This window comes from Pseudorasbora parva, chromosome 10 (assembly GCF_024679245.1).
Source record: "Pseudorasbora parva isolate DD20220531a chromosome 10, ASM2467924v1, whole genome shotgun sequence".
Taxonomy (NCBI): domain Eukaryota; kingdom Metazoa; phylum Chordata; class Actinopteri; order Cypriniformes; family Gobionidae; genus Pseudorasbora; species Pseudorasbora parva.
The window spans coordinates 2,903,681-3,047,859 of NC_090181.1; the positions used below are offsets into that span (position 1 = coordinate 2,903,681).

At 39.7% G+C, this 144,179-nt stretch overlaps 4 protein-coding genes across 9 annotated transcripts; 3 read left to right on the forward strand and 1 right to left on the reverse strand.

The window, feature by feature from the left end:
* The first annotated feature begins 2,496 nt into the window (after positions 1 to 2,496).
* Positions 2,497 to 68,009, forward strand: inf2 (inverted formin 2). Of its 6 annotated transcripts, none has more exons than XM_067454863.1 (23): positions 2,497 to 2,642; positions 18,939 to 19,354; positions 23,629 to 23,744; positions 25,661 to 25,820; positions 27,178 to 27,211; positions 31,567 to 31,708; positions 31,792 to 31,924; positions 32,874 to 33,644; positions 38,619 to 38,761; positions 43,931 to 43,992; positions 44,075 to 44,177; positions 44,918 to 45,003; positions 47,950 to 48,050; positions 48,863 to 48,933; positions 51,570 to 51,677; positions 52,295 to 52,365; positions 52,474 to 52,594; positions 54,386 to 54,550; positions 54,633 to 54,735; positions 57,644 to 57,796; positions 60,622 to 61,176; positions 63,845 to 63,898; positions 67,396 to 68,009. In XM_067454863.1, the coding sequence occupies exons 2-22, from the start codon at positions 18,955 to 18,957 to the stop codon at positions 63,895 to 63,897; spliced, it is 3,651 nt and encodes a 1,216-aa protein (XP_067310964.1). In that variant the 5' UTR covers positions 2,497 to 2,642; positions 18,939 to 18,954; the 3' UTR covers position 63,898; positions 67,396 to 68,009. The 6 variants fall into 6 exon arrangements, with proteins under 6 accessions (XP_067310964.1, XP_067310965.1, XP_067310966.1 ...); XM_067454864.1 differs by having other exon boundaries at positions 60,625 to 61,176; XM_067454865.1 differs by lacking the exon at positions 63,845 to 63,898.
* A 1,914-nt stretch (positions 68,010 to 69,923) lies between these two features.
* adss1 (adenylosuccinate synthase 1) lies at positions 69,924 to 104,645 on the forward strand. Its single transcript, XM_067454457.1, has 13 exons — positions 69,924 to 70,169; positions 74,870 to 74,972; positions 76,727 to 76,789; positions 77,318 to 77,368; positions 77,464 to 77,530; positions 78,787 to 78,894; positions 79,060 to 79,141; positions 80,012 to 80,138; positions 81,657 to 81,811; positions 85,155 to 85,279; positions 98,107 to 98,204; positions 102,165 to 102,314; positions 104,304 to 104,645. The coding sequence occupies exons 1-13, from the start codon at positions 69,981 to 69,983 to the stop codon at positions 104,354 to 104,356; spliced, it is 1,371 nt and encodes a 456-aa protein (XP_067310558.1). The 5' UTR covers positions 69,924 to 69,980; the 3' UTR covers positions 104,357 to 104,645.
* A 3,339-nt stretch (positions 104,646 to 107,984) lies between these two features.
* Positions 107,985 to 113,729, forward strand: siva1 (SIVA1, apoptosis-inducing factor). The gene is made up of 4 exons (XM_067454458.1): positions 107,985 to 108,254; positions 108,767 to 108,952; positions 110,633 to 110,786; positions 113,519 to 113,729. The coding sequence occupies exons 1-4, from the start codon at positions 108,134 to 108,136 to the stop codon at positions 113,565 to 113,567; spliced, it is 510 nt and encodes a 169-aa protein (XP_067310559.1). The 5' UTR covers positions 107,985 to 108,133; the 3' UTR covers positions 113,568 to 113,729.
* A 15,748-nt stretch (positions 113,730 to 129,477) lies between these two features.
* On the reverse strand, positions 129,478 to 135,484 carry zbtb42 (zinc finger and BTB domain containing 42). Its single transcript, XM_067454869.1, is given in 3 exon segments — positions 129,478 to 133,474; positions 133,476 to 134,368; positions 135,239 to 135,484. Coding segments are annotated over 2 exon segments (1,293 nt in total). The 5' UTR covers positions 134,361 to 134,368; positions 135,239 to 135,484; the 3' UTR covers positions 129,478 to 133,066.
* Between the last annotated feature and the right edge of the window lie 8,695 nt (positions 135,485 to 144,179).

Below are 144,179 nucleotides of genomic sequence, written 5' to 3' on the forward strand. Positions count from 1 at the left end.
GTGCCTTGAAAAGCGAACAAATTATTATTATTATTATTAAAAGTAAGACATAAATACTGAGGAAGAACAGCATTTTTAGCCAACGGAGCATGCCTTCTACCTCTGAAATATGGATTTGAATGGTTTATGAATGTGCATTTAAATGGAGATTTAAATAAAGGGTGGATAGATATTAATATGCTACTGTTGTTTAAAAGGTCTTCACATTCATACACTGTAAAAAAAATGATGTAGAAAAAAAGTTACCTGGTTGCCTTAAAAATTTGAGTTCATTGAAATTAAAATTTTGAGTTGATACAATGAACATTGTTGAGATTCGACAACCTTTATTAAAATATTATCAAACGATTTTGTAAGCATATTGGGTAATTGTGTGTTTTATTTGTGATGACGCTGCCAAATTGTGCTATTTTCATGATTTATCAAATTTTTTATGTGGTTCAGATACAATAATATTTTAAGTTTCTATTCATTAAACAAATTTCCTTCATTGTATCAACTCAAATTTTTAATGTCAATAAACTCAAAATTTTAAGGCAACCAGGTTACTTACTTTTTTAAGTTAAACCAACAAAAACCAACAGTTTTTTTTTACAGTGTGATGTTATCTCACAATTACGAGTTTATATCTCACAATTCTGACTTTTTAGCAATTGCGAGTTTAAGCTATATCTCAAAGTTGTACTTTTTTTGCTGCAATTGCAAGTTATATCTCATAATTCTGACGTTTTTCACAATTCTGACTTTTTTCCCTCAGTATTATGAGTTTAAATAAAGTACAATTCTGAGGAAAAAATTGTTTTTTTCTAACAATTGAACATTTTTATCTTGCATTTCTTATTTATTTTTTCCAATTGTGAGTTTATATTTTACAATTCTGACTTTTTTATACAATTGCGAATTAAGATCTCACAATTCTGACTTTTTATCTCGAAATATTTTTTTTTGCTGAAATGGCTAAATCATATCTCACAATTACAACTTTTTTCTCAGTATTGTGTTTAAAGTCAAATTCTGAGGATAAAAAGACGGTGCTTTCTCTCTATTGCAAATTTAAATCTTGCAATTCAGACTTTTTCTGCAATTGTGAGGAAAAAAGTCAGAATTGTAAGCCTAAAATACTTTTTTATATTTTGTTCAATGGCGGAAACAAGTTTTTTTGTTGTGATTTCTGGATATTTTAATAAAAAAATCTTACATATTGTGCCTTTAAAGGTGCACTATGGAGCTTTCCGTCCACTGGAGGGCGCCTATTCAAAACAAATGCGTAGTTTGATGACGCAAAGTGTGAGCGCAGCATCTTGGGAGATGTGGTCTTCACCTCACAGCCGGTGGAGAATAGGACTCGGGCAGAAATCACGTTCATGGATGCGGTTATTAACGTTACTGTAGTGAAGCAGAGCAGGAGCGAGTGTTGTGGAGCTGAGCACGGCCAACGGAGCGATTGTTACACAAATTCCCGCCTCGCGAATACCGGGACTTTTATTATGACGGGACGGGACACAGTCGCCGGGCGCCTGCACAGATCCGCTCTTCCGGTCATGATTTTGAGGTAATGTAGCTCTGTTTATCATATTAGATACATTTAAGTGTGTTCAAAACGATGTTATGACGTTACTCCGTGCGTTCAGTTGTTCACACTGCTAAGAGTAAAACTCTCCTGCCAAATAAAAGCCGAAACCGAGGGTAGCGCAGATATGACGCGATTGAACGGCGACTCTCTCAAATGCAATGCTGACACGTCCCGGTCCTTCGTTAAAATAGCAATTTTCTCACAATTTACAAATAGTTGGAAACTTCTGGGATATTGTAGGTACTCAACTGAACAAAATATATAACACTGGCCTAGTGGTTTTTGGATATTTTACTGCAAAAATACTACATAGTTCACCTTTAATGAAAGGGACAGTTGACCCAAAAATGAGAATGTGATGTTTATCTGCTGTCAATCAATCAATCAATCAATCAATCAACTTTATTTATATAGCGCTTTTACAATGACAATTAGTAGAATTTGACAATTTGACAAATCTATTTACATAGATGCCTCATTCGACCGATCCGCAAAATAAGCAAAATAATCTGCCAATGGGGCAAGATAAATAATCTTAATTTAAACAGAAAACAAGATTATTTTGCTTACCCCATTGGCAGATTATTTTGCTTATTTTAAGCCAAAGATAGCTTAATGTTTAGTAATTTTCCCCCCAAACAAGACAACAACTTTTGCTTGTCTAGTAAATGATTCCTAATGTAAGAATTTTGAGATATTTGAACTTGAAACAAGACAAAAATACTAAGTAAGAAAAGCATTTTTTTTTTTTTTTTTTTGCAGTGTAACAACAATTGTCATCATTGTAGTTTCCACAGCAGACTTGTCTCCTGGTCAGTGTGTAGTGTGCAGTGTGTGAGTATGCGGCGCTCCGGTATTTCGCTTGTTTCTATTGGCGGAGGCGCGAGTTTAGCCGCGCCCCGTCTGGCTCAGGGGGCGGGGCCAGCACATGTGTCAGCAGCAGCAGCGTGAGTCAGTCCAACATTATTATCACCCTCATCCGCCCGGAGGGTTTCAAACTCTCAGAAAAAACATCCTAATGTGTCTCCTTCTCAGCTTCACATCCTAAAGGACATTCACTAAGTCACAGGTAGGACGAGTCAATATTTCATGTCTTTATGATGGCTTTTCACCATGCAAACACATCTGAGTTGAGAATAACAGTTAACTCTGTGGTGTCACCTTAGTAGTGTCCTAAATCTGTGCTTATGCATCATGCATATGGCGCTGTGGAGAAACAATCGCCATGTTTAGGAGATGAAGCTTCACTTGCGGTAGATCTGAAGATCAGAGCATGATAGACTCAGTGTTGCGTTCATATGAAGCTCAAATCTGTGTTAGTTTGTGTCATAACAGCTTGTTTTCCTCGAATACAAGTGACTCTCTGCTCTGTAAAGATCATTCAGTCATTTGACGACTGTTTTTGTCCCAGTGTGTGATTGACTGGACTGTGTGGGTGTAAATGTGGGCGAGATTAGATGGACAGCAGCGGTCAAATGTGTGGGAGAAGCTTCTGAAGAGATTCAGTCCTGTTGGACTTGAGAAAAGTCTTAATGTGAAGCAGATGTTTTGCTGAAATGAAGCTGCAGTCCTGCTCAATTATATCAGATGCATTTGCCTTGTATAATAACCCTGTATCATCATGTATTGAGGGACAAAATCAATCTACAGTCTTTAAAAAATTCAAATGGGAATTTTTGCAGTAGTGCCAAAGAAGAACCATTGTTGTCATCTCTTAAAAAGAAAAACATTTTCTTAGTGCAAGAACATTTTAATAATCTAACCTTTGGTTGAATGTTAAGATTCTATGGATGTTAAAGAGGAGCTATTATGCAAAATTCACTTTTACATGTTTGTACATAAATGTGTGTCGGCAGTGTGTTACACAACCACCCTATAATGATAAAAATACACCCACTCATATTTTTTTAATCCCAATAGATCCTAATCAGTGTCTCAGAATAAGCCATTTGCAGTTTCACGAGTTCACACTTAGAAATAAGTCGGATACATTAAGTTGGTAAAAGTATTTGGCATGATGTGCAGAAATGAGGTTGTTTGAACCCATTGAATGGACCCATTCAAACAACCCAATTTCTGGTTTTGTCTATTTTCAACCCAAATTGGGTCATTTTTAACCCAGCAGTTTTTAGAGTGTGGTAATTGGCCCGAACGCAGAGTATCCTATGCTAATAAAACATAATTTCTGTTCAATTTGACGGCACAAATGTTTAGGCCCCGCCCACGACAGCTTATAGACTCCACCCTATTAGCATAGACTCCGCCCACAACTCTTGACAAAACTCTGCCCTATTAGCATAGACCCCGCCCCACACAGTCAGTCCGCCATGTTTACCTCCTTGCCAGAGAATTCAAGTCAGAAATGTGTTCTTATTAAAATTATTAAAGTTATTCAGTCGAGAGCAGTGAGTGATTTTCTGTTTGATTCATATTAACAGCAGATATAGCAGTAGGTACTGTATATTATCACTTTAACACACACATCTAATACACACATGTGATTTCTTTACGTTCACAGACATAACCTTGTGTGTGTTTGACAATTTAGGCGCAATAAGACGTGAAAGAGAACTGAGTTTAATACTCAAGGGACGCTCCGTCTAACACAGCTTTCTGTGCGCGTCTTTCGGTTGTGTGTGTGTGTGTGTGTGTGTGTGTGTGTGTGTGTGTGTGTGTGTGTGTGTGTGTGTGTGTGCGCTCAAACCATATATCAGAAGTTTCGATTGATATGTCTTTAAAACGCATCAGATCATAACCTCTCATGATGATGAACTGCGGTGTCGCGTGAGCGCGATAGAGATGATCATCAAAACCAAACAGATGTTGTAGGCAGAGTATCCGAGGCATGAGTGGTACAGGCCCCGCCCTCTTCTGGGTAAGAGGGGCGGAGCCGCAGCTCATTTGCATTTAAAGAGACATGCACAAAAACATGTTTTTTCTTCCACTCAAAAATAGGCATTTACAACATGATGTAATAAATTATGTGTAGGTTATGTTGAGCTACGCCACACACACATTCAAGACACCTGAGACTTACTACATCTTGTAAAAAAGGAAATAATAGGACCCCTTTAAAAGCTCTTATGGACTCAGATGCCAATAAATAACCTTTATTTTTAAGGAGTAATTGTGTGTGTGTGTGTGTGTGTGTGTTGTTGGGGGGGGGGGGGGGGTCATTAATTGTAGTTCTAGCCTTAATTATTAATTTCTAGTGTGTATGCTTAGTCTGTAAAAGGTGAATATAAGCTTAATGGCATATAAATTATACTGTAGTTTATGAGGCGATGTATTGTGGTGTTTCGCTATTAAGCCAGTTTCTGTTGTCCTGAATGATTGTAATTCTGTAGATTCCTGCTCTCCATGCAGGCTGTTATCATTCTGGCACGATTCATGTCATTTTATGTAAGTGTGGTTATTTAATGGTCTATTTGCATCTGACAGGAAACTGCTGCTGTTCGTCCCATTAGATTGTGTCATGTAAATGTGACACCCAGGAAAGGAGGAAGCGTGATAAATGCTTTATAAAAGTGAAATGAACAAGCCGTTGTTTGCACGAGTGGATCTCTGAACTTATATGGCTCTCTGGGTTTTCCCTGTGCATAGCAACTTTCACCCAAATATTATCCGCACATGAATAATGCTAGTGTTTGCAGGTTTGTCTCAAACACCCGTGATTGTATTGTTCATATGTAGGTTATCATCGCCCAGGAGACTGTGTGACCTCACAGAGGAGTGTATTGAGTTCAGCACAGAGAAGACGCTTGAGTATCAGAGAAATAACCTTCGGACTCCAGCTGTGAAGTATTCGGGCAAATCTCATGAAAACACGTCCAGGTCACATTTCACCCAAAATCTAATGATAAGAAAAAAGGCATTATTTTCATCCAAAAATTGCAATGCAATTGGGTTTTTAAAGTCAAAATGATTATTAAACGAAAATGTATTTTTGTGGCATTATTTTCCTGACAATTTTTGCAATGCATTAGGGTTTTAAAAGTTAAAATTATTAAAGAAAAATTAGCTATTTGTGCAATTTTTTGACAATTTCATCCCCCCCAAAATTGCAATGCAATCGGGGTTTAACAGTTAAAATGCTCAAATTAATATTCAAGCAATGTTTGATTTGTGTGTGTGTGTGTGTGTGTGTGTGTGACCTGGTAATCCCTACGTTATGGGGATAAAATGTCCCCACAAAGATGGCAATATCCGAAATTCTTGTCCTTGTGGGGACATTTTTAGGTCCCCATGAGGAAAACATCTTATAAATCACACAGAAGGAGTTTTTTTGAGAAAGTAAAAATGCAGAATGTTTCCTGTGATGGGTAGGTTTAGGGGCAGGGACAGTGTAAGGGGATAGGATGTCCAGTTTGTACAGTATGAAATCCATTACGCCTATGGAAAGTCCCCATAAAACATGGAAACACGACGTGTGTGTGTGTGTGTGTGTGTGTGTGTGTGTGTGTGTGTGTGTGTGTGTGTGTGTGTGTGTGTGTGTGTGTGTGTGTGTCATTATTGTCATGATAATTTGGCAAAATGGCAGTGCAGTGGAATTTTTAATGTTCAAATGATTATTAAAGAAAAATGTGTTTTTGTGACATTATTTTCTTGACAATTATAAAATCCAACAGGGTTTTTAAACTTAAAATGTTAGAAACAAATATTAAAGGAATGTGATTTATTAATTAAAAAAATTAAATTAATGCAACATTATTTTCTTGACAATGCTATCCTTAAAATTGAACAATGCAATTGGGTTTTATTGTTAAAATTAATATTAAAGGAATGTTTGATTTTTGTGGCATTATTTTATTGACAATTCCACCCCAAAAAAGTGCCAATGCAACAGGGTTTCTAAAATTAAGATGATTATTTAAATTTTAAAAAAGTGTTTTAGAGTTGTGCATTATTTTCTTGATAATTCCAACCATAAAAAATTGCATTATAATGGGGTTTTAAAAGATTAGGGATGCACTGAAATGAAAATGTGAAAGCCGATAACCGATATATCAGTCGATAACCGATATATCAGACGATAACAGATATATCAGCCGGTAACCGATATATCAGCCGGTAACCGATATATCAGCCAATAACAGATATATCAGCCAATAACAGATATATCAGCCAATAACAGATATATCAGCCGGTAACCGCTATATCAGCCGGTAACCGATATATCAGATGGTAACAGATATATCAGACGGTAACCGATATATCAGACGGTAACCGATATATCAGCCGGTAACCGATATATCAGCCGATAACATATATATCAGACGATAACAGATATATCAGCCGGTAACCGATATATCAGCCGGTAACCGATATATCAGACGGTAACCGATATATCAGCCAATAACAGATATATCAGCCGGTAACCGATATATCAGACGGTAACCGATATATCAGACGGTAACCGATATATCAGACGGTAACCGATATATCAGCCGGTAACCGATATATCAGCCGGTAACCGATATATCAGACGGTAACCGATATATCTGACGATAACAGATATATCAGACGATAACAGATATATCAGACGGTAACCGATATATCAGACGGTAGCCGATATATCAGCCGGTAACCGATATATCAGCCGGTAACCGATATATCAGCCGGTAACCGATATATCAGCCGGTAACCGATATATCAGACAATAACAGATATATCAGCCGGTAACCAATATATCAGACGGTAACAGATATATCAGACGGTAACCGATATATCATCCGGTAACCGATATATCAGCCGGTAACAGATATATCAGACGATAACAGATATATCAGACGGTAACCGATATATCAGACGGTAACCAACATATCAGCCGGTAACCGATATATCAGACGATAACAGATATATCAGACGGTAACCGATATATCAGACGGTAACCGATATATCAGACGATAAGTATAAATCCAAATTTTTATATAATTTTTGGGAGTCTAATTAAACAAAAGTCTAACCTTTAAATCCATGTCTCAGACACACAATTATGATGTTCTCATTATGATTTTATGTAGCCGATATGACAGACTTGCGCTGCACATCTTGCTCTGAACTGTATTTAGTTTTTTTTTAAAGTGATTCCAATCATATTTCAAGTAATTCAAACCCTTTATAATGAACAATGTGCATCTTAAGTGTCTCAGCTGAAGGAAATAATACATTATTCATCAGCTTTTATATATCAGACAAATGTTCTTATCGGACCGTTAACGATAACATTAAACATGGATGTATATCGGCCGATATTAATATTGTGGCGATATATCGTGCATCCCTAGTCGATTATTAAAGCAAAATAAATTTCTGTTTAATTTTGGGTGGAAATATGACCTGATTTTGTGACATTCACTCGCTGGTGTAAGTGAGAAGAGCAGGAGCATTGCGTCTCATTGTTCAGTGATTTTCCCTTCACGTCAAAGTCATTCCTTCCTGCCTGTAAGTGTGTGAGACGGAGTCTTTCTTCAGGACTGTGGCATGTGTGTGTGAAGCACATTCCAGGCATTAGCGCTGAGATTCCTTCATCCATGAGCGTTTGCGCAATTTGTTCATAGAAAGGGAGTGTTGTGTGCCTTATCTCAGCCGCTGTGAGAGATTTACACAACAGCATGCTTGGCATTTCATCAGATGAGTGTTTGATTTCTATCAGCTTCAGATACTTTCATGAGGATGATGAGGATCATGAGGATCAAATAAATTATCTGCGATAATATCACGATTGATGAGTGATCTGACATTATCGAGCATTTCCTTCAAAACACACCTGAAGAGCGCACGAAACGAATACACTTAGTGATGTAGTCTAGTAGGTTTGACTAGTGCACACTTTCACTAAGTGATTTACTCTATTAAAATACATTTAAAATGCCATCAATATTCAAGATAAGTCTTTTATATTTACACAATTTAATATAGTTCATCAATATCACATGCAGAGTGCTGTTTTCCTCCAGATATCAGCATGATTACAAATATAATATCAATTTTATATGACAGTTAAATAAACAAGAAGTTAATATTAAGTGACTTTTTAGACTCAATATTGCCTGTTTTTGCTAATAGCGCCAAACAACCCCACAGGACTGTTGTCCGTCTCTGAGCAACACACGGCAGTGTTTCATTACTGAATAAACGAATCGCTTGAATGAATGATTCAACGACTTACTCATTAAGACAGTCAAATGCGTCATTCCTGAATGAATCAGTCATTTGAATGAATCGGTTGAATGAAAGATTCAACGACTCACTCATTAAGACAGTCAAATGCTTCGTTCCTGAATGAATCAGTCATTTGAATGAATCGGTTGAATGAAAGATTCAACGACTCACTCATTAAGACAGTCAAATGCTTCGTTCCTGAATGAATCAGTCATTTGAATGAATCGCTTGAATGAATGATTCAACGACTCACTCATTAAGACAGTCAAATGCTTCGTTCCTGAATGAATCAGTAATTTGAATGAATCGGTTGAATGAATGATTCAATGACTTGCTCATTAACAGTGACTCGCTGCTGGTTTTAATTTCACATTTGAAGTATCTTTTCATGTTTTAAAGGGATAGTTCACCCCAAAAATTGGATGCCCTGGGGGTAAGCAGATGAACATTAAATTTTAATTTTTTGGTGAACTATCCCTTTAAATCCTTTCAAATATCAGTATTCATCATTGTGTGTGTAAAACATCAGCACATTATTTCTGCATGTGTAACGGCAGGTTAATCGCCCTCTGGAGTCATTAAACTGTGTGTAAATGATCTAAATCCACTTCAGTTGAGCTTCTGTGCTTCCTTTAATTAGGTTTAAAAAAATGGCTTTATAAAGGTAAAAATGCCCATAAAAAGTAAACGGAAAAGATGATTTGCGTCTCTTTCTACGGCAGTCCAAAACCTGCCAGCACAAAAACACTCGCTTAATTATCGTTAGTGAGAAAATGCCAGAAAATCTACATTTTTGCCAATGTTGCACACCCTTCTCTTCAAATATTTCTTAGTGTTCACTTTCACTTTACAGGAATGTCTGGAATGTGCCCAAGCAAAACACTTCTCAGTCTAAAATAGCTTTTTCTGTGAAGCTGAAATCGTGCTTTCCCTCAGCCAAACCAAACTGGGCGAGAAAAAGGAAAGTTGAATCCAGTGCCAAAGATGATCCGGCGGCTCTTTTGTTCGGCTCATGCTTGTGGATCTTTCTCAGCTGATTTGTACAATTAAAGGGTGATGAATTGAGAAATCAACTTTCCCTTGAGCTTTTGATGTATAAAAGGTCATGATAATGTAAGAATATCCTGTACGTTTCAGAGCTGAAAATTTCCTTGTTAGTAAAAGAAAAGCTTTTATAGACACCAGAAAATGACCGATCTCAGAATATGCCTCATCCTGACATCTGTTGCTAAACACTACCTCGACAGAATAATAAGCTGGTCTCATTCAGTAGCCCCGCCCACCGACTCATCTAATTCAGGAGCCCCTCCCACCAAACTCGTCTAATTCAGTGGCCCCGCCCACCGACTCATCTAATTCAGGAGCCCCTCCCACCAAACTCGTCTAATTCAGTGGCCCCGCCCACCAAACTCGTCTAATTCAGTAGCCCTGCCCACCGACTCATCTAATTCAGTAGCCCTCCCCACCAATCTCACCAACACCAACTCGTCTAATTCAGTAGCCCTCCCCACCAACTCGTCTAATTCAGTGGCCCCGCCCACCAAACTCGTCTAATTCAGTAGCCCCGCCCACCAAACTTGTCTAATTCCATAGCCCCACCCACCAAATTTGTCTAATTCAGTAGCCCTGCCCACCAAACTCGTCATATTCAGTGGCCCCGCCCACCAAACTCATCTAATTCAGTAGCCCTGCCCACCAAACTCGTCTAATTCAGTAGCCCTGCCCACCAACTCGTCTAATTCAGTAGCCCCGCCCACCAAATTCGTCTAATTCAGTAGCCCTGCCCATCAACTCGTCTAATTCAGTAGCCCTGCCCACCAACTCGTCTAATTCAGAAGCCCCGCCCACCAAACTCGTCTAATTCAGTAGCCCCGCCCACCAACTCGTCTAATTCAGTAGCCCTGCCCACCAACTCGTCTAAGTCAGTAGCCCTGCCCACCAACTCGTCTAATTCAGTAGCCCTGCCCACCAACTCGTCTAATTCAGTAGCCCTGCCCACCAACTCGTCTAATTCAGTAGCCCTGCCCACCAACTCGTCTAATTCAGTAGCGCTGCCCACCAACTCGTCTAATTCAGTGGCCCCGCCCACCAACTCATCTAATTCAATGGCCCCGCCCACCAACTTGTCTAATTCAGTAGCCCTGCCCACCAAACTTGTCTAATTCAGTAGCCCTGCCCACCAACTCATCTAATTCAGTGGCCCCGCCCACCAAACTCACCAACACCAACTCGTCTAATTCAGTAGCCCTGCCCACCAACTCATCTAATTCAGTAGCCCCGCCCACCAAACTCACCAACACCAACTCGTCTAATTCAGTAGCCCTGCCCACCAACTCGTCTAATTCAGTAGCCCCGCCCACCAAACTTGTCTAATTCAGTAGCCCCGCCCACCAAACTCGTCTAATTCAGTAGCCCTGCCCACCAAATTCGTCTAATTCACTAGCCCTGCCCACCAAACTCATCTAATTCAGTAGCCCCACCCACCAAACTCGTCTAATTCAGTAGCCCCGCCCACCAACTCGTCTAATTCAGTAGCCCCGCCCACCAACTCATCTAATTCAGTGGCCCCGCTCACCAAACTCGTCTAATTCAGTAGCCCTGCCCACCAACTCATCTAATTCAGTAGCCCCACCCACCAAACTTGTCTAATTCAGTAGCCCCGCCCACCAAACTCATCTAATTCAGTAGCCCCACCCACCAAACTCGTCTAATTCAGTAGCCCTGCCCACCAACTCATCTAATTCAGTAGCCCCACCCACCAAACTTGTCTAATTCAGTAGCCCCGCCCACCAAACTCATCTAATTCAGTAGCCCTGCCCACCAAACTCGTCTAATTCAGAAGCCCTGCCCACCAAACTCATCTAATTCAGTAGCCCTGCCCACCAAACTCGTCTAATTCAGTAGCCCTGCCCACCAAACTTGTCTAATTCAGTAGCCCCGCCCACCAAACTCATCTAATTCAGTAGCCCTGCCCACCAAACTCGTCTAATTCAGTAGCCCTGCCCACCAAACTTGTCTAATTCAGTAGCCCTGCCCACCAAACTCATCTAATTCAGTAGCCCTGCCCACCAAACTCGTCTAATTCAGTAGCCCTGCCCACCAATCTTGTCTAATTCAGTAGCCCCGCCCACCAAACTCATCTAATTCAGTAGCCCTGCCCACCAAACTCGTCTAATTCAGTAGCCCTGCCCACCAAACTCATCTAATTCAGTAGCCCTGCCCACCAAACTCATCTAATTCAGTAGCCCTGCCCACCAAACTCATCTAATTCAGTAGCCCTGCCCACCAAACTCGTCTAATTCAGTAGCCCTGCCCACCAATCTTGTCTAATTCAGTAGCCCCGCCCACTGAATCGTGGAGCTGTTCAGATTGCAGTAGCCATCAGCAATAAACATGCTGAAGAAGATAGAAAGATATTGCGCTATTCCTGGTTGTGGAAGAACACAGTCGCTGCATAAGCTTCCTTCGGATCCTAATATTAGAAATGAGTGGTTGAACTTCGTTGAAGTTCCAGCTCATGTGGGGAAGACCAAACAATATATTTTTTTGTATGTGAAGGCTGTTTTACGTGGATATTATGTCACGAGTGAAGCACAGCGCTTTATTTACATAATAGGTTCGCAATTAAATGTTACCTCACAGCCATGGAAAAAAAACATTCATGCCGAGCGAGAGAGGTAGACATTGTGAGGTGAGCCAAATTTAAGCTGTGCATTTTGCGATCTGGTCACCCGATTTTCCATGAATTTAACAATAGGCTTACTCCATTTTACTCTTCTGGACATGGAATCTCTTATTTATTTTCCCAAATCTTGAGAGACGTAAATCTCGTTCGGCATGAATGTTATGTTTCCATGAAAAAGATAAAGTTGCTTAATTTAAATGTTCTTTTTTATTTATTTGCAAACAGAAATGCTTGAACTAAAAGAGAAGTTTATTATTTAAGGCAATGCCAATGTTTATTTTTTGTGGTGTATAAGTACTACCTTAAATATTTAAGTACAATCAACTTTCTTTTTAAGTCATTTCAACTAACATTACATTAAACTGACTTAAAAAATGAGTTGAATCTTGTATTACATAAAAAGTAGATTTATATGAGTTTAAGCAATGTAACACCTAGGGATGCACTTATGTGAACATTTTTGCCAATATACCGATAACTGATAATTCAGTAATACATTTCAGTTCATATATTGGCCGATAAATCTAAATCCAAAATGTTATATAATTTTTGAGAGCCTGATTACAAAAACAAAAGTCTCACTATTAAATCCATGTCCCAAACACACAATTATGATGACTTGCGGTGTATTTTCTTTCTTTTTTTTTTGAAGAGAAAAAAGTTTAAATTGCTTAAGTTATTTTAATGCCTTAAAGCAATGTAAAACCAAATGAACATATAACCGATAACCGATATTTGAAAGACAATAACCGATATATCGGTCGAACTAATCCAAAATTGTATATAATTTATATACATTCAAAAGTCAAAAACAAAAGCAAAAACAAAATGTTCCAAACACACAATTATGATGTTCTCATTATAATTTTATGTATATGTCACACTTGCGCTGCACATGTTGCTCTGAACTCCTTTTTCCTTTTTTGAAGTGATTCCAATCATATTTCAATCATCATGATAAACAGTGCGCATCTGAAGTGTCTCAACTGAAGTAAAATAGTACATTATGTTAGGGGTGTCCCCAACTAAGGACTTACACATTCAAATCAGAATTGTCGAATCTCTCTATGGTCGACCGATAGTCGAATCATCTGTGTGTGTGTGTGTAAATGGAGGGGCACGACACTAGTCAGCAGGAGGGTAAAACTGTTTTTATTTCCTTTGCACACTGCACACAGCACACAACTTTTAATAAAGCGAACAAAACTGCCTCCCAACTGACAGACGAACTGACAAATAAAATAAAATAAAAGGTAATGAGATGGATAAATATTCGTAAAACATTTGCTCATAACATTTTAAAGCCGCGATCGAAATACAGAACGTCACACACATATATAAGAACATTTTTAAAAATAAACCTAAAAAAATACCTGCCTAGAGAGGAAAAGAACACTTTGAGTGCATTTACATGCACGTTCTTACGCCGATTATGCCTAAAGGGGGACACACACCGGACTGAATGCAGCGCCACGCCGCACCTTTAAAATATTGAACACCCCCATATTGGCAAAATGGTATGATCCTCATTTCATAACACCTGTGAAGATTTGACTGTGAGATCGGTGGTTGATTCCAGCTCCGCATATCGATGCATCGAATCTTCGACTATTCGGGGTCACCCCTACATTATTTATCGGTTTTAATATATCGGAGAATTCTCTTAACAGGCCGATAACAATAACATAAAAAATGGACGTATATCTGCCGATACCAATATTGTGGCGATATATCGTGCTTCCCTAGTAAACACTTATGTTGTCATAACTTGCTTTTTTTGATGTGCACGACTTTATACCAGTCTGTATTGAAAGATTCCTGTGCCGTCGAGTGTGTGGGTGTGCTCTTGTAATGTTTTTATTGCACATATTTACTTATAGTTCTGATGAACAGAGCAGGATATGCTTCAACTGGCATAATAATATAAAGAGGCTTTGATCTTCAGTATTACACACTTACTGTAGAAACAGAGAGTCAGTGTTAAATGAGCCAGCTCTAGCCGTTCCTCCCAGTACAGCTCAGATCATGAATCAGACGTGTCAGGAAAGTGAAATGAACCCGCTCATATTGCGTTGAGCTGTGCAAGTCTGGACTGATCATCCATCGCAGTGGACTGAAGAATTTGTTCCTTCCTTCCTGTTTTGCTCTGCTTTAAATTCTCTGAATATGCAGGCATTTTTGCCCGAGGCTCTGACATTCCTGCCTCCGCGAGCCTAGTTTTAATTAGGGATGTCCCGATCAGGTTTTTTTGCCCTTGAGTCCGAGTCATTTGATTTTGAGTATCTGCCGATACCGAGTCCCGATCCGATACTTCTATAATACATAAAAAAAGAATAAAGAAAAGCGGGGAAAAAACCCCCCCTGGATGTTCCTTTTTTTTATTTTTTTTTATTCACCTTATTTTAACATTCACCAACTCTAACAAACAGAGCCCTTCTGTGAGGTAGATTGAAAAATCAAGTAATAAATAACATAATTCCTCACTATTGGATTTTAGTGCAACTGCAAATATAAAAAAAAGTCCGGTACCGGAGTTGCGCAGAGCAGGAAGTACAATGCCGATATCAAAAACCCGCTCATACTCTCACGGATGCAGAACAATTAATTATGTTGGTGTGAAATAAACAGTTATGGAAATGTAGAAATTAAAGCTCCAATCTGCTCCTAAATATCCTGAAAAAAGTCAGTTAGTGCCTCAGTGACAACTTCACTCAGAGAGGACGTCGATCTCAGCTGTCAATCATGACGTCACACAGCCGTTTTTATAGCATTAAATAACTAACTCAAACTAAACTTATTTAAAAAACAAACACTTGAAATGAAATCATCGTGATGATAACTGCCTTCAGTGACATAAACTAACTTTGGGGGAAAAATATTTGAAGTGTAATTTGATTGTTTAGTTTGCCTCATGTCCATTAGAAAACACAGAGGTGCGGCTGTACTGGGACCGGCCACCGGGGGGCGATGGAGGCGCGGAGGCTTCAGTTTCTGAGAGCGGTGCTGGAGGCTTGATTTAAACCATAGACTATAAAAAAATATGGCTGTAGTGTCCGTGACGTCACCCATAGGATTCGGATGAGCCGTTCTGAAGTGTAAAGTAGGGGCGAGCTGGGCGTCGCCTTCTTGTGAGCGAGTCATCGCGTGTCACTCCCGGATAACAGAAAATGGGCAAAGAGGCGGGATGTGGGCGGAGCTTAGGTGGTGCAATAGGCTTGTTCGACTTCACCCAGCAATGCGCAGACCGATCGGCGGCTGACTTGAAGCAGTGCATGCCGGTTAGAAATTTTGTCCGACTTGAGACAGCGCTGACAGCACGTGACTGTGACGTATGTCAACAAAGTACCGCGAGAGCGATTCGAGAGCAGCCGGCTGATGCAGCCGCTGCAGATTCTCAAGGGGGACTGCAGGAGGATACAAGAGCTCTGATGACCACACAGCTGATCCACGATTGGCCGATTCACCGCATGACAGCGAACACGTGTGTTAGGTGTTTATTCTAAAACCTTATGTTACGCTAATGCTCACAAATCATTTATTTATAACAGTAAAACCTCTTTTCATGTAGTCGCTATGTAATACTGTCATGTTTATCAAACTAAAACTGATAAAAACCGTTGACAACACTTCATTGATAATGTATGTTTGAACTTTAATCTTGTCCAAATAGACCCTTTTTAAACAGTACATAAAGTATTGGGTGAAAATATCATCTGAAACATCTGTGTATTTGAGAAATATTGCATTTTTTAACTTCAGCTGTGATAAAGTTTGCAAACGCAGTGCAAGCGTCACCACGGGAAGCAGAAAGTGTCCGACTTCACGTCTCCGTTTGCAGCTCCTCCACGACTGCACTCGGCTACTCTCGCCGATCGCATCCCGCCGCAGCCGATGTCAAACACACCTTATGACTATAGACGGCGGATAAATGGCTATCCACCTGTCACTCAAAGTGGCCACGCCCTTAATTATGCAGAACTTTAAGGCTTTATATAACGTAAACGAATGAGTTATAAAAACATTCGCCCCCTCACAGTCGTCATGAAGGTCAAAATTAGCCGTATAGGCCAAAACCACAATTTGTCCCAGCCTGTTTTTATTCTGCTGTAAAGTTGGGCATTTTAACATAAGGCTCAATGAGATTCTGCTCCTTCTGGAGCCGCTCTAGTGGCCAGTTGATGAATTGCAGTTTGCATTACTTCCGTATTGGCTTCGAGAGATCGCGGGAGGTTGCGGCTTGATTTAAACCAACTAACCGTACAGCAAAAGTGACGTACTGCCGCACGTGTTGCTGTTTCTGTGTGGAGTTAAAAGGGTCTAACTCTGTGCCACCGCATAACTATTGATGTGTTAAAAAAATAATAAGAATATACATATATATCAGAGTCCTGATCGGGAGGGAACGTCCAATTCCGATCGAGTCTGAAGTCACGTGACCGGATCGGGACATCCCTAGTTTTAATGTCTTGCTTAAATAGTTTCGAAATGAAAAACTGCTATACTGTGAACCTTTAAAACATGTACACATAAAGAATCCTGCTGTCACTTTACTATTTCCCTGATTAGTTAGTGATTAGTTATATAAATGATACTCTATTAATTAAATAAAACAGTTACTTGTCATGTTTTATGCATACACTCTCAGAAAAAAAGGTACAGTTCTGTCACTGGGGCAGCACCCTAAGGTACAAAAGTGAAAAGGTACATCTTTGTACCTTACTCACCCCTAAATGGTACATATTAGTACCTTAAAGGTACATATCAGTACTTTAAGAGTGCATATTAGTACCTTTTCGGTTTTGTACCTTAGGGTACTGCCCCAGTGACAGAAATGTACCTTTTTTTCTGACAGTGTATGGTTGTGTTCTTTAAGAATATCGCAATATATCGTATCGTAACACATGTATCGTGATATGTATCGTATCACTAAATTCTTGGCAATACACAGCCCTATATGTGAGTGTTTTAACGTAATCCCTCCAGCTCCAGTTCTTCTCTATATCAGTGTCAGTGTCTCTGAACTCCTGAAGCTCCTCCATCTTGAGTTTTCTTCCGGAAACCAACATGTCACAAATTCCTCGTTATAATAATTCAAATGCAGGATAAATGGGTGGGCCTGGTTGAGTTGGTTAGTAGTGTGTTGAAACTGGCAGTTATGGTAACAATGGAAAATATGGGGAAATAACTAACATTCAAGCAGGAAAACCTGCTCTAGTAGAGCCAGATACAACAAGACTTTATAAAAGTGCATTATAGTTCCACTTTAATGATCATGTGTTCTTGATGTTTGCTAGATGTTGCTTGTTTGACCAGCACCAAATGTGAATAATGCTGTTTACAATATTAAATATTTAGTGTGTTTTTCCCCCCATATCGTTTAAAATCACAATATTCATTTAATACATTAATGGGGAAGACAATGCTTTGGTTGTGTTGTTAGACCTTGAGAATGTATTTAAACATAATCACATTTTTTTATTTTTTATTTACCAAATTCTGTGTTTTTCAGAAAATTTTTTGTTGTTGATGTTTTGTTTCACAACAAATTTATCATAAAAAATGGGTTCTAAAGAAATTAATTCATAAATGCATTAAGAATTTAATTTATTATTTTAAACTTCATTAATAATTGTAAAAATCTAAAAAAAAATATTGTAATCACATGAAAATAAAACAATTAATTATTATTATTTATTAAATAGGGTCTTGAGCAACAGAACTTGCATATTGTATACATTTAAATTGATAAAACAATATCTTGGTTTAATGATATTTCCCATACTAATAATAATAAGAAGGATTAATTAAAACTACATTGATTTATTATTATTAATGTAATGTTAAACATTAAAATGGATGAAAAAATATTGTGGTTTTATAATAATGATAAACATATTAATAATAATCATAATAATAATATATTAAAACTTTAAATTGTTGATTATTATTATTATTATTATTATTATTAATGTAATGTTTCAGTAAATAATAATTATAATTAAAACCAAGATATTTCATCCATTTTAATACATACATAATGCACGTTTTGTTGCACTTTAATAATATTAATAATAATAATTAATAAATACATAAATGTAATGTTTTAATAAATTGTATTATTATTACTTTGAGAATTATTATTACTTTGCTATACAGTACTATTCAATATTTTTGTGTCATAATTTATAATAGTAGAACTGAACTTTTATTCTGGTTTGCTGTAATGTAGAGTTTCTAGATAATAATAATAATAATAATAATAATAATAATAATATTATTTATTTATAACACACTTTTCATTCAGAAGAAGCTCAAAATGCTAGGTGGGTAAACGACTAAAAACAAGGAAAACTACAGAAAATAATAAAAACAATCAACATATAAAAGCCTTTCTGAACAAAAAAGTCTTCAGCTCTGCTTTAAACTGGTCTAGGCTCTGTACTGCTCACTGGGAAGGTGCTGATGAAAGTATTATTCTTATTGTCTAATCGTATTCTCTACTTTTCATCTTCGCAGCACCTTCATCATCATCATGTCTGGGAAGTCTGACGGCGTGCAGAAGAAGTGGGCGGCCGTGAGGGGTCGACTGGGCTCATCCCAGGATTCGGACGGTTCAGCGGAGGCCAATCTGGAGAACGCGGAAGCTGAGCTGTGCATCCGTCTGCTGCAGGTGCCCAGTGTGGTCAACTACTCCGGCCTGAAGAAGCGTCTGGAGAAGAGCGACGAGGCCTGGATGGTGCAGTTCCTGGAGCTCTCAGGGCTGGACCTGCTGCTGGAGGCCCTGGACCGGCTGTCGGGACGCGGCTGCTCTCGGATCGCCGACGCCCTGCTGCAGCTCACCTGTGTCAGCTGCGTCAGAGCCGTCATGAACTCATCCGCCGGCATTCACTTCATCGTGGATAATGAGGGATACGTGCGCAAGCTGTCACAAGGTACAGTCGCTCTTACTGTCTTAAAGGGATAATTCACATTTTTTAAGAAATAGGGCTTATTCAACATCTTTCCTACATTTAGATATGTGGGCAAATGCGTTTTTGTCTCAGTGCATGCATTGTTTTAGTTTGGCCGGGTCGCCACTAGCTTAGCTTAGCATAATGAATGGAATCCTATGTTGCCAGCTAGCATAAGTGATCCAAAAAAACCCCCCACCTAATTACTTATTGTGGCCTTTGTATTCAAAACAAGTACAAATAGCAATGCAGATTAAGACTAGGCGATTTCCTAGGCAGATATTGACTTTACATTTACATTTATGCATTTAGCAGACGCTTTTATCCAAAACGACTTACAACTCAGGAGAACAGGAAGCGATCCGTCAAGAAGAGGCAACGAAACACAAAAAGTGCCCTAAATACCAAGATTTGTACACTGCTCAGAGTAGCAAAAACCAGAAAAACCAGACTTGGGACTATAGTATGGGGAAGCACTCGTGAATATGCAGGCCACAAGAAGTAATTAGCTGGTTGTTTTTGTTTGGATCACTTTTACTCGAGACATGCTAGTTGGCAACATAGCTAAGCTAGCAGCGACCCTTCCAAACTAAAACAATGCATGCACTGAGACAAAAATGCATTTGCCCCCATATCTAAATGTAGGACAGAAGTTGAATAAGCCCTATTTCTAAAAATGATGGTGTTCCTTTAACCCTACAAACCGGCTGGGTCATGTTTAATACGGGAATTTAGAAATAGAGATCAACCGATAATCGGTTTTACAGATATTTTTTACCGAAATTTAAGCAATTTCCCATAATCGAGTATCGTTTTTATAATATTGGATTCACCAATAAATGGTGCCAACAAATAATTGGTATCAGTATCGGTAATAAAAAATCAATATCGGTCGATTTCTAAATGATCAACATGATCTCAACACTCAGTCTTCTGTCGTCTGATTGACAGTTTAGACTGTTTTATCAAGTGAAAGTCTTTTAGTGTAGTTGTAGAAACGTCAGCTCTTGCTTCACGTGTTATAGCGGTTATCGGGCACATAAACATGCAAATAACTGGTAGAAACACGTGAAGCAAGAGCTGACGTTTGTCACGTTTTAATTTGTGTTTTTGACTCATTATAACATCAGCAGTGGACTGAACAAACTCTTTAAAAAAATTAAAAAAGCATAAACTAAAAGTATTGTCAAAACGGCCACAATATGGCGTTATTTATCTGTGAATCTGATAAAAAAAACAATAACCAATTATGGGAAAATACTTAAATATCGGGGGGAAATATCGGTAAAAACGATTATCGGTCGATCTCTAATTTCTATTAAGTAAACGTAAGAATAACTTGTTTGTAATATTTTGAGCAGGTTAACTTGAATATCCATCATCATTTAGAAAGATCAAATATGCAGATCAGGCATTTGAGGAAGGTTTATTTGTTTCTCTCTCAATCATCATTTTATGTACATATCATTATGTAAGTATCAGCTTTACTGTTATAAAGATCTCATAGATTTACATTACAAGCATCATAAATATTTTTGCTCAGTTTGGAATATAATAATAAAACTGAGCTGTTTTTTCCTCCATATTCTTATACTATATGTGCCATAAAGGCCTGATGTGTCGAATAGAATATAAATCTATAAAAAAAGATTTTCTTTCATTTAAAAAAAAAAAAGATTTTTCAGACTATAATTAGGTTAGCTTTAGGGTATTTTCTGTGCATCTGCACTTTTGTTCGGGCAGTATAACTTATGACTTAATAGTATAAATCTTTTTGCTGGTGTTTTTTGGATGATGTTAGCGAGAGAGGAAAATCTGTAAATCCCTTTCCAGTAAGTATATTGATAATGGAAAATGAGGTCATAGTAAGAAGAAAGGAAGAAGTTGAAGATCAAGGAGGACAGAAGCAGTGAGGGTGAACCAGAGGTCAGGAGACATGCCACTGACAAGCAAACGCTCCAAAAATGAGGACCAAACGGGTCAAAATCCAGCTCCGTGTGGAAAGTGAGGGTTAGACTGGAAAACAGGAGTCTTTGATTTCACTTGTGCTACAAACATTGATTTGGAGTTCCAAGAAAGAAACAATGTTGCATCTGTAGTTTCTGACTTGCGACTTCCAAATGAATCATAGCAGCAAAGAAATGAAATGGAATGTTTTTTTAAACATTATGGTTTTTTCCACTACTTTTCAGAGAGTTGCATTTAAATGTGTGAAACAATTTCCCAAAAATAATTTGCCCTAATAGGACAAACTACATTATAATTGTCACCCTAAAAAAGGTCAAAGGTCAGATGTAGAAAACTAGATTTAGTTTTAAATATATGTAAAATATTAAGTAATTCATTTTTTTAGCTGTGATTTCTAGGTATGCACGATATACCGCCACCATATCAGTATCGGATGATTTATGCTCATGTTTAATGTTATTGTTATCGGCCCGATAAGATCATTTTTTTGCGATTTATTAAAGCTGATAAATCATGTATTATTTCCTTCAGATGAGACTCTTCAGATGCTCTGTTCATCATGATGGGTTTGAATTGATTGAAATATAATTAAAATGTGGATTGATTGATTTAAAAATGTTGATTTATTTACATTTATTGGCATATAGCTCTCAAAAATTATATAAAAATGTGGCTTTATTCATGTAATTTTATTTATCAGCCGATATATCGGTTATTGGCTTTCAATTATAAAGAATTATCGGTATCAGCCAAAATATTCATATTGGTGCTCCCTAAAATAACTCTCAAAAATTATATAAAAAATTTAATGTATTTAAATTTATCGGCCAATATATTGGTTATCTGTTTTTTAAATATGAAAACTATCGGTTTTAGGTATCACCCAACATTTTCATATTGGTGCATACATTCGCAAAAAGTATTTCAAAATGGTGATTTATTTAGATTTATCTGCCTAAATATCGGTTATTGGCTTTCAAATATGAAGAGTTATCGGTTATTGGTATCCGCTAAAATTTTCATATTGGTGTATTTAGATTTATCGGCCAATATATCGGCTTTTCAAAATATCGGTGAGAGTTTCAATAACGGTTTCATACCGTGCATTGACTCATAAAAATTATACAAATTACAATTTAGATTTATTTAAATGTGTCTGCCAATATATCGGTTATCGGTTTTCAAAATACCGGTGAGTTTCAATATCGGTTTCATATCGGTGCATTGACTCTCAAAAATTATTCATATAAAATTTTGGATTTATTTAAATATATCTGCCAATATATCGGTTAGTGGTATCGGCCAAAATTATATCGGTGCATCCCTAGTCATTTAGTCCCATAGAAGGTTAGGAACATGTTGAATCATGTTAGCAATATACAACATTTATTGACTTGTTTGAGTAAAATCTTTAAACTTTCAGGCAAGGAGATGTCAAGCCAACATCTAAGTTTGTCATCAGACTTTACTCGTCTAGTTAATATATCAGTCTTTACAGGGTTAAAGGAATAGTTCACCCAAAAATCCTCTTCTCTTGTGAGGATGTGTGGCGTCACACTGCAGAAAAGAGCCTGTGGTGAGCACACTGCAAAAAATGCTCTTCTTACTCAGTCATTTTGTCTTGTTTCTAGTCTAAATATCTAACAAATCGTAAATCAAGATGCATTTACTATATAAGTCAAACGACATAAGATATTTTTTCTTGTTTTAAAAAATAAATAAAATCAAAATGAAGAGAGTTTTTGCTTAAAACAGGCACAATGATCTGCCAATGGGGTGAGAAAAATAATCTTGTTTCTTGTTTCCGTCCCGAACAGAAATACGAGTATTTTTCTCACCCCATTGGAAGATAATTTTTCTTTTTTTAAGCATAAACTCTCTTCATTTTGATATTTTTCCCCAGACAACAAAAAAAATTATCTTATGCAATTTTACTTATCTAGTAAATGCATCTTGAATTAAGAATATTTAGATATTTGGACTGGAAACAATAAAAAATGACTAAATAAGAAGAGCATTTTTTGCAGTGCATCTCCACCTGTCGAGCTGCTGCTGCTTAACAACACCGTGCTTTAACTCGATCAATTGAGAAAACATGCATTCCAGTGTCTGCATTGCTCAATCATCACACCTATCACATGATGGGGCTGTTTTCTTAACCATCAGAAGTACAAAGTTCACATTACATCCCCCAAAAATGAGCAGCTAACACATCCTAAAAGTGGAGAGGGAGAAAGCGATGGAGGAGGAAGCTACAAACGCTGTGTTTGCTTTCCCTTTCCCCCCAGCTTTGGACACGGCCAACACCATGGTGAAGAAGCAGGTGTTCGAGCTGCTGGCGGCCCTCAGCATGTTCTCCCCCGAGGGACACAGACTGGCGTTAGACGCGCTGGACCATTACAAGGCAAGTGTGTCTGTGGCTCATGCTCTTCTGGAAGCCTTTCGGGATCGGTGAGGCTTTTCCGTCTCGGCTCAGCTCTAAAGTGTCTTCTGTGACGGGATTTCATCACTTTATACTTAAATACACTTCTTTATTATTCTATATTCTATATTATACATTATATAAATACACTTCAAAAGTGACACAGCTCAACATTTCTGCCTTGTCCATGGCTCATGCTCTTCTGGAAGCCTGTCGGGATCGGTGAGGCTTTTCTTGGCTCGGCTCAAAAGTGTCTTCTGTGACGGGATTTTATCACTTCATACTAAAGTCAGCATTTCTGCTTTGTTTGCATGTACTTGAGAAGCAAAATGACAGAAGATCTGGTTTCCTGAAGTCTTCACGGAAAAAAATGCTCTTCTCATTCAGTATTTTATCTTATTTTCAGTTCAAATATTCTTAAATCAAGATGCATTTACTAGATAAGTCAAATGACACAAGATATTTTTTCTTGTTTTCTGAGGAAAAATATAAAAATGAAGTGAGTTTTTGCTTAAAATAGGCTAAATGATCTGACAATGAGGTGAGAAAAATATTATTTCTTATTTCTGTTTGGGACGGAAACAAGAAACAAGATTTTAATCAGAAATAAGATTATTTTTCTCACCCCATCGGCAGATCATTTTGCCTGTTTTAAGCAAAAACTCACTTCATTTTGATTTGATTTTCAACAAAACAAGAAAAAATATCTTGTGTTGTTTTACTGATCTAGTAAATGCATCTTGATTTAAGAATTGTTAGATATTTAGACTAGAAATAAGACAAAATGACTGAGTAAGAAGAGCATTTTTTGCAGTGTAGCTCAAACAGAAGGTCACAGGTTTGAATTCCCAGGGAAGGCATGAACTGAGTTGTTTTGTATTAAAAGCAGTCTTCATGCATAACGTGTATAATCTGGTTGTTTTTTCTGACCCCAGTGGCACATATCTGTTCTTTTTTTAAGCATAAACCCATAAGGTAGTAAATGAAAGATCATGAAAGTGTTGTTTTTGTAAAAATGTATCATTATGCTTCTCCAGTAAATGCGTCTTTGACAATGTTTGGATATTTGTGCTGGAAAAAAAAAATTCTCAGTATTCTTACAAAAGTGTTTTTTCACTTGAGAAGCAAAGTGATGTAAGATATTAAGTCTCGTTCTCTGAAAAAATGATCAAAATGCAGTGAGGTCAAGCTTAAAGCCGGAACAAACACCTGCCAACGGGGTCAGAAAAATCATTGAGTGTAAGTTAAGTTCATTTTTCGGACCCACTGGAGGATATTTACTCTTGTTTTTAACACAAACTCAATGTTTTGATTTTGATTACTTCTTTTCTTCAGTCATGTCGTTTCTCCAGTAAATGTCTTGATTTTAAGAAGGTTTAGATATTAGTTCTGACAAACAAGACAAAAACACTGAGGAAGGAAATATGTTTTGCACACTGCAAAAAAAATGCATTTCTTACTTAGTATTTTTGTCTTGTTTTGGGAAAAATAACTCAAAATGAAGAGAGTTTTTGCTTAAAATAAGATAAATAATCTGCCAATGGGGTAAGTAAAATAATCTTGTTTTCTGTTTGAATTAAGATTATTTTTCTTACCCCATTGGCAGATTATTTATCTTATTTTAAGCAAAAACTCTCTTCATTTTGAGTTATTTTTCCCCAAACAAGACAATTACTTTTGCTTGTCTAGTAAATGCTTCTTGTTTTAAGAATTTGTAGATGTTTGGACTAGAAACAAGACAAAAATACTAAGTGAGAAAAGCATTTTTTTGCAGTGCAGCACAAGCAGATGATTTATTATTATTATTATTATTATTATTATTATTAGAGGGCAGATGCGCCAGTGGTTTAAAGATGAAATCATCCCGCATGTGAGACGGTGTTGTGTGTTTCCTCCAGTCGGTGAAGACGCAGCAGTATCGATTCAGTGTGATTATGAACGAACTCCGAGCCACTGATAACGTGCCTTACATGGTGACCCTTCTGAGCGTCATCAACGCCCTGATCTTCAGCGCCGACGACCTGCGGCAGAGAGACAAGATGCGCAAGGAGTTCATCGGTACGTGGACCTCAACCTGTGCAGCGTACACTGACTGAAGACCTTCGAATATACATGCATTCAGACAGTATGCTACATTAACTATATTGCACTTTTTGGGTGTGCAACCTTATGTGCACGATATATTGCAAACTGCAAAAAATAGAATGAGTAGCATAGAAGCCTGCTATTTACACCACAGCCCTATAGCCTTAATATACTACAATACTAACTCCACAGTCACACTCAATGCTGCCTGTTTATTAAAAATAGCATATGAAAGCCTGCATTCAGACAGCAGTATGCTACATTTATTATATTGCACATTTTGGGTGTGCAACCTATTGTGCACAATTTACATTTAAAATAGTTTTAAATAGTTTTATATATTTTAACCCAGGTGAAAAAGTCGTAATATTAAATGCATTAAACATGCATTATAATATATTTCTATTGTACTAAAAAGATACTCAAGTAAATTTTTAATGCATTTAATAGTACAGATTTTTCACCTGGGAAATAGTTTTTAAAATATTAAAATAGTATGGTGAGTATGGACAAATGCTATGTATACCCCAGCCCTATAACCCTAATATTATAGAACACTAGTGTACTAACTGCACAGTGTACACCGGATACTGCCTGATATTTATTTTAAAAATATAAATTGAAACGGCATGCATTCAGATGGTAGTATGCTACATTGTCTAATTTAATTCTGGGAAAGTAAATGTGGTTATTTTTATCTAACTTAAAGTCTGATCATCACATGCGCAGTAAAATATATGTTAAAACCTGCTAGTGCTCACTGCATATTGCACATTTCAATCAATTAATAGGTCACCTGAGTGTAAAACCTATTGTGAGAAATGCACATATTGCCTACATACAGCATTTTTCATGCATTCAGACAGTAGTATGCTTCACATATTTCACATTTTAAGTGTGCAACCTATTGTGCATTATATTGCATACTGCACAAATACTATGAGTAGTTGAGGAAGAATGTTATCTAGAATCGTAATATTATATAATACTAGCGTACTACTTACTGCACAATGTACACTTAATTATGCCTGTTAGTTATGAACAATAGCTTGTGAAAGCATGCGTTTTTCATGCATTTAGACAGTAGTATGCTACATTGACTATATTTTAGGTGTGCATAGACCTGTTGTGCACTACATATGGCAGTAGTATGCGTAGTATGCAGGATGAATGAGAAGTGATCCGGTCTTAATTGCGCTCACCTGTTTATCACTGTAGCTCCGCCTCCTGGTGTGTGTTTTAACACAGCTCACGTCTGAGCTTTCTAACACTGAGCTATAGATGTTTTTGAGTGTAATTTATGGATACTACATTTATTTTTGTTCACCAGGATTACAACTGCTTCAACTACTGCCCAAGCTTAGGTGAGTTTCATTCCAATTCATTTAAACGTGCTACATGAAATCCAAGTGTGTGTGTGTGTGTGTGTGTGTGTGTGTGTGTGTGTGTGTGTGTGTGTGTGTGTGTGTGTGTGTGTGTGTGTGTGTGTGTGTGTGTGTGTGTGTGTGTGTGTGTGTGTGTGTGTGTGTGTGTGTGTGTGTGTGATGGGTAGGTTTAGGGGCAGTGTGTGTGTGTGTGTGTGTGTGAGATGGGTAGATTTAGGGGCAGTGTGTGTGTGATGGGTAGGTTTAGGGGCTGTGTGTGTGTGTGTGTTTGATGAGTAGGTTTAGGGGCAGTGTGTGTGTGTGTTGGTGATGGGTAGGGGCAGTGTGTGTATGTTGGTGATGATGGGCAGGGGCAGTGTGTGTGTGTGTCGTAATGATGGGCAGGGGCTGTGTGTGTGTGTGTGTGTGTGTGTGTGTGTTGGTGATGATGGGCAGGGGCAGTGTGTGTGTGTCGGTGATGATGGGCAGGGGCTGTGTGTGTGTGTGTGTGCGTGCGTGTGTGTGTGTGTGTGTGCGTGTGTGTGTGTGTGTGTGTGTCGGTGATGATGGGCAGGGGCAGTGTGTGTGTGTGTGTGTGTGTGTGTGTGTGTGTGTGTGTGTGTGTGTGTGTGATGGGTAGGTTTAGGGGCAGTGTGTGTGTGTGTGTGTGTGTGTGAGATGGGTAGGTTTAGGGGCAGTGTGTGTGTGATGGGTAGGTTTAGGGGCTGTGTGTGTGTGTGTGTTTGATGAGTAGGTTTAGGGGCAGTGTGTGTGTGTGTGTGTTGGTGATGGGTAGGGGCAGTGTGTGTATGTTGGTGATGATGGGCAGGGGCAGTGTGTGTGTGTGTCGTAATGATGGGCAGGGGCTGTGTGTGTGTGTGTGTGTGTGTGTGTGTGTGTTGGTGATGATGGGCAGGGGCAGTGTGTGTGTGTCGGTGATGATGGGCAGGGGCTGTGTGTGTGTGTGTGTGTGTGTGTGTGTCGGTGATGATGGGCAGGGGCAGTGTGTGTGTGTGTGTGTGTGTGTGTCGGTGATGATGGGCAGGGGCAGTGTGTGTGTGTCGGTGATGATGGGCAGGGGCTGTGTGTGTGTGTGTGTGTGTGTGTGTGTGTGTCGGTGATGATGGGCAGGGGCAGTGTGTGTGTGTCGGTGATGATGGGCAGGGGCTGTGTGTGTGTGTGTGTGTCGGTGATGATGGGCAGGGGCAGTGTGTGTGTGTGTGTGTGTGTGTGTGTGTGTGTGTGTGTGTGTGTGTCGGTGATGATGGGCAGGGGCAGTGTTGCCAACTTGGCGACTTTGTCGCTATATTTAGCGGCTTTTCAGACCCCTCTAGCGACTTATTTTCAAAAAAGCGACTAGTGACAAATCTAGTGACTTTTTGGACAAACTTCAGCTACTTTAGTTTTCAAATGTCGCCAGTACTGTCCTGCGAGCGAGAGGTATTTTTTCCCCTCTGCCGTCACACACACCTCTCTCTGCGTCTGCCCTGTTCAGTGAATGGCTGAGGGGAGCTGCACGCGCACACAGACAGCAGCTGACAGACGTGAATGAGCGAGCTACACATGAGCACACAAGGTTGCCATCGATTTCTCACTTAATGTTATCTGCTTCTTTTGTTTTATATTTAAATAAATGAGTTATGATGAGTTCCATCTCTTGTGCTTGCTTATCACTTATATTACTCACTATCACAGAGCTTTAGTTCATCCAGTTTCTCAATTCAGATTTTACACATATATGTTTTTTTGTAATTCACTGTATCATATATTGAATGACAAAAAGGTATAGGAAATGAAAACATTTATTGCATTTATTGGACAGTCGGCTGTATTATATTATTGTAAAATATAGTAAATGAGCACGGATTAGGAGAGAAAAAACATCAGGCAGACTGAACGCAAGGACGGCGTGATGACGTCACTGATATGCTAATTAACGCATGACGTCATCTAGCGACATTTAGCGATATTTTTTTTTTTTTTTTTTTTTTTTTGGGCAGGCTTTAGCTACTTTCCTTGGAAAATAGTTGGCAACACTGGGCAGGGGCAGTGTGTGTGTGTGTGTGTGTCGGTGATGATGGGCAGGGGCAGTGTGTGTGTGTCGGTGATGATGGGCAGGGGCATTGTGTGTGTGTCGTGATGATGGGTAGGGGCAGTGTGTGTGTGTGTGTGTGTGTGTGTGTGTGTGTGTGTGTGTGTGTGTGTGTGTGTGTGTGTGTGTGTGTGTCGGTGATGATGGGCAGGGGCAGTGTGTGTGTGTGTGTGTCGTGATGATGGGTAGGGGCAGTGTGTGTGTGTGTGTGTGTGTGTCGGTGATGATGGGCAGGGGCAGTGTGTGTGTGTCGGTGATGATGGGCAGGGGCAGTGTGTGTGTCGGTGATGATGGGCAGGGGCAGTGTGTGTGTGTGTGTGTGTGTGTCGGTGATGATGGGCAGGGGCAGTGTGTGTGTGTGTCGGTGATGCTGGGCAGGGGCAGTGTGTGTGTGTGTGTGTGTGTGTGTGTGTGTCGGTGATGCTGGGCAGGGGCAGTGTGTGTGTGTGTGTGTCGGTGATGCTGGGCAGGGGTAGTGTGTGTGTGTGTGTCGGTGATGCTGGGCAGGGGCAGTGTGTGTGTGTGTGTGTGTGTGTGTGTGTGTGTGTGAGATGCTGGGCAGGGGCAGTGTGTGTGGCGGTGATGCTGGGCAGGGGCAGTGTGTGTGGCGGTGATGCTGGGCAGGGGCAGTGTGTGTGTGTGTGTGTGTGTGTGTGTGTGTGTGTGTGTGTGTGTGTGTGTGTCGGTGATGATGGGCAGTGTGTGTGTGTGTGTGTGTGTGTCGGTGAAGATGGGCAGTGTGTGTGTGTGTCGGTGATGATGGACAGGGGCTGTGTGTGTGTGTGTGTCGGTGATGATGGGCAGGGGCAGTGTGTGTGTGTGTGTGTGTGTGTCGGTGATGATGGGCAGGGGCAGTGTAGGGGGATAGACTGTACAGTTGATACAGTATATAAACCATTACGCCTGGGAAGTGTGTGTGTGTGTGTCGGTGATGATGGGCAGGGGCTGTGTGTGTGTGTGTGTGTCGGTGATGATGGGCAGGGGCTGTGTGTGTGTGTGTGTGTGTGTGTGTGTCGGTGATGATGGGCAGGGGCAGTGTGTGTGTGTGTGTGTGTGTCGGTGATGATGGGCAGGGGCAGTGTGTGTGTGTGTGTGTGTGTCGGTGATGATGGGCAGGGGCAGTGTGTGTCGGTGATGATGGGCAGGGGCAGTGTGTGTGTGTGTGTGTGTGTCGTGATGATGGGCAGGGGCAGTGTGTGTGTGTGTGTGTGTCGTGATGATGGGCAGGGGCAGTGTGTGTGTGTGTGTGTGTGTGTCGGTGATGATGGGCAGGGGCAGTGTGTGTGTGTGTGTGTGTCGGTGATGATGGGCAGGGGCAGTGTGTGTGTGTGTGTGTGTGTGTGTCGGTGATGATGGGCAGGGGCAGTGTGTGTGTGTGTGTGTGTGTGTGTGTGTGTGTGTGTGTGTGTGTCGTGATGATGGGCAGGGGCAGTGTGTGTGTGTGTGTGTGTGTCGGTGATGATGGGCAGGGGCAGTGTGTGTGTGTGTGTGTGTGTGTGTGTGTGTGTGTGTGTGTGTGTGTGTGTGTGTGTGTGTGTGTGTGTGTGTGTGTGTTTGTGTGTGTGTTGGTGATGATGGGCAGGGGCAGTGTGTGTGTCGGTGATGATGGGCAGGGGCCGTGTGTGTGTGTGTGTGTCGGTGATGATGGGCAGGGGCCGTGTGTGTGTGTGTGTGTCGGTGATGATGGGCAGGGGCAGTGTGTGTGTGTGTGTCGGTGATGATGGGCAGGGGCAGTGTGTGTGTGTGTGTGTGTCGGTGATGCTGGGCAGGGGCAGTGTGTGTGTGTGTCGGTGATGATGGGCAGGGGCAGTGTGTGTGTGTGTCGGTGATGATGGGCAGGGGCAGTGTGTGTGTGTGTGTCGGTGATGATGGTTAGTGTGTGTGTGTGTGTGTGTCGGTGATGATGGGCAGTGTGTGTGTGTGTGTGTCGGTGATGATGGGCAGGGGCAGTGTGTGTGTGTCGGTGATGATGGGCAGGGGCAGTGTGTGTGTGTGTGTGTGTGTGTGTGTGTGTGTGTGTCGGTGATGATGGGCAGGGGCAGTGTGTGTGTGTGTGTGTGTGTCGGTGATGATGGGCAGGGGCAGTGTGTCTGTGTGTGTGTGTGTGTCGGTGATGATGGGCAGGGGCAGTGTGTGTGTGTGTGTCGGTGATGATGGGCAGGGGCAGTGTAGGGGGATAGACTGTACAGTTGATACAGTATAAAAACCATTACGCCTGGGAAGTCCCCACAATTCACAAAAACCTAACGTGTGTGTGTTTCAGAGAAGAGGATGATGAAGACCTGATCATCCAGTGCGAGGCGTTTGAAGAGGCCATGGCTGAGGATGAGGACGAGCTCCTGAGGCTTTATGGAGGAGTGGACATGAGTGACCATCAGGAGGTCTTCATGTCTCTGTTCAATAAGGTGAGCGCTGTGTTTGATCGCTCTGTGGCCCGGTCCATCCGGCTCCTGCAGGGTCTGTAACCTGTGTGTGTGTGTGTGTGCAGGTGAGCAGTTTCCCGTCTTCACTCCAGCTGTTGTCCATGTTGCAAGCGCTGCTGCTGCTGAGTCCCGAGCGGGCCGATATCTGGCAGGCGTTGGAGTCGCTCACGAACCGCGCCTCACTGATCGCTCAGAGCTGTGAGTTTCCCTCTCATGCCATGATTCTGTGTATTGTAGTCTTGTGAATTTATGAGGTTTAGGCTCAGTAGGTTTGATCAGGAGACACAGAAATGTCATGTTTTGGCTGTCATTATTCTTTTTGCTTTTACTGAACTCTTTTGAAAGCATCCGAGGGCAAGGTGTCATCACTGGGCATGTAATAATCATAACACCATTTACAAAAAGACAACACATGTTCACAGAATAACACACATGGCACAAACGGAGGCAACTTTATCACAACTATAAGCTCTTTTTTTTTTTTTACTGAGGGGAACTTGCTTGCTTTACTTTGCTTGCTCATTTATTTACATATTCACTTGCTCGTATATTTACTTTATAGATTTACTTGCCTATTTACATATTAAAATATACATTTATTTACTTTATTTTTTACTTGTATGTTTACATTTACTTGCTCATTTATTTACTTGCTATTTATTTAATTAGATTTACCTATTTATGTACTAATTTACAATTTTTTTACTTGTAAATTATATTGTATATTTATTTACATGCTTATTTATTTACTTATTTAATTATAAATTTACTTATTCACACATTATTTGTACTTTTTCCACTTTCTTTATTAGTTTATTTACATGTATTTCACTTTTTTTTGCTTATTGACATATTAATTTAGTAATTTATTGATTTGCTTATTTTCTCGTAGATTTACTTGTTAACATATTAACTGATTTACATATACATTCAGTTGCATATTTAGGATGTTGTTTAATGGCCTGCTAATGCACTCATTGGTCGTGAGTGTTGTTGTGAGTTTGGTCTATGGAGATGTTTAATTACCTGCTCATTGTGTGTGTGTGTGTGTGTGTGTGTGTGTGTGTGTGTGTGTGTGTGTGTGTGTGTGTGTGTGTGTGTGTTTGGTCTATGGAGATGTTTAACGGTGATGTTTCCTCTGCTTCAGCGGAGATGGACTCGTGTGAGAAGATCCTGCAGCGGCTCGTCTTCGCCAAGGAAGTGTCCAAAGGTTCGTCTGAGGTCAACGGTTGCAGAAGAAAGAGTCGAGCCGTTCAGACTGAGGCGAAAGACGACAAGCTGGGATGTTCTTGCAGATCAACCAACAAAGAGCCACTGGCCAACTCCACAAAGACTGTATCTACTCCATCTTCTCCTCCTCCGCCCAGCATTCAACCTCCCAGAACAGGACCTCCACCTCCAACTCCTTTACCAGGATTGGGGATGCTTCCTCCTCCACCACCACCACCACCTCCTCTTCTTGGAATGGGTTCTGCAGGTCCACCACCGCCTCCACCGTTACCAGGATTTGGTGCACCTCCTCCTCCACCCCCTCTGCCTGGAATGGGTGCACCTCCACCACCTCCACCTTTACCAGGAATGGGTGCACCTCCACCACCTCCACCTTTACCAGGAATGGGTGCACCTCCACCACCTCCACCTTTACCAGGAATGGGTGCACCTCCACCACCTCCGCCTTTACCAGGAATGGGTGCACCTCCACCTCCTCCACCTTTACTAGGAATGGGTGCACCTCCACCTTTACCAGGAATGGGTGCACCTCCACCACCTCCACCTCCTGGTATGGGCGACGTAATTGTGGCCCAGACGTTTCATCCGATTGGTCAAACCTACGGCGCCCCGATGAAAAGCGGCCCGTACCCCACCCTCAGGATGAAGAAGCTCAACTGGCAGAAGCTGAACTCCAGAGCCATGACCGGTGAGACTTCAGCGTGTCTGTGAGCACACACACACATCTGCCTCGAGCTGACACATACATTGCTTAACTTTAGCTGAGCCACTTTGGATGAAAGCATCTGCCGAATGCATGAAAAATGTAAACGCCAGGGTCATTATTGTTAACTGAAACCATGGGAATATGTCATTACTTGAAAGAACATTAACTGAAATAAAATGTCATTAATAAATGTTTCAGCTAGTTGCCTAGGTGCAATTGTTGCAAATCTTCAAGTTGAAGTACTAAAATATCTACAACTAAAATGCAAGAAGTAGTGAAATGACAAACACAACAACATTGCAAAAAATTTACATTTAAAACTTAATAAAAAACGTAGACTTTTTTTAAACTAAACACACAACTAAATTACTAAAATGTTAAAATAAGAAAAATAAAAACTGCCTTTTAAAAAATAATAAAAATGATACACGCAACAAAATTAAGAAACTTACAACAAAATTTACAATAATAACTAAATAGACATATTTAAAATAAAAAAAAACTGAAAAATGCAACAAAATTACTAAAATTTCACATTTAAAACTTAATAAAAACAAACAAACAAAAAAATATATATATATATATAAAAAATTTTTTTAACTAAATGCACAACAAAATAACTAAAATACATTTTTTTTAAAAAATAAGCTAAACAGATCAACTGAAACACACACAATTACTAAAATTGATAACAATAAAAAAAACAGCCATTTAAAAAAATATATAATAAAAAAATAACATTACAATTTATAATTTTATTTAATATAATTATAATAAATAGAAAACTATAATTTTAAAGGGGTGATGAATTGAGAAATCAACTTTCCCTTGAGCTTTTGATATATAAAAGGTCATGGTACTATAAGAATATCCTGTAAGTTTCAGAGATGAAAACTTCCTTGTTAGTAAAAGAAAAGCTTTTATAGACACCAGGCTCAGAAAACGATTGTGTTCGCATCTTGACGTCATCGACTGACGAAATACACCTCTACGGAATAATAAGCACGTCTAATTCTGTAGCCCCGCCCACAGACTCGTCTAATTCAGTAGCCCCGCCCACAGACTCATCTAATTCAGTAGCCCCGCCCATACTCGTCTAATTCAGTGGCCCCACCCACAGACTCGTCTAATTCAGTGGCCCCGCCCACAGACTCAGCTAATTCAGTGGCCCCGCCCACAGACTCGTCTAATTCAGTAGCCCAGCCTACAGACTCGTCTGATTCAGTAGCCAAGCCCACAGACTTGTCTGATTCAGTAGCCCAGCCCACAGACTTGTCTGATTCAGTAGCCCCGCCCACAGACTCGTCTGATTCAGTAGCCCAGCCCACAGACTTGTCTAATTCAGTAGCCCCGTCCACAGACTCGTCTAATTCAGTAGCCCCGCCCACAGACTCGTCTAATTCAGTGGCCCCGCCCACAGACTCGTCTAATTCAGTGGCCCCGCCCACAGACTCGTCTAATTCAGTGGCCCCGTCCACAGACTCGTCTAATTCAGTGGCCCCGCCCACAGACTCGTCTAATTCAGTGGCCCCGCCCACAGACTCGTCTAATTCAGTGGCCCCGCCCACAGACTCGTCTAATTCAGCGGCCCAGACTCGTCTAATTCAGCGGCCCAGACTCGTCTAATTCAGCGGCCCAGACTCGTCTGATTCAGCGGCCCAGACTCGTCTGATTCAGCGGCCCAGACTCGTCTGATTCAGCGGCCCAGACTCGTCTGATTCAGCGGCCCAGACTCGTCTGATTCAGCGGCCCAGACTCGTCTGATTCAGCGGCCCAGACTCGTCTGATTCAGCGGCCCAGACTCGTCTGATTCAGCGGCCCAGACTCGTCTGATTCAGCGGCCCAGACTCGTCTGATTCAGCGGCCCAGACTCGTCTGATTCAGCGGCCCAGACTCGTCTGATTCAGCGGCCCAGACTCGTCTGATTCAGCGGCCCAGACTCGTCTGATTCAGCGGCCCAGACTCGTCTGATTCAGCGGCCCCGCCCACAGACTCGTCTGATTCAGTAGCCCAGCCCACAGACTCGTCTGATTCAGTAGCCCCGCCCACAGACTCGTCTGATTCAGTAGCCCCGCCCACAGACTCGTCTGATTCAGTAGCCCAGCCCACAGACTCGTCTGATTCAGTAGCCCCGTCCACAGACTCGTCTGATTCAGTAGCCCCGCCCACAGACTCGTCTAATTCAGTGGCCCAGACTCGTCTAATTCAGTGGCCCAGACTCGTCTAATTCAGTGGCCCAGCCCACAGACTCGTCTGATTCAGTAGCCCAGCCCACAGACTCGTCTGATTCAGTAGCCCCGCCCACAGACTCGTCTGATTCAGTAGCCCCGCCCACAGACTCGTCTGATTCAGTAGCCCAGCCCACAGACTCGTCTGATTCAGTAGCCCCGTCCACAGACTCGTCTGATTCAGTAGCCCCGCCCACAGACTCGTCTGATTCAGTAGCCCCGCCCACAGACTCGTCTGATTCAGTAGCCCCGCCCACAGACTCGTCTGATTCAGTAGCTCCGCCCACAGACTCGTCTGATTCAGTAGCTCCGCCCACAGACTCGTCTGATTCAGTAGCTCCGCCCACAGACTCGTCTGATTCAGTGGCTCCGCCCACAGACTCGTCTGATTCAGTGGCTCCGCCCACAGACTCGTCTGATTCAGTGGCTCCGCCCACAGACTCGTCTGATTCAGTGGCTCCGCCCACAGACTCGTCTGATTCAGTGGCTCCGCCCACAGACTCGTCTGATTCAGTGGCTCCGCCCACAGACTCGTCTGATTCAGTGGCTCCGCCCACAGACTCGTCTGATTCAGTGGCTCCGCCCACAGACTCGTCTGATTCAGTGGCTCCGCCCACAGACTCGTCTGATTCAGTGGCTCCGCCCACAGACTCGTCTGATTCAGTGGCTCCGCCCACAGACTCGTCTGATTCAGTGGCTCCGCCCACAGACTCGTCTGATTCAGTGGCCCCGCCCACAGACTCGTCTGATTCAGTGGCCCCGCCCACAGACTCGTCTGATTCAGTGGCCCCGCCCACAGACTCGTCTGATTCAGTGGCCCCGCCCACAGACTCGTCTGATTCAGTGGCCCCGCCCACAGACTCGTCTGATTCAGTGGCCCCGCCCACAGACTCGTCTGATTCAGTGGCCCCGCCCACAGACTCGTCTGATTCAGTGGCCCCGCCCACAGACTCGTCTGATTCAGTGGCCCCGCCCACAGACTCGTCTGATTCAGTGGCCCCGCCCACAGACTCGTCTGATTCAGTGGCCCCGCCCACAGACTCATGGAGCTGTGAAGAAGATGGCAAGATATTGCGCTATTCCTGGTTGTGGAAGAACAGTCTTTCCTTCTGATCCTAATATTAGGAATGAGTGGTTGAACTTTATTTTTAATGAAGCTCCAGCTCACGTGGGGAAGACATGTTCACTGCGGGATCGTTTGTAAACTAATCTCCGGTCGATGGATTTGCAGATATATTGAGAATAAAACACAATGCTCTTTCTTCTACATTGGATCTGACAGGAATGGTGCAACACACTTATGTGAGTAAAACGTGTTTTATATGTAATAGTATTGCATTGTTATAGATCGTTTTGCTCGTGTACGTGTCTAACAGAACATACCTTTACACGCTGGACTAATGGTATCATCCCCGGGCTGTGTCCGTGATTTCCAGACGGGCTTGCGTTTTGGTAGGCCGATGAATCTCGTAATATCCCTTTCTTGTTCTGCGCTATTCTCTCTCTCTCTTGATTTAACATTTGAAGGGCACGCACGCACGTGTATGTGTGGTGGTTTGCGCTCATGTGTAATACAACAATAATAGTCCAATCAATCGCGGGTCGATGAGAAATAAATCATTGTGTTTGTTTGATAAAGACGTTTACGAGCTCTGTGATCGAGAGAATTATTCTGGTGCCGCTTTCAAAACAATCCCTCATGTGAACTGAACTAATAGTGGAACTGAAGCTCATTATATATGCAAATCTTATCCAATCCTAGCCGTGGGCGTTTACTTCCAAATCTCCAGTGGTACGCCCACCAAAACCCAGCGTTCAGGAGAGAGCCTCAAAACCAGTGTAGAAGACAGCCTATTACTTATTAGTTATGATGTTTTTGAATGTAAAAACCACACAAACGTCATTAGTTAGATAACAGTATAAAAAAAAACAGTTTGTGACACCTTTTAAAGAAATAAAATGGCCATTTAAATAATAAAAATGACAAACAGCAAAATTACTAAAGTTTCTAAATTTAAAACTTAAGAAAATAGACATATTTTATATATGTTTATATATAATATATATAAAAAAACTAATAAAAATTACCAACAAATTTTACTGTTAACTTAATAAAAAGCTAAATAGACATATTTAAAAAAAAAAACAATAATACTAATAATACTAACAAGCAATTTTTAAACCATAAAACAATTAGAAAATGCCAAACACACAAAAAAATTACAAACATTTTTACAATTGGAACTTAATAAATATATATTTACCAAGACCCATATTAGACATAAAGTAAAAAAATTACAAAAATTACAAAAACGCAATTGTAAATGAAAGAAAATATGATATTCAATTCAAAATATTAACAAATTATAATGGTATATAAATAATACTTAAATAACACTGCTAATAGCCAGACTTTTGTTTATCAGTATATAATTGAAAGATTCAATAAGAGCATATTTAGACGAGAATAGACATGTGAAGAGAGCGACCGCAGTCTGACATTAATTTAACATTTCTGTCTCTCCAAAAGTCCTGATCATTTCAGAGTTTATGTCTCTGCTCACGGATGGTTTCATTGCCTGAATATTTCATAGTTAATTTTCTCTTGTGTAACTTATTAAATCACATGCTTTTAGTCCGCTCTTGCCATTATTGTGTGACGCGTCCGTGATTTGAAGCTAGTTTGCACATGTCTAAGTGCATATTTGCTATTCTTTCTCCCATGTAGACGGTCCTTCCATATGGGCATCCGTCCCGAGTGACTCGCCGCTGGAGCCGAATTACAGCAGCATTGAGCAGCTCTTCTGTCTGCCCGTGGCTGAACCCAAAGATAAGGGCCCGGCCGCCTCCGTCAAGAGAGAGCCCAAAGAGGTGAGATTAAACACCAGATGCACTCACTGGAGGTCCAGAGTTTGGAATAATTACATTTTGTAAATGTTTTTGAAGTCTCTTCTGATCACCAAGGCTGCATTTATTTGATTAAACAAAATACAGTAAAACTGTTTAAATATAATTCCAGTGTAGATCATCTGTTCTCTGTGTGAATATATAGTAAAGTGTGATTTATTCCTGTGATTAAAGCTGAATTTATCATCATTACTCCAGTCTTCAGTGTCACTGATCCTTCACTAATCATTCTCATATGAGGATCTGATGATCAACACACATTTAAGATTATTATTAAAGTTCCCGTTCTTCGCGATCTCATCTTTCAAACTTTAGTTAGTGTGTAATGTTGCTGTTAAAGCATAAATAATACCTGCAAAATTATAAAGCTCAAAGTTCAATGCCAAGCGAGATATTTTATTTAACAGAAGTTCCCTTTCAAAGCCTACAGCGAACGGCCGGTTTGGACTACACCGCTGCACTACCTGCTGTGATGACGTCACTAGAACCGTTTGTTGACTAAAGCTCCGCCCACAAGAACATGCAAAATAGGGGGCGTGGTCTCGTTGCTCTCCCACGTGGAGAAGAGCGCGCATTCAGCGCTTGCATCTCCCCGTTATGGTAAGAGGCGGGACCTTTCCGGGCAAAGTGCGCTAAGCTCCTGTCCAATCAAAACACTGGAAGCGCTGGCCCAATCAGAACTCGTTATGTGCTTCTGAAGGAGGGACTTCATAGAACAAGGAAATCATCAGGCCGTTTTTAGGACAGAAGAAACAGCGCTGTACACAGAAGTCAATTGTGTGAAAAATACTGTGTTTTTTTACACGCGAAACATGAACTCATGTTATATTGCACACTGTAAACATAATCAAAGCTTCGGAAACACACGAAGAACGGGACCTTTAATGTTTAGTCTAAGGCAGCCCATAGAACTGAGGTGGGGAACGTTGATCCTGAAGGGCCACTTTCTTGCTTGAGGTTAGCTCCAGCCCTAATCAAACACATCTGAAGATAATCAAGGTCTTCAGGATTACTAACCCTGCGTCCCAATTCGCATACTATCCATACTAAATAGTATTCGAAAATTGAATTAGTGTGTCCCAAATCGTAGTATGCTGAAAGAGTATCCCAAAGATTCCCGGATGGTTTACTATTTCCGGTCCGAATTCGAAGTGCAGATCGACGGACACTCTAACGGCTGATATTACCCACAACCCATTGCGAGTTGGACGATGATTCGATTAGAACTACAAACTTGGATAGAAAGTGTTAAAAAACTACAAACATGGTGGATGTGCGAGTCTGACGGTTAAGTAGAGAGGTTTAGATAAAGGGGTTTGAGTGATTAATTATCAGTATTTAACCTGACGAAAATACATTTATTCAGTGTTGTCCACATTATATTTCACCTGCAGCAGCATTGAGAACTTTTGTAATGACACGTTTGGCCATTAACTTTTAAATTCATCATTATATTTAAACTGCAAACACACGAGGAGTCTCTGCATTAAAGACACATGCATGTCAGATCAACGAGCGGCTACATTTCTCTCCGATACGGCAGGAGATTAAACTGAATGTGGAGGATTTGAACTGTGACGATGATTGACAGGGCAGTTTAAACGGTGATGGGATGCACGTAACTAAGCGACAGAGTCCGTTAAAGATGGCGAAGTAGTAACTTATGTCCCAAAGCTTGCATACTCTTCTGCCACACGCTCAAAAGTATGTACTTTTTTTTTTACAAAAAGAGTACATACTTTTAGGACGTAGTATTAGTAGGTGAATTGGGACGCAGCATAAAGTTACAGGCAAGTGGGTGTTTTTTTTTCAGGGTTGGAGTTAAACTCTGCAAAAGAGTGGCCCTTCTGGACCACTAGTGGGAAAGTTATGAAACTTGGCACATTGATAGAGGACAGTCTGATCTGTCATCACAGCAAAAAATTTGGAGACTCTAACTCAACCCCACTAGCGCCACCACCTGTCCAAAGTTGCACTTACGTTTGTGCTAATAACTCTTGAACCCTAAGGGCTAGAATCCTCTGATTCCATGGCTCAAGACTATACGCTCCATCCCTACGACGTCATTTTCTATAGTGCCAATTTTCCCACTAACGCTAAAAAAAATCCTCCTAGATGGTTTATCTAATTTGCATGAAAATTTAACCAAATCATCTTCAGGCAGTGCCAACAAAAAGTTACGGAATTCAAGTTGATTCATCTACACAGCGTTTTAAATTATGCAAATTGGATACGTGTCATAAACGTTAACATTTTTTTAAATTCAATTAAACTCATGGATGGTATTGTGTCTCAGGGCTCTTCGAATCTCGTAAACTAATCACAGATGTCTAAGATTAATTTCAAAGATGGGCCCAATTAAAGGGTTACTTCAGCAATTAGCATATGGCTTTGTATCAGTAAACCCTGATATTATTCACCTCACATATTAAACACACAGTTTTTAATTATAGTGTCTGTTCTCTAACTGAACAGATTTGATGAAAATGATCGTGGTCACGGTGGGAAAGTGATTCAGTAATCCAGTAGCGGTGGCTTTGGGAGTGGCCTTGTAGGGCAGCAAAGCATTCTGGGAATTGTTGTCTTTCATCCCCATGAGAAAAACATATGTTTTTCGTACTGTGAAGAGATTTGTGGCTGATTCAGAGCACACACGGGTTCGCGCAAACCTCAAGGTGGTTCAAACCTCAATCCTCCAGAGGCCTGCAGTTGTGCGTAAACCTACTATTCGACCACCCCTAACCAATGCTCACCGGCAGAAACGGTTGCAGTGGGCCCAGACATACATGAAGACTAATTTTCATGTCTTGTTTAATGATGAGTGTCGTGCAACCCTGGATGGTCCAGATGGATGGAGTGGATGGTTGGTGGATGGCCTCCATGTCCCAACAAGGCTGCGACGTCAACAAGGAGAGGTGGTGGAGTCATGTTTTGGGCTGGAATCATGGGGAGAGAGCTGGTAGGCCCCTTTAGGGTCCCTGAAGGTGTGAAAATGACCTCTGCAAAGTATGTAGAGTTTCTGACTGACCACTTTCTTCCATGGTACAATGAAAAGAACCCTGCCTTCCGTAGCAAAATCATCTTCATGTATGACAATGCACCATCTCATGCTGCAAAGAATACTTCTGTGTCGTTGGCTGCTATGGGCATAAAAGATGAGAAACTCATGGTGTGGCCACCATCTTCCCCTGACCTCAACCCTATTGAGAACCTTTGGAGCATCCTCAAGCAAAAGATCTATGAGGGTGGGTGGCAGTTCACCTTAAAACAGCAGCTCTGGGAGGCTATTCTGACATCCTGCAAACTAATTAGAGCAGAAACTCTCCAAAAACTTCAATGGATGCAAGGATTGTGAAGGTGATGTCAAAGAAAGGGTCCTATGTTAAGATGTAACTTGCCCCGTTTGGATGTTTTTCACTAAATATCACCACCTAATGCTACAAATTCAGCAAATGCCCGTTTTCAGTTCTTGACAACCTATAAAATGTTTTAAATCTGTTGTGCATAATAATTTGGAACGGTACATTTTCAGTTTTTTATTTTTGAAATAAATACTGTTATCATTAGGAGGTTTGTTGAATAAAATTTGAATTATGCCCTAATGGTTGATGACTGTCATTTGCATTGACTAATCATGAAAATCATAGAAGGATTACATTTGCATAATAATTTGGAACGCGGTGTAAAAGTTTTTGAATTCTGCGCAAACAAATTTTATATAGCGCTTGCAAAAATAGACCTAAGGCTGTATCTCCGCAACATTTTATTGTATTCCGACTAAACTTGGTACAGATCATCACAAGCAAAACCTGAGGCTATATGTTGCGTTTTGGCACAGCGCCACCTACTGGTCTGGAGATATGAAAAATAGCTATTATATAAAAATATAGATATTTTTGTTTATAACTTCTGAACGGTTCGCCCAAAAATCATAAAAGTGGTCTCGTTAAATTTTGGGCTTTGGCCATTTTGAAATTTGTAGTAAAATGCTGTATTTCACGAACACATTAACTTATTACAAAACTGGGTATGGGTCATCGGCATGAGACCCTGAAGGAGCCTGAGAAGTTACGAGCCAACGCCACCTAGTGGTAAAATCAAATATTCACATGCTTATGACTTTGGATTTGGTCGTCCTTAGATTCCTGAATCCTTGCCAAGTCTACACACGCTAGGTTTCGCCTCACAGTTTATTCAATGTTGTGATTTAGTATTTAAACAACTTTCACAAATATCTTCAACAAAACATTAGTCCGATTGAGACGAAACCACTGTAGGAAAATCGGAATAATCGTGAGTTGGCTTAAAGCTAATGGTCAAATGTTAAAATTTTGATAGCAAGTGGCAACAAAAATGCATTCAAAGTCAGGTGTGGGTCATTTATTTGTATTGTTTTATATGCTCATGAATACAAATGTCTATAACTCCTAAACGAAATGAGATATTTTCAACAAATTTCACACGCTTCTGTATTGGGGCACTCTGAGGACACACACCAAAAGTGGTGGGTCTGCTCCGCTTGCTGGCGCTGTAATGAAATAAAATAAAACATTGACTTGGCCATATTCAACTCAATGTATTTATGGGTTATCAACCTTTTAGCTTTATTGTCTCCAAATGTCTTTACTCATGTGTGCAGTTGGTCTGCTGCTAGCTTCCTTGTTTGCTTCTGTTGTGCTGGTCCCTGATAATTGCTGTTTGCAGCTATATTTATTATTATATTTTGATCGCATAAATGCAACCTTGAGCAGAATAGACTTGTTTCAAAAACATTTAAAAAAAAGTAATTCCAACATTTCACTATTCGTGCAAACACATAAAATGGATTGTTCAATGAGACGAACGTTTTTTTTATCATTAGGAATTGATTCAAATTGCATGATTGAAAAGGAAAGTTGTTTTAAATGTGAAGCAAGTTATTAGTCATTTTGGATAGATTATAAAGACAAATATTTATTTCTTTAGCGTAGGCTTTCCCAAACTGGGGTTCATAAGTTGATTTAAAGGCTACTATTTAAATCTTACAAACGTAAAATCAAATGTCATTAGAGTGATTCATTAATTTACTGAAATATAGGAACTAAATAGTCTGTTATAATTCATGAAAAAATGGATTTTTCTAATGTTTCTCAGATTTCCTTTATTGACCCCAAGAAGAATCTGAACCTGAATATATTCCTGAAGCAGTTCAAGTGGTAAGATCAGATATTTTTGACTGTGTTTCTGTTATTTTTACTGTGTCAAGACGTTTACAACGTTTAATTCCCTCCCAAACAGCTCTTATGAAGAGTTTGTGGCGATGCTGCAGAAAGGAGACTGTTCCAAATTTGACGTTGAGTCTTTGAAACAGCTCCTGAAACTGCTTCCGGAAAAACATGAGGTACAATGGATATGACAATTCACAAGTATTTCACATTCATAGAAAACAATGCTCACAATCTGTTTAAAGTGCCCCATTATGCCATTTTAAAGGCTCGTAATGTTGATTTGCCGTCTCCTACAACAGGTCCACATGCATTCGAGGTCATAAAACCCTTTATTTGTCTCATAATCTGCACTGCAGCATCAGCTCTTTTCTCTCAGTGTCTGAAACGCTTCGATCAATGATTCAGTCTCTAAGCTCCGCCTCTCTGAGAGCTGCTCTGCTCTGATTGGTCAGAAAGCAAACGCTCATTATCATATCTGAATCTCAGCTCTTACACACAGTGATATGAACGGTAATGATGGTGTGGGTTTAACCGAATCAATCCCAGCAGAAAACCGCGTCGTCTCCACATGAACAACACCAACCAAACTCTTCCAGTCTCAGACACAACTACAGTGAGTGAGGGCGGGGCTAAGAGACCATGTTCAGCCAATGGGGTGACATTATGCAAATTAATCCAATCTACGCAGGTTCTGCAGGAAGGCCTTTGACCTTTTACATTCACAAACAGCTTTATTACACATGAACGGTAATACCTTAAACCATAATGGGGCAATTTATGTATCTAATGATCAATCCAAAGGACAACCTGCTGTCCTTTTGAGGCTCATTTACATCTCATTACATATGCAGTCTATCCTGCTGATGGTCAGTCGAGGGTTTTGCATTTAACTTTATTCCTTCTACTTTTCCAGATTGACAACATAAAATCCTTTCAAGGAGATCCGGACAAACTGGCCAATGTGGACCGTTTTTACCTCTTCCTGCTGGCTGTACCTTGGTAAAGTTACACTAAAACAACACGTACTGAAGGGGTTAAAGTCCAGTATACTATGCATGAAGCCGTTATTATGTTGGCTTGATAATGAAATCCTGTCTAATCTTATTCTTCATGTGAGACTACATTTAATCAGTGTCTCCTAGAGCTGACATCAGACTGTTTTTCTAACTGATGAAAATAATAAAAAATAAAAATAAATCTACAGAAAATCCCACAAGCTTTCATTGATGGGCTACAATAACTGTAATAGTGTATTTAAGTAGGGCTGGGCAAAAAAATGTATTTTTAGATTAATCTGGTCGATTCAGAATCGATTCTCAAAGGCCACGAAATCTATTTATTTCCGCTAAGAGTGAACATAAGATTAACGTAAATCTAATTACTAGTCTCCTCCCCTAGATGTCTCCCATTTGCCTTGCATGATCTTACAAAGGAGCAAGAGGCGCACATCATTCATCCATTCAGTGTTTAAAGGGCCGGTGAAATGCTGTCTCATGCATACTGAGCTTTTTCCACTGTTAAAGACTTGGATTCCCATCCTAAACATAGACAAAGTTTCAAAAACTAATGTCGGACGTTTGATGGAGTATTTCTGTGTCAAAAATACTCCTTCCGGTTTCTCACAAGTTTCAGAGAGTTTTTTTCGAGTATGGGTCGGCTTGACGTTAAATAGAGCGGAAGGTCCTTATATGGGCCGTACGGGCTCTTCTCCCGGTAGGGTGCGCGCGCGCGTGACTAGAGCGAGAGAGAGGAAATGCACGCCCATACACTCCCGCCGCGCTCCACTTTATTCCTATCTGTGACATCAAGCGACTTCAACGCTTCAGCACAGCAAGTCACTGCTGTCAGGACTTCACCAAATCATACCAAAGAAGTGTGTTTTTGATGGAGCGGTGGCGATAAAGGTTCGGTCCTGCTTTGGAAGCAGCCGGTGAGTTAAACTGCTTCAAATGTCTGTGCTGTCGGCTATCGTCGCGTGAGTAAACATCAGTAAACGACACGATCGCGTGCTTCGTCATTCAAATGTGCTAACGGACTCCATTGCTGTTCTCTGTATAACGTTACACTAGTCTGACGTGCAAAACCGTTTTGCTTGCTACTGCTAAGGTTTAGTCTCATACAATAGTCCATAAACCGAATCATGTCCTCATAAACTGCGAGTAAACACACAAATGTTGACAGGCCACTAAATACAGTCCATACCACAGAGACGGACGTCCTGCTGCTGCTGCTTCTCCTGTTCAATTTATTTCAGCCTCAGAATGATTCTGGATCATATCTGTATTAGCTGAGATCGATAGCCAAGGGTTTCTCCACGCTTGAGGACGTCACCGCTTTGTGCGCTCGTCATTCTTTAGCTCCGCCCACACGATACGCCTCCAGGCGCTCGGTTTTTTCCAGAAAGACTCGGTACAGCCCATATTTCTTTTATAAATATAATAAAACTAAAGACTTTTCGGAGATGTGAAGGATGCAATACTACTCTATAGGTACTCAAGATTGACATGAGATTGACTGAAACTGAGTGTTTCACCCCCCCTTAAATGGCAGCTTCCGGTGTGTTGTCGCCTTTTATAATGCTGAGGTGAAATGCTGTAGTAATACTAAAAATCTGCGGAACCATTTGATGTGACAACACACACACACACAACCGCTAAAAATAGATCACGTACACGTGAATGCTTGCTTTGCATTTTTTTGCAAGATCAAACTTGAGCAGTCACTTAAACACGCACGTTCGCCATTATAGACATATTCGAATTATAGTCCATATACAGCGCAGGGTCAATAATTCAAACCCTAATAGCTTATAAACAGATTTCCTCAAATAATAGTTAGTCCACAGTCAACTTAAGTGGATTGGATTTGGAATATAGAGATGCGTTCTGTTTTAATGTGCTCAGGTGTACCTAAAATAAAACGTTTAATATACAGTTTTGTGGCTCTTAGTTTCTTTTTAATTACCCATTTATGTTCACTGTTCTTTTTTTTATAAATACCTTTAGTATTTATATTAAATCTGTATTCGAGTTGAATCGAGAATCGGAAATCGAATCGAATTGGAACATCTTAATCGATACCCAGCCCTATAGTTAAGCTTCGTCCACCAAGTATCTATCACTATAAAAGCCTAGGAACCCGTTTAGGAAATGCTAAAACATGTTAGCAATGTGTTAAAACCTGTTAGAAACGTGCTAATGCATGCTAATTCATGTTAGAAACAATGTCAATGTGTTAACATTTTGGCAACATACCAAAACATTTTAGCAAAGTGCTGTTTAATGCAAGCAATGTGTTAATCCATGTTACCACATCTTCATGGATTAACACATTGCTTGCATTAAATGGAGTAGCTCGCTACTACTTCATCCAAGCAAGGTGTTAAGAAATGCTAGCAGCATGTTAAATCGTGTAAGCAATGTTCATGCTTAATTCATGTTAGCATCATTGCTAAAACATGTTAAGGGTGCATCTCAATCAGCTCCCTAGTTCAGTAGTCAGGCCACTGATCAGGGAGTCAGCCCATTGACTTGTGTCCTGATCAGTGCCCTGACTAGGGAACTCATTGAGACGCACCCTAAGAATGTGTTAACACATGGTAGCACCATGCTAATTCATGCACGCAATGTTAAAACATGTTAGCAATGTGTTAATTCATATTACCAACATGCTAAATCATGTTTGTAACATGTTGCAAGCATTTCAATGGGTTACTAACATGAATTAGAACGTCTTAGCAAATTTGGTGAGACGTTCATGTTAGTAACCCGTTAAAATGCTTGCAACATGCTAGCAAAATAATGTTGATAAAACTTGCTAACAGCTTGATAAAATGTGCTAGGAAGCTCATAAAACTTACAGATAAGGCTTGGTCAAGCCAGCGTAAAATATTTTCCTGACGAACGTCACATTCTAGTTTGCGAATTGAGTTTGTTTGTTCAACAGTTACCAGCTGAGGATTGAGTGCATGTTACTGTGTGAGGAGACGCTGTCGGTGCTCGAGATCATGAAGCCAAAGGTCGAGCTGGTGGAAGCGGCCTGTGAAAGTCAGTATAAACCAGTTATTTCCTGTTTATTAAAGGGATAGTTCACCTAAAAATGAGCCTGTGATGTTTATCTGCTGACCCCCAGTGCGTCCAACATGAGAGTTAAAAACACACAGACGGATCCATATTAAACCCTGTGGCTTCAACTGAAGAAGGTCAAAATACCAAATAAATATTTACGTAGATGCCTCATTCGACCCGCGCAGGCACTAATGAGGTTTCTATGTAAATATATCTATGATCGCGCCTTTTACCTTCTTCAGTGGAAGTAACGGCGCTAGGATTAATATACTAATATACATACTGTTGTGTTTCTGGCAGTGTCTTAAGACATCAGTGTGTCTCCATGAGCCTCAGGGTTTAATATGGATTCGTATGTCTGTGTGTTTTTTACTCTCATAGAAATACACCCCATTGACACGCATTATACGAGCAACGGCTGAGTTAAAAATCTTCATTTGTGTTCTCCTGAAGAAACAAACACACCTACATCTCGGACGCCCTGGGGGTCAGCAGATAAACATCACACGCTCATTTTAGGGTCATCTATCCCTTTAAGCTCTTTAGAAATAAATGTGATGACTTTTAAATTCTTCCTTAAATGCTCAAGGTGCAGTTTATTTCTTGAGATCTGAATCATTCAGTGAGATTGTCATGCATATTTACACGCGGCGTGAGATGTGTTCACAGTTAATGTGCAATCATCAATGCATGCGTTAATGTTTGTCACACATTATTGTTTAACATTTACAGTATTTCTAAGCACACACACAATTAAATGTGAGTGTGTGTGTGTGTGTGTCACCCCGCAGGTCTCAGGAAAAGTTCACTGCTGCCTAGTTTCTGCAAGCTCATCCTTGATGTTGGAAACTTCCTCAACTATGTAAGGAAAACACCATTTAAAGTGGCCCTATTATGGTTTTTAGGATAATGTTTAGGGCTGTGCGATATTGAAGAAATGCGATATGCGATCTCTTGTTAAATAATGCGATTTTCGATATGCGATACAATATTGCAATTAGTGTGCAAAATCTATTTAAATGACAGTAAAAAAAATATTTAACTGAGAATGAAACCATTTGCGTTTCACATTCTTTCTGGGAAAAGAAAGCATCGCTGCAACTTCTGAAAGTGGCCAGCTGTGTTGTAGAATAATTTTGTCAAAAATTGTTCACGTTTCGGTGTGTGTGTGTCAAACAGCGCAAGACTGCAAATTATTGTTTTTCACAAATTATTGCGTTTAATAACTCTTTAACGTCAAGCAAGTCACATAAGTAACAGTAACGTTAAGCCCAGTCTATTCTCTGCCCAATGTGTGTCCAAAAACTTACACTTTTCACAATGTTGATGTAGCCTATTAAAATCTTTCAGATATTGCGAGCCATTGCTTTATGCATATTGCAATATGTACATTTGCGATATTCCGATACTTTTTTTTTAGCCCTAGTAATATTCATGCAGTGTTTAATAAAGCTTCTTTGGTAAAATCTCAAAGATAAATGGAGTTTCCTAAAAGACAGCGTCTCTTAGCCCCGCCCTATGATAATGAGCGTTTGCTTTCTGACCAATCAGAGCAGAGCAACTCTGAGGGGCGGAGCTTAGAGACTGAATCATTGACGGAAGCGTTTCAGACACTGAGAGAAAAGAGCTGATGCTGCAGTGGAGATTGAGACAAATAAAGGGTTTTATGACCTTAGATGCATGTGAACCTGTTGAAGAAGATGGCAAAACAACATTTTGGCTGCATTTACACTGCAGGTCTCGATGCACAATTCCGATTTGGTGACTATATCTGATTTTTTTTGACGACCCGCTTACATCATCTTTTAAAAGCGATTTACACTGTACACTGACGAAACAGCCCAAGACGCTCTTAGCCGAAAAAGGAAGAAAATCGGCGTGATATGCAATGGACGCAGACAAAATGATTATTCAATGTTTTGCTGTCTGCACTTTTCCACACATCTTTAAAGGTCAGCGAAACATTTCTCTCGTAAAGCGGAGAAAAAGAGGAGAGCCCTTGACGGGGTTGCCAAGTTTTCACAACAAAACCCGTCCAAATGCAACTCAAAACTGTGTTAAAGTAGCCCAATTCTGCAGGAAAACTGCGGACTTGGCAACACTGGCCCTTGATCGCAGTTCGTGTCCACCTGAGTCGACATCATTCGCCTCTGTAATTTTCTCACTGACGTCCAACTCGCATTTACTGGGGAATATCCGATCGGACCGCTTACATTATGCACGTATCCGATTCATAACGGATTTATTCCCACATATGGGTGAGGCCTGAATCTGATCTGAGGATATCGGAATCATGCGGGGGGTTTTCCTGGTTACACCTTCACATGTCATATCCGATCTGTGCCACATGAAAATCGGAATTGGGCCACTTGAACCATGCAGTGTAAATTAGAGGTCGACCGATAGTGGATTTTACCGATACCGATAGCTAGGTTGGACCTCGCTTGCCGATAACCGATTAATCGACCGATAGTTTTTAAAAAGATACTAGATTAAAATATAATAATAATACGTAATATAACAGGTAAGAAAGCAGTGCTGAACTTTATTACAAGAAACTTAAAAAAGTGCTGAACCATGAAAATGTGTTAAATTTCATTGGCAAATATGAAAATATTAAAATGAGTTCTAAGAGAAAAATAACTAAAACATTTAAATATTACAAATAAATTGTTCTTTAGCTGTAACCTAGAAACATGTATGTAAATGTCAGGTAACAGACTGCACGTCCCTTTTGTTAACAATGATGTATTTATTTAGCTTACATGAACTAAATGCATTATGTAATGTACATTTTGCAGCATGTATTAATATTCGAGCAATACAATTCTACCTTAATCATTCATGTTAGTTCATAGTGCATAAAAAAGGTTAACAGATAAAACTAACAATGAATAATACTTCTACAGCAGTTATTAACCTTACTTAATGTTACAAATTGAATATTATTGTATTATATTAAGTGTTATCAAAATAACAACATATGTATTGACGTCTAATGCGTTTATATTTCTGTTGGAGGCATGATGCAGGCCGCTCTCGCGCTATATAATGCCAGCAGACCCTTCTCAGAGCTCTCGTAGGCTACTGTGTAATGACAGCAGCCTTCTCAGCCGCTCCCGCAACGGACGCAAACCGGAAAAACTATCGGTTTTGATTTTTGCTGATAACCGATTGTTCCACCAATCAGCTATCGGTGCCGATTAATCGTCAAATCCGATGAATCGGTCGACCTCTAGTGTAAATGCGGTCTAAGAGCCTTTAAAATAGTATAATGGGGCACTTTAAAGAGTTTAATCTTCTTAGAGTATATATTATTATATTTGTATGGTTATTCATTCAGATGGTTATACATCAGTGCTTGACTGCATTTGTTCATGTAAACTTAGAATATGTTGTTGGTAATTCAGGATCCCGTCTGTGGCTGTAAAACACCTTGGAGACTGTGTTTGTTTAGTGTATTCACAGTGTCTAGTGAATGTATTCATTTTTGTCCAGGGAAGTCACACAGGAAACGCTGAGGGATTCAAGATTGGTTCCTTGTTGAAACTCACCGAAACCAAAGCAAACAAGAGTCGCATCACCCTCTTACATCACATCCTGGAGGTACTAGTAATGGTGTTTTAGTCATTTTAGCGTAAGTTCACCCAAATATAACATTTGAGTTTTACTCATGCTGTTCCAACCCTGTCCTGTAATGGCAAAAATAATTAACTCTGTCGCTTTACTGAATAAAAGACAAACATTAGCCAATTATCTTTATAAAGGTTTATTTCTTGCAAGAGAGCCACAGTCATCAGTGCCTGCATCGAGTGTGAACTGAAGACATAACAGAAGTCACAATCTCTTATACCCCCATATTCAAAACAATCCCTCTCAGTAGTTTTCCACACGTGGTAAGAGTGTTAAACACAGCACAGAAGTGTCCTGAATGGCAGAGACTCATATTAGCTCAATTTTTCCACAACAGTCTGTACAAGTATAGTGTGTTTAAATACTGTCAATCTCCAAAAAAACACATAAATGACAATAGTTATTTCAGTTACACAGTTCCTATGACTCAAGAACTTGTGGTTTGATCTTTTTTTGGTGTGTGCTTGGCAGCATAAAGTCTTTTACGAGGTCAGAATTAGATGAATATAAAATAAATTATACTTATTTTAAGGTTAAACTTTGCTTTTAATGGCGTCCTTTACTGAATCTCTGCATCTCGTGATTTCCAGGAAGCCGAGTTAAACCACCCGGAGCTGCTGAACCTTCCAGAAGACATCGAGGCCTGTGAGAGAGCAGCTGGGTAACGAGTGTGTGTGTGTGTGTGTGTGTGTGTGTGTGTGTGTGTGTCACAAGATCAGCGCTGTCAGTTCAGTCTTAACTGCTGCGTTGTGTGTGTTTGTTCTTTCAGTGTAAATCTGGACTCGATTCAGGCAGAAACAAATAATCTTCTGAAGAGACTAAAAGATGCAGAGAAGAAGGTGTCTTCATCAGTCGAGGATGTCAAGGAGCAGTTTTTAGGGCTTATTGAGGTAGAAACACTTCTTAAATGCTACTATTGTGAATATTAAATAAATCAAATATATTAAAGGTGCAGTATGTAAGATTTTTGGATCACAATATCCAAAAACCACTAGAACAGTGTTATATGTTTCGTTGACTTGTGTATTTACATTATCCCGAATGTTTAAATCCAGAGAAATAAGCTAGATTAATCAGGACACGGACCGTGTGTTTCTCGCCTATCAGTGACATCACACCTGCGTTACCCTCCTGTTTAATTTTGATTTTGTAGTAACCATGGCAACACTGTCGCCGCTTTAATATCTGGTGTGTTTTATTAGACACCGTTTGGATCATTGATGGACAGAAACTAATGATTGTTCTCCAGCTCAACAGTTAGTCTTGTTGTTTAAATCTGGTGTTGTTGATTTACCGTACAGAGTACCGTGTTTTACCGCCTAATATGATCTGACTCACTGCAGTGTGAACAAGTGTCTCATAGTAGCATCATAACATCACTTTAACACACTCACATGTGTGTGATATGATAAACAGTGCTGCTTTACACACACATGAGCGGAAGAAGAGGAAGCGTTCAACTGATGGAATAAAAGCTCCCCCCACTCAAGAGTCAAGACACGCCTTTGTTTTGAATAAGAGACATAAAGCGGTGAAAAATTACATATTGTGCCTTTAAAGCAGCAGATCCTTTAAGTCCTGTAAGTTGCGAGGTGGATCGGACTTGTTTGTTCAGCTGATCCCACAGATGCTCGATTGGATTGAGATCTGGGGAATCTGGAGGCCGAGTCAACGCCTCAAACTCGTCGTTGAGCTCCTCAAACCATTCCTGAAGCATTTGTGCTTTGTGTCAGGAGCATTATCCTGCTGGAAGAGCCACAGCCACCAGAATACCGTTTCCATGAAAGGCTGAACATGGTCTCAGCAATGCTTAGGTAGGTGGAGCATGTCAAAGTAACATCCACATGGATGGAGGACCCAAGGTTTCCCAGCAGAACATTGGCCAAAGCATCACACTGCCTCCGCCGGCTCGCCTTCTTCCCATAGTGCATCCTGGGGCCATGTGTTCCCCAGGTAAGCCACACACACACACACACCCGGCCATCCACGTGATGTCAAAGAACACGTGATTCCTCAGACCAGGCCACCTTCTTCCATTGCTCCGTGGTCCAGTTCTGATGCTCACGTGCCACTGTTGGTGCTTTCGGCGGGGTCAGGGGTCAGAGGTCACCCTGACTGGTCAGCGGCTATGCCGCCCCATACGCAACAAACTGAGCTGCTCTGTGTATTCTGACAGCTTTCTATCAGAACCAGCATTAACTTCTGGAGCAGTTTGAGCTCCAGTAGCTCGTCTGTTTGATCGGACCACACGGGCCAGCCTTCGCTCCCCACGTGCATCAATGAGCCTTGGCCGCCCATGACCCTGTGGCCGGTTCTCCACTGGTCCTTCCTTGGAGCACTTTTGATAGATACTGACCACTGCAGACCGGGAACAGCCCACAAGAGCTGCAGTTTTGGAGATGCTCTGACCCAGTCGTCTAGCCGTCACAATTTGGCCAAACTCGCTCAAATCCTTACGCTTGCCCATTTCTCCTGCTTCACACACATCAACTCTGAGGACAAAATGTTCACTTGCTGCCTAATATATCCCACCCACTAACAGGAGCCGTGATGAAGAGATCATCAGTGTTATTCACTTCACCTGTCAGTGCTCATAATGTTATGCCTGACTGTGTACATTAACTTCAGCGAATCATAACTTGCTATTGTTTCTAACTGTGCCTTTGCCTGTGTTTCTGTAGAGGAACTTGACGGCGTGTAAAGCTCTGGAGGAGCGTTTCACAAACATAGACAACAGGAAAGGTAGTCTGGCTCAGTATCTCTGTGAAGATGTCGGTCAGCTCTCGCTGGATGAACTCTTCAGCACCATCAAGATCTTCCGGCAGCTCTTCCTCAAAGCCTTAAAGGTCTGTGATTCTGAGTGGTTTGTTCCTGCCGCAGAGAGCATGAAATATACCTGAGCACCAATTAGGTTGTTCCTTCCTGTAGGAAAACAAGAACCGTAAAGAACAAGCTGCCAAAGCCGAGAAAAGAAAGCAGCAGCTGGCGGAGGAGGACTCCAAGAGACAGAAAGGAGAAGATGGGAAGATAAGTGAGTCGTTAATCTAATTAACCAGCGTATGTCTAATAATTGTGTTTGTCATGGCGCCCAGTTTTTCTTCTGCTGTGGATTCAGTATTTAGTGTGATGTTGAGTCCACGTCGGTGGAAGAATACAGATGTTTAAGAACTGTTAATGGGACCAAATGTTATACATTCACTTCTAATATTTGCAACCAAAAGCTTATTTCCGCCATGAAGAAAAACAAAGGTAATTGTGAGCTTTTTTTCCCATGCAACTCTGAGAAAATAGTCAGAAATTTGAGATCCAAAATTAGTGGTGGGGAAAAATTATTCGTGATTAACATCTCACAATTCTGCCTCTTTTTTTTTAATCACACACAAATTATTTTAAAAGTTGTGTGTGTGTGTGTGTGTGTGTGTGTGTGTGTGTGTGTGTGTGTGTGTGTGTGTGTGTGTGTGTGTGTGTGTGTGTGTGTGTGTGTGTGTGTGTGTGTGTGTGTATAATTATTTTTTTGTGTGTGCTGGGGAAAATTAATCGCATCCAAAATTGTGTTTACATAATATATGTATGTATACTGTGTATAATTATGTATATATAAATACTCATGCATGTGTTTGTATATATATGTATTTAAGAAAAATATATTTTTATAAAAAAAATATATTTATATAAGGTTAATTATTTAATATAAATAATTTAATATAAATAAAATGTGTATGTATTTTTATGTACAGGTCCTTCTCAAAAAATTAGCATATTGTGATTCATTATTCATAGTTCATTATTTTTCAAAATGTAATGATAAAAATTAAACTTTCATATAATTTAGATTCATTGCACACCAACTGAAATATTTCAGGTCTTTTATTGTTTTAATACTGATGATTTTGGCACACAGCTCATGAAAACCCAAAATTCCTATCTCAAAAAATTAGCATATCATGAAAAGGTTCTCTAAACGAGCTATTAACCTAATCATCTGAATCAACTAATGAACTCTAAACACCTGCAAAAGATTCCTGAGGCTTTTAAAAACTCCCAGCCTGGCTCATTACTCAACACCGCAATCATGGGTAAGACTGCCGACCTGACTGCTGTCCAGAAGGCCATCATTGACACCCTCAAGCGAGAGGGGAAGACACAGAAAGACATTTCTGAACGAATAGGCTGTTCCCAGAGTGCTGTATCAAGGCACCTCAGTGGGAAGTCTGTGGGAAGGAAAAAGTGTGGCAAAAAATGCTGCACAACGAGAAGAGGTGAGCGGAGCCTGAGGAAGATTGTGGAGAAGGACCGATTCCAGATCTTGGGGGACCTGCGGAAGCAGTGGACTGAGTCTGGAGTAGAAACATCTAGAGCTGCCGTGAACAGGCGTGTGCAGGAAATGGGCTCCAGGTGCCGCATCCCCCAGGTCAAGACACTTTTGGGCTACAGAGAAGCAGCACTGGACTGGTGCTCAGTGGTCCAAAGTACTTTTTTGTCTTTCATGTTATTGGGAAATCAAGGTGCCAGAGTCTGGAGGAAGACTGGGGAGAAGGAAATGCCCAAATATCTGAAGTCCAGTGTCAAGTCCCCACAGTCAGTGATGGTCTGGGGTGCCATGTCAGCTGCTGGTGTTGGTCTGCTGTGTTTTATCAAGGGCAGGGTCAATGCAGCTCGCTATCAGGAGATTTTGGAGCACTTCATGCTTCCATCTGCTGAAAAGCTTTATGGAGATGAAGATTTGGTTTTTCAGCACGACCTGGCACCTGCTCGCAGTGCCAAAACCACTGGTAAATGGTTTACTGACCATGGTATTACTGTGCTCAACTCTCCTGACCTGAACCCCATAGAGAATCTGTGGGATATTGTAAAGAGAAAGTTGAGAGACGCGAGACCCAACACTCTGGATGAGCTTAAGGCCGCTCTCGAAGCATCCTGGGCCTCCAGAACACCTCAGCAGAGCCACAGGCTGATCGCCGCCATGCCACGCCGCACTGAAGCAGTCATTTCTGCTAAAGGATTACCCAACAAGTATTGAGTGCAGAACTGAACATCATTATTTGAAGGTTGACTTTTTTGTATTAAAAACACTTTTCTTCTATTGATCGGATGCAATTTTGGGTTTATATGAGCTGTGTGACAAAATCATCAGAATTAAAACAATAAAAGACCTGAAATATTTCAGTTGGTGTTCATTGAATCTAAAATATATGAAAGTTTAATTTTTATCATTACATTAGGAGAAATAATGAACTTTATCACAATATGCTTATTTTTTGAGGAGGACCTGTATATACATAATAATTAAACACAGTATGTAAACACAAACTTTTATTTTGGATGCAAATTAATCATGATTAATTTTCCCCAGCACAAAAAAAAAAAAAAAAAATATATATATATATATATATATATATATATATATATATATATATATATATATATATATATATATATGTATGTGTGTGTGTGTATATATATATGTGTGTGTGTATATATATATTTATATATGTGTGTGTGTATATATATATATTTATATATGTGTGTGTATATATGTGTGTGTGTGTATGTGTGTATATATATATGTATATAATATAACCTCATTTAAAAAATAAATTGTGATTAAAAAAATGGCAGAAATTGTGAATGTAAACTTTTTTTCATTCGATGGAAAAAATATATATTATGGGATGTGTAAACTCAGAATTACGAAGATAAAATGTCAGCTGCGAGATGTCAATTTAGAATTCCAGAGGGAAAAGTCAGATGCGAGACATTAACTCTCAATTTTGAGGGGGAAAAAAGTCAATTTGGAGGTATAAACTTGTATTTCTAAAAAAAAAAAAAATGTCTGCATTCCAAGATAGTTACATTTCTTTTTTGTTTTAAATCCATGTTGGAAACAAGCTTCCATATGTTGCCCAACCCTAACAGAAATCTCTCTTCCACTCTTCCAGTCAGGAGAGGCCCTGTCCCGCAGGAGGAAGGCTGCATTATCGATCAGCTTTTGGCGGACATCCGAAAGGGCTTCCATCTGAGAAAGACTCGTCCCAGGTGCGAAACGGAAAGTGCCCCTTCTAGTGAAATGCATAGGGATACGGGACCGTCCGGTAAGAACATGAACCTGTCAGGCTCTCCACCGGCTCAATGCAAAAGTCTCAAACGCATCTGTTCGTTTCTCTGCTGGCTTGTGCTGTTGTCGATAGTGAGTGGATTAAAGGACAACTGCGGTGAGAAATGACCCTAGGGGTAATTAACAGACCGAGTAGATCGTTCTCTGGGATGCGTTTTCATGAAAATCGAATGTAAAGAGTTTTATCTCTGAACACAGATTAGCTTATAACGCTTGTCTACGGGGCACAGGGTAAGTGAAATTAAACCGCTAGTTAATACCACTAACAGCTCAACATAGCCTCACACTAACACGGCAGCATAATGAGGGTCCCTACAGGCAAACCGAAGCATTGAGAACTTTGTAAGAGTACAAACAGTTTAATAAGAAGATACTTTATAAAGACAGTACATTACGCGTTTACAGACGGCAGCCATCTTGGAGAACAGTCTCGACGAGTCGAGCCACGAGCGCTGTGCTAAGAGATGAACTGTGACAGAGTCTCATATGGTCCGTTGTTTCCGGAAGACTGTTTTCCAAGATGGCTGCCGTCTGTAAACGCGTAATGTTCTGTCTTTATAAAGTATCTTCTTATTAAACTGTTTGTACTCTTACACAGTTCTCAATGCTTCGGTTTGCCTGTAGGGACCCTCATTATGCTGCCGTGTTAGTGTGAGGCTATGTTGAGCTGTTAGTGGTATTAACTAGCGGTTTAATTTCACTGACCCTGTGCCCCGTAGACAAGCGCTATAAGCTAATCTGTGTTTAGAGATAAAACTCTTTACATTCGATTTTCATGAAAACGCATCCCAGAGAACGATCTACTCGGTCTGTTAATTACCCCTAGGGTCGTTTCTCACCAGAGTTGTCCTTTAAAGGGGAAGCCCATTCGATCTTCTCAGTTCAATGTATGATATAATAACCAACTGTAGCTTTCACTGCAGTCCAAAAAAAGCTTCTTTTGAAACGATTAAAAGACATAAAACACATGATTACATCAGCATGTGACCCCTTTAAAGCCGAAGCGTGTTTGCTTGTCCAGTCACTTATAGAGTCGGTGCGTGAGGGTTTAGACTTTTGGGATTTGAGCCTGATTCCTCACGTCCTGCTGCTCAACCAATCGGCTTTGCTGCTTCACCTTTTCACTGCTTCTGATTGGTGGTTTACATCAGTCTGAGCTGTCAGTCATGTGCCAGTGATATTAAATGCTTCACTGTTAACAAACCTGCATGTAAATGAGTGTAAACTGGGTAGTTGACTCTATCTATCTGTCTATCTATCTGTCTATCTATCTGTCTATCTATCTATCTATCTGTCTATCTGTCTATCTGTCTATCTGTCTATCTATCTGTCTGTCTGTCTGTCTGTCTATCTATCTATCTATCTATCTATCTATCTATCTATCTATCTATCTATCTATCTATCTATCTATCTATCTATCTATCTATCTATCTATCTATCTATCTATCTATCTATCTATCTATCGTGTGTGTGTGTGTAATAAAAAAAAGCTGATTATAAAGGGTGGAAAAAACATTTGCACCATTTAGACCATCAATTAATCTAAAAACTAAATGCTATGATGATGTGCTTTTTTTCCCATTAAAAATTAGTTTGGTGTGAAATTAAGATAAATATTAGCGTTGTAATTTTACAGTTGTACTGTTAGTGTTTTTTTTTACGGAATAATTTGGCGTTTTTGTTTTTTCAGTGAAATATTACAAATATTACATATTTTAAAACAAAATCATAAAGTAGTGTTTATTAAGATATGTAGATTATTAAGATAAGTTATTTCTTTTAGGTTATTTGAGTTTTCTTTTAAGCTCATTTTTAAGCTCAAGGCTGCATGAATAATCAAAATAAATCAAAATATGGCTGCTTTAAAACCCTGCCCTTTTCCATCAAAATACAAGTTTGAAAATGAAAACTGACATATATTTATATTCTAATTTTACATTTTATACTGTTAATATTATTTTTTTTCTTAAATGCTTGATTTTTTTTACAGTGCAATATTACCGTTGTATTTTTTTGGTATTATTATTATTATTATTATTATTATTAGTCATATTGATATAATCACAAACAAGCACTGCAAAGCTGGTGTTTTTTCTTAAATTAAAAGAAAATCTAAATCTAAAAAGTAGTGTTTATTAAGATATTAATTTCTTAAATTAGTAATTTCTTTTAGGTTATTCTGCTTTCGTCATCTTTTTATAGGGCTGCATGAATAATCAAAATAAAACAATATGGTTTTATATAATATAATATTTATTTTAATATATATTTATATAGTATGGCTGCTTTAAAACCCTACGAAATGATCGAAAAGGGAGAAACTGACATTTGTTTTTTAATTTTACATTTGTACTGTTAAATAAATATTATTATACATTTTTACAGTGAAATTAGTTGCAATTTTGTCTATTATTATTTTGTTGTTGTTATTTTTCAGGCATATTGATATGATCAGAAACATGCACCACAAACCTAAAAATGGGATTTTTAAATAAAAATCCTGATTGGATACGTTTTCCAAATCATGCAGCCCTGCCTTTTTTCTTTTTCAAATAGTCCTGCTGTGAGGCAACTCTGTGACAGTATCATGTAGTCACTTAGTTTATATTCATAAAAATGCATGTGCAATAATTAAATAATTGGGCAAAAAAAACGAGTCCCACGGCAGGACCGTGACTTCAACTACCCGAACATGCTGTAAACTCACATGAGACGAAAGAGGTGTGTGTATGTGTGTAAGCCGACTGAAAGAGATGCTGACGTCTCCATTCTCTAGTCAACCCATCTCTTCTCCTTCTGAAGCAGCAAATGTCAGGTCTGTCGAAGAAGAAGCCGGATCGTCTCCAGAAGATCCGGACACAGGCAGCAACACCAATCCCAGAACTGAAGCGTCCTCATTGGGGAAAGCTGACCCTTCTGCCATCAACTCTACAGGCCTAAACCTGGAGGAAAGCCCTTCCACACACACACTCCCCATAAACTCTACAGCCCTAAACCTGGAGGAAAGCCCTTCCACACACACACTTGCAGCAGATCCGCCTGAGGCTTCATCAGGATGCCTTACAGACCCACAGCAACTAAACAGCAACTCAAATAACAGCCGGTCTACATTCACCGACCTGAGCGTAAACACATCTGACCCTTTAAAAGCTGCTGTTGAGAATAAAGACAAATGCATGGACGACCCTCTTCAGTCGAGAAACGACTGCATTGATGGCAACAGTAACGAGTCGTCAAGAAATGATGTAGACGGAGAGATGCCGCAAGCCACGCCCACTCATCATGTAGGCCCCGCCCCCCAGAAACCTGAAAATAAGAAACCTTTCTTCCAAAGAACCAAAAAAAGCAGTAATGAAGGTAATCCACTCATATGTGTAATAAAGGTAATGTTGTTCAGCACTGCTGCTTGAAATCCAGTGTCCGTTGTGTTTCTAAAACCAACACTGTAAATATTTACCGTTACTATTTATAATGTTTTAATTTTATAACATTTTGCTAAAGTCAAGCTGCTGGGATATTTCTGAAACACATTTTCCTGCCGTTCACAATCCCAGATATTTTACTAATGAAAAGATGACCGGGTCACATTTCAGCCCAAAATCAAAAGAAAATGGCAATTCATTCTTGGATAACATTTCCTTTCCATTTATTTACATTTAGCATTAAGCACTACAAATAGTATACTACACTCAGCTAAAGGATTATTAGGAACACACACTAATACTGTGTTTGACCCCCTTTCGCCTTCAGAACTGCCTTAATTCTCCGTGGCATTGATTCAACAAGCTGCTGAAAGCATTCTTTAGAAATGTTGGCCCATATTGATAGGAGAGCATCTTGCAGTTGATGGAGATTTGTGGGATGCACATCCAGGGCACGAAGCTCCCGTTCCTCCACATCCCAAAGATGCTCTATTGGGTTGAGATCTGGGGACTGTGGCGGCCATTTTAGGACAGTGAACTCATTGTCATGTTCAAGAAACCAATTTGAAATGATTTGAGCTTTGTGACATGGTGCATTATCCTGCTGGAAGTAGCCATCAGAGGATGGGCACATGGTGGTCATAAAGGGATGGACATGATCAGAAACAATGTTCAGGTAGGCCGTGGCATTTAAACGATGCCCAATTGGCACTAATGGCCCTAAAGTGTGCCAAGAAAACATCCCCACACCATTACACCACCACCACCAGCCTGCACAGTGGTAACAAGGCATGATGGATCCATGTTCTCATTCTGTTTACGCCAAATTCTGACTCTACCATCTGAATGTCTCAACAGAAATCGAGACTCATCAGACCAGGCAACATTTTTCCAGTCTTCAACTGTGATATTTTGGTGAGCCTGTGCAAATTGTCGCCTCTTTTTCCTATTTGTAGTGGAGATGAGTGGTACCCGGTGGGGTCTTCTGCTGTTGTAGCCCATCCGCCTCAAGGTTGTGCATGTTGTGGCTTCACAAATGCTTTGCTGCATACCTCGGTTGTAACGAGTGGTTATTTCAGTCAAAGTTGCTCTTCCATCAGATTGAATCAGTCGGCCCATTCTCCTCTGACCTCGAGCATCAACAAGGCATTTTCTCCCACAGGACTGCTGCATACTGGATGCTCTTCCCTTTTCACACCATTCTTTGTAAACCCTAGAAATGGTTGTGTGTGTAAATCCCAGTAACTGAGCAGATTGTGAAATACTCAGACCGGCCCGTCTGACACCAACAACCAGGCCACGCTCAAAACGGCTTAAATCACCTTTCTTTCCCATTCTGACATTCAGTTTGGAGTTCAGGAGATTGTCTTGACCAGGACCACACCCCTAAATGCACTGAAGAACTGCCATGTGATTGGTTGATTAGATAATTGCACTAATGAGAAATTGAACAGGTGTTCCTAATAATCCTTTACTGTGTGTGTGTGTGTGTGTGTGTGTGTATATATATATATAAATATATATATATATATATATATATATATATATATATATATATATATATATATATATATATATATATATATATATATATATATATATATATATATATATATATATATATAAAAAATATATAATATTTGGGCTGTCAAAGTTAATGCGTTAATGCAAATTCATTTTAACGGCACTACATTTATTAACGCGCGTGAATGCAGCGCGCATTTTCTGTTTGATCCGTAGTTGGATAAATCGGGATAAGCCATAGACGTAAAGGATGCAGCAGGGAAAGAAAATGGTTATCATTAATATTCTAAACAAAAAGTGCAGTTATTGCCTATAAGCTACCATATTTTTATTTGAAATCCCTGCTTGTTCATGTCTCTTAAACCTAGCTTAAAAATTCAGAATAAGTTCTTTGATAAACATCTGTGACCTGTGACTACATATCTAGTCTTCAGGCTGTTTTATTGATTATTATTGAATAAGTATTATATGGTTTCACTAAGAATAAACATACATTTGCATAAAGCATGCATATTAGTCCATATACCCATGATGATTAGAGTATTAAAAACTTAATTCAAACTTAATTTAAGATACATTTACAATGAATAAAAATCTGCGATTAAATTGCAATTAATCGCGAGTTAACTCATGACAATCGTGATTAATCGTGATTAAAAATAATCGTTTGACAGCCCTTTATATATATATATATATATATATATATATATATATATATATATATATATATATCTCATTTAAGTATATCATTTTTTTAATATTATTATTATTTTAGTTTAATTCATTTATTTTAAATGGATCCTCAAATTATCATTACATAATGTCACAATGGAATTTCTTTTTTCTTTTTTTCAAAGGCTTTTGATTTTTGGTTGAAATGACTGATCATTTCTGGACATCATGTTCATAAATTGTCATTTGTTGTATTTTTACGATGACAATTCCTGAAACATGTTAGAGCGTGTTCTGGTGTGTTCTGCTTGATCTCGTCAGATGTAAGTGTCTGGCGTCAGTGCATTGCCTTGAAGTGAATGTCAGTCATTTCTTCAGCATGTCTCTTTCTCTTTGACTCTCTGAAGTCGAGGGTAACAGAGGCAATGGACGCTCTAAAAAGGCGTGTGTGTTGCAGTAAGGTAGGTCAAACGCCGACTAAAGAACTAACCGGGCCGAGCCTGACCGATCTCTAACCAGACTCTGTCCTGACCGACCGACATGTGTCCACTGTTATTAACATCTGTCTCTGATCATGTGGGGATCTGCCTGTGGTCTCTTCTGAGGGCCCGTCTCTGGCCCCGCAAATAAACTTTCTCTGGTTTGTCCTGGACAGAATCATTTGTTTGTCTTGTATAAATCAGTTTTTGTCTCATAATTGATTCCATTCCTTTGCTTGTCTGTAATTTTAACAACAATCTGAATCGTTGTCTTAAAGGGGCTTTATGTAGAATTGAGAAGCCCATGTTAATAGCGCCACCGGTGGCCGTTACATGAACTGCAGCAGATCTTAATGCATGATACTGTTATTCAACACCCCGATATACTCGCGACCAAGATGTTTTAACATCCCAGCACCGTCCACTCTTCTTAGAGCGACGTTTAGATGAACGTGAATGTGCTGAGCGCTTTCCTTTTAATAACCAAATGAACACAGCGTTTAGAAAGCATCTGATCGTAGAGATGTGGAAATGTTTGAACCAGCTCTGTTTAAGATTACGCTTAGATTATAAACTATATAGATCTGATTATGTGAGACTGTAGTTTGAATGAATCGTTTCTTTGTATTATACATTGACATTACAGCACAGAACGGCTCTTTTGCTGTTATGCTAAACATTGTATAAGCATTCGTGGGTATCGTGTCATAGAGTAGAACAAAAAATCGTGACATACTTTTGATTTTCCTGCCCAGAACGTCCTTCACGTAAAAATCAGTCTACAGGCTTTCAACATAGGAAGTCGATTAAAGTTTTGTTTTTTAGGTTTCATTACAAGCTGTTCATTACAAACAAAAGTAAAAAAGCAATTAAAGGTGCCCTATGTAGTATTTTTGCAGTAAAATATCCAAAAACCACTAGGCCGGTGTTATATATTTTGTTCAGTTGAGTACTTACAATATCCCAAATGTTTCCAACTATTTGTAAATTGTGAGAGAATTGCTATTTTAACTAACCAATGACCGGGACGTGTCAGCATAGCGTTTGAGTGAGTCGCCTGTCAATCGCGTCATATCTGCGCTACCCTCGGTTTTGGGTTTTATTTGGCAGGAGCGCTTTACTCTTAGCAGTGTGAACAAGTGAACGCACAGAGTAACGTCATAACATAATTTTAAACATACTTAAATGTATCTAATTTGATAAACAGAGCTGCTTTACCTTATAATCATGACCGGAAGAGCGGAAATAGTGTGGGCGCCCGGCGACTGTGTCTCGTCCCGTCATAAAAGTCCGGGTGCTCGCGAGCCGTGTGTGTGTGTAACAATCGCTCCAGCGGCCATGCTCAGCTCCTCAACACTCGTCCTGCTCTGCTTCACTACAGTAACGTTAATAACCGCATCCATCAACATGATTTCTGCACGAGTCCTATTCTCCACCGGCTGTGAGGTGAAGACCACATGTCCCAAGATACTGCGCTCAAACGTTGCATCATCAAACTACGCCTTTGTTTTGAATAGGCGACCTCTAGTGGACGGAAAGTTGCATAGTGCACCTTTTAATACATAAAAATTCTTTCATACAGCCCCTTTAATTATTATAAACTAGTTTGGGGTCACTGCATTTATTTGATTAAAAATACAGGAAATATTATTACCATTCAAAATAGTTGTTTTATATGGAAGCTTGTTTATGCCACAGAATTTTTTTTAAAGATAATTTACACCAAGTCGTAGTTGCGCGAGACCTGACGTGGTAGTTGCCAGTATATGAAGTCGGATTTGCAAGGTAATAAAGTTGGAAATACCTTTTTATATTTTTATATTCTGTGGCGGACACAAACTTCCATAGTTTTCTATTGAATGTGTATATATAATAAAATGTAATTTATTCCTGTGATCAAAGCTGAATTTATCATCATTACTCCAGTCTTCAGGGTCACATGATCCTTCACTAATCATTCTCATATGAGGACCTGATATTTATGATAATTATCAGTGTTTAAAACATAAAACCTCGATACATTTAATTTTTCAGGATTCTTTTAATAGAAAGTTCACTTCTGATAAATGGAATGCATCTTAATCATCTCAAATGGAAGTGCATATTTATGTAAATGTCTACCAGTGTTAAGTGTAAATCACAGCAAAATGCTTTTTTAATGATTAACAGTAAATGATTGACAGCGGAAGAATGTGAAGATACTGGTCAGTTTATCTGACTTGTGACCTTTAACCCGATGTGTTTTAGGGTTTACATCAAGACTGAACTGAGGTTTTGATTGGTCTGTCTGTGAAAGCGAAGCTAAGCGAATAGTTAAGAAATGAGTCCAAATGTGCAGAATAAACAATCTGAACACCAAGATCATCAAATGGTGTGTGTGAAATAGGAATGTTTAAGAAGAGCGTACTCAGCTGAATATTACACAAATAACATGCTCTAAAACTCTAAAGTTTTCATATACATCATCTTTGTTTGGATTTAATTTTGGGTTTCCATTGTGTTTTGTGTTTCTGAATTAACCTCTTCAGCAAATGGACCAAAATCCCTCACTCCTTTCTTAAGACACCTCGGTCTCTTATCCTCCACCATATGGAAGCTTGTTTCCGCCACAGAATAAAACATTTTAACAGATCATTGTGACTTTTTATCTCACATTTGTGAGTTTACATCTCTCAATTCTGAATTTTTTTTCTCTGAACGGCCGGAGTTCGAGCCGTAGGGGGTAAAGGGCAAGCCGTAGGGCCCGGTGGGCGAGCCGTAGAGGCTGGAGGGCGAGCCGTAGGGCCAGGTGGGCGAGCCGTAGAGGCTGGAGGGCGAGCCGTAGGGCCAGGTGGGCGAGCCGTAGAGGCTGGAGGGCAAGCCGCAGGGCCCGGTGGGCGAGCCGTAGAGGCTGGAGGGTGAGCGGTAGGGGCTGGCGGGCGAGCCGTAGTGGGCGGAGGGCGAGCCGCAGGGCCCGGTGGGCGAGCCGTAGAGGCTGGAGGGTGAGCGGTAGGGGCTGGCGGGCGAGCCGTAGTGGGCGGAGGGCGAGCCGTAGGGCCCGGTGGGCGAGCCGTAGGGCCCGGTGGGCGAGCCGTAGGGCCCGGTGGGCGAGCCGTAGGGCCCGGTGGGCGAGCCGTAGAGGCTGGAGGGCGAGCCGTAGGGCCCGGTGGGTGAGCCATAGAGGCTGGAGGGCGAGCCGTAGGGCCAGGTGGGCGAGCCGTAGAGGCTGGAGGGCGAGCCGTAGGGCCCGGTGGGCAAGCCGTAGGGCCCGGTGGGCGAGCCGTAGAGGCTGGAGGGCGAGCCGTAGGGCCCGGTGGGTGAGCCATAGAGGCTGGAGGGCGAGCCGTAGGGCCAGGTGGGCGAGCCATGGTAGGGGCCTTTTTTTTCTGGTGGAAAACAAGCTTCCATAGCATCGTAATTTTATGCTGATTTTCTTTGCATTAGAGGCCAAATGTTGCCGCTGAATGTTTAAACTTGTTTTTTCTCCCCACACATTTCAGGAAGCTCCAGGAAAAGGAGAACAAAAGGGAGAAGGAAAAGTTGAGCGTGTTCCTGCCTTGATCCTGTTATCCCGTCGGATCTGGTGCCTCGAGGAACAACCTTCGGCGTACTTTAAAGAAATACACACTGTACACTGTGTATTAGAGTTTGGCCTGAAGTGTTTTTAAATGCTAAATCTTCAGATTTGAATATTTAAATATTTGCACACTGTAAGATACATTTATGATGCTCCAAAACTTTGTTTACATTCAAGAGAGGTTATAGAGAGAAAAAAAATGGCTAATCATGATCCTTTTAAGAGTCTGTGCTGTTTCTGAAACCTTCAAGAACCCTTGCTGTTCATTATTAATATTCCTCTGAATGTAACCTTTATACGTTAAGATGTTTGTCATAAACCTAAGAAGTATCAGTCCATTCTTATAATATCAGTTCTAAAGTATTACTGTAATAATTTCTTCGCAGAAATGATGATATTTTACGCTTGCAGTGGTTGAGCTGGACTGTTGAGTATCTTCATTGGAGTACAACTTTCATATTGATGTCTGTATGTATTTTTATGTATGTTAAGAAAATCTCTAAATTATATAGAAATAAAAATGAAATGTGCACTCAGTGTTCAGGTTTGTTCATTGATAATACTCAGACTCACATTTAAATCTGATTTCATTATAGTGAAATATATTGAAACTACAAATTACACCTTAATGATGTAGATATCAATTTCAGTGATATTTGTCAGCACATGAAGTAGTTCAACAAGCGTTATCAGCTGATGTCCTATCACATGAGCAAGATAAAATTAAAAATATCAATGGTGCATTGTAGCAAAGACCATAGATATAGTACCACGGTTCACTCCTATTACTTATGAATGGGCGTAACTAACATAGAATAGTCCCGCCTTCTAAAGTAAAAGACCCAATCAGTGATTGGTAAAGTCATTGCGTCACTGCAGCTGCTGTTAGAAGCTCCGGTTCCTATATAAACCTGAGACTTGTGCTTAGGACTGTACATGTGCTTTGGCTCGATTAGCCTGAAAAAGAAACATTTTTAATGCTATTTGAGCATAAAGAACAACATTTATGGGATAGTTCATGCCAGATTTTGGTTTTGAATGCATGAAATAGCTGCCTGGAGGTGTTGCAAATATGGCCGCAGAGTGACCAGCCTTTCCTTGATAGGGTCTTTGATTGTAGTGGCTTCGTAACGTAATAATAGCGCATCAGATGCACATGTGCGTGTCTGGGTTTCTGCCTTCAGAGGGCGCTCTGGGCTATCCTCTTTGGATTGCATTCAAATATCTTATTGGAGATCTGTGCACGCTTACAAATATAATCGTTTAAATATATAAACTCCAAGGATTGGTTACTGGCATCCACATTCTTTTTAAATCTGCTTTAGCAGTCACTATTAGACTTTACTAGATGTTGAGGTGAGAATCAGCAGTAAAAAGTGATAATATGAGGAATATTTTAGAGAGTTCGGAACCTCTATGTCCGCCTGTATCTGAAACACCTGAAGCACATCATACTTACACACACACAGAGAGAGAGAGAGAGAGAGAGAGAGAGAGAGGATCTATCTATCTGATATTTCTAATCTATCTATCAACCTAACAAACACAGGAGTACCATAGCAACACCCTAGGAACCACTTGGGTACCCTAGCAACAGCATAGAAACCACGCTGAGAACCTTACCAACTGCATAGCAATACCATAGCAACCACTCAAAATACCCTTGCAACCACCACAAGTACCTTAGCAACTGCTTAGCAACCATCCAGAGGACCTTAGCAGCTGCATAGCAACACCCTAGCTACCACTCAGAATACCCTAGCAACCACTCAGAATACCCTAGCAACCACTCCAAGCATGTTAGAAACTGCATAGCAACACCCTAGCAACCACAATGAATATCATATCAACCCTTATCTAAGATATTAATTAAACATTACTTTAATTAAAACTACTTTAAACTATTTTCAATCTATCTATCTATCTATCTATCTATCTATCTATCTATCTATCTATCCATCTATCCATCCATCCATCCATCCATCCATCCATCCATCCATCCATCCATCCATCTATCTATCTATCTATCTATCTATCTATCTATCTATCTATCTATCTATCTAGCTATCTAGCTATCTATCTATTAATTAAAACCTCTTCAAACTTTTTGGTCCAGCTCTCTCAAGCCAACCTTAAAGTTTGTCCTGACAAACTTTTTTATCTAGATCTAATTTCGAACACTATTAGGACGGATTTATTTATTTAGTTATTTATGCTCGATTGGTCTATTCTAGCCAGCGGTGAGAAAAGTAGCCTGTGTCACGTGACAGGACCCTCTCCTCAGCTGAGTGAATAATTTATGTTTCGACGCTGAATAACTCTACTAGATGTTGAAGTGAAAATCAGCAGTAAAAAGCGAAAAATATGAGCAATATTTCCGAGAAAGTTCGGAGCCGCTATGTCCCGCCCGCATCTGGATCCTCTCTCTACCCGCCCATTCCGTCTCTATGAGCGAGAGCGCGCGCGGGTGCCCGCTGTCATTAGACTCGCTCCCGCGGACTCTTCATCATGTCTCTGGGCTGGTCAGGGAACGACCACAAGAGCTACTCGAACCCGCCGACGGGCGCCTTAAAACGGCCAAGAAACGACTCAGGGAACAAAGTCACGGTGGTTCTGGGCGCGCAATGGGGAGATGAAGGCAAGGGGAAAGTTGTCGATCTATTGGCAACGGAGTCCGACATCGTGTGCAGGTGTCAGGTAATAATATAACTCCCAAAAGCTTGACTAAACCATAAATTGGCCTAATAGACAAACTTTTCTTTTTTTTTTTTTTTATTTTTTTTTTTTATTTCTTTTTATTTTACTAAATGCATATATACTTCAATACGATTAAAATCCATATTATATATATATATATATATATATATATATATATATATATATATATATATATATATATATATATATATAAAATATGGATTTTAATCGTATTGAAGTAATTAATCGCAATTAATACTTTACCAATGACTAATCTAATGGTGGGTACCACTTCAAATAATAATAGTAAAACTTACTTTAATATGTAAGAAACTAATTAATATAGTTATCATGAATTCAATAGAATATAATTATAGCAAACTGTTTGCTTTTTATTTAAATTCGATATTCTAACCTAAGATGTGCTGAATATGTCATCTCCAAATACAACTGAACTTAGCATGTGCACAAATAAGAAATATCATATGAGAAATATCAGGTTTATTTGGACAGAATATAAATCCAAACTTTTGACTGGTACTATATATATTTATAGTACCGGTCAAAAGTTTGGAAACATTACTATTTTTAATGAAAGAAGTCTTTCATACTCACCAATCATGGTTTTATTTAATCAAAAATACAGAAAAAAATGTAATATTGTGAAATATTATTACAATTTAAAATAATGTTTTTCTAATTTAACATACGTTAAAATATTATTTATTCCTGTGATTTTCAGTCTTCAGTGTCACACGATCCTTCAGAAATTATTCTGATTAGTAATGTTGGAATATATATATGTATTTATGTTGCTATATATGCTATATGTTTGTGTCTTCACTTTAATAATGTTAATTTTGAAGATGTTCATGAATGTAACTGCATATTTCAGAACTGTTGGAGTTAAGAACTGGTCATTGACAAACTCTTATCAGTCAAAAAAACTAATCTAAAACATGGTCAGTGTCTATTGAGTGATTACGGCCCTATTCAGACTCATTATCATTTTTACTCACATGCAACTTAAAAACAAATGCTATTGCATTATATAGTATGAATTATTCTGAACAATTCATGGCTGCTCAGCCCAATCTTTCATTTGTGACAGTGAGTCTGAATCTGGCTGAATGTCAGTGCCAGAATTCCTCCCTGCCCTTCGCTGAACTCGGGTCACATTCCCGGCGTTTCTGGACATGTGAGAAGGGCACGGCGCTGGCGTTAGAGGCTCGTCTGAGAGCAGTCTGGACGCTTGTGTTCTCCATTGGACACAGTGTGTCTGAGTAAAGGGCAAGCTCTGACGCTGGAGTCGTATTTCCAGGTCTCCCGATTGTAAATTTGGACTGAGAACCTTTAAGTTGTTGATGTTCGGTTTGCTCCTTGGATTAGGTTTCCGTCGACTGCAAACTATCCTTTGGGGTCACTTATAAAGCATCTGAAAGGATCGTAGTTTTACTGTAAAATGCTACAGTAAAAAGTCCCTTTAATACAATACGGCTAAAAGTGATGCGTTTGTTTTTATTGACAAAAGTTATTCAGTCAGGAGGAGAGAGTGATTTTTTTCTTTATCTTTTGTTGTTGGATTAAAGGGTTAGTTCACCCCAAAATGTAAATTCTGTCATGAATTCCTCCTGTGGTTGGACAGCCGTCAGACCTCCGTTCATCTTCACACACAGATGAAGATATTAGTGTTGAAATCCGATGGCTCAGAAAGGCCTTCATTGACACCAATGTCATTTCCTCTCTCAAGACCCATAAAGGCACTAAAGACGTCGTTACAAAGCCCATCTCACTACAGCGGCTCTACAATCATTTATGAAGAGAAGAGAAGAGTTTTTGTTCTCAAAAAAAACTAAATAACGACGAATCAATGAATCAATGAATCGATTCAGGATTCGGATCTCAGGATTCCGGGTTTAAAAACGACATCGTGCAACGCACCAGCATACTTTAGTGCTTACATGACGCACCGGTCATGAAACCCCCTCTTTCAGCTCAAATCCACCTCACAATCTTTTTGTAAAAGGCTACTTAAATGGGTGTGGATGGCCTTGAGAGGAGGGGGTGGGGTGGGTGTGGCACAGCGACGCAGGGGGAGAAAGAGGGGGGCGAGCAACTGTCATCTGTCAGTGCAGTGCAGTAGCCCATGCCAAATCTCAATAAAAATACGGGGTAAAACCATAAACAGTAAAAGAAAAGGACAGAGCGATCCCATAGACTTTAACTGCGGAAAGTGAGGTCAATTAGAGGCACTCACTTCCTGATGGCGGAGCGAACCGCGCCGGCTCAGACTGAGCTTGAGGACGTAGATGTGACGTGAGCCTCCTGTCTGACAGCTGTAGGTCTTCTAGTAGTTGTGGAAAGTGAAATCTAAATCACGTTGTTTAAATATTTTCTCCCGTTGCTTTTGGCTCACTATGGGCTTCTCCTCATTCTTCCCCGTTGACTTTATCAGACTTTATGTCTTCACGTCCCCCCGACTGTCTCATAGACAGTAAAGATTGTTTCTGAGCGTCTCCTCAGGTCTATACGGTAATTTCTCAACTGTGCGACAGAGTCGCGTTGGTTATAGGGCAGTCAAAATTGCTCAAAAATGACGCATTACGTCAATAACAGGACAAATTAATACAGAGACATTAACTACTTGTAAAGGTAGTCTATTTAAGTTTATACATATTTGACAACGTATTACTTACACAAAAACAAGTAGATTGTTATTATAAATTATATAATTATTATTATATATAAATTAACTAATAGCCAAGACCGCAGAGCGCAGACCTCTCTCTCTCGCCCTCACTTCGGATAACGCTATAAATGAACAAACTTTGAGAGCTGATCAAGAGTTTTGTGCAAGTAATTTAAGGTCACGAGACTCACGACTCTTGTCCCAAATATAGCAGGCTTCATTCAGTAATATTAATTGAAGTTTTACAGCATATTGAGCGCTCCGAGCGAGCTGTGATGTGCTAAACATGGAGCTTTTCCTTGACATGGTAAATAATCACACCAGTGAAGCAGTGCATTTATCCTTTATTCCTGCAATCTCTTCAGTCAGTACAGTAGCCGACACTTTAGTAATGTTTCTATTTAACGTTAAATAAAATGAGGCATGGTATGCTAACTGTATCTTACATAGCTTGCATATAACTTTATCTCGCGGCTCAACAATTTTACCTCCTACCGACCAAAATCAAACGTACTTCCAGACATGGCTTTTTAGATTATGGAGTTAAAATCTCTTTCTCTGCTGCGGTCGAGTTGGGCTCTGCACTTTCTGCCATCTTCCCTGCAAGACGCGTCCACTTTCAGCAGTGACTGCGACTCCTGTGACCTGTCCCTGAACCCCCATGCGCGCGCTCACTCGCAAAGCAGACATAGACAGTAAAAGAAATGGACGGAGCGATCCCATTGCCTTCTACGGCGTTAAGTGATGTCAGTATAGGAGCACTCACTTCCTGATGGCGGAGCGAACTGCGCCGGCTCAGACTGAGCTTGAGGACGTAGATGTGACGTGAGCCTCCTGTCGGACAGCTGTAGGTCTTCTAGTAGTTGTGGAAAGAGAAATCTGAATCACGTTATTTTAATGTTTTCTCCCGTTGCTTTTGGCTCACTATGGGCTTCTTCCCCCTTGACTTTATCAGACTTTATGTCTCCACGTCCCCCCGACTGCCTCATAGACAGTAAAGATTGCCTGCGAGCGTCTCCTCAGGTCTATACGGTAATTTCTCAACTGTGCGACAGAGTCGCGTTGGTTATGACGCAATCGTTAGCCTATTTTAACAAAAACAGCTTCTGCGGGGCGATAGTGTAAGATACAAGGTAATGGAGCCTTTTATACATTGTCGTGTTTCTTTAGAAATAAACAATGGACAAATGGAGTCTTTAAACACCTCAGAAGTAAAGTTATTCACTGTCAAAGTGACTCAAAAATGAATGGGAGTCAATGGGATGCTAACAGCAGGTGATGGCTTGGTTAGCAATGGCCGCCCCTATGGGTGGAACGCTTTCCGAGTGCTAGATGAAAAGAGGTTTTACTGTTGTAAATAAATGATTTGTGAGCATTAGCATAACGTAAGGTTTTAGAATAAACACGAAACGCACGTGTTCGCTGTCATGCGGTGAATCGGCCAATCGTGGATCAGCTGTGTGGTCATCAGAGCTCTTGTATCCTCCTGCAGTCCCCCTTTGAGAATTGGGATGTGGGCGGAGCTTATGTGACGCAATGACTATAGACGGCGGATAAATGGCTATCCACCTGTCACTCAAAGTAACCACGCCCTTAATTATGCAGAACTTTAAGGCTTTATATAACGTAAACGAATGAGTTATAAAAAGATTCACCCCCTCACAGTCGTCATGAAGGTCAAAATTAGCCGAATAGGCCAAAACCACAATTTGTCCCAGACTGTAAACATGTTTTTTTCTGCTGTAAAGTTGGGCATTTTAACATGAGGCTCAATGAGGTTCTGCTCCTTCTAGAGCCGCTCTACAATACACTGACAACCGTCTGTTTGACCTTTACCGAATGCATTGCTACATATATTGTGGAATAGGATATAGTGTAATAATGGAATAGTGTGGAAATATGTGTCATAATTTTATTAAGTTAGACCAACAAGCTATATTTGAGTGCAGCTGCATTATTATAGACAGCAGGATTTGTTTCCATCGTGATGAGTTGTTCTGTCTCTCTACAGGGAGGAAATAACGCTGGTCACACAGTGGTGGTGGATGAGAAGGAATATGACTTCCATCTTCTCCCGAGTGGAATAATCAGCACTAAATGCACATCATTCATCGGTGAGAAGCAGACTCTTACAGTCCAGTGCACAGATCTGGATTCATATAGTGATGCATTTCACATGTTTAAAGGGTTAGTTCACCCACAAAAGGAAATTAAGATGTGTATCTGCTGACCCCCAGTGCATCCAACATGTAGGTGTGTTTGTTTCTTCAGGAGAACACAAATGAAGATTATTAACTCAACCGTTGCTGTGTGTCGATCATATAATGGGGTGAATGGGTAACAAGTCTATGAGAGAAAAACAAACAAACAAACAAACAAACAAACAAACAAACAAACAAACAAACAAACATGCTTAGACAACGTGCACACAAACCCTGCTGCTCCTGACGACACATTGGTGTCTGAAGACACGAACCGATCGGTTTCTGTGAGAAACACAACAGTATTTGTTATTTTTTACCTCATATCAGACGAATCTCATCAAGTTTTCCCATCGGCTCTAACTTCTGTTAGGTGAGGTCAAAAACCGCCGCGATCATAGATATATATATATTAGGGCTGGGACTCGATTAAAATTTTTATCTAATTAATTAGAGGCTTTGTAATTAATTAATCGAATTTTAATTGCATATAAATATTTGGCCTGAGAACAATGAGAAGTAATTTTTCACATGGATGTTTAGTATCCCATTGAATAATGACTGAACACATAAGCTTAATCAACAAAATATAGTTTATTTATTTCAGTCCAGCAGACCAGTGCAATGTTTGCCGTTAAGTGTAGCAAAAGCATATTAGTGATATTTGAGGCTCGATGTGCGGCGGTGATACCCAAATTCCTTGTTGTATCGCTTACACACAACCATGCTCTTGACGACGCTTCCATCCTTTCGTTTTTAAAACAAAATGTCTCATCCACGGGGCCAAGCAGAGCTTCATCCGCTTCTTCTCTCATGTTCACTGTGGTTTGTTGTTGTCGTGACTCGTGAACACTAGTTGGTGTTCCAGTATAATCGGTCCGTCGAAACTCATTCATTGAAAAACGTTCCGCGGTGCAAAAATAAGCGTGGTTAAAATTGTGTTTTTGTTTTTTTTTGCGTAAATAATCTTAATCAAAGCGTTGAAGTCCAGTAATTAATTAATCTTAATCGACGCGTTAAAGTCCCGGCCCTATATATATATATATATATATATATATATATATATATATATAGATTCCTCATTAGTGCCTGGGCGTATCGGTTGAATGAGGATCTACATAATATATATCTATGATCGCGCAGCAGCTTAAACTCACTAGACGGAAGTTAGAGCCGATGGGAAAACTTGATGAGATTCGTCTGATATGAGGTAAAAAAATAACAAATGCTGTTGTGTTTCTCACAGAAACCGATCGGTTCGTGTCTTCAGACATCAGTGTGTCGTCAGGAGCAGCAGGGTTTGTGTGCACGTTGTCTAAGCATGTTTGTTTGTTTGTTTGTTTGTTTGTTTGTTTGTTTGTTTGTTTGTTTGTTTTTCTCTCATAGAATTGTTCCCCATTCACCCCATTATATGACCGACACACAGCAACGGTTGAGTTAATAATCTTCATTTGCGTTCTCCTGAAGAAACAAACACACCTACATGTTGGATGCACTGGGGGTCAGCAGATAAACATCACAGGCTCATTTTTGGGTGAACTATCCCTTTAAGAATTATTAACTCGCTGTTTGCATCCGATCAAATCTGATTTTTTCAGAGATGATAAAGTTTAAGTCAGGTTGACTAGTAGTTCCAGTAAAGGTGATGTGTGTGTATGCGTCCGCAGGTAATGGCGTGGTCATTCATCTTCCAGGATTATTCGAAGAGATCGACAAGAATGAGAAAAAAGGTAAAAAGAAAAGAGTGAAAGCAGCTTCAAATTATAGAAATATATTTTAAAGCTAATTTCCTGACATTTTTAGTGCTGTCTAACCAAATAATCGCGATCAATCACGTCTAACATAAAGGTTTGTAAATATATTGCTATTTCATGCTAGCAACATATTCATATTAACAAAATGTCAAAAATACTAGCAACATGCTAAATCATGCCAGCAATGTGTTTAAACATGCTAGCAAAATGTTAAAAATGCCAGCAAGATGCTAAAAAATGCTAGCAATGTGTCAAATGTGCAGTTTGTTATGTTATATAAACTCTAAAATTGTCATGTGTCTAACCAAGTTATGTTTCAAATTTGAAGTTGAAATCACAACAACAAAAAAATCCATGGTAACCCTATGTCCAATTTCAAAGCGGTTTTTACAGGATTAATTGTCCTACCGAGACGGTTAGCAGGTTAATTGACCAGACTCACACACTAAATCGGCTCCATTCTATTCACACACAGAAATAACGTGTCTTTTCTTGCATGCTAAGGGCTGAAAGGATGGGAGAAGAGACTAATCATCTCAGATCGGGCTCACATTGGTAATATAAATTATAACTATAAATAATACTGTTTTTTACATATACATAATACATTTAATGGAAACCGATGTTCTTATTCCATGTATTTCTGTCAGTATTTGACTTTCATCAGGCCGTGGACGGACTTCAGGAGGTTCAGAGACAAGCTCAGGAAGGCAAGAAGTAAGTTGTGCTGGTTTAGTTGCTTAACTAGCTGATGGAGCAACAACCAATCTGATCAAAATCTGTTCAGGACAGGGAGGTAAACTATTGTAACGTTGGTAAAAATGTTAGCATGCTAACAAAATGTTAAATTATAATATCTTAGCTGCGTGGTAATTCATGCTAGTAATGTACTTATTTATTAGCCTGGATGCCATCCGCACTCAGCCCCACAACATTTGAGCTCGGGCAGTTCGGTCTGGACTTGATCCATAGAGGAGTAATTATGCCTGAACAAAAACTGACCAATGAGATCATCAGGGCGGGCTTTAGCCGATGACGGACAGATGATCGACAGTAACTGACCAATGAGATCATCAGGGCGGGCTTTAGCCGATGACGGACAGATGATCAACAGAAACTGACCAATGAGATCATCAGGGCGGGCTTTAGCCGATGACGGACAGATGATCAACAGAAACTGACCAATGAGATCATCAGGGCGGGCTTTAGCCGATGATGGACAGATGATCAACAAAAACTGACCAATGAGATCATCAGGGCAGGCTTTAGACGATGATGGACAGATGATCAACAGAAACTGACCAATGAGATCATCAGGGCGGGCTTTAGCCGATGACGGACAGATGATCAACAGAAACTGACCAATGAGATCATCAGGGCGGGCTTTAGCCGATGACGGACAGATGATCAACAGAAACTGACCAATGAGATCATCAGGGCGGGCTTTAGCCGATGATGGACAGATGATCAACAGAAACTGTTGGTTCTCTGGAAAAAATGGTGTTTGGGGGGTAAAATGTGTGTTATTTTGGCAAGGTTGCTGCTACAATTTGCATTCCTGGGTCTATATATCACATAATTGAGGTCGCTTTAACCTGTCAGAGGAAACCAACCAGACATGGAAAACAATCCGCGGGAAAACCGCAGACTTGGCAACACAGTGCAGTTGAGCTCTGTTGACATTTGACAACTAAGGTCATGCGTCGCTCCGCTGCTCTGATTGGTTGTTGGTCTGTCCAATTGATGTCTTTCCTGGTTGGGTTAAAACACGCCTCATAATCACAGCCCAATGAGCATCAGACTCATATTCTGACTAGAGCTGAGGATGACCACGCCAGGCTACTTATTTATGGTAGCACAATGATGAAACATGCTAGCAATATTTATCATAGTAGCAATGTGTAAAAACATGCTAGCAACCATGTGTGCTAATTGTAACCGCTGGTTGTAACCGTGTTCATGTTTGTTCACAGCATCGGGACAACTAAGAAAGGCATCGGGCCCACGTACGCCTGTAAAGCGTCGCGCACCGGCCTTCGCATCTGTGACCTGATGGCAGACTTCAGCGAGTTCTCTACCAGGTAAATATTCTCTCTCGAGCTGCTTATATCTTCTGGGCTAGAAGGTGTGGGTGTGGACAAGAACCGATTTGAAACTAGGCTCTGGCTCCGAATTAGCACCACCACTGCCTTGCTGGAAAAAGGGTTTCAAGGATCATCTGAACTGATCATTGTGTCCTCCTGAAGGGTGAAGAACCTGGTGCAGCAATACCAGTCCATGTACCCCACGCTCAAAGTGGACGCAGAGAGCGAGCTGAAGAAGCTAAAGGTCAGTTCAACCGGAGACTAGGGGTGTGCCATATCATGTCATCCAGCATAAAAAAGGGTCATATCGCGATATCAATGATCTAGCGACGCGATGTATATTGGAATATTCAGACAGACCATGGCATAAATTGCTTTAGTTTTTGTTAAACTAAAATGTTGTCATAGTTTTACTTAAAGGTTTAGTTCACCCAAAAATGAAAGTTCTGTCATTAATAACTCACCCAAATTTCGTTCGAATAGTTATGAATCAGCGTAGGATGATTCGGATCGTCAATGTCTCGTGATTTCAGCAGTTTGACTCGCGATCCAAATCATGAATCAATACGCTGATTCATAACCGTCTGAATCTTTATTTGATGATTGAACACAAACCCGGAAGAGAAGCCAATGCTGAATAAAGTCGTAGTTTTTGTTATTTTTGGACCCAAATGTATTTTGGATGCTTCAAGAGACTCTAATTAACCCACTGATGTCTCATATGGACTACTGTGATGATGTTTTTATTCCCTTTCTGGACATGGACAGTATAGTGTGCATACACTTGCATACGCTCTCGGACTAAATATAAAATATCTTAAACTGTGTGTGAAGATGAGCGGAGGTCTTACGGGTGTGGAGCGACATTAGGGGGAGGAGTTAATGACAGACATTTCAGTTTTGGGTGAACTAACCCTTTAAGATTTCCAGTGAAAACACTAATAACTTATACCATGGCTACTTCCTTATGACAATAGATTTACACTTTGAATTAAATTCTCCCATCAATGACAGTAGCTCAATGGAAAAGGATGGACAATGCCCTACATTTTGTTTTTACTTTTACTCAAGTAATAGAGTTAACTTTGTCCACCTCTGCTCTGCTCGCTTACAGGACTATGCCGAGAGGATCCGGCCTCTGGTCAGAGATGGGGTCTATTTCATGTATGATGCAATCCACGGATCCTCAAAGAAGATCCTGGTGGAGGGGGCCAACGCGGCCCTCCTTGACATTGACTTTGGTAAGGACATCCCGCAGACTTGGGAGTTTTGGTGTTGTTTTTTGGCTCTACTACAGCAGGTTTTCCTGCTTCAATGTTGACTCATATTCTCCATTGTTGCGGCTCCTCTCTTCCCAGTCTGTCAGTAACTCTGTTTAGTTCCTGTCTCTTGCGAAGAAATATATTTGCAAAATGTTAAATAATGCTGGTAAAACATGCTGCCTGAATGCTAAATCATACTAGCAATGCAGTAAATCATGCAAGCAAAATTATTATTATTGTTATTACTTTTATTTGAGACTAAAAGTAGTGCACGATAAAAACATTAGCCCTGTTTATAGCAAGGAGAGATGCATTGCACCGGGTTTTAGCAAATTGCTATTTTCCACCCGTAGTCCCTGGGCAGGTAGAAATAGAAACATACAATAAATTAACAGTTACTAAAATTTTAGTTGTGCAAATTATCAATTACAGAGATTTAAATACACACATATAAACATCATTAAAACAATGTACCCCCCCCACCACCACCTTTTATAAATAAATATGTTAAATCATGCAAGTAAAGCATGCTAGCTAAATGGTAAATCAAACTAGCAATGTGTTAAATCATCATGCAAGCAAAATGTTAAATTATGCTAAGAATGTGATAAAATATCCTAGCAGCGTGGTAATTCATGCTAGTAATATACTGATTTATGGTAGCAACATGATAAAACATGTTAGCAAACAAATTAAACTCTCAAGACCCATAAAGGCACTAAAGACGTCGCTACAAAGCCCATCTCACTACAGCGGCTCTACAATCATTTTATGAAGCCACGAGAAGAGTTTTTGTGCGCAAATATTCAATCAAAAACAAAGTTTCGAACCGTTATGAATCAGTGAATCGATTCATGATTCGGATCGCTAAAGTCACGTGATTTCAGCAGTTTGACACGCGATCCAAATCATGAATTGATTCACTGATTCTTAACGGTTCGAAGCTTTGTTTTCGGCCCATCACTATATAAATCGTTATTTCGTTTTTTTCCGCATAAAAACTCTTCTCATCTCTTCATAAATGATTGTAGAGCTGCTGTAGTGAGATGGGCTTTGTAACGATGTCTTTAGTGCCTTTATGGGTCTTGAGAGAGGAAATGACATTGGTGCCAATGAAGGCCTTTCTGAGCCATCGGATTTCAACACTAATATCTTCATCTGTGTGTGAAGATGAGCGGAGGTCTGACGGCTGGCCAACCACATTAGAGAGAGGAATTAATGACAGAATTTAAATTATTGGGGGAACTAACCCTTTAATAATGTTAAGACATACTAGCAGCTCCTCTCTGTCTATAACGCTCTGTTTAGTTCCTGTCTCTGTGAAGCCCCTCCTTCTGAAAAGCACACTGTGCTCTGATTGGTCGGCTTGAGCAGTGTGTTGTGATTTCAGTTTCAGAAACACTAATGCTGATGCAGAGAAGAGGAACATTACACACTAAAGACAGGTGGAAAGGAGAATAAGTCCCTCTTTATATGGTTGTTTGCCTTTCTTTCCAGGAACATACCCATTTGTAACATCGTCCAACTGCACCGTGGGAGGCGTGTGCACCGGTCTCGGCATCCCCCCCGCTAACATCGGCGATGTGTATGGAGTATCAAAGGCCTACACCACTAGAGTCGGGATAGGAGCCTTTCCCACAGAACAACTCAATGTAAGAGTCGGATTGACTGGAACTGGCAACTACAGGGCTATTATAGGGTAGGGTCTTAAAGGAGCACTCCACAGTTTTTAGAAATAGGGCTTATTCAACATCTTTCCTACATTTAGATATGTGGGAAATGCATTTTTGTCTCAGTGCATTCATTGTTTTAGTTCGGCAGGGTCGCCGCTAGCTTAGCTTAGCATAATGAATGGAATCCTATGTTGCCAGCTAGCATGTCCCGAGTAAAAGTTATTCAGTTATTATTTTTTTTAAACACTTAATTACTTCTTGTGGCCTGTGTATTCACAACAAGTACAAATGGTGATGCAGATTAAGACTAGGGGATTTCCTAGGCAGATATTGACTTGGAATTGTAGTATGGGGAAGCACAGGCGAATGCAGAGATATCACGGCTCTCATCCTCACATCCTCCGGCTGTTGAGCGATTGGATTGTTGCGTGATATCTCTGTGCAGGCCACAACAAGTAATTAGGTGGGTTTTATTTTTTAATCCCTTTTACCCGGGACATGCTAGCTGGCAACATAGGATTCCAGTCATTATGCTAAGCTAAGCTAGCAGCGACCCTGCCAAACTAAAACAATGCATGCACTGAGACAAAAACGCATTTGCCCACATATCTAAATGTAGGAAAGAAGTTGAATAAGCCCTATTTCTACGGTGGAGGTTTCCTTTAAAATCAGTGAGGTCTCATTTGAGGTAGTTAGGGGGGTTCGGGGAGAAGATTTAGATTTTTCTGATCTACATATGGGCATTTTTAAGACGTTTGAAGGCCCCCCAAAAAATTGAGTGATTGAAAAATGATGAATTGTGAAACCATAAGAAAAAGGTGAATAAACACTGAGCGTCAATGTTCAGAAAGTATTATTTATTATGTTTTGAACAATGTTGTATAGCTGTATTTTACGATGTTTTTGTTGTCAAATTAAAAAAAATTGCATATTTTTATATATTTTTATAAGTTTTTTTTCTATTATATCAGGTAACATTTTAATCGGTCATTTGCTCATGTTAGACTGTATCCCATCTATGGGGCATGTTGTCACATTTCACTTCCATTCTTTCGGGGTAAATGAAGAGCAAAACATACACTGTATAAATTAAACAAAACCACATAATTGTAATTGTACTGGACATGTGGGAAATGAATGTGGGGGAAAAATAAATACTCTGAACCCCAAGAGGATTTACACAAACTGAGAAAGTCAGAAAGTGTTGGGTTGTGCCCCGCTCTCCCCTACACAATCTGCCTAATCGGAATTAAATCAGCTTCATTTATGTTTCTTTTCCCTTCACACTGACAAAATGTTACATTAGAAAAAATACATTACTTACATGAAGCACTTGAATTATAAGTCAAGTCAACTTTACTTATGTATATCACGCTTTTACAATGACAATTGTTTCAAAGCAGCTTCACAGTGGACAATATATAAGCCTATTTTTTCAAAATGGCAAAATTTGTGACATTTTTATCATATTATTGTTGTCAGTTGTTAAATATTTCTATCCTAAAAACAGCTGTCAAATGTTAACTTTAGCTTCGTGCACACACACTTTATGTCCGTTTACAGAAGCGTTGAGCTGGAATTCACTCTAAGCATCTTCTGTGAATGTAAAGCCCGCCTACTTTGATTGATTTGATTGGTCATCTCAAATATAATATAATGTTAATGTTAGACCACTTAGACAGCTCCGATGAAAAGCTCTTGGTGATTTGCTCTATCCCTGCAGCACTAAAGTACTGTTAAAGGGATAGTTGACCCTAAAATGAGCGTGTGATGTTTATCTGCTGACCCCCAGGGCGTCCGAGATGTAGGTGTGTTTGATTCTTCAGGAGAACACAAATGAAGATTTTTAACTCAACCGTTGCTCGTATAATGCGTGTCAATGGGGTGTATTTCTATGAGAGTAAAAAACACACAGACATACGAATCCATATTAAACCCTGAGGCTCGTGGAGACACACTGATGTCTTAAGACACGAAACGATCGCTTTCTGCCAGAAACACAACAGTATTTGTGTTATTATTGACCTCATATCAGACGAATCTCATCTATTAATCCTAGCGCCGTTACTTCCACTGAAGAAGGTCATATTTACATAGATGCCTCATTAGCCTAGCCTAGAAATCTAGACGCACCCTAGCGGCAGCAAATTTAATTTGCCCGCAAGTGTGGTCTAGCAACTCTCAATTCCTATCTGAGCTGTATTCCTCAGAATCTGGACGGCCCAATCACATCGTGTAGGTAGGCTATAGAGTCGGCGGGCGGGGCCATAATGACGACGGCCGAGTTGCGTTTGCGTGCTTCTAGTAAACACAGAAACTGGCGAACGCCGGCGGTCTTTCGAATCAGCTTTGACCGCGACTCTGGAAGACTTGGAGTTAAGCTTTTCTCTGAGAAAAGAACAAAGAGCGGCACTGAAGTCATTCTTAAAAAGGGAAGATGTGTTCGAAGTTTAGCCGACCGGATACGGCGAATGTTTAATCTGTCAGCGAGCTCCCCTTCACCGTCGTTGCTCCGGTTGGTGTACCGCTATCCTATCGCGTGCAGAGGGAGTTTGAAAGACAACCGTTTATCCCGCCCCTCGGACTGAGCCCTGTGTATGGTGAGTTTCCAGACCAAACATCTTGATGTGGGTCTGGCTTGTCAGGCTATCATTAGCCAGCACGGATGCCATGAATCGGTTGAATGAGGCACCTATGTAAATATTGCTATGATCGCGGCAGGTTTTGACCTTCTTCGGCAGAATTAATGGTGCTGGGAACACTAGATGAGATTCGTCTGATATGAGGTCAATAATAACACAAATACTGTTGTGTTTCTGGCAGAAAGCGATCGTTTCGCGTCTTAAGACATCAGTGTGTCTCCACGAGCCTCAGGGTTTAATATGGATTCGTATGTCTGTGTGTTTTTTACTCTCATAGAAATACACCCCATTGACACGCATTATACGAGCAACGGCTGAGTTAAAAATCTTCATTTGTGTTCTCCTGAAGAAACACACACACCTACATCTCGGACGCCCTGGGGCTCAGCAGATAAACATCACACGCTCATTTTAGGGTCAACTATCCCTTCAATACTATATTAGGCATTTATTTCATAACATTTAAACAACCTCAGGAAAATACAGAGGTCCGGTGACCTCATAGCTGGCTACGGCCATGTGTAGGGCGGGACTTGATTTTGATTGATTGAAAGGTTGTGGTTTGCTATTGGCTGATCTCATGTGAGTGACAGGTTGCCCCGCCTTCGTCATCAGGCTCATGAATTTTATGATGCAATATTCCATAAAAAAATGATAGAGTTCCATGTGTCTGTGGACAGGCCGTAGGTGAGCTGCTGCAGACCAGAGGTCACGAGGTGGGCGTGACCACGGGCAGAAAGAGACGCTGTGGTTGGCTGGATTTGGTTATTCTCAAATATGCTCATATGATCAACGGATTCACTGCGTGAGTATTTCCGTTTTGTTTATGAGTTTGTTCGACAACATACTGAGCTACACCCAATATTATTGTTAATTACAACCTGTCCTCCAAAAAAATACGACTCTATAGGTCGTTTTTCTAGCACCTTCTAGTTCACACTGCCCGATTTTAGCCCCGATTTTGACTCGCCGACAGGTTTTGCGAAATCGTAGACAAATGCCAGAGATCATAGGCAAATCGGTGCTTGTGTGCTCACGTGTGCTCTCGCGTTGTTTACTACACACTTTAGTCACACACACTTTATGAGCAGGTGTTCCCTTGGATCGAGCTCACGATCGCATGATCACATGCTGTTGTATATTGCAATGCTTTACCAATTGAGCTATGCAAAACCTGAAATATTAAGCAGATAAAAGGGAAAAATTCTTTAAAAAAAAAATGTCCTGCTGTCGATAGGAGCACAACTTTAGTAAACGCTCCTATGGGTCGTATTTCATGAGTTAAAATATTGTCGATAGCGGCACAACTTTAGTAAACGCTTCTATGGGTCGTATTTCATGAGTTAAAATATTGTCGATAGCGGCACAACTTTAGTAAACGCTCCTATGGGTCGTATTTCATGAGTTAAAATATTGTCAATAGGAGCACAACTTTAGTAAACGCTCCAATGGGTCGTATTTCATGAGTTAAAATATTGTCAATAGGAGCACAACTTAAGTAAACACTCCTATGGGTCGTATTTCATGAGTTAAAATATTGTCGATAGGGGCACAACTTTAGTAAACGCTCCTATGGGTCGAATTTCAAGAGTTAAAATATTGTCGATAGGGGCACAACTTTAGTAAACGCTCCTATGGGTCGTATTTCAAGAGTTAAAATATTGTCGATAGGGGCACAACTTTAGTAAACGCTCCTATGGGTCGTATTTCATGAGTTAAAATATTGTCGATAGGGGCACAACTTTAGTAAACGCTCCTATGGGTCGTTTTCATGAGTTAAAATATTGTCGATAGCGGCACAACTTTAGTAAACGCTTCTATGGGTCGTATTTCATGAGTTAAAATATTGTCGATAGGGGCACAACTTTAGTAAACGCTCCTATGGGTCGTTTTCATGAGTTAAAATATTGTCGATAGCGGCACAACTTTAGTAAACGCTCCTATGGGTCGTTTTCATGAGTTAAAATATTGTCGATAGGGGCACAACTTTAGTAAACGCTCCTATGGGTCGTATTTCATGAGTTAAAATATTGTCGATAGGGGCACAACTTTAGTAAACGCTCCTATGGGTCGTATTTCATGAGTTAAAATATTGTCGATAGGAGCACAACTTTAGTAAACGCTCCTATGGGTCGTTTTCATGAGTTAAAATATTGTCGATAGCGGCACAACTTTAGTAAACGCTCCTATGGGTCGTATTTCATGAGTTAAAATATTGTTGATAGGGGCACAACTTTAGTAAACGCTCCTATGGGTCGTTTTCATGAGTTAAAATATTGTCGATAGCGGCACAACTTTAGTAAACGCTCCTATGGGTCGTTTTCATGAGTTAAAATATTGTCGATAGGGGCACAACTTTAGTAAACGCTCCTATGGGTCGTATTTCATGAGTTAAAATATTGTCGATAGGGGCACAACTTTAGTAAACGCTCCTATGGGTCGTATTTCATGAGTTAAAATATTGTCGATAGGGGCACAACTTTAGTAAACGCTCCTATGGGTCGTATTTCATGAGTTAAAATATTGTCGATAGGGGCACAACTTTAGTAAACGCTCCTATGGGTCGTATTTCATGAGTTAAAATATTGTCGATAGCGGCACAACTTTAGTAAACGCTCCTATGGGTCGTATTTCATGAGTTAAAATATTGTCGATAGGAGCACAACTTTAGTAAACGCTCCTATGGGTCGTATTTCATCAGTTAAAATATTGTCGATAGGGGCACAACTTTAGTAAACGCTCCTATGGGTCGTATTTCATGAGTTAAAATATTGTCGATAGCGGCACAACTTTAGTAAACGCTCCTATGGGTCGTATTTCATGAGTTAAAATATTGTCGATAGGGGCACAACTTTAGTAAACGCTCCTATGGGTCGTATTTCATGAGTTAAAATATTGTCAATAGGAGCACAACTTTAGTAAACGCTCCAATGGGTCGTATTTCATGAGTTAAAATATTGTCAATAGGAGCACAACTTAAGTAAACGCTCCTATGGGTCGTATTTCATGAGTTAAAATATTGTCGATAGGGGCACAACTTTAGTAAACGCTCCTATGGGTCGTTTTCATGAGTTAAAATATTGTCGATAGGGGCACAACTTTAGTAAACGCTCCTATGGGTCGTTTTCATGAGTTAAAATATTGTCGATAGCGGCACAACTTTAGTAAACGCTTCTATGGGTCGTATTTCATGAGTTAAAATATTGTCGATAGGGGCACAACTTTAGTAAACGCTCCTATGGGTCGTATTTCATGAGTTAAAATATTGTCGATAGGGGCACAACTTTAGTAAACGCTCCTATGGGTCGTATTTCATGAGTTAAAATATTGTCGATAGGGGCACAACTTTAGTAAACGCTCCTATGGGTCGTATTTCATGAGTTAAAATATTGTCGATAGGGGCACAACTTTAGTAAACGCTCCTATGGGTCGTATTTCATGAGTTAAAATATTGTCGATAGGGGCACAACTTTAGTAAACGCTCCTATGGGTCGTATTTCATGAGTTAAAATATTGTCGATAGCGGCACAACTTTAGTAAACGCTCCTATGGGTCGTATTTCATGAGTTAAAATATTGTCGATAGGGGCACAACTTTAGTAAACGCTCCTATGGGTCGTATTTCATGAGTTAAAATATTGTCAATAGGAGCACAACTTAAGTAAACGCTCCTATGGGTCGTATTTCATGAGTTAAAATATTGTCGATAGGGGCACAACTTTAGTAAACGCTCCTATGGGTCGTTTTCATGAGTTAAAATATTGTCGATAGGGGCACAACTTTAGTAAACTCTCCTATGGGTCGTTTTCATGAGTTAAAATATTGTCGATAGCGGCACAACTTTAGTAAACGCTTCTATGGGTCGTATTTCATGAGTTAAAATATTGTCGATAGGAGCACAACTTTAGTAAACGCTCCTATGGGTCGTATTTCATCAGTTAAAATATTGTCGATAGGGGCACAACTTTAGTAAACGCTCCTATGGGTCGTATTTCATGAGTTAAAATATTGTCGATAGGGAAACAACTTTAGTAAACGCTCCTATGGGTCGTTTTCATGAGTTAAAATATTGTCGATAGGGGCACAACTTTAGTAAACGCTCCTATGGGTCGTATTTCATCAGTTAAAATATTGTCGATAGGGGCACAACTTTAGTAAACGCTCCTATGGGTCGTATTTCATGAGTTAAAATATTGTCGATAGCGGCACAACTTTAGTAAACGCTCCTATGGGTCGTATTTCATGAGTTAAAATATTGTCGATAGGGGCACAACTTTAGTAAACGCTTCTATGGGTCGTATTTCATGAGTTAAAATATTGTCGATAGCGGCACAACTTTAGTAAACGCTCCTATGGGTCGTTTTCATGAGTTAAAATATTGTCGATAGCGGCACAACTTTAGTAAACGCTTCTATGGGTCGTATTTCATGAGTTAAAATATTGTCGATAGGGGCACAACTTTAGTAAACGCTCCTATGGGTCGTATTTCATGAGTTAAAATATTGTTGATAGGGGCACAACTTTAGTAAACGCTCCTATGGGTCGTTTTCATGAGTTAAAATATTGTCGATAGCGGCACAACTTTAGTAAACGCTCCTATGGGTCGTTTTCATGAGTTAAAATATTGTCGATAGGGGCACAACTTTAGTAAACGCTCCTATGGGTCGTATTTCATGAGTTAAAATATTGTCGATAGGGGCACAACTTTAGTAAACGCTCCTATGGGTCGTATTTCATGAGTTAAAATATTGTCGATAGGGGCACAACTTTAGTAAACGCTCCTATGGGTCGTATTTCATGAGTTAAAATATTGTCGATAGCGGCACAACTTTAGTAAACGCTCCTATGGGTCGTATTTCATGAGTTAAAATATTGTCGATAGGAGCACAACTTTAGTAAACGCTCCTATGGGTCGTATTTCATCAGTTAAAATATTGTCGATAGGGGCACAACTTTAGTAAACGCTCCTATGGGTCGTATTTCATGAGTTAAAATATTGTCGATAGCGGCACAACTTTAGTAAACGCTCCTATGGGTCGTATTTCATGAGTTAAAATATTGTCAATAGGAGCACAACTTAAGTAAACGCTCCTATGGGTCGTATTTCATGAGTTAAAATATTGTCGATAGGGGCACAACTTTAGTAAACGCTCCTATGGGTCGTTTTCATGAGTTAAAATATTGTCGATAGGGGCACAACTTTAGTAAACGCTCCTATGGGTCGTTTTCATGAGTTAAAATATTGTCGATAGCGGCACAACTTTAGTAAACGCTTCTATGGGTCGTATTTCATGAGTTAAAATATTGTCGATAGGGGCACAACTTTAGTAAACGCTCCTATGGGTCGTATTTCATGAGTTAAAATATTGTCGATAGGGGCACAACTTTAGTAAACGCTCCTATGGGTCGTATTTCATGAGTTAAAATATTGTCGATAGGGGCACAACTTTAGTAAACGCTCCTATGGGTCGTATTTCATGAGTTAAAATATTGTCGATAGGGGCACAACTTTAGTAAACGCTCCTATGGGTCGTATTTCATGAGTTAAAATATTGTCGATAGCGGCACAACTTTAGTAAACGCTCCTATGGGTCGTATTTCATGAGTTAAAATATTGTCGATAGGAGCACAACTTTAGTAAACGCTCCTATGGGTCGTATTTCATCAGTTAAAATATTGTCGATAGGAGCACAACTTTAGTAAACGCTCCTATGGGTCGTATTTCATCAGTTAAAATATTGTCGATAGGGGCACAACTTTAGTAAACGCTCCTATGGGTCGTATTTCATGAGTTAAAATATTGTCGATAGCGGCACAACTTTAGTAAACGCTCCTATGGGTCGTATTTCATGAGTTAAAATATTGTCGATAGGGGCACAACTTTAGTAAACGCTCCTATGGGTCGTATTTCATGAGTTAAAATATTGTCAATAGGAGCACAACTTAAGTAAACGCTCCTATGGGTCGTATTTCATGAGTTAAAATATTGTCGATAGGGGCACAACTTTAGTAAACGCTCCTATGGGTCGTTTTCATGAGTTAAAATATTGTCGATAGGGGCACGACTTTAGTAAACGCTCCTATGGGTCGTTTTCATGAGTTAAAATATTGTCGATAGCGGCACAACTTTAGTAAACGCTTCTATGGGTCGTATTTCATGAGTTAAAATATTGTCGATAGGGGCACAACTTTAGTAAACGCTCCTATGGGTCGTATTTCATGAGTTAAAATATTGTCAATAGGAGCACAACTTTAGTAAACGCTCCAATGGGTCGTATTTCATGAGTTAAAATATTGTCGATAGCGGCACAACTTTAGTAAACGCTTCTATGGGTCGTATTTCATGAGTTAAAATATTGTCGATAGCGGCACAACTTTAGTAAACGCTCCTATGGGTCGTTTTCATGAGTTAAAATATTGTCGATAGCGGCACAACTTTAGTAAACGCTTCTATGGGTCGTATTTCATGAGTTAAAATATTGTCGATAGGGGCACAACTTTAGTAAACGCTCCTATGGGTCGTTTTCATGAGTTAAAATATTGCCGATAGGGGCTCAACTTTAGTAAACGCTCCTATGGGTCGTATTTCATGAGTTAAAATATTGTCGATAGGGGCTCAACTTTAGTAAACGCTCCTATGGGTCGTATTTCATGAGTTAAAATATTGTCGATAGGGGCACAACTTTAGTAAACGCTCCTATGGGTCGTATTTCATGAGTTAAAATATTGTCGATAGGGGCTCAACTTTAGTAAACGCTCCTATGGGTCGTATTTCATGAGTTAAAATATTGTCGATAGGGGCACAACTTTAGTAAACGCTCCTATGGGTCGTATTTCATGAGTTAAAATATTGTCGATAGCGGCACAACTTTAGTAAACGCTCCTATGGGTCGTATTTCATGAGTTAAAATATTGTCGATAGGAGCACAACTTTAGTAAACGCTCCTATGGGTCGTATTTCATCAGTTAAAATATTGTCGATAGGAGCACAACTTTAGTAAACGCTCCTATGGGTCGTATTTCATCAGTTAAAATATTGTCGATAGGGGCACAACTTTAGTAAACGCTCCTATGGGTCGTATTTCATGAGTTAAAATATTGTCGATAGCGGCACAACTTTAGTAAACGCTCCTATGGGTCGTATTTCATGAGTTAAAATATTGTCGATAGGGGCACAACTTTAGTAAACGCTCCTATGGGTCGTATTTCATGAGTTAAAATATTGTCAATAGGAGCACAACTTAAGTAAACGCTCCTATGGGTCGTATTTCATGAGTTAAAATATTGTCGATAGGGGCACAACTTTAGTAAACGCTCCTATGGGTCGTTTTCATGAGTTAAAATATTGTCGATAGGGGCACAACTTTAGTAAACGCTCCTATGGGTCGTTTTCATGAGTTAAAATATTGTCGATAGCGGCACAACTTTAGTAAACGCTTCTATGGGTCGTATTTCATGAGTTAAAATATTGTCGATAGGGGCACAACTTTAGTAAACGCTCCTATGGGTCGTATTTCATGAGTTAAAATATTGTCGATAGGGGCACAACTTTAGTAAACGCTCCTATGGGTCGTTTTCATGAGTTAAAATATTGTCGATAGGGGCACAACTTTAGTAAACGCTCCTATGGGTCGTATTTCATCAGTTAAAATATTGTCGATAGGGGCACAACTTTAGTAAACGCTCCTATGGGTCGTATTTCATGAGTTAAAATATTGTCGATAGCGGCACAACTTTAGTAAACGCTCCTATGGGTCGTATTTCATGAGTTAAAATATTGTCGATAGCGGCACAACTTTAGTAAACGCTCCTATGGGTCGTATTTCATGAGTTAAAATATTGTCGATAGGGGCACAACTTTAGTAAACGCTCCTATGGGTCGTTTTCATGAGTTAAAATATTGTCGATAGCGGCACAACTTTAGTAAACGCTCCTATGGGTCGTATTTCATGAGTTAAAATATTGTCGATAGGAGCACAACTTTAGTAAACGCTCCTATGGGTCGTATTTCATGAGTTAAAATATTGTCAATAGGAGCACAACTTAAGTAAACGCTCCTATGGGTCGTATTTCATGAGTTAAAATATTGTCGATAGGAGCACAACTTAAGTAAACGCTCCTATGGGTCGTATTTCATGAGTTAAAATATTGTCAATAGGAGCACAACTTAAGTAAACGCTCCTATGGGTCGTATTTCATGAGTTAAAATATTGTCGATAGGAGCACAACTTTAGTAAACGCTCCTATGGGTCGTATTTCATGAGTTAAAATATTGTCAATAGGAGCACAACTTAAGTAAACGCTCCTATGGGTCGTATTTCATGAGTTAAAATATTGTCAATAGGAGCACAACTTAAGTAAACGCTCCTATGGGTCGTATTTCATGAGTTAAAATATTGTCGATAGGAGCACAACTTTAGTAAACGCTCCTATGGGTCGTATTTCATGAGTTAAAATATTGTCGATAGGAGCACAACTTTAGTAAACACTCCTATGGGTCGTATTTCATGAGTTAAAATATTGTCGATAGCGGCACAACTTTAGTAAACGCTCCTATGGGTCCCCTTGTCAAAAAATCCTTAAGGATTTTTAATGGAAATCTGTACAGGATTCCATTAAAAATTTCTATCATATTTTGGAACCGTTCCTATAGGATTCCGTTAGAAATAATCTTATAGGATAATTTATGTCTTGTCCTTTAAGATTCTTATCTGATTCCTATAGGATTCTGTTAGAAATAATCTTATAGGATAATTTATGTCTTGTCCTTTAAGATTCTTATCTGATTCCTATAGGATTCTGTTAGAAATAATCTTATAGGATAATTTATGTCTTGTCCTTTAAGATTCTTATCTGATTCCTATAGGATTTTTTGGGAATTGTCTTATAAGATAATACATAAATATCCCGTAGGATAAATCCTAAAGGATTCCAATAAGATTCCAAATGTTATCTGATTCCTATTGGATTCTGTGAGAATTGTCTTATAAGACAATACATACATATTCTGTAGGACAATTTCAACAGGATTTTATTGGATCCAATTGGGTCTCTCTCTCTCTCGCTCTCACACACACACACACACACACACACACACGCAAACACACACGCACGCACGCACACACACGGTTTTGCTATCTTTGCTTTTTACATGGTAGGGAAGGCATATTCGTACACAGCAAAGATAGCAAAGTGTACCAAGGCTACTATGTCTGATTACTTGGTACACTGTAAGAAAGAAAAAAAAGTAGAATTAGACCCTTTTTACATTTCCGGGTTTCTCAGAGCGGAAGTCGTCATAGTTAGGTTAACTTCCCTTACGAAAAAGAACTATGGTTTTACTATAGTAAAACTGTAGTTTAACTATGACTGTAGAAACCGTGGTATTTTGGTGCGAAACCCATGGTTTTTAAAAAACATGGTTTCACTACAGTTATATTGTAGTAATACTACAGTAAAACCATTGTAACCATGACTGTAGCAACCATGGTTTTTGCAATAAACATGGTTTTAAAAAACATGGATCATGCACCATAAATTGGTTGTATTACCACAGTGCAGCCATGGTTTTACTAAATTATCTTGAAGTACATTTAAGTAATTAAGTTACAACAAACATCTAAATAATAACAACAGAAAGAAGTTACCATTCTATGATACAAACTTTATTACAGAAATTACATAATCTGAACAAAAATATAAACTTTCATGTGTTCTCATGTGACATAAAATAATAAACTACAAAGTTGTAAATTATTGGTGATAAAGTGGTGCTGTGCAATGGTTAAAAAATTCAGTTGCTAATTTACAAATAAAAAAATAGCAATTTGTTTCACTGTAATAATGATTTATAAATAAAAATGACTTAAAGCACCTTTAAATACACAGCATCTTCCTCCTCTAAAATGTCTATAACCTGCAAACATGTGCCCAAAACAAGCATACGCTTGCAATTTATACTGTACATAAATTAACAGGATTATAACAACATTACTTAACAATTAATTACTTTATTACTTAAAAACATTACTAAAATTGTATTTTCTTTTTATGGAAGAATCTTACACAATAAAAATTAGAAGAAATTAGTGTTTTTAAAAAAAATAATGTTTAAAATGATATCCACTCACAATAGATGAAGACATGAAGTCTCCTGGTGGGGGACGAATACATTCTAGGTGGAAAAGTGTTCAAAAGCATGTGATGCGGCATCCATGCCAGCAGCTGTCAGTGTGAAGTCTGTCGTATAGGCCGGCAGGTTACAGTCCAGCTTTGGTTTGGTTCTGTCTTGACCTTCAGCCCAAATGGATGTAGGAGCTAAAATGAGAAGAATATACACCACATTAACACACGGCTAGCTGGAATTCTTAACTGTACTATCGAGTAGCCATTTAATAATGTCCAAGTGCAATGATGTCTATTCATTCAGTGTTTTCACAACCCATAAATAATTATGGCTTCAAAAGTAAAGCAGAAAGAATGTACATTAAAGGACTAGTGCACCCCAAAATGATAATTCCTGATCTTTTACTCACCCCAATGCCATCCAAGATGTTCATGTCTTTCATTCTTCAGTAGAAAATAAATAAACATGTTTATACTTTTTAACCTCAAATGCTCGACTTTGATGATGTAAGGCTTTGTGGCGTCATTACGTTGGAAAGGTCACGCGTGTGACATATGTGGAAGTACCGTCCCAGTGTTAAAACAAAAGTGCAAAGACTAAATCAAACACCCTTTACAAAAATAAAAGGTAAAACAACGATGTCGGACAATTTTAAAGTTAGAGGAGAACATGAGATGGAGTTTTTCGGCACTGGGTCAGCACTGACCTTTCCGGCGTAATACGCAGTGGGAAAACAACATCAAAGTCGTGCATTTGAGGTAAAAGGTATATAAATGCTTTTTTTTTGTTAGAAAATGACCGATGGAATTTATCAGGAGATTTTAATTTTGGGGTGAACTAATTCTTTAACAATACAGAACACGATTTTAGATTCAAATTCAATTTCCATTTGTTATAAATCTGCCAGGTTCTCACACCAGCCAATCACAGCGCACTCCCTCTCCCGAATACTGATTACTCACACCTGAACTTCATCACACTCATCTCCACTATAGATAAAACCAGTAAAACTCAATAGTTTTGTGACCTGTTTTAATATAAACAGGGTTTGTGTTTTTAGGTTTACTTGCTAATTTAATATTGCTCACTGTCACTTATGTTTTGAATGTCAAAGCCTTCTTAATATGTATAATTTTGCTAAAGAAAATAACTAAAATCATGCTGATATTATGTCAAATATTATGTGAAATGCATGCATTAAAATGACCTTCCTCAGTTCACCTGTTTCTTACAGCTCTGTCAGCAGCTTCCTCCAGAAATGTTGGAATCTTCCCCTGTTGTAGATGGGTTATTTTGTCCCTCCTGAAATCACAGAACATTTTTGCAATACTTGTTTGCCAGTTTGTAGCTAATTTTCGCGCTCCATGTAACTGATATAATCGACGAACAGCAATGTTACAGTGTATACTTTTAGATTTTTGATATGTACAATTGACAAATTAGCAGCAAAACCTTAACAAAACTATCAAAACATTTAAGTTTCACATAAAGATGTATTTAAGCTCAAGCTTTCATAAACAAGGGCTCAATCGATCAAATCGATAGAGTTAGCAGTAACCCTCTTGTGAAAACGGTTGATGCTGACTTTTCCCGAAGACACTAAACCATTTCTATCAAGTAAATATTCAATAGAAGTGTGTCAGTTAACGTAAGAAAGGTGTCAGGAACAGTTGTGTGTATAATTTGTGTGGTTTTAGGGACTAAACTCACCTGAAACTAGTGAAAACAGCGTCTGAGGAAGTGCTGCTCGTTTGACTCCGAGTCCCCGTTTCCATGGCAACTCTGCTCCAGTGTGGTTTGAAGAACGCGATTCGAATATCCAACGCGCATGCGCATTAAAACGCCACAGTCACACATTATTTACATGATAAATAACCATCTAGATTTAAAACATTACATAAATAAAAATCTCATTGATATTAAATCATGAATTTAAAATTAATTTAGTCATATGAGCCATTCATAGGTGCAAAATGCCAGCCCTGCACTAGATAGTGAGACAAAATGGCACTTTTATATATATTTTATATTAATGTATTTTGTATTATTATAGGAACACTCAACCTAATTATTTAATTTGAAAGTGTGATTGTTTTTCTATGCAAACGCTTTGCTTTGGTTATATAACAATATTAAGCCAATCTCTGTGTTTTTTCATTGAAAAGTGAAATTCCATTAAAATAAATCAGAATGTCCTATATGATTCTAAGAATCCAATAAGATCCTATAGGACAAAGTGAAATTCCATTAAAATAAATCAGATTGTCCTATATGATTCTAAGAACCCAATAAGATCCTATAGGACAAAGTGAAATTCCATTAAAATAAATCAGATTGTCCTATATGATTCTAAGAACCCAATAAGATCCTATAGGACAGAGTGAAATTCCATTAAAATAAATCAGATTGTCCTATAAGATTCTAAGAACCCAATAAGATCCTATAGGACAAAGTGAAATTCCATTAAAATAAATCAGATTGTCCTATAAGATTCTAAGAACCCAATAAGATCCTATAGGACAAAGTGAAATTCCATTAAAATAAATCAGATTGTCCTATAGGATTCTAAGAATCCAATAAGATCCTATAGGACAAAGTGAAATTCCAATAGGATTTTTTGACAAGGGTCGTATTTCATGAGTTAAAATATTGTCGATAGCGGCACAACTTTAGTAAACGCTCCTATGGGTCGTATTTCATGAGTTAAAATATTGTCGATAGGAGCACAACTTTAGTAAACGCTCCAATGGGTCGTATTTCAAGGAAGTGACAAACAACCTATATATACAATGGTTGGAGGACATGTTGGTTAATTATGTTGGCTTGACTGTTCTGATTTAAACATATTATCAATGTGTTAAATAATGTTAAAAACATGCTAATAATGTTAACAAAATGCTAATTCATGCTAGCTACATGTTAAACATGTTATTAATGTGCCAAATCATGTTAGAAACAATTTAATCATTATCACAACATGCTAGCAGTGTGATAAATCATGATATAAAAATGTTAACCATGCTAACAGCATGCTAACAATGTGTTAAATAATGATAACAATGTGGTAATCATTCTAGAAACAATTAACAATGTGTTAATGGTAGCAACAAGATGAAACATGCTAAAAATGATACATTATAACAATGTTAAATCATGCTAGCAACATGCCAACAAAATGCTAAAACATGTTAGCAATGTTAAAACATGATAACAATGTGCTAATTCATGCTAGCAATTTGCTAATTCATGCTAGTTTATGTTAGCAAACTAGACGTGTTAGAACATGTTTTCATAACATGCGAATTAATGCTAGTGATTGGTTAAAAATTCTTAATTCATGCTAGCAATGTCTTTCTTTCTTTCTTTCTTTCTTTCTTTCTTTCTTTCTTTTTCCACGTCACTGTCAAGCCAACAAAATTTGTCCTAACAAACTTTACTTTCTAGTTATTATATGATATAGTTTGTAACAAGAAACAGTAGCAATGGTTGTTTTCTGTCTTTCTTTAGCATTGCTTTGACTAAACTGGACATCCTTGATGTTTTGGATGAAATTAAAGTCGCCGTGGCTTATAAGATCAACGGCAAAAGAGTCCCATATTTCCCAGGTAAAATTAACAAGATATTTCACAGAAGTGTTATGAGCAGTGTCGGAAAGTAACAACTAAAACCAGTGACACTATTACTGTAACTGCATTTAGTCAATTGGTTTGTTCAGATGGTTTGTGTAATTGAACTTAAACAGAAAGTCAGAGGCCGAGCATAGATGTCCATTTACTAAATGTTTTGTGCGACAAAAACATGCATAAAAAACCCTTTTACAAACCAAAAGCACATTTTTTTATTGAAAGTGTATCTATTAAATGATATTAACATATAATCTAATACTGTCATCTGTTAATTCATGCTAGCAACGTACTGTTTATGCTAGCAATATGACAAAACATGCTAGCAACATGATAATTTATGTTAGCAACATTAAAAATGCTAGCAACATGTGAAATCATACTAACAATATGTAAAAACATGTTAGCAACGTGTACTTTTTCATGCTAGCAATGTGTTAAAAAATGCTAGCAAAATGTTAAATTATGTTAGGAATAGGTTAAAATATTCTAGCAGAATGTTAATTAATGCTAGCAAGGTACTGTTTTAATGCTAACAACATGATAAGATATGCTAGTAAAATGCTAATTCATGTTAGCAAACATTAAAAATGCTAAAAACATAAGTTAGACTAACAAGGTGTCAAACCTGTTAACAAAAACATGAGTACAAAAATGTTAACAATGTGTAAAAACATGCTTTATTATTTGTGCTAATTCATGCTAGCAATGTGTTAAACATGATAGCAAGATGCTTAATAATGCTAACATGTTCAAAATTCTAGCAGCATGTTTAATCATTCTAGCAAAATGTTAAATTATGTTAAGAATGTGGTAACATATCCTAGCAGTGTGCTAATTCATGCTAGTAATGATTTATGCTAACATATTAAAAATGCATGTTAGCAAATTTAAAAATGCTAACAACATAAATTAATGCTAGCAATGTGCTAAAACATAATAGCAACATGCTTATTCTTACAATGTGTTAAACTGTGCTAACAACATGCATAATAATGCTAACATGTTAAAACATGTTAGCAAAGTTAAAACATGCTAGCTAGATACTAATTAGCCTTAAAACTACCTTAAATAAAGAATAGCGTATTTACATAAAGCACATTAGCAACATGCTTATTCATGCTAGCAATGTGTTAAACATGCTAACACATGCTTAATCAATGCTAACAACATGTTAAAACATGCTAGCAATGTGTTAAAACATGTTAGCTAGATGTTATTTCGCCTTAAAACTACCTTAAATGAAGAAAAGCTTATTTACATAAAACATGATAACAACATGCTTAATCATGCTAACAACATGTTAAAACATGCTAGCAAACATATTAGCAATTTTAAAACATGTTAGCTAGATGCTAATTTGCCTTAAACCTACCTAAAATGAAGAATAGCTTATTTACATAAACATGCTAACAACATGCTTAATCATGCTAAGAACATGTTAAAACATGCTAGCAAACATGTTAGCAATGTGTTAAAACATGTTAGCTAGATGCTAATTCGCCTTAAAACTACCTTAAATGAAGAATAGTGTATTTACTGACAAACTTCCACGGCACAATTTGCTCATAGATTGCTTAAAATTTCTCTGTTCACATCTTGATATTATAATGTGCACCGTTAACATAATAATAAAAGGGTATTGTAATGATTTATTATTTCGTTTATTTGATTGACTATTGTATTATTTAATTCTTAATAGTGAACTGTATATTTTGGATTGATGGCAAAATGGTCGGAAAAAGATTCACAGTTTTGAAGCGCTGGTCAAAGCAGTGTAAATGAATAAAAACACCTTTTACAAAACAATAGCACATGTTTTAATGAAAGAGTATCTATTAAATGCAATCATGGGCGTCAGAACCATTGTGTGTGTGTGGGACAAGACCCCCCCACTTTTTTAGACCAATGATATTGGACCCACTCACTTTTATCGTCTCTAATTCAGCACATGTCTGTTTACCTTGGCTACCCCTTAACCAAGAAACGTATTAAGAAGCTTATTATTAAACACGTTAAACGTTTTATTTCCCCTTTTCTATTATTTTCTCTTTTTTAATTGAAAATAAATGCGTTTCCGATCTGATATGTGATGGGGAAAGGGAGTAGAGCGAGTGTGGCAAAAGGCAGATTCGAACCTATGCTCGATTTGCGTCAAAACTTAATGCCGTGCGTCTCTAACCCCTAGACTATAGACGCGGTAAATAATTCAGTGATTTCTGTCAGTTTGTCTGGCCCAATCAATCGTTTAGTAAACGGCACTTTTCTGTCTGGACACTTGTTCATTATCATTATCTGAGAAACTGTTGATTTCTATGGCAGTTAAATGAATATAGTCTTTTTATTAGGGTGCTTTCACACATACCTTGTTTGGTCCGGATTTTCGGACGTTTCTGTTTTGTACGAACCAAAATCACAGCTGTGAAACCTCCCTCGGACCACGGTTCGGACCAAACTAAACAAAGGTTCGGTTCGTTTCTTGTGTGAAAGCATTTTCTGTATAGTTCGGACTTTCAGAGCATTTACAGGAAGTTCTGGTGTAGGATTAGTGAAAACACAGATTAAACTCACAGCACACGCAGTGATGGAGCGCAGCGTTTGAGACAGAACCGCTCAGTCAGCTCGCGTGAACAGCGTGATCTGCTTGACTCTTTATTTTCGAGCTTTATATATATATATATATTTCTCATGTCTGTGAGAAGTAGCCTGCTGAGTTTCGGTTTATTTATGAGACCGCTCCAGTTCATGTGCAACGCGATCCATCACGGTTTGTCTGTTATATTATTTATTAAAGCTTATTCATTAAATTCAGGGAAATGATGAAACATTTATTAAAATGAAGATACAATTTATACAAAGCTTTCTACAAAACAAAACTTAATGAAGTGGTCTAAATCATTCTCATCAGTCTTTGACATATATTGCACATCTGTGCGCGTTTCATAGTCAATATAGCCTAGATGAAATTTAAAAATAACATTAGCTATAATATTTAAACATAACTATAAAACAAAATACATTGTCTTCTCCTCCTTTCCTGTCGGCGCCGTAAATGCACAACGAGGATGTTAATTTGGTGAATTTGCCTCGAGTACAGTTGGTGCTGCAGATAGCAATGCCATGATATTGACAGTATTGGCAACGATATGCGTCTGGTCATTCATTCTTGTCAAAGTTAGCCGCTGAATTGACAACACACTGACGTCAGACGCACGTCCGCTAACTAACCAATCAATGTTCAGATGCAGCCCACACAGATGATGACGACAGGATGGCAGTGCAAGTGTAAAGTTCTTTAGTGCGCTCACATAACTGCAATGTGAAAGCAAACCAAAACGAACCAAATGCATACAATGTTTCAAAACACAAACTTTGGTTCGGACCTTGGTGCGGACTTTCCGGTGTGAAAACGCCCTTAGACTATTGGTATTGACTGGTTTGAGGTCTTTTTTGGTATAGGCGAGGGATATGCCCTCAAACGGACCATAATGCAGGAAATCACATCTATAAATTAATTATTTTTTTAGACCCCCCGCAAAACAATTTCCCACCTATAATATTTTGCCTTAGCCGCTACTGACCCACCCACTTTTTATTTGCTTCCGACGCCCATGAATGCAATTAAATAATCTAATACAATTAAATATGAATGTATATAGCTCTGTGTTATTTAATTAATTTGCAGGGCTAGTATATTAAAAACCCTTCATTTTTAATACACAAAAGTAATTGAAAATGTCAACAAATTATACAACTTTTTTAAAAACCATAACGACACTAGTTCATGAGTTCACAAAGCTCATCGCCCCCTAGTGGCGAACCATTGAAACGAAGCTTGGTTTACTGAAATCATGTGACTTTGGCAGTTTGACTCACTGGTTCGAATCAAACGATTCACTGACCTCTTCTTACTGATTTTCTCTCTTATATCTTCGCTTTTAGCCAACTTGGAGGTTCTGCAGAAGGTGGAGGTTGAATACGAGACTTTTCCCGGATGGAAGACGGATACTTCAGCGGCCAGGAAGTGGAACGATCTTCCTGCTAAAGCTCAGAACTACATCCGCTTCATTGAGAATCATATCAACGTTCCTAGTAAGTCATTCCAGCCTGTATGGACTGCATTGCACCACACCGGAAAAAAAAAGGATTCAGACATTCAATTATATATATTCATAGCCTGACAAGCCTGACCCACATCAAGATGTTTGGTCTGGAAACTCACCATAGACAGCTCAATCCGAGGGGCGGATAAACGGCTGTCTGTCAAACTCCCTCTGCACGCGATAGGATAGCGCTACAACCAACCAGAGCAACGAAGGTGAAGCAGAGCCTGCTGACTGATTAAACATTCACCGTATCCGGTCGGCTAAACTACGAACACATCTTCCCTTTTTAAGAATGACTTCAGTGCCGTTCTTTGTTCTTTTCTCAGAGAAAAGCTGAACTCCAAGTCTTCCAGAGTCGCGGTCAAAGCTGATTTGAAAGACCGCCGCCGTTCGCCAGTTTCTGTGTTTACTAGAAGCACGCAAACGCAACTCGGCCGTCGTCATTATAGCCCCGCCCACCGACTCTATACACGATGTGATTGGCCCGGCAAGAGTTAGGGGATTACAGCTCAGAAGGGTATTGAGAGTTGCTAGACGACACTCGCGAGCAGATTAGATTTGCTGCCGCTAGGGTGCGTCTAGATTTCTAGGCTAACATATTCATTCATCCACTTCAATTTCATGTAATATAATGTTACACAACTGAATTATGATACTGCACTAGCTAGTTGACAGACTTTAAGCTAGCAATAGTATCTTAAAAGCTAAGCATTAAAAGCTCTTTCATCAAAGCCATTTTCATGTTAGTTGTATTAGTCCATAGCCTAAGCAAATGCTCCACAATGGTAACTCACAATAATTTAAATTGTTATAATAATTCCAACATAATTGAATATTAAACTCTATTAAACACAATCAAGTCTCCCCCTTTCTCATTTTGCTCAAAAATACATAAAAAAAAAACACTTTTACATATAAAATAAGAACATTTACTCTCTCTTGATTTTAACAAATGCAAATTTTGCTGGGAACTAACAAGCCCCGCCCAGTTTCAGTTAATGCAACACAAACAGATTAAGTTTGACTTCAATTGGAGTTATATTTAAGTGGATTGAACACAATCAAATGAAGTTTGGACAAAATGTATAGCAATTGTATTGGTTTAGCTAATTTTAATTAAAGGGTTAGTTCACTCAAAAATGAAATGTCTGTCATTAACTCCTCCCCCTAATGTCGCTCCACACCCGTAAGACCTCCGTTCATCTTCACACACAGTTTAAGATATTTTATATTTAGTCCGAGAGCGTATGCAAGTGTATGCACACTATACTGTCCATGTCCAGAAAGGGAATAAAAACATCATCACAGTAGTCCATATGAGACATCAGTGGGTTAATTAGAGTCTCTTGAAGCATCAGAAATACATTTGGGTCCGAAAATAACAAAAACTACGACTTTATTCAGCATTGGCTTCTCTTCCGCGTTTGTGTTCAATCCTCAAATAAAGATTCAAACGGTTATGAATCAGCGAATTGATTCATGATTCGGATCGTCAATGTCTCGTGATTTCAGCAGTTTGACACACGATCCGAATCATGAATCAATTCGCTGATTCATAACCGTTTGAATCTTTATTTGAGGATTGAACACAAACCCGGAAGAGAAGCCAATGCTGAATAAAGTCGTAGTTTTTGTTATTTTTGGACCCAAATGTATTTTGGATGCTTCAAGAGACTCTAATTAACCCACTGATGTCTCATATGGACTACTGTGATGATGTTTTTATTCCCTTTCTGGACATGGACAGTATAGTGTGCATACGCTCTCAGACTAAATATAAAATATCTTAAACTGTGTGTGAAGATGAGCGGAGGTCTTACGGGTGTGGAGCGACATTAGGGGGAGGAGTTAATGACAGACATTTCATTGTTGGGGTGGACTAACCCTTTAAGCAATTTGAACAAGCAGTAAAAATCTTTTTTTTTTCAGTGCATCAGTCTGAATTAAAACTCACGTTTAAATCTCTTCAACACAGTTAAGTGGGTCGGTGTTGGGAAATCCAGAGAATGCATGATCCAGATGTTCTAGACGATTCAACCCAAGACGATCGGCACAGAGGAACTTTTGGCAGTCATGTATCCAGAAAACACTTGATAGAAGATCAAACTTCATGTCCTGGCATTATAATGATCTTTCTGTCCGTCTCTCAGATTGATTGTTAATCTCACGTTTACACCCTTCGTTTGATAGTGGCTCTAATGCAGTTTTTGGGATTTAATTGACCCTGTTTGTCAAAGTGGCATTTCCTTATGTTGTAGAATTGCACTGTATTGTGTTCACATAAATTAAAAACTGTGCAAAGAGTGTTGTTGTTTATTTCATGTTTTGTTGTATGTTGATCCGGAATAAGACGGTCCTGCTCTTTTAAAACATGTCTGGCTGCTGATTGATTTAGCAGATTTATTCATAGGCTTCTGTCATATCAAACATTCCCAGCGTTTTGTCAGATATAATTAGGTTAGGCGCACCATTAGCTGCGTCAGAAATAGATTCGGATAGAGGACACTGTGTTCTTCTCCTCTAAGCCAAGATGATCTGATCTCAGATGAACTGAAGTGCCGTTTCAATCCCAGAACAACCGTCAAACACTTCAGGAATGAGGTAAAGTGCAAGTCAAATAATCAGACAGTAGGAACTTTTGGCCTGCATGCATTTTGCGAAACCATCCGTCAGCTCTGAAACACTTATAACAGGCTTACCATAGTCAATCCGGGTAAGACAAACACACGTTTTGGAAGTGTTTGATGTATTGAGTTGACAAAACATGTTACACTATATACATTTAAAATGTACACTGTAAAAAAAAGAAAAGTGGACATAACTTAAAAATGTAAGGCAACTTGCTGCACGCCGGTTTTTGAACTTTTACACAAAGTAGTTAACTCAACTCCGTTAACTGAGGGAGGTCACATCTCTCCCAATTTACGATCTTTTGTCCAGCTGATTAAGTTTTTATCGTTTTTTTTATTTATTTTGTGTTGAATTATTTTGTCTTTTTTATGTCACCATCATGGTGTTCTCTTTAGTTGGGCAGTTTGATGACTTTTTAATGTTAGTGTTTCTCTGGCTGCTGAATAAGAATTTAATTCATGAATTCATTGTGTAGTGGTTTAATTCACTGAGTTTATTATGAGCAATCTAAATTTTATTGTGATTCAAGGAAAGATCCAGTTTAATCAGAAAAGCTGAATAAGGTTCAAAACTGATTGTACATTAAGCACTTTGACCTCCTGTGAGATTTTCTCCCACAGATATCAAGATCAGCCTATAAGTCTCAACAAAGGTGACATGCTTCATGCCGCAATGCATGCTGGGAGCTGTGGATGAGTTTTGCATGATGCACACAGAATGCATTTTAAACTTGTTGCAACTTGTACGCTTGCTAACTTGCAAGTACAAATCGAATTTAGAATTAATACTAGGTTGGTCCAACAATTGTTGAACCAACTTCTTTTCACTGGATTAGCCAACTTTTTTGCATTTAATTGTCCAGTTAACTAAAACATAATCAGCCTAAATTTTCGTATATGTTGGATTTTTTACAGTGTATTAATTGTGTGTGTTTTGTTCTACCGCTTCCCTTCCATCACAAAGTCATTGCATTACATTAGATACAGAAAGTATAATTTATTGTGCAAAATACTGTAGAGACAGGCTCCAAAAGGGAGCAGAATCTCATTGAGCCCCATGTTAAAATCCCCAACTTTACAGCAGAAAAAAACAAACTTTTAGCCTGGTACAAAAAGTGGTCTTGGTCTAAACGGCTAAAACCAGGGAATATACCGCAATTCCAGGCGAGGTACTGGAGGAAAATTATAATTGAGCGGAAGTACATAGGAGCCAGGCTAGCATAAACACACTTTTCACACCAAATATTTGACAGACATTTGGATTCATGCATCGTGCCATTTGCAGCCTTTTTTTGAAAATCAAGTGACTTGTTCAAAGTATAAACACACCATATTACCAAAAGTGTTGTGACGACTGCCTCTACATGCTCATGAGCTTTAATGCCATCCCATTGTTAATCCGTTTAATATGGAATAAATCCGTAGGGTTTAATATGGAGTCGGCCCACCCTTTGCTGCTCTAACACCTTCAACTTTTCTGGGAAGGCTTTCCTCATGGTTTAGGAGTGTGTTTATGGAAATGTGACATTTGGAGAGAAAAAATTGACATGATATTTTTAAGTTATTATCAATGTTCTCCTTTTAGAAATTAGAGAGCCGGATGGTTCTTGAAGTCAGAGAAATAATAAAAATGTTAAATTCTCGCTGAAAAAGTACACAAGAAATGCAGCAAATATTGCCACAAAATTTGAGAAAAGCCGCCGAAAACTCAGACATTTTAGGCCTCAAAAAGAATTGGGCTACTTCAACACTGTTGCACGGGCTGTTTTTATTGTCCGCGGGTTGAAGTGACCCCAATTATGTGATATTTAGTAGTGATGGGACATCTGAAGCGAGGCTCCGGAGCTTGTGTCGAGCAAAAAGGGGCGTTCCAGATGAAGCCCCGATTCGAGGCTTGTATCGTTTCCGTGAAAATCACGTGACGATGACAAACGAGGCCTCGTTTTCTTTTGAATACGTCATTGCTTCATTCGGAGTATCGCTTTCGGATAAAAGTGGTTCGAAACCTCGCGCCTCTTGTGGGGTTTGCAGGAGGTATTTGCATTGGTGTTGAGGTGTTGGTTGTATGTAGTAGCGATATCATTATATATCATAGCTTGTATTATATATTATATTACATTATACTTAGTTTAGTAGATTATTAGAGTAAATTATACATAGTTCAGTAGATTATTAGAGTAAATTAGCCTATATCTAGGTGTAATACCTATACTACGTAATATATATATATATATATATATATATATATATATATATATATATATATATATATATATATATATAGCCTATATTAGTAGTAGTGTTATTATTATATATATTATTTCTATTATTATTAATAATAATATTAATATAAGACTAGACTGTATTAGGGAACTGTATTAGGGAAAGCTTTTCCCATTTGCTGTTCCAGAATTCCAGTCCCATAAGCACTGCACTATTGCACTCCCAATCAGCGCAACACTCACAATAATTTATTTACAATCATTCTGGGCATTCACTATCATCACTAACCTAAAGATCTACTGAATAGTTGAACACAAAGTTGTGTGTTTGTGTGAGTTGTGTGTACATAGGTTAATACAAGCAGAGTAAAATACTTTATTAATACACAGGCAATAGAAAAAGGGTGTGCCCACACTATGACAGTTTGGTTGTTCAGGATGAGTAGATTTGTGTGCGATGCATTGCTTTGGACAGCAGGTGTCACTAGGGAGCACACTGTTTCATGAGGCTTCAGGAAAATGAACCTTTTGGTGAACCAATGGGCTGGAAAGCCTCAGTGGTTCAGGAAGCCTCATTTGGCCATCACTAATATTTAGCCCCGGAAAGGCTAATTTTAGCAGGGCACCCTGTCAAAAAACAGATTTTACCCCGCGGAACGCATTTTATTTTGACCAGGGAACCCCCTAAAACGCGACTGGGCTTGTTTTGGACTTTTTGAGTTGCATTTTCGCGGGTTTTGTTGTGAAACAGTTGCAGTAATTCGCCTACCGGCCAGCAGGTGGCGGTCAGCGCTGTCTCGCGTCTGTCGGCCGCTCGCACGGATGAAGAAGAAGCAGAACCCTTAAAGCGCGAACGCGTGTTGTTTTCCTTTGCGCTGTTTTTTTCTTTGGCTGTGAAATTTGTTTGTTGTCATCGTTTTCTTCCGTCGTGTTTTATAACCTGTCGTTTTAAGATGCCCAAGAGGTCGTATCCTTTCAGCGAGAGCTTCTCTTCTCAGTATAAAGTTCATGTTGGCCTGAAGGAGCTCAATAACTGTGGCGTATTCGGAATTAAATACAGACAAGAGGTTTATGGTGAGATATAAGCATGTTTATTACACTTTTAACAGCACTAGAGTGAAAGTATGTGTGATATAAAGCACTTTTATGTTTTATAATCAAATTCAGTCGGTAAACAAAACCGCTAGATCATGTTCATGCTAATTATAATAATGATAAACACCATCAGGCGATGTTAATGTCACTAGTTTAATCAATGATGGTTTATTAACCAATTTTTTTTTTAATAGCGTGTGATTTAAAGCTGCTCGATTCACTGCTGGTGAGGTGAATCAGATCTGGTAATGATTTGTAGTGAATATTATATGTGAATATTGCTAAACTATATACAGTAATTCATCTTACCATCCGGTTATTGTTAAAAATTGGTGATGAACTTTAAGGTAGTGATGTAAACTCCGAGTCACTTATGCGAACCGGTTCTTTTGGACTGTTTGTTTCACTGAACCGATTCAAAAGATTCGATTTGTTCAAGATTCGAACATCACTGTTTTTTTCTGATTCATCAACATTGTTTTCTTAATTAGAAAAGACCAAAAGCCTGCTGTTCAACGGGACGAAAGCTGTGATGGGTCGACTCTGGAAGGCGGATGGTGAGGAGAAGGGGTCAGATGTGCCGGTGTCTGATCCGGCTCCTGGACATCAGACGCTTCTCCGAGGACAAACCACCATTGGGCTGGACGGACGGTTGAAGAAGGCAGATGCTGGTCCAGGTGAAGCCTTTCATTCAGTGAGACTGAAGTCAAACACCATCAGTAACACATCAAGTAGTGTTGACCAAACCAGCACTCCTTAAATTCATCTGAAAGATCTGCATTTACTGCCTGAGGAAGGTCTATTTAATCGATAAATACAATAAAAAGATAACTCCTATATAGAGCGGTTCCCAACCAAATGAAATCACTAACAAAAACATGTTTGCACCGCTGAGGCGCTAGCCTGGTTAAGACCAGACCATTCTCAGTAGTAACTGACTTCTGGTCAGGCAGCTCCATAGATAAATAATTTCCGTGTGTGTGTGCCCTTGTTTATATTTCATTGTGGGGACCAAATGTCCCCATAAGGATAGTAAAACCTGAGTTTACCTGCATTGTGGGAACCAGCCAGCGGTCCCCACTTGTCAAAAGGCTTAAATCCTAGAGGATGAGTTTTTTTTTTTGGTAAAGTAAAAATGCAGAATGTTTCCTGTGATGGGTAGGTTTAGGGTGTGTGTGTGTGTGTGTGTGTGTGTGTGATAGGTAGGTTTAGGGGCAGTGTAGGGGGACAGAAAATACGGTTTGTACAGTATAAAAACCATTACGCCTATGGAGAGTCCCCACATAGATAGTGATCCAGACGTGTGTGTGTGTGATCAACGGATGACGACGTATGCAGAGTGACGGAGAAACACCTGAGATGGCAATTCTCTGTGATTTCGAGGAAGATATTGCAATGGCTTCTGATGACTTTTGCCACTGTTGTAAAAGAAATATGATAATAGCTGGTGTCCATCGCCATTCCAACATTTTTACAAAGTTTGGAAAACTCTAATAGCATCTCAGACCGACTGAAACATCTCTGATTGACGGTACAGAAAAGTGTTTAGTTATTTAATATACTGTTATTGTTGAACAATGTTATTGTCATTTCAGATGTGTTAGAACCTTTTCAGACTTGAGTATAGATACGCTAGTACAATTTTTACATGATTACCAGATGTAGTGTGAGGAAATAAGCTGTGTGTGTAAGCACATGATCACACTCCCCATCCTCTGAGAATCCAACCTTGGCTGCTTCCTTGACCTTATCCTCCATTAAGGCTACCAATGGAGAAATAACCATTACTGGAGGGCTCTCGCTAAGACCCAATTCATTTAGTTTACATCGCTTCAAACTGCACTGTCGTTATTGTGTAAAGCCCCAATGTTTCTGATCGACGCCGCAATTTTAACGGATTAGAAATGGGTTTGAATCGGCTCTGCCAGACCACTTGCAGAGCAAATCTCAATTTGCCGGAAGTTGTCTACTGAGGAGCCATAGAAGTGTTAAAAAATAACATTGCGTTTACTGAACGTTTGCAGTTGTGCTCTCATTCGCCTTGCTTTTGTGTAATTTGATCAGTTTGTTACGAGTTCATAACTCAATGAAATGATTCAGGTTACTTAAAACGTGTCCTTTTTTTTAAAACTCAAGTTCTAAATGCTCAGTTAACTTATTTGTTTAATTTGAGTTGGCTCTACTCAAACCAAATAATTGAGCTTTAGGGTTTACAGTAGACTAGGGATGTCACGAGTACTGTTACTTCGGTACCAAGTTGATACTGAAATTAAATAAAATGTGCCCTGGGTAAATGACTTGCTTTTAATCCACACTGGTGTGTGTTGTGCTCTTATCGTTGTGATTTGTGTGTTCAGGTTGTGCGGCGGCTCCTTCTGCGTGCGGTGTGTGTCAGCGGGCCTCGGGTTCCAGGAAGCTTTGCTCTCAGTGCGAGCGTCCGGCATGTCCGGTGTGTGTCCAGATGTGCAGCCTCTGCTCCGACCACTGCTGCTCCCTCTGCTCCGTCACTGAGTGAGTCTGCATCCCTACACTGGGTCTGTGTGTTACAGTTAAAGGGGTAGTTCACCCAAAAAGATAAATTCTGTCATTAATTCCTCCTGTGGTTGGACACCCGTCAGACCTCCGCTCATCTTCACACACAGATGAAGATATTAGTGTTGAAATCCGATGGCTCAGAAAGGCCTTCATTGACACAATAAACTGCTGAAATCACGTGGGCTGCATCCGAAAACCTAGGGTGCTTCTCAATATCCCTCCTCGCTTCTCCGTCGTCCATCCTATGACCCGGAAACCGATGGAGCTCAGCCATCTTGTAGAAGATCTCAATTCTCTAATCGCACCGCGAGGATGGAGGAGCGAGGAGCTTCCTGAGGAGTCATGAGCGAGGATACACTCGTCTGTCCTTTGCGGAAGTGTTTTATCGACTAAACGTGATGCAGTCATTAATTTTCCTCCCCCTTTGTATCGTGTCACAGTTTATTCGTCATTATTATGTTTACATGTACAAGACACTAATGTTTGTCAAATAACAACTGATAGTTGCAGAATTACATCAAAGCACAAGAACGAAACAAATAGAAACCAATGCTATACAGTGAATTAGTGTTGTCACGATACCAAAATTATGACTTCGATACGATACCAGACTAAAATATCGATATAGCGATACTAAATCGATACCACAGTAAAAAAAAAAAAAAAAGATAAGATAAGATGCTTAATATGACAACAGAACTTGTTATTATTCATTGTTATTTTTTACAAAAAATTCATGTGGCCAGCATGTTCCTTAGGGTTGGGCATCGTTTTGATTTGAACAATTATTGATCAATTGATCAATTACTATTAAAATGATCTCAAATTTTTGCTATCTCAATGTATTTTTTATGGGGTAATTGTGTTGCAATAGCGTACACACAGCACAAGAAAGCTTGATTTCGAATGGTAAATTGAATTTAAAAAGACGAGTAAACAGTAATAAAATAAGAACAAATAAACAGATTACAAACAATAGCACAAATAAATGCAATAGAATAGAAGATACAAATTAAATAGACTGCTTTATTTTTTCAGGTAGGTCTAACATTCAGATAAGAAACTGAATAAAAAAAATGCATAGTAATTACATTTAAAACAACATTGGATAATGTTCTTTGTAAAAAATTCAATAGCGTACAGATGAAACTGTTAAAGTTACACAAGTTGATCAGTCAAGAGCAGTTGATCGTTTTTGTAGTTTGAATAACAAATGACTGCGGTCCCTTTAAGACTAACGGACGCATGGCTATGTGTGTGTGCGCTTCAGATGTGAGCACGAAATCTGCGGGGATTAGTAGAATTAATTTATGTGCAATCCCGCGTGAAATTCAGGCCGATCACTCACTAACACTAACACACTGTCATGAGGAAAAAGTCCAGCAGAACGCGCGTTCGCCGTGCTCAGAGGTTAACCGGGCTGAGTGAGAATATGCCGGTGTGTGTGTCAACTCGCTGACGGTCGGAGAGAGCGCAGCTGATATCGATACTGTAAAAACTGAGAATCGTATCGTTTCAGATATTCCAGTATCGATACATATCGAAATATCAATATTTTTGACAACACTACAGTGAATACAAAGCAGTTAATAACTGGAATTCGTTGTTAATAATAACTGGTAATATTAGTTTAAAATATGGACAAATGTGGTATTTTGTGGAGGCTGAAGCTCAAAATATAGTTATCTCTAATGTGCACAAATCCTGACTAAATCCAGCGGTGCAGTCATCATTAACTGACGCCGCTTTAAAGTGACGTTAAAGGGAGCGAGGATATATTTCACTTGATTCAATTCCTCCATCCTCACATCCTGAAGGGATGGAGCTAAGGAGCGAGGAAAGGAAACGAGGATGCACAAATAAGAATTGGGAAGCACCCCTAGGCTGCTGACTCGCTGCCTCGTTGACCCTGACTTGTAAGGCAGCGTTTTGTGCATAAAGGCATCTTATGAAACTAATTTTGGACAGACCTCTAAGAAAGTGTAACAGTTTAATGATCGACGGCAAAATAGAGCGAGCTTTTGGTGAGAACTAAACAAATATTTAATTACTACAGTGATTTCTTGCTAGAAATGACCTCCGAAGTGTAATATGTTGGTAAAAAAGTTACATTTACAGACAAACTGACCTGCAAAAGCAACTTCTGGACCCCATCTTTTTTCCCCAGCTCAACTGTCACTGAATGGAAAGCACAGGATTGTGGGATATCAAAGGCAGCAAAGGACACGTGTGCTGCCTTCAAAAATCGATCAGATGAAGGTATCTCAGGAGACAGGAAGTGAAGCTAACATTAGATTCGGACGCGGCTCGATACCTTCAAATTTGTCCTCCAAAGGCAGCATTTTCCAGGTTTTGGACGCAGCCATGACTTTGGCGATCCGAATCGTGAATCGATTCACTGATTCATAACTGTTCGAAACTTTGTTTTGAAATCGGCCCATCACTATACAAGTCGTTATTTGTAGCGAGATGGGCTTTGTAACGACGTCTTTAGTGCCTTTATGGGTCTTGAGAGAGGAAATGACATTGGTGTCAATGAAGGCCTTTCTGAGCCATCGGATTTCAACACTAATATCTTCATCTGTGTGTGAAGATGAACAGAGGTCTGACGGCTGGCCAACCACAGGAGGAATTAATGACAGAAGTTACATTTTTGGGTGAACTAACCCTTTAATAAATGTTCTCATGTGTCCGTTCTCCATCCGCAGTTACAGCGAGCGTTACGAGCGCGTCCTCTGCTGCGGCTGTTCGTCCTGATGGAGAAGCTGTCCCGGAGGATGCTCAGATGATTTTTAATTCATTACCAATTAAATGTATATGAGATTACTATTTTATATATGCTTTTTCTTGCTCTTTCTCCACTTGTGTACATACTCCTGTGATTATTGAAATAAATACTTGATGTTGATGCTTTTCCTACTTGTTGCTTGGTGTGTTTTTATATACACGTGCCTGCATAAACAGCTCTGTAAATAATTAACAGACTACTTAACATTGGTTTTGTTTTATATGTATGACGCGATACAAATTGCGATACTGAAATCACAATATGTATCGTGAGAAGTTTTTATTATCATTATCCTCTAATATCGCCCCATTGCATTATACATTATATTCAACATTTAATGTAGTGATGTCACTGAAACACCGTAACAGGGATGTGATTTTTCCGGATTAATCCGGAATTCCGGATTTTCCGACCTGAAAATGTGACCTACGTAAATCATGCAGATCTGTAAAAAAAAAAAATTGGCGGGGGGGGGGGATTGGTGGGTTGACCGTCATCTCACAGCCGTCACCATGGTAACCCGGGTCGAAACCACGATCGCGGGATGGGCAACAAGGACTGTATCGTGACAAGAACATCACCGGATCGGATGATCTGGGTATACTATTGCTTGTGTCTATATATAACCTATAAGTTACTAATTTGACTTAGTTGTCGATTGATTAGATGATCGATTTTGATTGATTTTCCACTATGGCAGGATGTTTAAGCTGCATTTAACATTAACTTGACAGCTAACATTACTTGTATTTGCTAGCACTAGCTATATATGCAAACAGCGCGCTTTTCGGCGCCCCCCGCTTTTTTCACGTCAGTTTGGGTGACAAAGTCATCTGAAGCCATTCCATAGCTTAACCCTTAAATGCATGACTGTTTCGCCAAACATTCTTACATATTGGGCACCCGGTTCTATATTTAACATGGATAACGTTAGACCTCTACCTGTCGCGATAATACAACTCCTGATGTTAGAGTAACAGCTACAGAAGAATATAATAAAACGTATTTCGTTACCTTTTGGAGCTTGGAAGGGTTCAGTTTGAGCAGATGTTTAATACCATCATCATATTTCCTCGTCAGAGATCGTTTACCAGTATATTCAGCTTCTGCCTCATATTCGCCATATCACGCATATTCTCCAACTCATTTTCAACATCTTCAAAATCAATATTTTGCTCACTGACAGCTTCTTGACCACATCCATCATCAAGAGACAGTGACACTAACATGATTGTGTTCAGTAGGCTACTTGCTCTCTGCAGTAAATCACTGAGTCATTTCAAGTTTTGCAGATTATAATTATTATTGTTTCGTTTTCTGTCAGAGGTAACTATGAGTGAAACGTCACTTCATCATTGTGTATCAGACATCGCCACCTTGTGGAATAAATGTGAATTGCACCCCCATTTCGTCATTATAGATTAATTTATCATGCCAGGCGCAAATTCCAAAAGAAACGTGTAGAGGCTCTAAAAAAGCTTTCTACAAAGGCTAAAGAGTCATAGAAAAATTGAGGCCTTCTTTTGACATGAAAATTGTGCATGTTGCACATTTAGCTATTAAAATTGGGTAAAAATGCATCCACCAAATAATTAGTTATTTTTCATACTGTACAAAAAAGTTATTACAATAAAATGTATTTTTTTGTTCAAATAAGTTGTTATGGGTCCTGCTTTACTGTCCGTATTGATCCGCCACCAGTTTGTTCGGCGCGGCGGGGTAGGGGTTGGTCTATATTATAAAATATGGTATATTTTCCTGCTTTTTTGTCCTTAGCCAATCACATGCCTGCCGTAAACTTCACACAGTTCTTTCGCTTTAAATGCATTCGCGCGCGCACTTTTTCCTGCCTCTCCGGCTATTAATGCCCTAGACATGCAAGAATAAACCATCTAAAATGCTGGGAATAATGCTACTAAAACTAAATGTGATCAAGTGATGTAAAAATATGCACTCTACCTCTTTAAAGCTACACTAACTTTTTTAGTTTATTCTTAGCTAAGAACTTAGTTCTTTCAAAAATGTGCTCATCAATGTATATTTACTTCTTTCAAGTAATAAAGTATTCTCGTAAGTTTATAATATGCCATTGTAAATACATACGGGTGAGGGGTTCGAATGCCGGTCGCCATGTTGCTCCTCCATCTTGAAAGTACAGTAGCCAAAGAGGGACATACCCGTAAATTCAAGCGTCGCCTTTCGCGTTTTAACACTCGATGGCACCGTGTCGAATGTGAAGAGTGGGATTGCCATGTTAATCTTGGACTAAATCGGCCACCGTAGGAGTTAAAACGAAATCAGAATTGAGAGGAACAGAAACTAATATTCACTGGATGGTCATAAACCTTTACACCGCTTTAACATCATTTAGTGTCATTCCAGCAGCAATTCTGTTTACTTGCGTGATGCGAGCTTTACTACAGTTTGGCGCCGTTGTAAATCTGCTCGTATAATACCGCGTCTCTTCAGAAGATTCGTATTAGACACTCGATTCGTTTTAACGATACCTTTGACACTTTTTGTGCCTCTAAGTTTGAGAGGAATGGACTTTAAAACAACACTTGGTAACTTTTGCTCTCGGGGTCCCGCTACAGTAGGGAAAAATGATGTCCTCAGCTACTGTCGTAAGCTCTGTCCTCCTACAACATTGCTGACATGATAGCCCTGATAGCCCTGAACTAGTGATGCGCGGGTCGTCTCATAACCCGCGGACCCCGTATGTCTATTTAATGGTCGCGGGTGCGCGGCGGATTGTAAAAATATATCCAGTGGTGCGGGGCGGGCCAAATAACTTCATAAAAGCGTCCCGCGGGTCGGTGCAGCGCTAACAGTTCCCCTGAACACTGCAGGAGGAGTTCACATGCAGGTGTTCTTCTGGCGGCGCGTGTGAAATGTCTTCATCAGGTACAGTCAGTGGCAGATGCTTCAGCATGTCATATGAATATAATTTCATGGGCTTTATTTTTTTCAAACGCCAAATAATCACGATGCTCACGTTTACAAGCCAGCGTCATTATAGTAGTCTATTGGTTAGCGTTTTCCAGAATCTATATGATCCTTCAGTTCAATGTTTGAGTGGTCGGTAATCACCGTAACAAGCAGGACAGCATCGGTCGGGCACGCCTCCTTCAGCTCACGCCGACGAGCAAACGCTGGTCACATGTTGATCCTCGTCCTGCCTTTAATCACATCACTTTCTCGTTTCCTCTTATTGCTTTCCTCCAACAAAACCTTTTCTTTCTTATTTGTCTCTGCTGCTTCGGACATGACTATATTATCCGGCGAACAAAGTTGGGCTTGCACGTCCGAATGTAAGGAAGTGTGTGTGTTGGTGGAAGTGACGTATATGCCGTAAAGCAGTCGAATTTTGTAGTTCTTTTTGTTCTCGGGTTACTACCCGAAACCCGAAGTTTAAAAGTATGATTAAAAACGATACAGACCCCATCAGGCTATGGCAGACGTGTCATTCAACCTATTGTAAGTCGATGTATCATCACAAGAGTCTTGAAAATATATTATGAAGGTTGAAAAGTTACCTAGTGCTGCTTTAAATGGAGAAATATCTCAGGATTTATAAAGTATATATAAGTATTATAACATCTTTTGAGTTTGAAAGTTAAACTAAATGACATTATCTGGAGTTCATGATGAACCACCTTTGAACCATTTATAATAGAGAAATGAGACTTGGTACATCTGAGTTCTCTCTTCATGCTGATCACATTCAATATCTTACATTAAGGCTCCGCCCATTACAGTAACGACCATTTTGAAAAGTACAGTATTCCGTTCTTTCGCTACTTCTTCAAAATTCTTACAAAACTTGGTGGAGAGTGGAGATCTTTGGACTGATCCGCATAAAAATGACTGAACAGATTGTTGTTGTTTATCTTTGTTCAAAAGATCTGATGTCGCAAACTTAACGAAGTCGACCCAAAATGGGTTCTGAGGCTGTATCTCAGCCAAACTTTGACCTATCGAAATGAAAATTGGTACGCTTCATCAGACCCATGATCTGAGGGTCCAAGGCTCCATGCCAAAGTTGGGAACAGCGCCACCTAGGGGTCATAAGATATGAAAAATTGCTATTTTTGCTCATAACTTCTGAATGGTTTGTCAGAAATGACATTATGGGGAGTTCATGATGACCCTGTTTACATATTTGTGTGAATTATACTTTATAAATACAGTAAGTTGAGCCTTGGATAAAACAACTATTGCCAATTATATCAGCATCAACATATTGCATTTTTATATAGTGATATATCGGTTAATGATGTATCGTTAGCCCACACATCTAATACTTATGCATGCACACAAAGCAGAATGTGTTCTGATTAGTGCTGTCAAAATTAGCATTTTAAGGCATACTATTAATTTTCAGTTTAACATGTAACAAATATTTTTTTTCTGTCATTCTTTGGCTTGCGTTGTATTATATATTCTGTCCTGACTATGACAAACACACACACACACGCACAAGAGAATGCGCTATCTGTGAATGTCCAGTCCTGACAAAATACCCGTTTTGTCGAGTATTCTCATAAGAGTCTTAAATTAGTTAAGTAATTTCTTAAATAAACTTAAAAAGTTGCGGGTGACAGCGGCAGATCTTAAAGGGACAGCGTCACTAATGTTGTCTGTCTTTAATGTTCATCACAGAACAAAAGGAACAGAAAACTGTAGCTTTCATAAGGACTAATCTATATTTAATTTATCATTAATGCAGTTAAGACTGTAAAGTCTTTGATAACTTTATTCAATTTCTGTATATTGATTATATAAAGGCCACAGGGAAATTACATTTATTATAGGAGGGTTTATAAAGCATAATTAATGTTGAATTTAACATTTAAAGCTTTCAGTTATACTGTAATGTAGAATGTCTATCATTCATTTTTCATAGAGACATCAGTATCAGTAATACTGGCCTTCATTCATAAAAATAAAATAAAAAAAAGCCATTACAACATATTTCAAACTTAATTTGGAGAGTTACTGAAATTATTTCAGTATAAAAATATTATAGTATAAAATATTTAATTACCATTAATCACAGAAAATCATTTTTTTTAATCGATTCCAAGCTCTAGTTCTGATCACGTGTCTGAGGGTTGTTGATTCGGGCTGAGATTATTAACAGTGGCGCTGTCGGGTGTCGGTCACTAGAGGGCAGCAGCTCGATATCATCATCAGGAAACATGTTCACCAGATTCACTTCTTTGTGTCTTTAAAACTAATTTGAAGCGGATCTATGTAACAATGAATTTGCCTTTTAAATGCAGATAGTGAAATCCGGTTTGATGCTCAGCAAGACTGCTTTAATATGATCATAAATACAGTAAAACAGTGAAATATCCCTCCAGTGGGAATCATCTGTTCACATTTTTACAGTTTTACTCTAGGCTTTTCCACATATATTTTATTTTAATCTCATTTATTTTAATTATATCTTTTTTTTCTCTTTACATTTTTATCATAAGGTAATTTCACTTTCAATAATTTATTTATTTATTTAATCTCATTTATTTGTTTACTTAGTTAACATTTTTTAGACTTCTAGACTTCTAAGCAAATGTATAAATAAGAAATTAATTAATTGTATTGTAAAGCAAATGTATTAATTTACTTATTTTAATTGTATTATTTATTTTTTACGTTTTATCATATCAATAACTTATTTATTTATTTAAAATAATCTAACTTATTTGTTTGCTTGATTTTTTTCTAGACTTTTAAGCAAATTTATAAATAAGAAAATGTATTAAATTTATAGTAAAGCAAATGTATTTTTTTAACTTATTTTATTTTTATATCATTATTTATTTTAATTTTATTATTTATTGTTTTTACGTTTTATCACATTAATTTAATAACTTAGGTATTTATTTTAAAAATTATTCATTTATTCCTACATTTTTCGTGTTTTTTCTCTAGAATTTTCCACAGACCCCGTGTGCCTCTTTTGCGGGCCCCTGGACTGCAGTTTGAAAAGCCCTGCTCTAGAAGACAGATCACCAAATAATGATCCAAATATAGGTCTGTTTCTCACAGAAAGCATCATTTGACATCAGAAATGTTGAATATAGTTGTGTGGACTACTCTTACGGTACTTTTGCATTCTTGTTGAAGCTTGGAAACCACTCTCACTTTATAAATGTGTGGAAGAGTCTTCAGAGCATCTCCTTCCGTGCCCCACAGACGAAAGACATGAAGGTGTGTACAAACGGATTCCAAAAAAGTTGGGACTCTGTACAAATTGTGAATAAAAACAGAATGCAGTGTTTCAAATTTTTTAATTTAATTCAGAATACAACATAGATGAGATATCAAATGTTTAAACTGAGAAAATGTATACTTTTAAGGGAAAAATACGTTGATTTTAAATTTCATGGCATCAACACATCTCAAAAGAGTTCAGACAAGGCCATGTTTACCCCTGTGTGTCATCCCCTTTTCTTTTTATATCAGTCTGCAAACGTCTGCGGACTGAGGAGACGAGCTGCTCAAGTTTAGGAATAGGAATGTTGTCCCACTCTTGTCTAATACAGGCTTCTAGCTGCTCAACTGTCTTAGGTCTTCTTTAGCGCAGCTTCCTCTTTATGATGCGCCAAATGTTTTCTAATGGTGAAAGATCTGGACTGCAGGCTGGCCATTTCAGTGCCGGATCCTTCTTCTACACAGCCATGATGTTATAATTGATGCAGTGTGTGGTCTGGCATTTTCATGTTAGAAAATGCAAGGTCTTCCCTGAAAGAGACGACGTCTGGATGGAGCATAATGTTGTTCTAGAAATTAGATACACCTTTCAGCATTGATAATGCCGACGGCGGTATGGTTTTCTGGCCTTGACCCTTACGCACAGAGATTGTTCCAGATTCTCTGAATCTTTGGATGATATTATGCACTGTAGATGATGATAACTTCAAACTCTTTGCAATTTTTCTCTGAGAAACTCTAACTTTCTGATATTGCTCCACTATTGTCCGCCGCAGCATTGGGGGAGTTGGTGATCCTCTGGCCATCTTGTCTTCTGAGAGGCACTGCTGATCTGAGAGGCTCTTTTATACCCAATCATGTTGCCAATTGACCTAATAAGTTGCAAACTGATCCTCCAGCTGTTCCTTATATGTACATTTAACTTTTCCGGCCTCTTATTGCTACCTGTCCCGACTTTTTTGCAATGTGTAGCTCTCATGAAATCCAAAATGAGCCAATATTTGACATGTCATTTCAAAATGTCTCACTTTCAGCATTTGATATGTTATCTATATTCTATTGTGAAAAAAATATACGTTTTTGAGGTATTTCATTCCTTTTTGATTCGCAATTTGTAGTGTCCCAACTTTTTTGGAATCGGGTGTGTAAATGATCTACAGATCGTGATATTGAGGGCGGGAGTTGCAGTCAGATGTTCCTCACGCTGCTCTTCTAAGTGTGTATGGCGACTGTTCTTTTGTCTGCGCCTTCTCTGCAGCTGTCCAGACTTTCATCACGAGCGTTTGACTGTAAAAGGTCAGAGCCGTGGCTTCCGAGGCGGCTCCTCTTTCTCTGCGCCACATGCCAGGGACCCTGAAGGCCTGACGGGCCCCGCTGACTCCTGGACAGACTTAAGTCCAGGCGTGTGGCTCTGAATCCGGCCGCAGCTGTGCACAGAGAGACAGTGAGACACAGGCCTGCCTCGCTGATGCCACGGCTATAAATACACGAGCGTTAAGTGAAGGAGTGACAGCTGTGCTTGAGCTCAGGACGGGGTTCCTCCATCAGCTCACACAAGTCACTAATATCCTCCTTCTTAAAGCATTCGAAAAACATCTGAAGAAAATAGTCAAAGTTTGACATGTGTAACTATCCACAGTGATTCAAACATGTTCAGGTTGGTTGATAACATTTTTCTGAGGATTTATAGCTTGTCAAGTCAACTTTATTTATTCAACGCTTTTACAACACACAAAAAAAAGTCAAACACACATTGTCCAGTTTACTTAATCTTATCATTTGCGATCTACGCAATTGTGTCTCTCTTCTAAACGTGATTTCTTTGCTTTCGATTAATGTAATTCTCTTAAATGTGAAATCTACTAGATTACATTATTTGGAGTGAATGTGAACCAATCGGTACTCGAAGAGGATTTTTGCTGAAACTAGTTCCCAGCATGCTTTGATTGGGACTTGACAAGAAGAGTAAAATTGTTGAACTTAAGTGTTATTTTATGTGTTTTTGGGGAAAATTAGATAAGGTGCCGACTTCATATGTTTAATAATGTTTAATGTTTAATTATATTGGAATAATTAGACCATTTAAATGATACTGGGTGACCACAGTGGAGAAGAGCGGAGCGATGGCTCAGGCCGTGGACTGAGACGGCTCATGTCACTAAAGAGCATTTCATAGCACTCGACATGTTCATTACGGGCTGTTGCTCACTAACAGAATCAAAGCTAGTTAGTACAGTCTCACAAATCAGTCAAGTGACCACAAAAATATACAAAAATATAATAAGCTTGTGATTTGATTAAAGAGTCATGGTCTCAAGCCCCCTGTGCACACTACTGTTGTTAGGAAGCCATTTTAAAATCATTTTGAGACTACTCAATTAGGTTATTTAAAAATTACTCCATTCCATGATGTTGAAGTTATGTGAACAAATCATGTTTGTTTAACTTAATTGAATCATGTGTAACTTACTTGATTAAATCATGTTTGTTTAACTTAATTGAATCATGTGTAACTTACTTGATTAAATCATGTTTTTTTTCAGTGAATGACGATTGTTTGAAAGCAGCTTCCCAGTGTTAAACAGGACAATATAGTGAAGGAGTGACAGCTGTGCTTGAGCTCAGGGCGGTGTTCCTCCATCAGCTCACACAAGTTACTAATATCCTCCTTCTTCTTCTTCTTCTTTATTTATTTCTAAAGCACATTAAAACAACCCCACCAGAAAATAACTAAGCCGAGGAATTAAAGGCGGTTGTTAATAAATGAGCTTTCAGCAAACATTTAAAACTGGAAATGGTCCTTTTTAAAGGACTGAAGTCTCGATAAACAAAGAAAATAGTCAAAGTTTGACATTTGTAACTATCCACAAGGATTCAAACGTGTTCTGGTTGGTTGCTAACATTTTTCTGAGGTCTCAAGTCAAGTCAACTTTATTTATACAGTGCTTTTATAATGCCGATTGTGTCAGAGCAGCTTCAGTGTTAAACAGGACAATACTGCAGCAGAATTAGATTTGGCTGTTCAGTCGCTCTGGAGAAAACAGTGATGTTATCAGCTTATTTTAATTTATCATACAGCGACAATATTGGCAGATCAGTATTATAGTTTATAGAATTAATTGAGACCTAATAAATTAATTTTATTCATATATTTAGTTGAATAACTTGGATCATAATGTTAGTGTCCCCAACTGAGCAAGCCAAGCCAAAGGCGACCAAAGGAACCAAAACTCCATCAGGGCATGATGGAGAAAAATACACCTTTGGAGAAACCAGACTCAGTCGAGGGCCAGTTCTCCTCTGGCCATTGTTTAAATAACGATGTGTTTTTGTTCTGTTCTAATTGGTTGTTAGGGTGCTCTGAGTGGTTGGTAAGGTGTTGCTAGGTGTCATTGACGTGTTATGAGCATTATAAGATTGCTGATACAAGACTGCATTTTCTACCTGTTCTGAGTTACTGTTAAGATGTTACTGGAGCGTTGTTAAGGTGTTCTTAGTGGTTGCTAAGGTGTTGCCAGGTGGTTGCGTGGACATTTTTTGCTTATTTAAACAACAATGCATTTTCTAGATTTTCTGAGTGGTTGCTAAGGTATTGCTTGGTGGTTGCTAAGGTGTTCTGAGTGGTTACTTGGGTATTATTGGGTGTTCTGAGTGGTTGGTAAGGTGTTGCTAGGTGGTTGTTGACGTGCTGATACAAGTGCTGATTCTTGCTGATACAAGAATGCATTTTCTAGCTGTTCTGAGTGATTGTTATGGGGTTGCTAGGGTTTTCTGAGTGGTTGCTAAGGTGTTGCTAGGCAGTTGCTCATGTGTTGTGGACATTATTTGCTAATTTGTACAACAATGCATTTTGTAGATAAGTGGTTGCTAAGGTGTTGTTTATGTCAGCATTATAATATAGTTGATATATGAATGCATGTTATAGCTGTTCTGAGTAATTGTTAAGGTGTTGCTAGGTGGTTGTTATGGTGTTCTGTGTGGTTACTTGGGTGTTATTGGGTGTTCGAGGTGGTTGCTTAGGCGTTGCTTGATGGTTGTTCATGTGTTCTGAACAGTATAAGATTGCTGATACAAGATTGCATTTAATAGCTGTTCTGCGAGTTTAAGATGTTGCTGGGGGTTGCTAGGGTGTTCTGATTGGTTGCTAATGTGTTATTCAAGTGTTATGAGCATTATTAGTTTGTTAATGCATGAATGGTGTATTCTAGCTGTTCTGAGTGATTGCTAGGGGGTTATGGTGTTCTGATTGGTTGTTAGGGTGCTCTGAGCATTTGCTAAGGTGTTGCTAGGTGGTTGTTAATGTTTTCTGAGCATTATTAAATTACTGGATACAATTATGCATTTTCCAGCTGTTCTGAGTGGTTGCTAAGGTGTTGCTATGACATTGTTTATATGTTGCGAGCATTATCACGTTGCTGATATAAGAATGCATTTTATAGCTAATTTGAGTGATTGTTAAGGTGTTGCTAGGTGGTTGTAATGGTGTTCTAAGTGGTTGTTAGGCTGTTCTGAGTGGTTGCTAAGCTGTTGTTCATGTGTTGGGAGCATTATTAATCAGATGGGTATATTTTTGTATAGTTGCTGAAATAAATATTTGTTTATGATGTTTCGTGAATATAATAATCATATGTGTTTACTAGTTTGTTTTGACTGGTTGCTAGGGTGTTGTTAGGGTGTTCTGAGTTGCTTTTGTGAGCCATTTTAGCTTTTTGACAACATGAAGGTATAGGAAATTGGTATTAATATTATTTTTAGGCATGGACCTCATGCTTTTCTTGACATATGTTCAATGTTGCATGATTATAGATGTTCTAAATGGTTGTTAGGGTGTTGCTAGGGTATTCTGAATGGATATTTATGTGTGTTTTATTTTTTTTATTTTTTTACAGTAGCTCATTCACCACATAGAAGTGGCACTAATGAAAAAATGGTATGGTACACTCTAAAAAATGCTGGGTTATTTTAACCCAGAGATTGGGTTGTTTTAATCCTGCGGTTGGGTTAAATATTTGCTTAAGACAACCCAATCGCTGAGTTAGTCCATATTTGACCCAACATTGTGTTGTTTTTTTACCCAGAATTTTTTAGAGTGTATTATCATGATTTCTTTCGTACCATGTTAGGACTGTGTATTTTGTAAAGTATCTTGAAATGCATTAGTGCATGAACACGATATTATAGTATTTATCGAAGTATCATCGTATGAATATCTCATACCATCACTGTATGACCTCACAGTGCTAATAAGGTGACATTGAGGATATAAGGACTTGAAGTTAATTATATAAGACACAAAGGTCTCGTCTCTGACAAAGCGTTGCTCATTTTCCTGTTTTATGTGCGTGTGTGTGTGTGTGTGTGTGTGTGTGTGTGTGTGTGTGTGTGTGTGTGTGTGTGTGTGTGTGTGTGTGTGTGTGTGTGTGTGTGTGTGTGTGTTTGTGTGTGTGTGCGTGTGTGTGTGTGCGTGTGTGTGTGTGCGTGTCTGTGTGTTTGTGTGTGTGTGTGTAAGGCTGCATCTCTCCTTTTCAAGTGTGACCACCTGTCTTTTGTTGTGAGGTAAATAAATAAATAAACATGGCCAGGCACCAGATGTCCCCGGCCGTCCGCTCAGAGGTCAAGGTCTCCCACCGCTGGCCTTGCGAGGTGAAGACATCCAAGTTTCAACTTCACTTCTCCTACAAAGACTTCCTGTCGTCTGGGGAATACATGCAAATGTGCTAGCTGTGGTGAAATGGAAATTACATGAAGCTTTTTGATAAGCGAGGGCAAAACACACATCTAATTAAGTCAAAGAGATGACAGCGCACTCATCAAAGAGTACAACTAGTCATGGCGTGCGTGTTTCTCGTTTGCTAGTTGTCTAGTCCAGTCCTTCATCTGGTTTTATGCTCCAGGATGCAGATTTTATATTAGATGTCAAGTGGACACCAGAAAACTTAATAATCAATAGAAATTGAATCTATTTGTAATTTTTAGGACATGAATTTTACATTGTAATATATTTTCCCACTCAAACTCACAAGTGAACCTGTAGTTAATGTCATCTGTGTCTGATTATTTTTTTTTATTCTGTGTAGTTTTGATGATTTGTGTTCAAATCCGTATGAATTAACCAGCAATTCAGCAAAACATAAAATAGTTACGAATTGCCATCTAGTTTTGCCAGAATTCGATTTTAAGCCCAACAGAATTAAACCACTCTTTTGTGCTCAAATATATTGTTTTTTTTATGAAAACTTCATTGTATTGTATGCTAAATGTTTCATTCATGAATTAAATCTTCCTTCTTGAATTCAGCACACCTCAGGCTTAATATAATGACCAGATCCATGAGAGTATTTACAGATGAGATTGAACTTTAATACTGTGCTTTTCTTCTATTTGTATATGTGTGTTAGTTTATTATAACTCGTTCTTATGTCGTAGGTATTGTATTATATTCAGTATATGAATAGATATGATTCTGATAATGTACACTTAAAAATAAAAACGACTTTATTGTTATTGATGGTTCCATAAAGAACCTTTTTACTCCACAAGTGTTTCTCTATAGCAGAAAAAGGTTCTTTGGATTATTGAAATGGTTCTTTTGAGAGTTTGATTGGACACACAAACTTTGACATAAACATTTAAAAAAATAATGCAGATTTTCTCCTTCCGTAGAAAAGCAGAATTATTTATGTGGAAAAAAATATGGCTGGATATGTTTTATGACATTTTGATAAAAGAATGCATTTTTAGATGTTCTGGGTGATTGCTAAGGTGTTGCTATGTGTGTATCTGGGGGGAGGTGCTATGGTGTTTTGAGTTGCTAAGGTGTTGCTATGTGTGTATCTGGGGGAAGGTTCTATGGTGTTTTGAGTTGTTGCTAAGGTGTTGCTATGTGTGTATCTGGGGGGAGGTTCTAGGGTGTTTTGAGTTGTTGCTGAGGTGTTATTATGTGTGTATCTGGGGGGAGGTGCTAGGGTGTTTTGAGTTGCTAAGGTGTTGCAATGTGTTGCTATGTGTTGCTATGTGTGTATCTGGGAGGAGGTGCTATGGTGTTTTGAGTTGTTCCTAAGGTGTTGCTATGTGTGTATCTGGGAGGAGGTGCTATGGTGTTTTGAGTTGTTGCTATGTATGTGTCTGGGGTGCTAGGGTGTTTTTAGTTGTTGCTAAGGTGTTGCTATGTGTGTATCTGGGGGAGGTGCAAGGATGTTTTGAGTTGTTGCTAAGGTGTTCCTATGTGTGTATCTGGGGAGAAGTGCTTGGGTGTTTTGAGTTGTTGCTAAGGTGTTGCTATTTGTCTATCTGGGGTGAGGTGCTAGGGTGTTTTTAGTTGTTGCCAGGTGGTTGTTAATGTGTTTTGACCATCATTAGTTTCTTGATACAAAAAAATCTTTTTTAGCTGTTTTGAGTGATTGCCAATATGTATGGGGGTTGCTTTTGTGATCTGAGTGGTTGCTAAGGTGTTGCTAAGTGCTTGCCCACGTGTTGTGGGCATTATTAGCTTGTTGATACAAGAATGCATTTTTAGCTGGTCTGAGTGATTGCCAATATGTGCCTGGGAGATTGCTAAGGTGTTGCTAGGTAGATGTTAAAGTGTTGTGAGAATTATTAGCTTGTTGATACAATAATGCATTATCTAGCTGTTTTGAATGATAGCTAATGTGTGCCTGGGGGTGTTGCTTTTGTGTTCTGAGTGGTTGCTAAGGTGTTACTAGGGTGTTCTAAGTGGTGCTAGGTTTTTTTTTTTGCAGTAGCATATTTAACACATAAATTTGAAGAAGAAAAAAATGAGAGCATTTTATTATCTTTATTTATGTATGTTAAAATGGTAACGAGAAAGGATATGTGTTTAATAATTTCCATTTAACAGTTTTTTGTTTTTTTTTTAGTCAATTTTATGGAGGATCTCAGCCAGGTGAAATGCTAGTAGAATAAAGCAATCCTCCAGGCCTCCAGATTACATTCTAGAGTTTCGAGACGCGCCATCACACACCCTTATTTACACGCCGTCCCCTTTAACCCGGTCTAACGCGTAGCGTCTACAGCGGGTCGCTGAGCTCCGGGGCAGAACTTGAGCGGTGGAGCGGACAATAGACCCGCCGAACTACTAACCGCAGACAAAAGAGCCGGTGGCGGATGGGGGTCGGTGTGGTCCCGATGGGGGCAGGGCCATGGGAACCACATCGCCGAGCAGCTGGATTTCTTTACATGTGCAGTCGGGGAATAATTAGGATCTCGCTCGCTAAGAAAATGACCAGAGAATTGGCTTTGAGATTCCGAATTAGCCACGCATTTCTGTTCCCGCTCCTGCGTGAATTGTTTGTTTGCTGCCAGAATGCAAATGAGCGTCCAGTGAAGGAGGCGATCTGTCATTGAGGAAACACGACGAAACACGGAATAAAGTTCACTCTGCACCTGCTCTCTCTCTCTCTCTCTCTCTCTCTCTCTCTCTCTCTCTCTCTCTCTCTCTCTCTCTCTCTCTCTCTCTCTCTCTCTCTCTCTCTCTCTCTCTCTCTCTCTCTGTGTGTGTGTGTGTGGGGGGGGGGGGGGGGCATGTTTTTGTGACACATGGACACAAATGTGTATAATGCCATGGGTATGACACAGGTATTACAGGAGAGGGTGAAATATGAGGACATTACCCATGGCCCCACTTTACAAAAGGCTTATAAATCAAACAGGAGGAGTTTTTATGAGAAAGTAAAAATGCAGAATGTTTCCTGTGATGGGTAGGTTTAAGGGCAGTGTGTGTGTGTGTGTGTGTGTGTGTGTGAGAGAGAGAGAGTGAGAGAGTGATGGGTAGGGTAGGTTTAGGCAGGGGCAGTGTAGGGGGAATGGAAAAGTGTAAAAACCATTACGCCTATGGAATGTCCCCACATTTCACAAAAACAAGTGTGTGTGTGTGTCCACATCAGGGAAGCCACAGTGTTTTGTTTTCTGTACACTAATCCACAACGACAGACGACTGACGTGAAACTCCTTGAAAAAGCGTTTGAGGTCGTTCATCCCGTTTAACCAAATGGGCTTCCATACTCTCAGGAGGAAAGGTTCGTCAGGCGTTCCCATCACTTTATGGATTTGATTTTAATTAAGTACTTTCTTTATTTCAATATTGTATGAATTAAACAGCTCATAAACACACTTTATCACCAGTGAAAACAATTAAACAATATTATTAGCTAATTGTTTTTTTGTGTGTGTTCGTTTTTAATTAATTTCTATTTTAATTTATTTTTTAATTTAATTAAATTCCATGGATTAAACAGCTCATACACATTCTTTATCACCAGGGAACAAAAATAAATAATTATTAAACATTATTAGCTTATCTAGCTACTTTTTTACAGTTTTTAGCTTATTACTTTGTGAAGTTGGTTTTATTTGTGTTTTTTTTTATTTTAATTAGATGTTATGAATTAAACAGCTCATGCTTTATTACTATAAAAATGAAATAACTTACATGTGAAAGTATAATGCAATCATTTAAGACCTTCTCCTTTCTATCATATAATTTTTTATATGAAACGTCATTGAATATTTTTTCTAAGAGCGACATGGGGTTTAAAAAAAATCATAAAGAGCAATGAAATAATTGAGCAGAGTTGATTTTTTGTTTCTAAATCTTGTCACTTGAGCATAATTTAATAATAATAAAAAAGACAAACGCAATAATTCCACAGAAAATGTTGTTTAATCTACGCTTAAGCTAAATAAAGATCTAGATAGAGATTGTCACATTTTCACAGCACAAACAAACCGGCACCAAAGTCCAATGTGTCCGAAGAAGAAGAAACAAAACAAGAAAGAAAGAAAGAAAGAAAGAAAGAAAGAAAGAAAGAAAGAAAGAAAGAAAAGCAAGTGCACACACACACAAACAAACCGAATCAAAAATAAATTACCAAAAAATTCAAGCAAAATTAAATCAAACAGATTGTCATCTACATTCACTAAAGGACTTACAATCAAGCTTTTGTTTCCTATAAAATATGTTTCTGTTTATCAAAAAAATTATATTACATCTAATGGCACTTCTACAAAGTCTATTAAAAAGTCTGAACTTAGTATCATCTTTCATTGTACATACAAGTCAAAAATCCTCAGATACAGTAAAATTTCGCACAAGAAGAAACAAACCAAATAAATATTACGTATTATGATTATACAATTTCACAGTCTGAACCTTAGAAGACAATAATCCAGTATTAATGTACATATACAGCCGTGAGAAACACAGATCTGACGCACAATTGCAGAATTATTACAGTAAAGTAGTGCGAAACAGACCCAAGTTCATTATTGCATTCGTATATCGGCTGACGGTTCAATAGCTTCGAGTATTCACTGCAAATCAAAAAAGTCATTACCTTACATTTTTAAGTACAGTCAACTTAGATGTTTAAGTCGTTTCAACGTTTTAAAAAAAAGACATTGAGATGAGTTCAATCTTGTAATTGATTGTACACAGTAAAAATAAAATTGTTGATTTTTGTTGGTTTAACTTAAAAAAGTAAGTAACCTGGTTGCCTTAAAATGTTGAGTTTATTGAACTTAAAAATTTGAGTTGATACAATGAAGGAAATTTGTTCAATAAATAGAAACTCAAAATATTTTTTAGATGTTTAAGTCATTTCAACTTTAAAAAAAAGACATTGAGACGAGTTCAATCTTGTAATTGATTGTGTCAGTTGCATGTTTTTAGCTTATTACTTTGTGAAGTTGGTTTTCATTTTAATTTGTTTTTTAATACGATGTTAGACAGCTGCTATAAAAATTAAAGAGCTATTAAATGTGAAAGTATTAATATTTCACATTTGATTGATTCACTGTAAAAAAAAGATTGAACATGCCATTTTTAAGTTGAAATGACTTAAACATCCAAGTTGACTGTACTTAAAAAAATAAGGTAATAACTTTTTTATTTGATTAGTTTAAAAAAAAAATGAAATGCATCACACCCTAAAAAAATCTGGGTAAAAAACAACCCAATGTTGGGTCAAATATGGACTAACCCAGCAATTGGGTTGTCTTAAGCAAATATTTAACCCAACCGCAGGATTAAAACAACCCAATCGCTGGGTTAAAATAACCCAGCATTTTTTAGAGTGTACCATACCATTTTTTCATTAGTGCCACTTCTACGGTTAAAACGACCCAATCGCTGGGTTAGTCCATATTTGACCCAACATTGGGTTAAAACAACCCAACATTTTTTAGAGTGCATAAACTGAAAGAAAAAAAGTTCACTGAAATCATCTCAATCACCAGACACGACTCCAGTGTAACAATTTTGCATGATATTATTATTTATCAGAAATAATTTTGTGCAGTTAAATCGAGACGCGGTCCAGTGTGAGAAAACAAGGCAAAATATGCATATATTTAATATGCAGGACAGTCGATTCTTTTTCAGGTAGATTATTAATCTTCATCTTGTGTTTGTGCTTATGAACCAACAGAAATGTTCAGCCCTACTGTACTCTAAACGAAATGTGACAAGGATTTGATAAATAAAATACATATTTACAATAAATACACAGTTAGAAATAGCAGCCTACGTTATATGAGTGTTTTATGTGAAGTGCTCGAGGAAATCAGCAACTGATGGATTATCCCGTTATATCTTACAGTCCTACAACTCTAGAGCAAACCCTGAACCAATAAATAACTAATCAAGTGTATCAGGAGCGACCCAACGTACAGCAGGACGAGGAGTTTCATTATTTTAGTGCGAGTTATTGTTACTGAATAAACATTCGGCCAGCAGCGCGTCGACCATATTTCTGACATAACTAATTAAACCAGCAGATGTTAGAGAAGCACAGAACGATCTTCAGATATTAGTATAAACTCAACTAGTCCTTCATTTCTTCATCAAACCCTCATGAGGACACAATTCAACATCTCTGGGCTCACACCGACGCGGACCGTCAGAGTGCAGAACGAGCCCTTCAGGAGACGGAGAGAGCACACAACTCCTGTTAACAGCTGTGTGTGTGTGTGTGTGTGTGAGTGAGTGAGTGAGTGAGTGAGTGAGTGAGCGAGAGAGTGTTTTTGCAAGAGTATGTGTTTTGTGTGTGAAAAAGTGTCTGTGCATGTGTGTGTGTCTGTGTGTGTGTGTGTGAGAGAGAGAGAGAGAGAGAGAGAGTATGTGCAAGAGTGTGTATTTTGTGTGTGCATATATGTGTGTCAAAAAGTGTCTGTGAGTGTGTGTGTGAGAGAGAGTGTAAAAACAGAGTATGTGAGAGAGGGCGTGTGTGTGTGTGTGAGTTAGAGTATGTGAGAGAGAGAGTGTGTGTGTGTGTGCGTGTGTGTGTGAGAGAGAGTGTAAAAAACAGTATGTGAGAGAGGGCGTGTGTGTGTGAGTTAGAGTATGTGAGAGAGTGTGTGTGTGTGTGTGTGTGTGTGTGAGAATGTGTGTGTGTGTGTGTGTGTGTGTGTGTGTGTGTGTGTGTGTGTGTGTGACAGAGTGTGTGTGTGTGAGCGAGCAAGCGAACGTGTGTGTGTGTGAGTTTGAGTGTGTATACTCTACAAATGCATATTTTAAAAATAAAGTAAATTTTTGTCCATATTTGACCTGAAAATATGCCTTTTTTAGTGTGTGTGTGTGTGTGTGTGTGTGTGTGTGTGTGTGTGTGTGTGTGTGTGTTTATGCACAAACCCATGAAATCATCAACCATACAGTACATCTTATAACAACTTAAATATGGTCAAGTAATTTGTCATGAATTACAGCAGAAATTAAACCAAATCATCTGGACGGAGCTGCACAACTTGATCAGTGCATTGCATGTTCACACACACACACACACACACACACACACACACACACACACACACACACACACACACACACACACACACACACACGTGGATTTATAAATGAGATGTCAAAGTCCCAAGTGCATCAAACAGTTGATTGCTGGAGACACAAACGTGTCAATAAAGACATTTTCTGTCAATCGCAAAACACCGGAGATGAGGATTAATGTGTGTTATGAATCCGGCTCATCTCCGGTTGTGTGTGTGTGTGTGTGTGTGTGTGTGTGTGTATATACTCTAAGAAATGCATATTTTAAAAGTAAAGAAATTTTTTAACAATTGTCCATAATTTGACCTGAAAATATGCCTTTTTTAGAGCGAGTGAGACACAAACGCTACAATAACGACATTTTCTGCCAAACACCGGCGATGATGATGATTATTCGGCATGACTCTGGCTGGTCTCCGGCTGGTCTCCGGCTGGTCTCCGGCTGGTCTCCGGCTATCCGATGGCCAGGGTTTTGACGAGGCCGCAGTGGAACTTGCGTATGTGCCGGTACAGATCTCCGGACTGTGTGAATCTCCGCTCGCACCACTTGCACGCGTGCGGTTTTTCCCTCGTGTGCACCACGGCGTGCCGGCTCAAATTGTGGGAATACTGGAAGCTTTTCCCGCATTGCCCGCAGGTGTACGGCTTCTCTCCGGAGTGTGTGCGCTCGTGCCGCTTCAGCGTGTACATGCAGGAGAAGGTTTTCCCGCACTGAGAGCAAGTCGGCACGGATCCGTCTGGAGAGAGTTTGGCACGCACGCCGTCCTTCTCCCGGAAGTGCGAGCTGATGTGCATCTGGAGGACGTGCGGGCTCGGGAAAACCTTGCTGCACAGCGGACACACACACACACGCTGTCCTCCCGGCGGGGAGAAGAATCCCGCTGGATGTGGAGATGTCCGAGGATGCCAGATCGTCCTCGTCTTCGCCCTCGCTGTCCCCGAGCGTGCGATCCGGGCGCACTCGTAACCCCTCCTCCTCCTCCATCAGGTCATCATCCGCCTTGTTTTCGGGGAAGAGTTCGGTGAACCCTGTCACCACGGAGCTATTCCCAAAACGCCGGCTCTCCGGGCTCACCGGATCAGCGTCCTCCTGCTCTGACAGCAAGTCATGTTCGTCTTTAACAAGTGGCTCGCTGCCCTGCTGTTGGCTGTCGAGGGCCAGCTGTCCCGAAACGCAGGAGGGGTGGAAGGCGTCTCGTCCAGACAGAGGCTTGAAAGACAAATCCAGAGCGCGATCCGTGTCATTTTGGGACCTTTGGGACACGGATGAACTACTGACATCCGCTTTTGTTTTTCCAGCTGTTCGGACACAGGCCTCGGCTGACACATAATTGACACCTACAAGCTCCAAATGACCGCTCGCCTTCTGCCCGTTCGTCCTGTCCTCCTTATCCTTCAGCTTCCCTTTGCACACTTTCACAATGTCGTACATGTGGAGGAAGCTCGCGGCGGCTAGGATGTCCTCGGCGGGAACGCCGCCAAACTCCAGCTTTCCTTCGTACATAAACTCCAGCAGCGATCCGAACGCCGGCGCCGTCACAATGTCCCTATTTAGCTGCACGACGTCCCTTTTCTCCGGCTGATCCCTGTAGAAAAGATGGAAGTACATGCTGCAGGAGGCCAGGACGGCCCGGTGCACCAGGAATCGGGAATCTCCGACCAAAACTGTGCAGTCGCAGAGGAAACCTTGCCGTCTCTGCTGACTCAGGCACTGCAGCAACTGCCGGCTATGGTCTGGGAACTCCATTCTTATGCCTGCCGGAAAACAGGAAAAACTGGATGTTAAATAAACGCCGGGTGGCCATTCACAACAGGCAAACAAAAGCTGACCCAACCTGATGCGTTAGAAAACAAGCCTCAAATCACTCCTAACGCAGGTCACACACACACACACACACACACACACACACACATACACGAGTAAAGTCTGCTGTTCTCTACGCATTTAACAATTAAAAGCTGTTAAACACAGGCGACCTGTTGTTTTAGCCAATGAAATGATCAGCATACCCTCTTGTGCATCAGTTGATCCTCAGTAAAACATCTCCAAACACCGGGAAAACTCGAGTTACGCACTAAAACACGCCATGAACTCAGCGAAAAGAACTGAAGACTGAACGCAGCCAGAGAGAGAGAGAGAGAGAGAGAGAGAGAGAGAGAGAGAGAGAGAGAGAGAGAGAGAGAGAGAGAGAGAGAGAGAGAGAGAGAGAGAGAGAGAGAGAGAAAGAGCGTGTGTGTGTGTGTGATCTGGTAGAGTCAGCTGCTCTGACATCAGCCTCAAATCTCCAGCTGTGTCTTTATGCCATATGTTCCCTCGGAGAAACCTCGAAACTTCTCAAGACTTCACGCTCTTTAACGCGTCGCGATCGTGATTGTGACGCGTCGCGCGGATGTTAAAGTTTCAGAAGCGCTGTTGTTTTAAAAGCGCGCTCTGGAACGGGACAGCGCAAACTTTTACGCGCTCCATTCTTTTTAATCCGCGCTACACACGTCGCTCAACGTTCCAAACACTCGCACGCCGACATTCTAAACTCCGCGTCAGATGTGAAGTCGCGGATCAAACGCGGCCACGCGCGCGGACACAACGCATCGCACTCAGGTCCACATCAACGCTCGCGTACTCACCGTCGCGTCCTCAGATGGAGCCGCGCGCGCTCATGGTGTGAGTCCAGATGTTGGAGGCTCTGGTTCTGTTCCGCGGCGCGATTCGAGTCTGGTGCGCATGAAGCACTCTGCGCTGCGCGCGCGCGTGTGTGTGTGTGTCAAGCAGGTTGTTAATGGTCCAGTCTCGCGATAACAGCAGTGTACTGTACTTCAGGACTAACTCACACTGGGGCAGTAAGTAGCAGTGTTCACTAAAGACAGCTGTGCTGCTCATTCTGCAGCTACAGACGCGCTTTTATGCTTGTCTTATTGATATAATACAAGTTTAAAAAATAGAAATAAAATAATAATAATAATAATAAAAAAAATATATATATATATATATATATATATATATATATATATAGAGAGAGAGAGAGAGAGAGAGAGAGAGAGAGAGAGATTTAAATCTCTAAAAAATAGACATTTGAAAGAATAAAAAATATGAGGCTTTATTAATGTGGATTATTTTTCTAATTATTTATTAATATATTATTTATATATTGTTTTCAAGTTTTAAAAAAATCCCAGATTTTAACTAGTTCCTAGAATTGTTTTAAATATATATATATATATATTATTGTCAGGTTTAAATGGACGAAAATTACAGATTTTCCAATTATACACTCTAAAAAATGCTTGGTTATTTTAACCCAATGTTGGGTCAAATATGGACTAACCCAGCGATTGGATTTTTTTAATACTGCGGTTGGATAAATATTTGCTTAAGATTTGACCCAACATTGGGTTGTTTTTTACCCAGAATTTTACACAGAAAGTGTATATAATATAATATTTATATATATATATATATATATATATATATATATATATATATATATATATATATATATATATATATATATATATATATATATATATATATATATATATATATATATATTGTTTTCAATATATAAATTGAAATAGGAAAAGAAAGCATTCAAGATTTTTACATTTTTAAATATTTTTCTAAATTTAGATATTATTACAAATTGGGGGGAAAAAACTAATTAGATTTAGAATATTTCTTTTAATTTCTTAGATAAAAAATACTTTAAAAGGTCTTAGATTTTTTTTTGTACATGTGTAAGACATTTTTAAATGATTTATTAATTATAGTTTATTTATTTATGATTTATTAATATATTATTAATGTATTTTTCCAAGTTTAAATGAAAAAAAGTCCCAGATTCTTCTTCCCAAAACTTTATCAAAACTTATCATATATGATAAGTTACAGTATCTGCGTTAATTTTATATTCAATGATGTTTATGGGTTTATATGCATTTAAATCTTGAGGTTGTGAGTTTAAATTTGATCATGATTTTTTTTTTTTTTAATAAACTGTTTTAAATATGACACAAAGCAGGTGCATTATTGTTCAGAAGAGAACAGAAGCTGGAGAGAGCGAGTGAGGTGAAGAGGAGTGGCTCTTCCTCAGGAAATGAAGAGTTTTTGGAGAGGCTCTCGCTGCTGAAGTTATTTCTGAGATTGCAAATTGTGACTGTCCTCAGAAAGCCGTCCAGCCTAAACGCATTCCTCTCTTTCAGTGCATGTAAGAGTATAATTAGAGCCCTTTGAGAGCCGCCCCTCCTCCTGTGGCCATTGTTGCTGTGTGTGTGTGTGTGTGTGTGAGAGAGTTTGCTGGATCTGATGGAAGCTAATCCCGCTCTGAGCCGGAATGTCTTGGCACCGAGTCTCACTCATTTCTCCCTAAAGTTACTCTGGTCTGGGACGGAGGGGCGAGCTTTCATCTCAATACAGGACAAGAGTGTGTTCTGAAGGCATTGCTTCCTATCGGTGTGTGTGTGTGTGTGTGTGTGTGTGTGTGTGTGTGTGTGTGTGTGTGTGTGTGTGTGTGTGTGTGTGTGTGTGTGTGTGTGTGTGTGTGTGTGTGTGTGTGTGTGTGTGTGTGTGTGTGTGTGTGTGGCTTTGTTCCACTAAGTCAAGCAAGGGGTCAAAATGACTAAAATCAAGTTGAAGATCTGGGATTTTTTTCCATTTAAACTTGGAAATAATATTTAAATAATATATTAATAAATCATTTTTAAAAATACATTTAAAATTTGGGATTTTTTCCCAATTTAAACATGGAAGTAATATATAAATAATATATTAATAAATCATAAATAAATAAAAAAACAAATTATTAATAAAAAAACTAAGACCAATCTGGGATTTAAACATGGAAATATTATATAAATAGAGTGTTAATAAATAATCTAAAAATGTATTTAAAAGAAAATTTTAAAATTTTAATTTTTTTTAGTTTTAACATAAAAAAGATATGTATTTTTTCATGTAAACTTGACAACAATATAGAAATAATCTATATAAAAAATAATGAAAATATTTAAATGTAAAAATTCAAAATTCATTAAATTCGAAAACAATGAATAAATAATGTATAAATAAAACATTAATAAATAATGAAATATATATTTAAAAATGAGACCAAGTTTGACATTTTTTTAAATTTAAATGTGGAAATAATATATAAATAAAATATTAATAAATTATAAAACAAATATTTAAAAATGTAAAAAAACTAAATAGAGATTTTTTTTATTTGAATTTCAAATTTCGAGCCTTCAGGGCTATTTGTAGATCTTCTATATGAAGCCAATGTTGATCCTTCAGGACATGAACACACAGATCAGCAACTGTTCTGAGATCAGTGTCTGCTGTCGGATGCTTCACTGAGGAGCCGCTCCGGCACTGTTCTGAGATCAGTGTCTGCTGTCGGACGCTTCACTGAGGAGCCGCTCCGGCACTGTTCTGAGATCAGTGTCTGCTGTCTGACGCTTCACTAAGGAGCCGCTCCAGCACTGTTCTGAGATCAGTGTCTGCTGTCGGATGCTTCACTGAGGAGCCGCTCCAGCACTGTTCTGAGATCAGTGTCTGCTGTCGGACGCTTCACTGAGGAGCCGCTCCGGCACTGTTCTGAGATCAGTGTCTGCTGTCGGACGCTTCACTGAGGAGCCGCTCCAGCACTGTTCTGAGATCAGTGTCTGCTGTCGGACGCTTCACTGAGGAGCCGCTCCAGCACTGTTCTGAGATCAGTGTCTGCTGTCGGACGCTTCACTGAGGAGCCGCTCCGGCACTGTTCTGAGATCAGTGTCTGCTGTCGGACGCTTCACTGAGGAGCCGCTCCGGCACTGTTCTGAGATCAGTGTCTGCTGTCGGACGCTTCACTGAGGAGCCGCTCCGGCACTGTTCTGAGATCAGTGTCTGCTGTCGGACGCTTCACTGAGGAGCCGCTCCGGCACTGTTCTGAGATCAGTGTCTGCTGTCGGACGCTTCACTGAGGAGCCGCTCCGGCACTGTTCTGAGATCAGTGTCTGCTGTCGGACGCTTCACTGAGGAGCCGCTCCGGCACTGTTCTGAGATCAGTGTCTGCTGTCGGACGCTTCACTGAGGAGCCGCTCCGGCACTGTTCTGAGATCAGTGTCTGCTGTCGGACGCTTCACTGAGGAGCCGCTCCAGCACTGTTCTGAGATCAGTGTCTGCTGTCGGACGCTTCACTGAGGAGCCGCTCCAGCACTGTTCTGAGATCAGTGTCTGCTGTCGGACGCTTCACTGAGGAGCCGCTCCAGCACTGTTCTGAGATCAGTGTCTGCTGTCGGACGCTTCACTGAGGGGCCGCTCCAGCACTGTTCTGAGATCAGTGTCTGCTGTCGGACGCTTCACTGAGGAGCCGCTCCAGCACTGTTCTGAGATCAGTGTCTGCTGTCGGACGCTTCACTGAGGAGCCGCTCCAGCACTGTTCTGAGATCAGTGTCTGCCGTCGGACAGCTTCACTGAGGGGCCGCTCCAGCACTGTTCTGAGATCAGTGTCTGCTGTCGGACAGCTTCACTGAGGAGCCGCTCCAGCACTGTTCTGAGATCAGTGTCTGCTGTCTGACGCTTCACTGAGGAGCCGCTCCAGCACTGTTCTGAGATCAGTGTCTGCTGTCGGACGCTTCACTGAGGAGCCGCTCCAGCACTGTTCTGAGATCAGTGTCTGCTGTCGGACGCTTCACTGAGGAGCCGCTCCAGCACTGTTCTGAGATCAGTGTCTGCTGTCGGACAGCTTTACTGAGGAGCCGCTCCAGCACTGTTCTGAGATCAGTGTCTGCTGTCGGACAGCTTCACTGAGGAGCCGCTCCAGCACTGTTCTGAGATCAGTGTCTGCTGTCGGACGCTTCACTGAGGGGCCGCTCCAGCACTGTTCTGAGATCAGTGTCTGCTGTCGGACGCTTCACTGAGGAGCCGCTCCAGCACTGTTCTGAGATCAGTGTCTGCTGTCGGACGCTTCACTGAGGAGCCGCTCCAGCACTGTTCTGAGATCAGTGTCTGCTGTCGGACGCTTCACTGAGGAGCCGCTCCAGCACTGTTCTGAGATCAGTGTCTGCTGTCGGACGCTTCACTGAGGAGCCGCTCCAGCACTGTTCTGAGATCAGTGTCTGCTGTCGGACGCTTCACTGAGGAGCCGCTCCAGCACTGTTCTGAGATCAGTGTCTGCTGTCGGACGCTTCACTGAGGGGCCGCTCCAGCACTGTTCTGAGATCAGTGTCTGCTGTCGGACGCTTCACTGAGGGGCCGCTCCAGCACTGTTCTGAGATCAGTGTCTGCTGTCGGACGCTTCACTGAGGAGCCGCTCCAGCACTGTTCTGAGATCAGTGTCTGCTGTCGGACGCTTCACTGAGGAGCCGCTCCAGCACTGTTCTGAGATCAGTGTCTGCTGTCTGACGCTTCACTGAGGAGCCGCTCCAGCACTGTTCTGAGATCAGTGTCTGCTGTCGGACGCTTCACTGAGGGGCCGCTCCAGCACTGTTCTGAGATCAGTGTCTGCTGTCGGACGCTTCACTGAGGAGCCGCTCCAGCACTGTTCTGAGATCAGTGTCTGCTGTCTGACGCTTCACTGAGGAGCCGCTCCAGCACTGTTCTGAGATCAGTGTCTGCTGTCGGACGCTTCACTGAGGAGCCGCTCCAGCACTGTTCTGAGATCAGTGTCTGCTGTCTGACGCTTCACTGAGGAGCCGCTCCAGCACTGTTCTGAGATCAGTGTCTGCTGTCGGACGCTTCACTGAGGAGCCGCTCCAGCACTGTTCTGAGATCAGTGTCTGCTGTCGGACGCTTCACTGAGGAGCCGCTCCAGCACTGTTCTGAGATCAGTGTCTGCTGTCGGACAGCTTTACTGAGGAGCCGCTCCAGCACTGTTCTGAGATCAGTGTCTGCTGTCGGACAGCTTCACTGAGGAGCCGCTCCAGCACTGTTCTGAGATCAGTGTCTGCTGTCGGACGCTTCACTGAGGGGCCGCTCCAGCACTGTTCTGAGATCAGTGTCTGCTGTCGGACGCTTCACTGAGGAGCCGCTCCAGCACTGTTCTGAGATCAGTGTCTGCTGTCGGACGCTTCACTGAGGAGCCGCTCCAGCACTGTTCTGAGATCAGTGTCTGCTGTCGGACGCTTCACTGAGGAGCCGCTCCAGCACTGTTCTGAGATCAGTGTCTGCTGTCGGACGCTTCACTGAGGAGCCGCTCCAGCACTGTTCTGAGATCAGTGTCTGCTGTCGGACGCTTCACTGAGGAGCCGCTCCAGCACTGTTCTGAGATCAGTGTCTGCTGTCGGACGCTTCACTGAGGAGCCGCTCCAGCACTGTTCTGAGATCAGTGTCTGCTGTCGGACGCTTCACTGAGGGGCCGCTCCAGCACTGTTCTGAGATCAGTGTCTGCTGTCGGACGCTTCACTGAGGAGCCGCTCCAGCACTGTTCTGAGATCAGTGTCTGCTGTCGGACGCTTCACTGAGGAGCCGCTCCAGCACTGTTCTGAGATCAGTGTCTGCTGTCTGACGCTTCACTGAGGAGCCGCTCCAGCACTGTTCTGAGATCAGTGTCTGCTGTCGGACGCTTCACTGAGGGGCCGCTCCAGCACTGTTCTGAGATCAGTGTCTGCTGTCGGACGCTTCACTGAGGAGCCGCTCCAGCACTGTTCTGAGATCAGTGTCTGCTGTCTGACGCTTCACTGAGGAGCCGCTCCAGCACTGTTCTGAGATCAGTGTCTGCTGTCGGACGCTTCACTGAGGAGCCGCTCCAGCACTGTTCTGAGATCAGTGTCTGCTGTCGGACGCTTCACTGAGGAGCCGCTCCAGCACTGTTCTGAGATCAGTGTCTGCTCTTCTGCTATAGTTCATGTGTAGATCTGGCTATAGAGGGGGCTGCTCTTTCACACAGCTCAACATATGTTGGTGAGGTCACATTTGTTCATGCATTAGATAAAACATTTATTAATCCTTGTTAATATTATGTTTAATGCATTAACTAAGTTAACAAATACAATGATTTATTAGTAAAGGTTGCAATTAACTTAATAAATGCCGTAGAAGTATTGTTCATTCATTAGTTTGTTAAAGGGTTACTTCAGCGATTAGCATATGGCTTTGCGTCAGTAGAAACCCTGGAGTATATTCAAATGATCGTGCTCCCCCCTCATATCCCCCTGAGACGAGAGATTTATGCATTTAATTTCTGGGAAAATTCCTCCGATGACACAAATATCGTCAATTTGCGTCATCGGAGGAATTGTTGTCCAGAGGCTAAAGACTACAGCCAGCAGAGGCAGCTATTTCTGCATGTTTTCAACTCGCACACACTCAAAATAACTCATTGGACAAACTCAATTTAATTGAGGGCAGGTTTTCCATCCAATAAATTTGTGTAGCCCCAACTCATAAAAATCTAATTCATGCAATTAAAGGTGCCCTAGAATGATTTGAAACAATATGTTAAATTGTTCTCAGATATCTACATAGAGGGTATGTGGCTTATTTAAGGAAAAAACATTTCCAGATACAGTTGTACAGGTCCATTTACAACCCTATAAATTGTCCCTAGGATGTACTGCTCTGTTTTTGCCTTATTTGGAAGAGTCATGAATATTAATGTTGAGCTCTGCTCTGATTGGCTCTGATCACAGCAGTTCAGTGAAGCGGCTCACAAGTCCTGACAGAACACAGACCGACTAAAGGACACTTTAAGCAGAACATCTCAAATGGAGATTGATAAAATGCAGCTTACTTGTTTATTGGTGTTTTAAGATCATTTGCGTGCGAGAAAGAGCTCGTGTTCGTGCGGTTGCCAGATTTCAGTCATTAAATCCCCCAAACCGAGCTTTCTGTCAAAAGAGACACATATACACTGTTTTTTATCTAAACATGTCCAATCTGGCAACCATATGCCCGCAAGCTCTCTCTCTCGCACGGACGATCTGAAAACACCAATAAACAAGTAAGCTGCATTTTATTAATCTCCATTTGAGATGTTCTGCTTAAAGTGTCGTTCAGCCTATATTTTAGACTTGTCTTTTTTCGTCAACGATGTTGCATGTTTATATAACGTTAGTCACAATGTAGGCTAACGTTACGCAGTGACTGATGTAGCCTAATCTGAAATACAAATAGGCAAACACATCAGAGGAAACACCAGACTTCAGTTCTCAAAAATATGAATATATAACTTATATTTTTACACCATGAATAGCCTTGTCAAATGACTATCGTTTAACTTATATGGTGGAAAAGGTGACGTTTACTAGAAGGATCAAGTGAACGATCTAAGCAAAGTATCTACGGTTGTATTTTGTAATATAAAATAATATTCCCCTTTGTCATCAGACACACTATTTAGTCTGGTATGGTACTTGGAGTATCCTATTGTTTCTGTACTAGCATCTTGGGTTATTTAGACAATGCGGTCTCTCTAAGAAACTTTCAATTTAATCAGAAATTGTTTAAACAGTCAATAAGTGGATAAATGACTTGCTTGCAGGAATATCGTCGCCCCTTTCTTCAGTTCAAGACGCTGAGCGAAGCTTGCTTGAAATGGGCCGAACAAACGAACGATCTTGAATTCAATTGTTGTGGTATCCGATTAATTATAATAAACATCAGCCATGACTGTTGATATTTTTTATCTGTGGGAAGGATAGAAAAGTCTCCTGAACAGCCTGAACATGAAGTGTGTCCGTGTGAGCAGCTTGTTTTGATGATTCGCTCCATTTCCGCCTGATAATGAACATGTTTGGACAGATCAAATGTTGGGGCGTGCATATAAATGATCCCCAACGCTTGCGTCACGGTTGGGTTTATGTTGAGAAGCACTTTTTTTTCCGTGGAGTTTTGGATTCATGAGATTTACATCAGAAGGAGGAGGCGATGGTGTTTGAGACTCACTGTATGTGATGTCCATGTGCTGAACTCTTATTATTTCACTATGGCAAGGTTAATTACATTTTTCATTCTAGGGCACCTTTAAGTAAAGTGAACATAATTTAAATGTGTCATATCTATGAAGGGCCTGAATCATTTTTTTGAGGGGGATGGAGATCACACTCACAGCTCAGCTCGGCTCAGGCATTCATGGAAACGCAGCGGCCGGAGGAGCAATGTAAGTGTTTTAACTTCTCAAATTAATTCCCATGAAAGTAAAGCTTCCAAAGGCATGAACTGAAAACGCGCCAGACTGAACACGCGCTGAGAAATACTGCCGTGAGTGCGGACGCGTTTACCTCGAGAGCTCTTACCTCAGCTCTTTCATCTCATCAGGCATGTCTGACTCCTGCAGCGTTTTGTGCTGTGACTCTCCCTCAGCGGCTAAATCACATTTTGAACACACACCTTCAGTTTTTAATTGTAGTGTCTGTTCTCTAACTGAACTGATTTTATGAAAATTAACTCCTTCACGGTGGGAAAGTGAAAGCGATTCAGGCTTTGGGAGTGGCTTAGTAGGGCAGCAAAGCATTCTGGGAATTGTAGTCTTTCATCCCAATGAGACAAAAATACATTTTCTGTCTTTTCTTTTCTGTCAAATTAAAAAATAATTTCACATTTCTACTACATTAATGACCCAGTTTAAATACAGATTCATCTTCCCAGCGCTGA

Excerpts from the sequence above, each read along its gene's own strand:
- adss1 (XM_067454457.1), top strand. The coding sequence starts at position 69,981 with ATGTCTCTGGGCTGGTCAGGGAACGACCACAAGAGCTACTCGAACCCG. Across the intron at positions 78,895-79,059 it reads TTCAGCGAGTTCTCTACCAG|GGTGAAGAACCTGGTGCAGC; the intron begins GTAAATATTCTC and ends GTCCTCCTGAAG. Across the intron at positions 98,205-102,164 it reads AAGAGTCCCATATTTCCCAG|CCAACTTGGAGGTTCTGCAG; the intron begins GTAAAATTAACA and ends CTTCGCTTTTAG.
- inf2 (XM_067454863.1), top strand. The coding sequence starts at position 18,955 with ATGTCTGGGAAGTCTGACGGCGTGCAGAAGAAGTGGGCGGCCGTGAGG. Across the intron at positions 51,678-52,294 it reads TCTTACATCACATCCTGGAG|GAAGCCGAGTTAAACCACCC; the intron begins GTACTAGTAATG and ends CGTGATTTCCAG. Across the intron at positions 54,736-57,643 it reads AGGAGAAGATGGGAAGATAA|TCAGGAGAGGCCCTGTCCCG; the intron begins GTGAGTCGTTAA and ends CCACTCTTCCAG.
- siva1 (XM_067454458.1), top strand. The coding sequence starts at position 108,134 with ATGCCCAAGAGGTCGTATCCTTTCAGCGAGAGCTTCTCTTCTCAGTAT. Across the intron at positions 108,953-110,632 it reads GAAGGCAGATGCTGGTCCAG|GTTGTGCGGCGGCTCCTTCT; the intron begins GTGAAGCCTTTC and ends TTGTGTGTTCAG. Across the intron at positions 110,787-113,518 it reads TCCCTCTGCTCCGTCACTGA|TTACAGCGAGCGTTACGAGC; the intron begins GTGAGTCTGCAT and ends CTCCATCCGCAG.